Genomic DNA, 144,179 nt, shown 5'->3' on the forward strand with positions numbered 1-144,179 from the left:
CTCGCCATGGTGCATACCAGTCCAGCACGGCCATCACAACACAAACAGCTGTTTGCAGTGCGTTACAAAGTGAGTTTGGTGTGTCAGTCTGAAGCAGTACTCTAATTACACTCCCTGATTGATGTATACACATGCAAGATGTTTTAAAGCACTTTATGCCTGCAATTTAGCATTCAATGTGATTTCTGCCCTTAAAACGCTGCTTTCAGATTTTTCCCCGGGACTTTTGGCGTCTATCCCACTCATCCATGCAAAAACTCAGATGTTAGACCTCTTGAAACATCTTTTCAATCACTTTGGCCAGCATAAGTGTTTCTAGTTTTCAAAGTTCGCCTCCCCATTGAAGTCTATTGCGGTTCGCAAAAGTTTGCATGAACCGAACTTTTGCGGAAGTTCGCGAACCGAAAATTGGAGGTTCGGCCATCTCTAGTCCTCAGATAGCTTCGAGTGCACCTGTCTGCACTCTCGCTCATGCGCAGCATGGATATGCCTGACATCAATAGCACTCTGGGATGCAAGGGCCTCTGAAGCTTTCCGAGGACTACCGACGGCGCAAGATTTGAAAGGGGGACTGTGGTGGAACGAGGGGATGCAGAGAGGATGAGGAAGGCTCTATGGGATCCAAAGCCTTCCCTCTCTATTGGTGAGTAGTTAACTTTTTTGTTTAGGTCAGTTCAAGTTTGCTTTAAGCACTTTTAATTATTATTATTGATTTATAAACGCCAACATATTCCGTGGTGCGGTACAAAGTAAGAAACGAACATGGGGTACATAAAAATACAGACATTGTATTTTAAAGACAGCATTATATTTTGACTAAGATCTTATAGTGCAGTGTTAACCTGCATTTAAAATGTGTTCAAAATTGCAATAAGATTAGTACACATATACAATTTTGATTGGCCAATTTTATAAACTTCTATATAGTATGGGTACTTAGCTATATTATCTGTTCAAAGTATCCAAAATCTGTATGACCGCATACTACATGGTAAATGTAAAGTTGCCCAATCAAGATTGAATTTGTGTACCAGTCTTAAAGTAAATCTGAACTGAAAAATAAAAGTCAAAATAAACATATACCCATCATACTTATCTCCCACAGAGTCTACTCATCAATCTCTTACTCCTCTCCTACATAGTGTTTGTCCACTGTGATGGTTGGAATTTTCCATCCTACATCTTAAAAATGGTGATGTAGTGATGAGCTTTCGGGCCAGCTGACTGTTAACCACTTCACCCCAAAGTGGTTTTTACCCTAACGGACAAGAGCAATTTTCACCTTTCAGTGCTCATCCCTTTCATTTGCCAATAGCTTAATCACTACTAATCACAATGAATCTTGGTTTTTTTTACCACTAATTAGGCTTTTTGGGGTTGATATTTGTTTTCAGTAATTACTTTATTTTCTATGCAATTTAAAAGGACATACAAGGAAAAATGAAAAAAAATACACTATTTCTCAAATGTCATCCCCTATAGTTTTAATGTAAGCACTGCTACTGTACATAAAACCCACACATTTTATCTGCCTATTTGTCCTGGTTATCACAAGATTTTAATGATGTCCCTAGTACAAAGTATGGCGACAATATATTATTTGGAAATAAAGGTGTATTTTTTCTATGGAGTTTTTGTTTCGGTAATCTCACGTGCAGGCTTGCAGGAACGCACGTGCATGCGCGTGAGCAGCCCGGAGCGTGCACGCGTACAGCGACAGCCGCACTGTTTGACAAAAACATTCTGGAGCCGTTAAGAGACTCTAGCAGGATGTTTTTATAACTCTGATTGTCATTAAGTGGTTAAACTGTACTATCGCCAACTTGAGCCATAGGGAAGCATCAGTTGTCCTTTCAGTAATAACTGATAGCAACTGATATATAAATGACAGCACTAATATATTTCGGTTCTGACAAAATCTTGTCCGAACTGGAAGGAATCGTTGTTAGAAGAAAATGGTGAGCTTCTGAGAGGAACTGACAATGAGGCAACTATGTAATATTCATTTGCAGGTACATCATGTGTTTATTTTAAGTAATTTGACTCGATTCATGTTGCCTTTAAGTCTTGTTATGTTGCATTTTTTTTATGTAACCTGCTCTGTTCTCTTGTATTTGCAGTGCTTTCCCGACTGCTTTAAACTCTGTGTGCTGCTAATAGGCTTAAGTCGGATACACACGTACGATGAATGTCATCTAGAAAGGATCAGGACTCGACTAAGTCTAAACGTGTGGATGGACTTAGCATTGAATAATGAAGTGTGAGAACAGGTGCCCCTTCAGTTATGCCACCTCTAGCTGTGAGCTTCTAGCAGTGGTGCTTGCGGATTCAAACCTAATGTGCTTATCGTGGAATATCAGACCCTGCCAATGACTATACTTTACCAAAGCTGTTAATTTGGTTTTAAATACTTCTGTTACCTGACACGGTAGCATTATTTCTTTTCTATGGTTCACAGTTGGGACTGGACTTAAAGTAAGCTTAGATGAAAAAAAAAATAAAAAAAAATAAAAAAAAAAAATATATATATATATATATATATATATATATATATATATATATATATATATATATATATGTGTGTGTGTGTGTGTGGGGGGGGGGGACTTCCCCCAGCTCCCACTAATTCCTCCCACTGATTCGGGGGATTGGAGGAACTGCACATGTGCCTCAGCGGCGGGTGCCCCGGCAACGGGATCGCATGTGGCTCGACTAGCCAAATTACCGGCCCACATAGCTGATGATCCAGATGGCCTGGGAGGACAGCGAGGGATTAATGAGGCTGAAAGGGGCTGGAGGAAGCCCCAGGTATGTATATATATTTTTTTTTTCCATCTCAGGCACACTTTAACATTCTCAGTGGCCACCACAGATGACAGAAATGGTGGACATGCACAGGAGGTGGCTAAAAAAGAAGGCGTTATATATCACTCTATAGGGACACTTTTTCTCTTCTGTGAAAATGACTTAGCATGAAAAGCCAGCTCATCATTAAGGGATAATGTGGCTTCTGACACTGAATAGCTTAGCTCTTTTTTTTACTGGATAAATAAGTTAAATGTCCAGTTCTTTTACTTGGAGAGTTACCATACGGATTTATAAATAAGGATAAAATGAGCAGACCTATCAATGACAGGGAAAAAGCAGACTTGCTGCGGAAATGATGAGTGTGCCTTTCCGAACACATTTAGGAACAGAATTATGTAACATAAGTGCTGAGGTCCTCCAAAGCAGGTCTTGGCACAGTCAGGTGTTATTTCAGAGATAATGAGTAAGTGAAATAGCTGTTCTGTTTATTAATTGCCTGCTCATTTCTCTAGACAATGGCTGTTGCTTTGTAACAAAGTGTCAGCAAGATACTGTACAGCACACCCGAGATTTAATAAGGTCGTCTACACTTCCCAAAATCACTCCCTGTTTATTGCTTTAAATGATGTGTTGTGCATTTGTACTAAACAGGATACATGAGATGAAGAAAAATACTAATGGTACGTTTCATTTTTAAAGCAATACTTATAATAGTAAACAAAGAAGACTAACCCAATGTGACCCAACTGGGGCTGACTGACTCCCTCCAGGGGAATATTTGTGAGCCAAGGGACTATGGCTTCAATTCATCAAAGGCTGTTCGTTAAAAAAAAAAAACAAGTCAGGAAAATACCCCATTCAGTATTTTAGATTTTTTTTGCTAATTCATCAATATTTTCACAGGTGCGGTAGTTCGGAAATTTACCGAAATACTATGCTTCAGTTCACAAAAACCTGTTCGGTAACAGCAAAGCAGTGTGTGTGGAGCTGTCTCTGTGTTGTTACAAGCTGTTCCGTGCAGTGAGGGCATTTCAATAGTAAGAGCCCCCCCCCCCACATCCCTTTAGAATGTACATGTTTGTTATACTGCCTCTACTTGCTCTGAATCTGTCCGTTAGTCTTTCTTAACATTTTATTTAATTGCCACAGCTTAGATGAACTTCCAGGAGACATTACACATGCCATGCTTAGGTGATTTCCCCACCAGCTACTCTACATCTTCAAACAGGAACCTAAAAGGTTAAAGGTCTGAAGAGAGGCAGGGGAAACTACATTTGTTCTTTTCTCTCTGCTCGCTGCCTCAGGGGTAGAAAAGCTGGACCCTCCCGAGAAGCCTTTCACAACCTATCAATGTCAGATCAGCGGGACTGGCAGGAGGCTGTTTGTTGCCATAGCTTATCCCTCTCTGCTTGTGTGAGTCACGGCTCCTCCACACTGTTTCTGACAGAGGAGAGCTGCTGGTAATTATTGAGTAGGCTACTTGGCTTTATCGCATGCTATAATCTTGATGAATTAACATTTACTGACATGTGTTGAGGTATTTACTGCGCAAGTCGATAATTTACCTCACTGCTCGGTAATTTCAGCTTTCCATGCGGTAACAGCCTTGATGAATTAACACTTTCCTAAATGCTGTGAAAAATCAGCTGTTTTCAGCATTATGCGGTAATGCTTGATGAATTGAGGCATAAGTACAGATGAGTGGACCTGTTTTACTTGCATGTTTAAGAGCTGGAGCCATTGCAGAAAACAAATGATATAGCAAACTTGGATTGGAAAAGTTTACAATCATTGCCTGGGTAATATCAGACCACAGTAAGAGCATTTGAAAGATCAATGATTTAGTTGTTGTGTGGTTCCAGTCATGTAAATACATTCACAGCAAGAGCTTTTTTACAGATAAATTTACTGTCACAATCTCATCTTGGCCTGGTTCCAGCGGCATGTCAGCGGCTTCTGGGAGCCGTCACAAGCTCAGTTCTCGGCGTGCTGATGTCATCTCTGAAAGTCCCATGGTCTTGCGTGGCGAGGCTTCCTCTGTTGTTGCTAGGCAATGTGGGCATGTTCGATGCTCAGTGTACACCCCTTGGCACCATGGTTGAACCTGGAAGTAATTGACTATTGCATACAGTCAATCACTAGTGGCAGGCTGCATGCTCTATTGGCTGGTTGACTAAGTGGCTCTTCGTGATTGACTGATGTGACTATTTATACCAGGATGGCACATTAGTTAGTTGCTTGTGACAGTATTAAGTCGCTAGAGCTAGCTGCTGAGTGTACCGCTGATCTCTTGATACCTTGCTTGTTACTTGACTATTCTCCTGATTGCTACCTGGACCGACCTCCTGCTAATTTTGACCAGTCTTTGTTTTTTTCCTTGTACCTGATATTGTCTTATGTGAATGACCTTAGCTTGCTGACTACGAGATTGCTTATCCATTTGCATGACTGCCATCTGATATCTGTGTATGACTCTGGACTGTTTTTGACTATGTTAACAGCTCAGTGAGTTCTGGTAGTACTCAAGTCTTCCCAGCCTCAGTCTCTATACTTTTCACGCTGAAGTCCCATGGGTGAACGTAGTTGGGTAGGCACAACTTAGGAGAAGGGAAGGGTAGGAGCATAGTGTTAGACATAGAAACTGAAGGAAGACACTGTTTGACAACAGTCATATAACCAATTATTCTCTATCAATTCAGCAACTCTTGCAATGGCCCAGTAGGTAAAGTCTGTATGCTAATAGCTCACAATTGTTTTAGGAGGTATAAAGGATGAAGTTGGGGGCTAGGAAGGAAGGACTGTATGTTGTGGTTAGGCTAGTGCAAGGCCTTAGGCATCAGGAAGGAGTTTGACTGGATCAATTTAGTTCTTCCTTTGTTTCTGTGTAGATTTTTAGTTAGGAGAATTTGTACCCTTAATTAGTAAGTAGTCCCAAATACCAATTCCTTTAATGGATTTGTGCACTTGGAGGAGGAGTGGCTAGATCTTAAGAAAATTTTAATTCAGGCAAATACCTCTGTTCAGTACTACTATTCATATTACTTTTGATTAATTTTGACTCTGGTGCTGGTAAGGCAATAACAACAACATAATGACAACTAGCTCAATGTGATACAGAAAACATTAAAAATTTCAGAAATATGATGCTCTAAAGGTGTCTATTAACCTCCCTGGCGGTAACCCCAAGCTACATTTGGGGTAGCCACCGCAGAGGACTTACAATATAATACAATACAATAACATTTCTATAGCGCTTTTCTCCCATAGGACTCAAAGCGCTTAGGCTCTCTCAGATTCAGTAATTAGTAGGATGAAGTATTCACACAACAAAAGTTATATTTCTGCAAATGCCAAACTGAACAGGTGGGTTTTCAGTCTGGATTTAAACACGTCCAGGGATGGAGCTGTCCTGATCTGTTGAGGTAAGGAGTTCCAAAACGTAGGGGCAGCATGACAGAAGGCTCTGGGACCAAAAGTTTCCAAGTGGACTCTGGGTATGACTAGATTATTAGAACCTGTTGATCTGAGAATGCGGGGATTGCTACGCAGCTGCAACATATCTTTCATGTATCCAGGGCCTAAATTATTCAGGGATTTAAATGTCAGTAGGCCGATCTTGAATAGGACCCTCCATTCTATAGGTAGCCAGTGAAGGGAGTGCAGGACTGGCATTATGTGGCAGTGACGGGGTTGGTTGGTTAGCAGTCTGGCAGCAGTATTCTGTATCAGCTGTAGTCGGTACAAGACCTTTTTTGGAAGGCCAGTGTAGAGAGCATTGCAGTAGTCCAGTCGGGATGTGATGAAGGCGTGGACTAAGGTTGGCAGATCTTCTGGGGGTATGAGGTGCTTGATTTTTGCAATGTTCTTCAGGTGAAAATAGGATGATTTCACCACAGCAGAGATTTGAGTTCTGAAGTTTAAATCCCAATCAATTAGAACTCCCAGGCTACGCACATGATCAGAGCTGCGCAGATCCGTGCCTCCTATTCCCAGTGGTGAAGACTGCAAGTTAAGTTGTTTTGTTATCATGCTCTGCCCTCCTATCAGAAGGACTTCAGTTTTGTCTGCATTTAGTTTCAGCCAGTTGTCATTCATCCATTGCTGTAGTTCACATAAGCAGGCGTTTATAGTTAGAGTTGGGTCTGTCACACCAGGCTTGAAGGAAAGATATAGTTGAGTGTCGTCTGCATAGCAGTGGTATGTCAGGCCATGTTTTTGGATTAGTTTTCCCAGCGGTAACATGTAAATCGTGAAAAGCAGGGGAGAGAGGATTGAGCCCTGGGGCACCCCATACCTAAGTGATACAGGGGTGGACAGGAAGGGCCCCATAGACACTTTGTGGGTTCTGCCACTCAAGAAGGATTGGAACCACTGAAGAACTATGCCATCAATGCCGCAGTATTCCTGTAGCCTGTTTATCAAGATGTCATGGTCAACTGTATCAAAGGCTGCAGAAAGGTCTAGCAGTATGAGGATGGAGCACTCTCCTCTGTCTCTTGCCATGAGCAGGTGGTTGCATATTTGGATGAGGGCCGTTTCAGTGCTGTGGTGTTTCCTGAAGCCAGACTGGAATGGGTCATAACTGTTGTTTTGTAGGATTTTGGCTTCTAGCTGGAGGTAAACAGCTTTTTCAATTAGCTTGCCTAGAAAGGGAAGGTTAGAGACAGGTCTGTAGCTGGTCATTGCATCTGGGTCCAGGGAGGGTTTTTTGAGGAGAGGCCTGATGATTGCTTCCTTCAGTAAAGCAGGAAATATCCCTGATTTTAAGGAACAGTTAACAATTTTTAGGAATGCCGGTACGAACAGGTCGGGGCAGTTCAACATGAACTGTGTTGGGCCAGGATCTAGGTCACAGGTAGTTAGGCGGACGTGAAGGAGGATGCTTGATGTGACTTCTTCATCAATTTCTTTGAAGTTTGACCAAGGTGTTACATTGTCTCTGCTAATGGTCTTCGGCGCTATATTAGGCTCAGATGCTGTAAGTTGGATGGCGGACCTTATAGCGGAGACTTTGTCTGTGAAGAAATGGGCAAATTGGTCACAGAGGTCCTTTGAAGACTCGATGTTAAGTTTTTGACATGCCGGGTTGCAGAGTTTTTCCACTGTGCGGAACAGTTGGGCTGGTTTGTTAACTGCATTTGCAATCTCTTGTGATAGAAAGGATGATTTTTTTCCCGTGATTACCTTTTGGTAGCTCTTCAAGTGGAGGATTAAGGCATGTTTGTCTTCTGGGGACTGAGATTTGCGCCACAGTCTCTCAAGTTTTCGGCCTTGTCTTTTCAGCTCTTTTATAGCGTTATCAAACCACTGTGCATGATGGTGTGGAGTAAGATATTTGGTGCGCAGAGGAGCAATGGTCTCAAAGGTGGAGGACACACATTTGTTGTATTTAAACACCAGAGTATCAGGGTCCAAGCTGGAGTCAGTCAATTCATCAAAGCTAAGGTTATCTCGGATATGTTGAGGTGTTAGCCCTTTTAAGCGGCGATATTTTATTTGATTCTTGACCTGGTGTTTGACAGCTGGTATTGAGAGGGAGAAGTGGATAGTGTGATGGTCTGACCAGGCAACAGGATTAATTTCCACATTGGCTATTGACAGCCCAGTATGGAATATAAGGTCTAGAGTGTGGCCTTTCCTGTGAGTAGCAGAGCTGATTGATTGGAGGAAGCCCAGTTCATGTAAGGCACGAGGTAGCTCAATTCCAAGTTTTGAAGAGGAGTCATCCACCCATGTATTGAAATCTCCAAGAACAATCCATCTGGGGTGTTCCAGTGTTAGGTTGCATAGGAGGTCTACAAGTTCCTTAAGGAAGTCTGAGTGTTTTTCTGGTGGGCGGTAGATCAGCAATATGTCCCGGGAGGGATTTTTTAAATGAAACTTCTTGTAGCCTTTGTAGCTAGCACTTCGCTAGCTACCATTGTCCCCCAAGTCCCTCCGCTCTTTTTTAATCACCCCTGATCGCCGCCGTTATACGTACCCCCCCTAGATCCCGCGATGGTGCAGCCTCTCCAATCAGGTCCAGGCTTCGCTTTGGGGAGGATCAGGATTGCACATGACGTCATGACGTCGATGACATCAGACGTCATGTCCGATCGTCGCCATAGAGATGATTGAAGCTCATTGGGGAGGCTGCGGCTCTCGCGGGATCACGGCTAGGTAAAGTATAGCGGCGGCAATCGGGGGATCAGGAGGGTGCTGGGGACTTGGGGGACAATGGTAGCTAGCCTAGTGCTAGCTACAAATGCTTAAACAACTTTAATTTAAAAAAGATCCCTCCCACGGACGCAGCCTCAGAAACTGCGTACCGCCAGGGAGGTTAATGATACAATCTTGATTGTACTATCTTACCAAATCTATGTAGTAAAAGGGTAAATTAATTGAATACACTTTAATAAGATACTGTTGGTACTCCCTCATATTAGATAGGATTGGTAATATTGTACAATAAAGATTGTATCACTAACAGCCACCTTAACCTCTAGCCGACCATGTGACGCCGATGAGCATGGCCGCGGTGGCAGCCCCAGGACCGCCTAACGGCGATCGGCGAAAAGTCCTGGGGCTCTGTTTTGCAGGAGATTGCGCGCAGGGTGCGCGCACATCTCCTGCTTGGTGGGCGGAGTGCTCAGGAGACTGTTAGACGGCGTAATCGCCGTCTAATTACACGTACAGCGCTGCGATCTGCAGCAGCGCTGTACTGGGGACAGCCGTGTGACACGGCTGTCCCCTCCTGAGACACAGAGGTGATCGGCTGTCATAGGCTGAAGCCTATAACAGCTGATCACGGGGGGAGGGAGGGGGGTATACAATGAAATAAAAAATACACACTTTTTATATAAAAAAACATAAATAAACAAACACAGATAAACAAACAAACATCTGGGGGGGGGGGGGGGGGCGATCAGACCCCACCCAACAGAGAGCTCTGTTGGTGGGGAGAAAAGGGGGGGGAATCACTTGTGTGCTGTGTCGTGTGGTCCTGCAGCTTGGCCTTAAAGCTGCAGTGGCCAATTTAATGAAAAATTGCCTGGTCTTTAGGGGGGTTTAACACTGCGGTCCTCAAGAGGTTAAAGATGACCAATGTTGCATAAAAAATTATTGTGAAAGAGCCCTCAATGTAAATCTCTTTGAAAGCTCTAAAATAATTTAACAGGGATACAGAGTAGTGTTGGGCGAACAGTGTTCGCCACTGTTCGGGTTCTGCAGAACATCACCCTGTTCGGGTGATGTTCGAGTTCGGCCGAACACCTGATGGTGTTCGGCCAAACCGTTCGGCCACATGGCCGAACTAAGAGCGCATGGCCGAACGTTCCCCGAACGTTCGGCTAGCGCTGTGATTGGCTAAACGGGTCACGCTCTGATTGGCCGAACTGTCACGTGGTTCGGGTAAATAAATACCTGAACCACGTCATATCTCCGCCATTTGTCTGTGGGTTTAGCTTTGGGTAGGCAGGCAGGGTAGTTCGCGCTCCAGCCATGCTAGCCAGGGTCCCCCCAGTCATTGTGTCGCTGCTGGGAATAGTAGTACACCGTTTGCTCAGCCACACTATATAGCATTCTGTTTACTGCCACTCTGTGTACCTCGCTCAGCCACACTATATAGCATTCTGTTTACTGTTCTGTGTCTGCTGGGAATAGTAGTACACCGCTCGCTCAGCCACACTATATAGCATTCTGTTTACTGCCACTCTGTGTACCTCGCTCAGCCACACTATATAGCATTCTGTTTACTGCCACTCTGTGTCTGCTGGGAATAGTAGTACACCGCTCGCTCAGCCACACTATATAGCATTCTGTTTACTGCCACTCTGTGTACCTCGCTCAGCCACACTATATAGCATTCTGTTTACTGCCACTCTGTGTCTGCTGGGAATAGTAGTACACCGCTCACCCGCCACTGTATAGCATTATGCTCTGTGTCGCTCCTGGGAATAGTGGTACACCGCTCACCCGCCACTGTATAGCATTGTGCTCTGTGTCGCTGCTGGGAATAGTGGTACACCGCTCAGCCACACTATATAGCATTCTGTTTACTGTTCTGTGTCTGCTGGGAATAGTAGTACACCGCTCGCTCAGCCACACTATATAGCATTCTGTTTACTGCCACTCTGTGTGACTGTGTACCTCGCTCAGCCACACTATATAGCATTCTGTTTACTGCCACTCTGTGTCTGCTGGGAATAGTAGTACACCGCTCACCCGCCACTGTATAGCATTGTGCTCTGTGTCGCTGCTGGGAATAGTGGTACACCGCTCAGCCACACTATATAGCATTCTGTTTACTGTTCTGTGTCTGCTGGGAATAGTAGTACACCGCTCGCTCAGCCACACTATATAGCATTCTGTTTACTGCCACTCTGTGTGACTGTGTACCTCGCTCAGCCACACTATATAGCATTCTGTTAACTGCCACTCTGTGTCTGCTGGGAATAGTAGTACACCGCTCACCCGCGACTGTATAGCATTGTGCTCTGTGTCGCTGCTGGGAATAGTGGTACACCGCTCACCCGCCACTGTATAGCATTGTGCTCTGTGTCGCTGCTGGGAATAGTGGTACACCGCTCAGCCACACTATATAGCATTCTGTTTACTGTTCTGTGTCTGCTGGGAATAGTAGTACACCGCTCGCTCAGCCACACTATATAGCATTCTGTTTACTGCCACTCTGTGTACCTCGCTCAGCCACACTATATAGCATTCTGTTTACTGCCACTCTGTGTCTGCTGGGAATAGTAGTACACCGCTCGCTCAGCCACACTATATAGCATTGTGTTTACTGTCACTCTGTGTACCTCGCTCAGCCACACTATATAGCATTGTGTTTACTGCCACTCTGTGTCTGCTGGGAACAGTACTACACCGCTCGCTCAGCCACACTATATAGCATTGTGTTTACTGCCACTCTGTGTACCTCGCTCAGCCACACTATATAGCATTGTGTTTACTGCCACTCTGTGTCTGCTGGGAACAGTAGTACACCGCTCGCTCAGCCACACTATATAGCATTGTGTTTACTGCCACTCTGTGTCTGCTGGGAACAGTAGTACACTGCCGCTCACTCAGTCACCCCATTACTATATAGCATTGCTGGGATCTGTAGTACTCTGCTCACCCACCCATACCATTGTACTGCCAGTCACTGTGTATATTGCTGGGATCTGTAGTACTTCACTCACTGTCAACCACTATATAGCATTGCGTACTCTGCCAGTCAGTGTGTATATTGCTGGGATCAGTAATACTCCACTCAACGTCAACCACTATATGAGCTCACCATGAGTTCCTCAGAGACCTCCGCTGTGAGCAGCACTCCCAACAACAGCAACAGCCAACGCCCCACGCAAGCTATAACATCCACCCCAGCAGCCAGTCGTCAGCAGCAGCCCTCCCCGGAGGAGAACGTTGTGTCCATCGGTCCGGCGCCAGACCGATTATTGAGGGCTGCCATTGAGGAGATGATGGGGTCTGATGTGGAGGAGGAGGTCGGGCTCAGGCCAGCATCCCAAGTTAATGTTGAGGACGATGAGGGGTCTGTGTCTGGGGATGTTGGGGTGGCAGAGGTGGTGGGTGGGTCAGACTCAGGAGAAGAGTTGTATGATGAGGATGATGATCGGGACCATCTGTATGTGCCTCAGAGTCCGACCCCGGAAAACATGTTGTATCGTGTGTTTAGGTACTAAAATCTGCGTTCCCACTTCCCAGTACTGCCCGGGTCCACGGATCCATATAATTTTTTGGGCAGCACTATCAAACTGTGGTACTATGAGTGAGTTGCCATGGTCCTTTTGTGCTGTCACACTCACCGTCTGTCTGCAGATGGATTGTTCAACACAGCTACGCCATCTGACATGTAGTCCTTGACCATCTTCTCCAGGCGATTGGTGTTGGAGGACGTGGAACTGCCCGATTGCTGTACTGTGGGCTGCTGCATGGGTGTCAGAAAATGTTCCCACTCCAAGGACACTGCCAATACCATTCCCTTTTGGGCACTAGCAGCAGCTTGTGTTCTTTGCTGCCCTCCTGGTCCTCCTGGGTTTGCTGAAGTCAGTCTGTCGGCGTACAACTGGCTAGAGAAGGAGGAGGATGTCAATCTCCTCTCTAAAGTCTCCATCCTCAAGGGCCTGCTGGAATTGTTCCATTTTTGACCTGTCTGACACTTTCTTCAATCAGTTTTTTAACATTGTGTTTGTATAAACTGGGTATAAACCCAGTAATTGGTGTTGTCCAGAATAATGAATAATAATGAATAGTGAATAATGTGCGGGCCGCGTTCAATGCAGTCTAGCATGAATTGAGCCATGTGTGCCAGAGAATCCTGCCAGACTCCTCTGTCTTCATGTTCTTGTGAGCGTTGTGATTGTTGTGATGCACCATATTCGTCACCAGCATCACTTTCTTCCTCTTCTGCTGTCCATTCCCGCTAAATTGTGGAAGTCCAACGTGCACCGCTCTGTCCCTCGGCAGTGGGGGCATCCAATTCCTGCTCCAACTCCAGCTATTCCTCGTCCTGTTCTTTGTCATAGCTGGGACCAGCGTTTCCTGAGGCAGGTTGCCTGATGTTGGTATCATCACGCTGATCGTTTTCATCTTCAGATTCCCCCACTTGCATCATGCCAGCGGTTTCCATCTTCAACATTGATTTCTTCAGTAAACACAGCAGTGGTATTGTAATGCTGACTGTAGAGTTGTCACTGCTCAGTCACAAGCAACGTGGATTGCTCAAAATTTTGGAGGACTTGGCAGAGATCCAACATGGTGGCCCAATCAGATCCACAGAAGCTTGGTAGCTAGCTGCTGGAATGCGCCTCGGCACTGCGCAAAAGCGTGCTAGCATGTGCAGCGTAGAATTCCAGCGCGTAGGGAGGGACATCACCCAGCGAGCGATGGTGCGCTAGATTGAAGCGCTCCTGCATCTCTTGGTGAGTCCTTCAGAAGCGGTACTGGACTTTTAAAAATGTTTGTTTTTTTTCCTTTAACAGAAGATCTGCCACGTTGGAGTGAAGAGGACGCCGCCGACCCCGACACCAAGCTGAACCCCGGCGAACTCCAAGCAGAGGATCTTCAGGAACCCTTAAGGCTTTGAGCAAGCTGAGGAGGATCAGCAGTCCTGACGAGACCTCTCCTCATATGTGACTGTGTGCAGTGGAGTAGAGCTCCCCCGAACAACCTCTCACTTGTCACTTTGTCACTGGTCACTTTGTCACTTTGTCATTTTGTCACTTTGTCACTTTATCACTTTGTCACTTGTCACTTTGTCACTTGTCACTTGTCACTTTGTCATTTTGTCACTTTGTCATTTTGTCACTTTGTCAGTCACTTTGTCACGTTGTCACTTTGTCACTGGTCACTTTGTCACTTTTCACTTTGTCACTTGTAACTTGGTCACTTGTCACTTGGTCACTTGGTCACTTGGTCACTTGTCCAGATGATCTCGGTACACCTCCTGCGATTCAAATTCCTGCACACATTGCTCTGGGATTTGGGTGTGATGAATGATGCATCTAACTGGCCACCGGAGGCAATTAAGGCCTTCAAAACATTGAAAGCAGCTTTCTGTTCCGCCCCCATTTTGCGTCATGTTGAGTTGTTGACGTCATGTTCATCCTCGGCCTCGCCTTGCATTTCAGTGCGAGGTGCATTTTCCACAGAAAAAGGTTGTGAATCCGGGCACAACATTTGTGGCTGTTCCATTGACCTTTCACAGGTAGAAGATTGTGGGGTTGGGAATAGCTCCTCCGAATAGCCCATTGTGTCCTGAAAACTACTCATTGCATTGCTTTGCGCACGCATTTTTTTGTCCTCATGCAAGGCCTGAGTTGCGCCTGAAAGCGTGGCCTTCTCCTCCTGCGCCTTCTCCTGTTCCATCACGTCTGTTGCTGCTGGGTTAGCGTTGCCGCCCGGTCCCTGTTTATTGAACCTCTTATCTTTATTACATTTATGACTGCATGGCGGTACAAAGCATGCTATCCGCACGCTTCTTGTCCTCATGCAAGGCCTGGGTTGTTGTGTCTCAAAGCGTGGCCTTCTCCTCCTGCGCCTCCTCCTGTTCCATCACGTGTGCTGCTGCTGCTGCTACTGGGTTAGCGTCAGAGCAGGAACAAGGTCCTCCAGCACCCAAGGCTGAGACACCAAAGTGCGCCCCTCCATCCCTCCCACCCCAGCCGTCACACACTGATTGCTATTAGACTAAGAGGGCCACAGGGCCCACAACCTCCCCAACACCTTAATATCTAGTTAAATGGCTTGCAGTCACTGCTATGTATCCCCTTTTCTTATTTCTTTCTGCTTCATACACAATTAGGAATGGCAGCTGAATGAATTGTGCGCCCCCTCCTACATTGCGCCCTGAGGCTGGAGCCTCTCCAGCCTATGCCTCGGCCCGGCCCTGGTTAGCGTTGCCGGTCCCTGTTTATGGAACCTCTCATCTTTATTACATTTATGACTGCATGGCGGTAAAAAGCATGCTATCCGCACGCTTCTTGTCCTCATGCAAGGCCTGGGTTGTTGTGTCTCAAAAAGCGTGGCCTTCTCCTTCTGCGCCTCCTCCTCCTGTTCCATCACTTGTGCTGCTGCTGGGTTAGCGTTACCGGTCCCTTTTCCTGGAACCTCTTCTCTGTATTACATTTATGACTGCATGGCGACAAAAAGCATGTTACCTGTGCAAAGAAACATGACATTTTCCACATTTAAAAGACAGTTTTTCCTTTGAAACTTTACAATCAATTTTCTCAAAAACTATAAGCTCTTTTTCAAATATTTTTTTTCCTCTTGTACCCACTCCCAAGGTGCACATACCCTGCACATTTGGAATATGTAACATGTAAGGAAGCTTTACAAAGCACTAAAGTTCGGGTCCCCATTGACTTCCATTATGTTCGGAGTTCGGCGCGAACACCCGAACATCGCGGCGATGTTCGGCGAACGTTCGCGAACCCGAACATCTAGGTGTTCGCCCAACACTAATACAGAGGCGCCAGAAGAATAAAAATGTCTAAAAAGTTTAAAACTTGTGGATGCAGTGGTAAACCTACCTCCTCTAAACAGACACAAGATATGCTAACAAAGTTTAGCAGAACAAATTTATTTACATACTCCAGAGTAATATGCAACGTGTTTTGCAGGTATGACCCCGCTTCATCAGGCAATAGGTAGGAGTAGGTACAGTGCAGGTCTGTAGCTGGGCCAGTGTCAGAGGAGTCAGTAATTCCCCCGCTCACCCCTAAATCATTATATGTCGAGCTCGACTGACATATGAGCTGCTGAGCTACAGGCGGGTCGCGGCAATGCAGGTGACAATGGCCACACAGCTTCGGAGATACACGGTTTTACTGAGGGGAGGTGCTGTTTCAGATGTATATTGATTTACGAGCGAGCAGGTGAGTTACTAACTCTGATATCTGCCGATTTTTTTTCAGAACTTTCAATTTCAAGGAGGTTTACATGAAGGGTTTTACAGTCTTGGTACTCTTAAAGCCACCAGAGTCAGTCTCCAGCTATGGTAGTTTAAATCCACTATATATGGGGCTAAATTCAATCTTGGCCTCTAGAAATGCTGTTAGTGCAATCTGTTTGGATTTTTTTTTCTTTGCAAGAGTGTTATTTTATACACATACAGACAGTATCTCATGAAGGTGAGTACATCTCTTACATTTTTGTAAATGTTTTATTGTATCTTTTCATGGGGCAACACTGAACATATAACACTTTGATACAATGTAAAGAAGTCCACGTACTGCTTTTATAACAGTGTAAATTTGCTGTTCCGTCAAAATAATTCGACACACAGCCATTAATGTCTAAACTGCTGGCAACACAAGTGAGTACACCCCTAAGTGAAGAATGTCAAAATGTTGCCCCAAGGTGTCAATATTTTGCGAACCATTATTTTCCAGCACTGAAGTGTAATATCTTCAGAGTTGTCTCATGAAATTCATAAAACATTTACAAAAATGTGAGAGGTGTAGTCACTTTTGTGAGATACTATAGATGCTAAATATTACTTAGTTTTAAATTTGCAGACAAAATTTAAGTTATCAAAATCCTCAAATTTTTTTGATAAAAAACAGGTATAGCTGGCAACAAAAAAAGTTTTCTGAATCAATCACTTTGACAGGTGTATATTACCCTTCATCATTCAGTTCAAGGGCTGTATAGTAGGCACAGTGGAACTACTGGTTAGGCAGACTGCATGGCTGTAACCTCCTGGAGACTGCCCATAGTAGATCCTACGCTGCACTTGTGGCTGCCGGCTGGCTAAGCCTGATGCGGCACAGGTTTTACACCACCTGCTTTTTGCAGCCCTGATGCTATCGCAATTAAGCTGTCATTTGACAGCTGACATCTCCCCTCACTGATGAGGAGCCATTGCGATTGGTTCCTGATCACTACGATCGCCGGCCCATCGTAGTGATCACCGTAAACAGCGGTAGGAGAGGAAGAAGAGGTCCGGGACTCACCCTCCTGCCTTTACCCCGGCGATCGTCCCTACCCTCCACTCTGCCTGGCATCTCTGCTCACTCTGCCTTGAGTGTCGGGTCCCCAGCTTGATGAAGTCATCAAGCTGGGATCCAGAACTTAGCGGCACTATGAGCAGGGATACCGGACAGAGCGGAGGGAAGGTAGAGCTGCTCATCGCTGGAGCTTGGGAGGTGAGTAATGGCTGCTGGCTATACGGGGGACACCTATCTATACTGAGGACACCCATGTCTAGCTATCTATAATGGAGATAAGGCTGCCCAGCTATCTAAACGCGCCCCCCCCCCCCACCTTCCATGTCAAAATGCTCTGGTCCTTAAGCGGGGTTAGGCTGCTGGACCCCAGAAGGTTAAACCACACTTTAGAAAAAAATCAAGCAGCAATGACAGTGTGCAACATTTACTACATAATTGCCAGTTAGGCAAAGATGACTTTTAGGCAGTTGCTTTGGGTTAATGTACTCTGCACATGGTTGTCTTGGTTGTCTATTTGTCCCAGACTGCATGTTCTCAGCTGCACAGACTGGCTCTAGTCCACAGATAGCCTTCTATATTGGTATCTAAAACAGAGTAACTGTAGACATTGGCAGTGAGTTTGATTTCAACAGCCACCACTTAGCAGAACGCATTCTTGAAAATGAATGGTCTACTTAGTGAGTGATGGTTTGTACCAGTGCAGAATGTGCAAACATCTTGAATGCTTCTAAGAAATTCACCTTTCAACATTTGTTTTGTTTGTAAATTGCCAGCATACACCCAAAGAAAGGTAAATTAACAGAAACCTGCCAACGGTACAGTTTGCAAAGCTATAGTCTCTTGGCACACAGAACTGAAACAAGTTGTGCTTAAAAGGAAAAGTCAATGTCAAAGGAGCCTAGAATGTTACAGAGGTAGAATAGGCCTATTTTTGGTTCTGTTTTCAATATTTCAGATTTAGCAAAAAAGTACAGCAAATAGAATTGTTTGCTGGGTGTGCCAACCATGCAGGGAAGCTGTGCAAGTCCTGGCTGACTCCCAAATCCAGTTTTCTATTGATTTAATTAGGGTGCACAATGTGGTTCTGTTGAAACCAGAATTGCTTAATCGGATCAACTGAACTGCTCTGAAACCAAAATGGGCACAAGTTGATTATAACAACTGATGATAACCCTTAGTAGTGACAAGAGGGGTGATCTGTGCTGTAAATGGCTATAGTAACCGTTGAGTTTATGTGTTGGTGTAGAGTGTTGGCAAGATAATTTGTATTTTTCTTTGTGTACACTTCTTCATAGACTTACAGATTACCGGTACAGAACAGTGGACATGTGATGTTTCCCTTAGCAGTGAATTTTATTTTATTTGCACAGTAAGAAACCTATATTTTTTCGGTTTGACTAATCATTACTTAAGTATTTAATGTTGGAATTTAGGCAGCTGTATTTCTGATGCGTGTTGTGAACGTGTGTTTAGTGTTCAGTAAACAAGCATGCAGGTGTTTAGTGATCCAAACCATTACAGCGAGAGTTATTGTGGGAAGGCTCTGAGAATGAATAGAATGGCCAGCATGCAAAGGGAACCACAGATGTTTTCAATGACACCACATTGCTTTCAAGGTCACAATAACTATATCTTGTAGCTCTACTCTACTTAAAGGGAACCATAAAGCAAGTGGAAATCGTTATATAAAAAAATAATAATAAGCCAGATACCTACCTATGGAGAGGGAAGGCTCTGGGTCCTATAGAGCCTTCCCTCTCCTTTCCCAGTCCGTTCATTGCAAAAACTAACTTCTCCGTTTGAATTCCCCACTGCGCAGAACTGAAGTCTTCGGGAGCCGGGTCCTCCCAAAGACAGGTGGCTCCATACTGCGCATGTGCGAGTGCGCGAGAGAGGATGCTCGGGCATGCACAGTATGGAGGGGCCCGTCTTTGGGAGCACCCAGAGGCCTCCTTCATGGCAGAGAGAGAGAGAGCGGTATTTGACCAAATTGGTTGAATACTGCTACGGAGGAGCCAGCGCTGCAACGGGGACTGAGAGAGGAGTGGGAAGGCTCTATAGGACACAGAGCCTTTTAGTTACTTTTACTTTTAGCTGAGACAAAAGTCCTTTTTAGGAGTAGTTTTACTTTAGTTTTATTTTTAGCTGAGACAAAAGTCCTTTTTAGGAGTAGGAAGATAGATACAATTGTTTATCTCATCACTTCGTTTTCACTTAATTATCACTTTAAGACTATCCTGTTAATACGGATAGTAGTTTTCTGACTGGTGTTTCCCAAAATTGTAAGGTTTCATTAAACTGTGTTTTCTCGTTTTTTTTTTTTTTTTTACAGTATCCATTATGACAATATACAGAATACCAAAGCAGCACTAGGTGACCCAAAACTACTAGGGTCACGCCTAGCTGCTTTTGGTATTCTGTTGTCCTGGTCCAAGCCATATCGCATAGAGCCATAACAATTCCTGCTATGTATTGATGAGGGCCAAAAGTGTGAATCAGGCTGTCTGCATGTTGGGTTGATGTGGCTCTGTAAAATGTATAAGCTATAGGTTTGCTATACACCAGGGGTTCTGATTGTAAGCCTGGCTTCAGTTGTATAAAGAGATAATTTGCATATTCAGTAGCGGTGTATTTTTAGTAACCACAGTTGTTCACTTAAAGCTGAATTATCACAAATGCCTTCGGTTTTAGGAAGGCAAATCACACTAAACAATATACAGGAGACACTTAAAGAGGCACTGTAGTGTCATATAGTAGAATGTAGTAAATTACTCAGGACACCCACTTTTACATTAATTATCCTGGTTTCAGCATCAGAAACACTTCCCATATTTATATATTGCTGTATATGGGTATGTAACCCTACCCTCCCAGTGATGCATAGCCTAGGCTGTTTAACTATGCAGAATTCTCCCCCCCAGAGCACTCTGGGAGACCAGGATAAACAAACATTCCTCAGCGATGTTCCTGCCAGCAGTAAAGATGTCGCCACCTGTGATAAATGTCAGAATGTAAATCAGGGCGAAGAAGGATTGTACAATGGGCAAACACTGACAAAAGCATTTATAAATGAATACTGTAAAAAAAAAAAAAAAAAAAAAAAAGGAAGCCATTTTATGCATTACATTATTTTCAATACAGTTAACATCTGCAGTGTCTATTAGCTAGAGTGTTGGTTGGAGTAGATTGATTTCCTGTACGTATAAGCATCTGGCTATCTCCTTCACCTCATTAGAAATCATGGAATTGCTCTGTCAGAGTGAAGAAATGTCTTTTGAAAAACTAAAAGTTGTTTGGTTAAAGCTACCTTATTTTTGTTGTTGTTGGATATACTAGAGCACCTGATTTGAATAATAGATTTATTTCTCATAACCAAAGTAGAACTAAGCTGATTATTAAGAAATTAAAGAGGAACTCCAGTGAAAATAATGTAATAATTATGTATAAATGATTTAGTCAGTGTTTGCCCATTGTAAAATCTTTTAAATCCCTGATTTATATTCTGACATTTATTACATGGTGACATTTTTACTGCTGGCAAGTGATGTAGCTGCTGCATGCTTTTTTGGCAGTTGTAATCAGCTGTAAACAGCTATTTCCCACAAGGCAACGAGGTTCACAGACAGGAAACTGCCAGGAGTACCACGGTCCTCAGAGTTTCTTGTGGGAGGGGTTTCACCACAATAGCAGTCAAACAGCGCCCCCTTATGGTCTGTTTGTGAAAAGGAATAGATTTGGGATAAAGTTAAATTCTTGGTTGGAGTTTCTCTTTAAGTTTCAATTCTACATAAACCTGGGCAATAACTGCACTACTGTACAAGCTGGTATAGGAGGGTACTTGTAACGGCATGCAGGAAGTGCTGCAGGCACCCAGCTCAATGAGGTTGGGTGTTGTGAAATCATTTATGGGTGAGCTTTTAAAATTTGTTTGATCATGTTTTTGACAATTCAGACTGAGAGGTGTGGCAACTATTTAGAATGATTTGTTGAAAATATACGTGAACCTTGAATTGCGAAACGATACACTACTCACGTTCAGTTTACGGTACTGTGTTTGATTCATTTTAGTGGTTTTACTGTTACTATTTTTTTTAAATAATCTACTAATTCATTAGTAATTAATTAACTAATTAGTTGATTAATAAACTATACTGAAATCACAATACTGATTGAATGAATTCACTAAATGCTGGTGTTGTGCTAAAGCTCTGTATTTCCTTGTACTGCTTTGCCTACAGTAAAAAATACACCTGTCACTAGTTAAAGAGACACTGAAGCGAAAAAAAATTATTATATTATGATTTGTATGTGTAGTACAGCTAAGAAATAAAACATTAAGATCAGATACATCAGTCTAATTGTTTCCAGTACAGGAAGAGTTAAGGAACTTCAGTTGTTATCTCTATACAAAAAAGCCATTAATCTCTACGACTTTCAAAGTCGTGGAGAGGGCTGTTTTCTGACTTTTATTATCTCAACTGTTCTTTAACTATTTATTTTTCCTCTGCCAGAGGAGAGGTCATTAGTTCACAGACTGATCTGAAAGAATCATTTTGAATGCTGAGTGTTGTGTAATCTGCACATATTAGGGCCCTTTTCCACTAGCGCGTTTGCGCTAGCTGAATCGCAAAAACGCAAACCGCTAGCGATTTTACAATCGCTACGGTTTGCTTTTTAACATAGGAATCGCGGTAGGTCATTTCCACTACCGCGATTCGTTTTTTACTTGATCGCGATCGCGGCGCGGAGCGACTTTTGCCGCGATTTTGCTATGCAGTGCATAGCATGGCAAAATCGCGGCCGCAAACGTCGGGAAAACGGCGAAATTGCGATTCAGCAATCGCTAGCGTTCAGCGCGAACGCTAGCGACTGCTAGTGGAAAAGGGCCCTTAGAGAATGATGCACTGTTAGAAAAAACACTATGGCCTCGATTCATCATTCTCTTTGAGATAACTTTTTCCAGTTTGTTAAATTACCGAATTCGAAGTTTAGCGATTTCTAGTTGTATTCATCAAGGTTTTTCCTCATTCGGTGTGAATTCGATAACAATTCGGTAACCATTCGGTAACGTGTCGATATTTCCATTTTACAGTGGTACTTTAACACAAGGCCATAAGATTCCCATGGAATTGTGGGTAAAAGGCAGTCCTTTGAGCACTACGTAGCAACATTCTGAATAGGGCTTAACACCTGGACCAGGATTCTGAAAGTGGTTGGGACAATCCCACAATTTGATAGGAGCCTTTTCTAAAAAATTATAGTGCAGCTAGCAAATTAGTTAACCCTGACACTGCCTGTGTTCTCTTACAAGATGATTCAAGAGAAATGCAGATGTCGTGTTATAGCAAATAAATATATTCTCTTACAAATTTATATGGTTGCAGACCTTATTCTTGCCCTTCTGCGCCTTTGAATCACTCTCAGCTGATACATAACCACTTCAAATGGCTCCATCTTCACTGTCAGCAATGATCTGACAGGAATAACGACAGAGCAGTGCAGGAGATAACTAATCCTAAATGTAACGCTAAACCACGCCCACTTTCTTTTTCATGAATAGCACTTTCTTCCGTTTTAGCGAATCGTTACCGAATCGTTACCGAATGTTCGCTAACAGCTGTAGATAACTTTGATGAATCCTGAAATGAAGTTAACACATTCGGTATTTTACCAAACTGTTGTTAACAAATTTGCTAAGTGTTGATGAATCGAGGCCTATATACCTGAAAATAAAAATATGAGAATATTTTATTTGCTGCTAATCTTCTAGTAACTATTCATAGTACACAACCAATTCATTATATCATATATTTTTTTTCACTTCAGTGTCTCTTTTAAGAGACTCCGTAACAAAAATTGCATCCTGTTTTTTATCATCCTACAAGTTCCAAAAGCTATTCTAATGTGTTCTGGCTTACTGCAGCACGTTCTACTATCACCATCTCTGTAATAAATCAACTTATCTCTCTTTTGTCAGACTTGTCGGCCTGTGTCTGGAAGGCTGCCAAGTTCTTCAGTGTTGTGGTTCTGTGATGCATCTCCCCCCTCCAGGCCCCTCTCTGCACACTGCCTGTGTGTTATTTAGATTATGGCAGGTTCTCTCTGCTCTATTATCTTTTACACGCTGGATAAATCCTCCTCTGAGCTGGCTGGGCTTTCACATACTGAGGAATTACATACAGGAAGAGCTGTCTGCACTCTGCAGGAAGAAACAGCCTGACACTTCAGTGGAAGATAGCTGCAGGGGGAAAGAAACACACAAATGATCTCTTGAGATTAAAAAGGAATGCTGTATACAGCCTGCTTGTGTATGGATGTATTTTCTATGTGTGGACATACTGTACATCAACCTACTTCCTGTTTTGGTGGCCATTTTGTTTGTTTATAAACAAACTTTTAAAAACTGTTTTTAACCACTTTTAATGCGGCGAGGAGCGGCGAAATTGTGTCAGAGGGTAATAGGAGATGTCCCCTAACGCACTGATATGTTTACTTTTGTGCGATTTTAACAATACAGATTCTCTTTAAGGTCTGTTAAACTAATAAAAAGAATTCTTTATAAATAGCAGAACCAATAATGGGTTTATTTAGGATGAAACCGGATCTTTTAAATGTATCATTTTCACCTAAATCCATAGCTGTAATCATGATTGCCATTTATGTATCCCTAATCTTAAGTGGTCGGTCTAGGTGAACAAACCTGTGATTTGCCCCCCAAATGACAGCAAAGCTGCTGGTTGGCTCAGCAGCACTAATCAGAGAGAGAGGGAGTGGCAATATCCATGTGCCAGTCTACCGGGGGTTTCTTTACAATCTGATGAGATCAGAAGGATGATATCACCAATATGTTGCTACTGCTTTTCCCAATCCAGTCACCAGACTGGGCATGTTCCCGATCAGTCAATAGTTGTTTGCATTGTAGTGAAGAATAGCTAAGGAGGTCAGGAATTAATTATTTTGTCTTACAAGACAGTCAGACGTTATCTGATTCTTCTGATTCTCACTTCTCAAGACTGGCTGAACAGAATACGAATGTTTTGATAAGGTAAACATTTCACACACACTGTAGTTAAATTGTGGATTTAATTATTTTCTTAAAGTGTACCTGAGATTTTTTGGGGCAAATGGGACACAGAGGCATATTCACTGTTTCATGTGCCTTTCTTTGCCCCTCCCTTTTTCAGATGTCCCCACCCCCCGGATTTACAAATAACAGTTTGTTGGTAGCCTAATAGTAGAAGGGGTGTCCTTTGCAGGACAACCCCTCCTCTGGCATTAGGAATACCCTTCCCCGCCTCCTCTACCTTTATAAAACCCTTGAAAACGAAGATTCAGGAAAAGCTGGAGGGCTAGTAGTAAGTACTCTGCCTGATCCGGCTAGCCCCCTGGAGCAGGCAGTATATTTTTCTTTTACAGTTTTTCTGACATCTCGGGTTCTCTTTAAATGTTGCTCTGAAGAGGGCCCTAAATGCTCCTAGCAGTGGTAAAACACTTTGCTCTGGGAGACTGCATAAAACGGGAGTCATTATACAAAGCAGCGTTTTTATTGGCAAGCTGTGCAACTTTTTGAAGCAATCAAAATACCTATAAAAGCCAAGTCAAAATGGGACTGAGTGGCTTTGCCGCCAGTTCCTGTGAGACCAGTTGCTGTTACTATTAATGACATTAAATCAGTTTATGTATCAAAGGGAGAGAAAATCAGAATTTGTAGGCTCCCTCAAAGCGGGTACCCTGCTGTCATTATACCCCTGGGCTTTTACTAGATGTTAGTTGTGTTGGGGAAAGGAGAGGAGTAGTTAGGGTGAGATGAAACCCAATACTTATACAAACAAGAACTTGCCATATAAACAATATAAACAAAATAATGACTAGAACCGAACAGTAAATGGGCACCCAAACCACTAGTGCTTTACTTCTTCATAACTAATCACTGGTGCTTCTGTATGGCTTTGTGCAGTGAAAATTTGAAGGTACTGCATCATCATATCCAGTTCCAGAATTACATTGATGATTCAGTATAGACACGCTATTAAAGCACAACAACAAAAATATCTCTCATTGCTGCAGTTACACTTTTTAGATACCAGACACTGACCAGCCTATAGAGAAAGATATTTCTTAGAAAGGATTTATGCTGTTTAAAAGATGAATAAGGCAGCTGTCATGGGCTGCATATCCTGTTGCATCTTTTCGGTATTAACGTAGATCACACAGGTTGCAGAATGTGGTCTGCTTATATGAAATCTATAACTTTGCTCTGTGGGATTGTCAGGTACACATTCACACGGTAGCCACCTACGAATGGAAACCACAGTTGAAAATGACAGACATAGATGGGAATTTTCACTTTCTTTATACAGTATAACTAATACTAAAAGTGAAATCTTCTAGAAATGTTATTAAAAAAAATGAATCCGTTCTCATAAGAACATATTCAAAAGTATTAAGATGCCAAAACAATGTGTTTCTAAGGTAAAGATCTCCGCAGCTTTATATAGACAGTAGGTATACAAAACACTAACCCTTCAAAATATGTTTTGCTTTGCAGCCTGAAATGAAGACATGCGTACACATTAAATACAGTAATATATGCATTTTGTGGAGTTTACCTGCACCCTCCCAGACTGGTAATGGAAAAGGATGTAGGGATCCCCCTCTTGCCCACCACTTCTTTGAGAAGGGACACAATGCAGGCCAGTTGCGCTGGCGTATCTTAAAGTGGACCTGAACTCTTGCACAGGACAGAAGGAAAATATAGAGCAATGCCCCATGTGTGTATTTAGAGAGTTTAGCCTGTCTAATTCCCCCTCATCTGTGACTAATCACCATTGTAATTTGATCTCTCAGCTGTGTCAGCTCAGAAATCTCCTCTGCTATAGCAGAGCAGCTAATTTGTAAACAAAGGATTTTAACAATATGTCTGCTTCCATGAAACCAGGAAGTAGATACACTGCCGATTTATTGCAGGATGTGTATCAGCTGTAACAAAACCTTTTTTTTTTCTTTAAAGGTTATTATGATGTTACTTATCTTTTGGAGCCAAAAGGAAGTTCTGAGTTCAGGTCCGCTTTAAAAGGAAATGGACCCCACTCATGTCCTCCTTAGGAATGACATGTTTTTTAATTGATAAGGTGGAGTCACTGTAACCAGGGGGTCTAAATGGAGAATTCACTTTGAGTTGCCTCTTTTGAGATAGTCACTCTTGCACTAATGCAATTTTTGCATTAAAAAAATGAAGCAACTCAGAAGATAAACTGAATCACTGAGCTGGATAAGAGATCTTTTATTGGGTAGATTAATGAGAAATCCCATTTTTATTGAGAACAATTTAAAGTGGTTTCAGTTTGGATCTAGAAAATGAAAGAGTTAAAGGCAAGCACAGTTTTTGCCCGTCAGTGGATTAGTGCATGTGTTGAAAATGTGTAATGAAGGCTGGTGCTCTGTGAAGCTCAAAACTCCTGAAGCAAAATGGCACTTCCTAGAGTCATTCAAATGGAAACTATACTCCAAATAGTTCTAAGGAAGAAGAATTTGAGACTCATAGGGCTTGATTCACTAAGACAAATAGCATGCCTTATCAAAGTCAACACGCCTTATCAAAGTGGACATGCCTTATCAGAGTAGCATAGTGAGTGCTACAAACTTATGCCTGCTAATTGGCAATGATGAGAGCTCCACTCATCCTGCCCTGAGCCCCTCGAGTTCATATGCTACTCTGATAAGGCATGTTAACTTTGATAAGGCATGAATCAAGCCCATAGAGTGTCAGGGTCCTTTTACCTTTTAATCAGTTATAATTGAAAGAAAACTGATTTTCAAAGTAATATCCATGTTTTCCTATGGCACAGTTCACACTAAACATGTTTTAACTGAAAGCCTTTTTTACAACGTACTGCTACGGAGAAAAAAAACAAGCGTACCAATGTGTACTAACTGATTAAGTGTAAAAGAACCCTTAGGCCCCATTTACACTTTAGCAGTTGCTCTCAGTTATAACTGAAAGAACAACAGATTTTCAAAGTAATGCCGATGTTTCACAATGGCTCAGTTCACACTATACACATTTTAACTGAAAGATTTTTCATAATGCACTGCTATGGAGAAGAAAAATAGCTGTTTCCTAAGGCCTCTGTTTTAATTTTCATCCACTATTATCATCCTCTATCCTTTCCCGCACACTGCAGTTCACTGACTCTCAGTTAACAGGCATAAAGAAGCAGTGACAGAGTGCAATTATACCATCCATGGAAATCAGCCCTAAAAAAACAGAATTAGCAGTAATGTATTGTCTGCAAAGTATATTTTTTTCTAGTAACAGGACAGCCACCTAGTAACAGCTGCCATGTTAGGTGCCTGCCTCCAATTCTCCACTGAAAGGGGTAGTTTAGGCTCCCTACCCTCCAGCTGTCCTGAGGAAGATGGCTCTTCCTAGATGCCTTAGAACAGGAATAACAGCATTGTATTAATCCCAAGTGAGAGTGAACTACTAACCAGCAATAAACTACAGCAAATGTAATTTAATATTGAATGAACATAAACAGAACTTTTTTTTTGAAGAAAGTTATGTAGTAACATTCTCAACATTAGTTGCAATAAAAGTTAAAACAAAGTAAAAGTAAAGACAAAATGTATTCTTTGGCCCAAATATTCCACGAAGGACATAATACGACTAAGCGATTCAACCGGATTACACAATTTTACTTCAATTTCTTCGCTTCGCTCTGAGTTTGAAGAACTTGCTGTTTCTTTTCTGATACTTGGCCTGTAACAACAGAACAAACCATAAACTCACCAGAGAAATCTAATTTTAAAGAGCAAGTGACACCCATGCTAACCTAGAAATAAAAAACAGATATATAAGTAGATAAATAATTAGTAGTTCTACTTACATAACAGATGTATTGCACTGTCCACATTATGATTCCTGTGAATTTTATAACGGAGAAGCAGAGAACCCTATTCTAGACATTTTCCATCTTGGTTACCCTTGAATGAAGCTAATCCTGACATAATTTCCTCCCTCACTCTATTTTCTCCTCTTGCTAATTGTGTATTCGTTACCCGCCCTCCTCCCAGAGTCTTCAGACACTCCCACTGAGGTCTATACTAGGAAGTGCGCTGTCTTATGTCATTAGAAGGAGGGGTAAATAAAGGGAAGAGGAGGAATATATTATAGCTAAAAAGAGCCCCCAGCATGCAATTGTTTGCCAATGGCAATTAAAGGGCGAGTGCTCCTAAGGTATGTGATAACTACAAACCATAAAAGCAGAAACCGTTTTGAAAGTTTTGAGTGCAGGATTAGCATCTTTATCATTTGATACACTCAGACCAGTTGCTGTTGAAATTAGATTTTTAAGGTGATTGTATCATCAACATGGAAGGAAGAAGGGTGGTTGTTCTGCTCCTAAAACAAAAATAGATTGAAGATCAAGGCTTCCTGCAAACTCTTCTTTGTCCTCGGGAAGCTAACCATCTAGTGACAGCTTGTGGGTAGATTAGCACACACCTGATGATGGTAGCATTTACAAGATAAGCTTTTAAAATAGTCACGTCAACCCCAGCTGCAAATAGTGTTCTCTGTTAAATACTTTTAGGAAAAAATGTTATGCTAATAACTAAGAAAACTGTTTAAACTATCAATTTCTAAATTCATAAATGCAGCCTATTTTCAAAAAAATAAATAAATAAAAGAAAGTGCCTGTAAAATGTTTAAATGTCCTTCACCTGGTATGATCCTCTCTCACTAGTGTCGCCCTGCCATGCGTGGATGTTTGAGCCTGGGCCTTGGCTGTTTTGTGACTCACTGTACCTGCTGAAGCTTGCCACTGCCACTGACTGTGCAGGCAAGCGGTGGACAGCCAATTGCATAGCATAGCAAAGCTTGTCATGCACCAGAGGCTATTTCAGCCTTACGCCTGATTGGCTTTCCACTAGTGTTGGGCGAACAGTGTTCGCCACTGTTCGGGTTCTGCAGAACATCACCCTTTTCGGGTGATGTTCGAGTTCGGCCGAACACCTGCTGGTGTTCGGCCAAACCGTTCGGCCACATGGCCGAACTAAGAGCGCATGGCCGAACGTTCCCCGAACGTTCGGCTAGCGCTGTGATTGGCCGAACGGGTCACATGGTTCGGACCCGAACGCGCTCTGATTGGCCGAACGGGTCACGCGGTTCGGACCCGAACGCGCTCTGATTGGCCGAACGTGTCACGTGGTTCGGGTAAATAAATACCCGAACCACGTCATTTCTCCGCCATTTGTCTGTGGGTTTAGCTTTGTGTAGGCAGGCAGGGTAGTTCTCTCTCCAGCCGGACTAGCCAGGGTCCCCCCCAGTCATTGTGTTGCTGCTGGGAACAGTAGTACACCGCTCAGCCACACTATATAGCATTGTGTTTACTGCCACTCTGTGTACACCGCTCAAAACCACTGTATAGCATTGTGATCTGTGTCGCTGCTGGGAACAGTAGTACACCGCTCGCTCAGCCACACTATATAGCATTGTGTTTACTGCCACTCTGTGTCTGCTGGGAACAGTAGTACACTGCTCGCTCAGCCACACTATATAGCATTATGTTTACTGCCACTCTGTGTCTGCTGGGAACAGTAGTACACCACTCACCCTGTATAGCATTGTGCTCTGTGTCGCTGCTGGGAATAGTAGTACACCACTCACCCACACTATATAGCATTGTGTTTACTGCCACTCTGTGTACACCGCTCACCCAGCACTATATATAGCATTGTGTTTACTGCCACTCTGTGTCTGCTGGGAACAGTAGTACACCGCTCGCTCAGCCACACTATATAGCATTGTGTTTACTGCCACTCTGTGTCTGCTGGGAGCAGTAGTACACCGCTCGCTCAGCCACACTATATAGCATTGTGTTTACTGCCACTCTGTGTCTGCTGGGAACAGTAGTACACCACTCGCTCAGCCACACTATATAGCATTGTGTTTACTGCCACTCTGTGTACACCGCTCACCCAGCACTATATAGCATTGTGTTTACTGCCACTCTGTGTCTGCTGGGAACAGTAGTACACCGCTCACCCGCCACTGCATAGCATTGTGCTCTGTGTCGCTGCTGACAATAGTGGTACACCGCTCACCCAGCACTGTATAGCATTGTGCTCTGTGTCGCTGCTGGGAACAGTAGTACACCGCTCGCTCAGCCACACTATATAGCATTGTGTTTACTGCCACTCTGTGTCTGCTGGGAACAGTAGTACACCGCTCGCTCAGCCACACTATATAGCATTGTGTTTACTGCCACTCTGTGTCTGCTGGGAACAGTAGTACACCGCTCGCTCAGCCACACTATATAGCATTGTGTTTACTGCCACTCTGTGTCTGCTGGGAGCAGTAGTACACCGCTCGCTCAGCCACACTATATAGCATTGTGTTTACTGCCACTCTGTGTCTGCTGGGAACAGTAGTACACCGCTCGCTCAGCCACACTATATAGCATTGTGTTTACTGCCACTCTGTGTACACCGCTCACCCAGCACTATATAGCATTGTGTTTACTGCCACTCTGTGTCTGCTGGGAACAGTAGTACACCGCTCACCCGCCACTGCATAGCATTGTGCTCTGTGTCGCTGCTGACAATAGTGGTACACCGCTCACCCAGCACTGTATAGCATTGTGCTCTATGTCGCTGCTGGGAACAGTAGTACACTGCTCGCTCAGCCACACTATATAGCATTGTGTTTACTGCCACTCTGTGTACACCACTCACCCAGCACTATATAGCATTGTGTTTACTGCCACTCTGTGTCTGCTGGGAACAGTAGTACACCGCTCACCCGCCACTGCATAGCATTGTGCTCTGTGTCGCTGCTGACAATCGTGGTACACCGCTCACCCAGCACTGTATAGCATTGTGCTCTGTGTCGCTGCTGGGAACAGTAGTACACCGCTCGCTCAGCCACACTATATAGCATTGTGTTTACTGCCACTCTGTGTCTGCTGGGAACAGTAGTACACCGCTCGCTCAGCCACACTATATAGCATTGTGTTTACTGCCACTCTGTGTACACCGCTCACCCAGCACTATATAGCATTGTGTTTACTGCCACTCTGTGTCTGCTGGGAACAGTAGTACACCGCTCACCCGCCACTGCATAGCATTGTGCTCTGTGTCGCTGCTGACAATAGTGGTACACCGCTCACCCAGCACTGTATAGCATTGTGCTCTGTGTCGCTGCTGGGAACAGTAGTACACTGCTCGCTCAGCCACACTATATAGCATTGTGTTTACTGCCACTCTGTGTACACCGCTCACCCAGCACTATATAGCATTGTGTTTACTGCCACTCTGTGTCTGCTGGCAATAGTGGTACACCGCTCACCCGCCACTGTATAGTATTGTGCTCTGTGTCGCTGCTGGCAATAGTGGTACACCGCTCACCCACCACTGTATAGCATTTCTGTACTGCCACTGTACTGCTGCCAGTCAGCGTGTACTTTAAGGATAAGTGAAATGAGGAAGAAATCCGGTGAAAGAGGGAGGGGCAAGGGAAGAGGTGTTTCCCCTGATGGTTCACGTACAGGCCACAGGGGAGCACCCAAGAAAACCCACTCAATACCGCCCATGTTGTCCAGGACAACAACCCTCACAGATCCAAAAGATCAGGACCAGATAATTACTTGGATGACCTCTCAAGCGTCCAGCAGTGGGTTAAGCAGCACCAGCACATCACGCACGAGGTCCGAGTCCTCAGCCAGTTACAAGGAGCTAGTGGGCACAAAGCTGACACAACCGGCAGCGACACCACGCACACAACTGCCAGATAACCAGTCCGATGAATTACCTCAGGACACAATGGGGTATTCGCAGGAGCTATTCCCAGGCCAACAAACTTCCACCTTTGAAAGGTCAATGGAGGAACAGCCAGAAATGTTGTGCCCGGATTCACAACCATTAACTGTGGGAAATGCACCGGGCACTGAAATACAACAAGGCGAGTCCGAGGACTTTGAAACCCAAATCCCAGAGCAAGTTGGGCAGGAGGGGTTGCAATTGCAGGAGGTCGGCCGAGAAGATCTGGAAGACGACGTTGGAGTGAGCTGCGCAGAGGTTGTTCTGGGGAGCTCTACTCCACGGCGGCGGCCCCCCACAATGACATATGACGAGTTTGAGGAGATGGAAGAGGAGGGTATGGACAATGTGGACATAGACCCAGATTTTGTATGTGAACGACAACATCGCCATCGTAGCAGCAGCACAGATGAGTCTGTTGAAGAACCCACTGCTGCACGAGTTCGCCTTGTGCCACAAGGTAGGCGGCGCGAAATTTCAGGCACCACAAGCGTGGAAGTTCAAGTGAGACGCAAAAGAGGCGCAAACAGAAATCGCCAGCAAGGCAGGTGCTCCAAAGTCTGGGCTTTCTTTGAAGACTGCACTGAGGATGGTACCATGGCGATTTGCAAGGTGTGCAAGACCTGCCTGAGCAGGGGGAAAAGTATTAACAACCTCTCCACCACCAGCATGAGCCGCCACATGCTATCCAAACATCCCACTCTGTGGGCAAACGCGGCAGGACAGGGTACCAGCAACACTGCCTCCCTTGGGGTCACCAGACTCACCACCAGACCCGCCTCAGCAGCAGCAGTAGCCCAGCCATTGCGTGGTTCACAACATTCACAAACATCAGACGACGCTGACACTGTCACTTTCCGGAGTAGTGCTCTTGAGGTCTCCCAGTGTTCATCAAACACAACAACCAACAGCCCTTCAGTGTGCAGCCCTACGGTTCAGTTGTCTGTCTCGGAGATGTTTGAGCGCAAGAGGAAATTGCCAGCAAATGACCCCCGGGCCATGGCAGTAACAGCCAGCATAGCCAAGCTTCTGGCCTGCGAAATGCTGCCATATCGAGTGGTGGAGACAAACAGCTTCAAGATCATGATGTCAGTGGCCATCCCACGTTACGTGGTTCCCAGCCGCTACCACTTTGCGCGCTCTGCAGTGCCTGAGTTGCATGAGCACGTGGTCAGCAAAATAACCCGAAGCTTGAAGAATGCCGTTGCCTGCAAGGTTCACCTCACCACTGACACCTGGACGAGTGCGTTCGGCCAGAGTCGATACATCTCCCTTACCGCGCACTGGGTGAACCTTGTGGAGCCTGGCAGTGATTCCTCACCTGCTACGGCGCGGGTGTTGCCCACGCCGCAAACAGCTGCACCGCCATCCCTCCCACTGGATAACAACAGCAGCACCTACCTCTCTGACTCCTTCTCCTCCAACGCATCGCAAAGCTGTACCTCATCCGGAAACGCTAACCCAGCACCAGCAGCAGTAGGATCGTGGAAGCAGTGCAGCACAGCTGTTGGCATGCGTCAGCAAGCGTTGCTGAAGCTGATCTGCCTTGGGGATAAGCAGCACACAGGGGAGGAAATTTGGAGGGGAATAAAGGAACAGACGGATTTGTGGCTGGCACCGCTGGACCTGAAACCAGGCATGGTTGTGTGTGATAATGGGAGTAATCTCATTCGCGCTTTAAGGTTGGCTAAGCTGACACACATCCCTTGCCTGGCGCACGTGAGGAACCTAGTAGTTCAGCGGTTCCTGAGGACATACCCAGGCGTGGCCGATCTTCTGTTGAAGGTGCGACGAGTGGCCAAGCATTGTAGAAATTCCAGTACTGCTTCGGGGGCACTCGCCAAGATGCAGGAGCGCTTCAATCTCCCCCACCATCGCTTGCTGTGTGATGTCCCTACGCACTGGAATTCTACGCTGCACATGCTAGCCCGCTTTTGCGAGCAGAAGAGTGCAGTGGTCCAGTACATGACGACGCAGTACCGAGGCGCATCCGGCCAGCTGCCAAGCTTCTGTGGATCCGATTGGGCCAACATGTTGGACCTCTGCCAAGTCCTCCAAAATTTTGAGCAGTCCACGTTGCTTGTGAGCAGTGACAACTCTTCAGTCAGCATTACCATACCACTGCTGTGTTTACTGAAGAGGTCAATGTTGAAAATCAAGGAAACAGCTGTCATGATGCAACTGGGGTAATCTGAAGGAGAAAACGATCAGCGTGATGGTACCAACATCAGGCCATCCGCCTCAGGAAACGCTGGCCCCAGCAGCTATGACGAAGAAAAGGAGGAGGAACAGCTGGAGTTGGAGCAGGAATTTCATGCCACCACTGACGAGGGCCAGAGCGGTGCACGTTGGACTTCCACAATTCAGCACGAATGGTCAGCAGAAGCAGACCAGGAAGAAGGTGACGACTATAATGCATCACAACAACTATCACAACGCTCACAAGAGGATGATGAGGATTCTGGCAGGACTCTGGCACACATGGCTCGATTCATGCTAGACTGCATTGAACGCGACCCACGCATTGTGCGCATTCTGGACAACACCAATTACTGGGTTTATACACTTCTGGATCCACGGTACAAACACAATGTTCCAAAACCGCTTGAAGAAAGAGTCAGACAGGTGAAAATGGAAGAATACCAGCAGGCCCTTGTGGAGACTTTAGAGAGGAGATTGACATCCTCCCCCTCCTCTAGCCAGTTATACGCCGACAGACTGACTTCCGCAAACCCAGGACGACCAGGAGGGCAGCAAACAACACAAGCCACAGCTAGTGCCCAAAAGGGAATGGTATCGGCAGTGTCCTTGGAGTGGGAAAATTTTCTGACACCCATGCAGCAGCAGCCCACAAAACAGCAAGCGTGCAGATCCACCTCCAACACCGATCGCCTGGAGAAGATGGTCAAGGACTACATGTCAGATAGGCCAACATGATGCAACAGGGGGAATCAGAAGGAGAAAACGATCAGCGTGATGGTACCAACATCAGGCCATCTGCCTCAGGAAACGCTGGCCCCAGCAGCTATGACGAAGAAGAGGAGGAGGAACAGCTGGAGTTGGAGCAGGAATTTCATGCCACCACTGACGAGGGCCAGAGCGGTGCACGTTGGACTTCCACAATTCAGCGCGAATGGTCAGCAGAAGCAGAGAAGGTGACGACTATGATGCATCACAACAATCACGACGCCCACAAGAGGATGATGATGGTTCTGGCAGGACTCTGGCACACATGGCTCAATTCATGCTAGACTGCATTGAACGTGACCCACGCATTGTGCGCATTCAGGACAACACCAATTACTGGGTTTATACCCTTCTGGATCCACGGTACAAACACAATGTTCCAAAACTGCTTAAAGAAAGTGTCAGACAGGTCAAAATGGAAGAATACCAGCAGGCCCTTGTGGAGACTTTAGAGAGGAGATTGACATCCTCCCCCTCCTCTAGCCAGTTGTACGCCAACAGACTGACTTCCGCAAACCCAGGACGACCAGGAGGGCAGCAAACAACACAAGCCGCAGCTAGTGCACAAAAGGGAATGGTATCGGCAGTGTCCTTGGAGTGGGAAAATTTTCTGACACCCATGCAGCAGCCATCAATACACACAAACTGATATTTACTAGAAAACACAGGTGGATTCCCAAGGAAGAGAATATACTTATAAAATATAACTTTTAATAATCTGTATTAAAATCATACCAAGATTCTTCTATTATTTTTATTATCCAAAGTTGGTATCATAAAATCAAGTTTATATTTAATTTTTATTTTTCTTATATGAGGTTGGTGTCATCTGATATGTTTTAGATCAATATATAATTTTACAATTGATCACACCTATACCCCAAAAAAGAGATTGCTTATGTGCTATTAGAGAACCCCCCACCACACATCCAACATGTTTCAACCCCCTAATTGGGGCCGTCGTCAGGGATAAAGAGAGTAATAAGTGCTAAGATGCTAAGTGCATAGAAATTCACAATGCAATCATAGTAAAGAAAAATAAAAAATGAGAGCTGTGCTCTCAAGCTCAGTCAAGCATCAAATGAGGCCAGTTCAATGCTGGCCTTATATACCCTGTAGGGGGGGAGGGATCCATTCTTTAGAAAACGCCCAATTAGGAGTTCCCCTCATTGGTCAGAGGATCCATCAATCATTGCATTGTGTTCTCTGATTGGTTGTCCTATCCGCGACAATGAAGTTAAAAAACATCATTTATGCTTAAAATAGCACCCCCATAATCATTCAACGGGGTGGGGGGATTCCAATCTTGCATGTCCCTTACCAACAGACGCCTCACCGCACTGATATCAGATATCGGCGGACGCCGTATTTTCTCCCATAGACTTCTATTGGGCGCTTCCTATTGGTCATCCTCTTTGTATGCCCTCCCACTCTGCAGACGTCACCAGTCTACGGACGTTCCTTGTTGCCATGTAGACGGCGTCACCTACATAGGGCGACGCCATCTTGCTGGTGGGGTTCTTTTTACAGACGTACTAAACCATAGAAGTTACGCCTGAAAATACGTCATACCCCCGGCGTCGTCCGCATGGAGCGACGCCATTTTGTTGGTGGGGTATTTTCCATGTCTCCACCCCTACACCAATCAGGGCTTACTACATTACGTGCTACATCATGTTTATAAACAAACATACGAGGGGGCCTTTTTTACATATGTATATTGTCATTTATAGATCTCTCATAGCGCAGAAAACTGGTTCTATAATATCGATTATCTAAGAGAATAACACTATATATAAGACCAATTATTTATTAAGCAATGGATTACTATAATCATTAGTTTAATCCAAATGTATATACATACATATCAGGTGGTTTATATAGCAAATAACCATATGACATCAAATAAGCCTGTTTATTCATTGGTTATAACACTGCGATTCTAACATGATTCCCTTAATCAAAGGACACCACAGGATCTTTTCCTACAACATATATGTATTTATAACATTTCTTACAGGAGTACACTGAGGGCTGTTCATCTTTTTCATATATATATTAGGAGGAGTATTAATTATAACAGATAACCATCCTTCATATTAAGAGGGTAGATTAAATTTGTATGTATATCACATCTTCTACCTTTTCCCAATTTATAATCGAGGTGGCTAAATAAGGCTTATCTCCATCTTTTCAATATTTCTATTCTCTTGATGGTTTATAAGTAATCTATGATATATCTGTTTTGTGAGTATTCCATTGATAAAAAAATGTGTAAAAAAGGCCCCCTCGTATGTTTGTTTATAAACATGATGTAGCACGTAATGTAGTAAGCCCTGATTGGTGTAGGGGTGGAGACATGGAAAATACCCCACCAACAAAATGGCGTCGCTCCATGCGGACGACGCCGGGGGTATGACGTATTTTCAGGCGTAACGTCTATGGTTTAGTACGTCTGTAAAAAGAACCCCACCAGCAAGATGGCGTCGCCCTATGTAGGCGACGCCGTCTACATGGCAACAAGGAACGTCCGTAGACTGGTGACGTCTGCAGAGTGGGAGGGCATACAAAGAGGATGACCAATAGGAAGCGCCCAATAGAAGTCTATGGGAGAAAATACGGCGTCCGCCGATATCTGATATCAGTGCGGTGAGGCGTCTGTTGGTAAGGGACATGCAAGATTGGAATCCCCCCACCCCGTTGAATGATTATGGGGGTGCTATTTTAAGCATAAATGATGTTTTTTAACTTCATTGTCGCGGATAGGACAACCAATCAGAGAACACAATGCAATGATTGATGGATCCTCTGACCAATGAGGGGAACTCCTAATTGGGCGTTTTCTAAAGAATGGATCCCTCCCCCCCTACAGGGTATATAAGGCCAGCATTGAACTGGCCTCATTTGATGCTTGACTGAGCTTGAGAGCACAGCTCTCATTTTTTATTTTTCTTTACTATGATTGCATTGTGAATTTCTATGCACTTAGCACCTTAGCACTTATTACTCTCTTTATCCCTGACGACGGCCCCAATTAGGGGGTTGAAACATGTTGGATGTGTGGTGGGGGTTTTCTCTAATAGCACATAAGCAATCTCTTTTTTGGGGTATAGGTATGATCAATTGTAAAATTATATATTGATCTAAAACATATCAGATGACACCAACCTCATATAAGAAAAATAAAAATTAAATATAAACTTGATTTTATGATACCAACTTTGGATAATAAAAATAATAGAAGAATCTTAGTATGATTTTAATACAGATTATTAAAAGTTATATTTTATAAGTATATTCTCTTCCTTGGGAATCCACCTGTGTTTTCTACCCATGCAGCAGCCACAGAACAGCAAGCGTGCACATCCACCTCCAACACCGATCGCCTGGAGAAGATGGTCAAGGACTACATGTCAGATGGCGTAGCTGTGTCTAACAATCCATCTGCACCCTTCAACTATTGGGTATCGAAGCTAGACACCTGGCACGAACTGGCAATGTACGCAATAGAGGTGCTGGCTTGCCCGGCAGCCAGCGTTATGTCGGAACGCTGTTTCAGTGCTGCCGGAGGCATCGTCACAGATCGGCGTATCCGCCTCTCCACAGAAAATGCAGACCGTCTGACTCAAATTAAAATGAATCAATCCTGGATTGGAAACGACTACGCAACACTCCAGGACCCCAACCAAGTAACATGAACAATGAACATCTGTGATGGGTTAGCGTTGCCGGTCCCTTGTTACGGAACCTCTCATCTGTATTACATTTATGACTGCATGGCGGCAAAAAGCATTGCTATATCCGCACGCTTCTTGTCCTCATGCAAGGCCTGGGTTGTTGTGTCTCAAAAAGTGTGGCATTCTCCTCCTGCGCCTGCTCCTGTTCCATCACGTGTGCTGCTGCTGCTGGGTTAGCGTTTCCGGTCCCTGTTTATGGAACCTCTTATCTTTATTACATTTATGACTGTATGGCGGTAAAAAGCATGCTATCCGCACGCTTCTTGTCCTCATGCAAGGCCTGGGTTGTTGTGTCTCAAAGCGTGGCCTTCTCCTCCTGCGCCTCCTCCTGTTCCATCACGTGTGCTGCTGCTGCTGGGTTAGCGTTGCCGGTCCCTGTTTATGGAACCTCTTATCTTTATTACATTTATGACTGCATGGCGGTAAAAAGCATGCTATCCGCACGCTTCTTGTCCTCATGCAAGGCCTGGGTTGTTGTGTCTCAAAGCGTGGCCTTCTCCTCCTGCGCCTCCTCCTGTTCCATCACGTGTGCTGCTGCTGCTGGGTTAGCGTTTCCGGTCCCTGTTTATGGAACCTCTTATCTTTATTACATTTATGACTACATGGCGGTAAAAAGCATGCTATCCGCACGCTTCTTGTCCTCATGCAAGGCCTGGGTTGTTGTGTCTCAAAGCGTGGCCTTCTCCTCCTGCGCCTCCTCCTGTTCCATCACGTGTGCTGCTGCTGGGTTAGCGTTGCCGGTCCCTGTTTATGGAACCTCTTATCTTTATTACATTTATGACTGCATGGCGGTAAAAAGCATGCTATCCGCACGCTTCTTGTCCTCATGCAAGGCCTGGGTTGTTGTGTCTCAAAGCGTGGCCTTCTCCTCCTGCACCTCCTCCTGTTCCATCACGTGTGCTGCTGCTGCTGGGTTAGCGTTGCCGGTCCCTGTTTATGGAACCTCTTATCTTTATTACATTTATGACTGCATGGCGGCAAAATGCATGCTATCCGCACGCTTCTTGTCCTCATGCAAGGCCTGGGTTGTTGTGTCTCAAAGCGTGGCCTTCTCCTCCTGCGCCTGCTCCTGTTCCATCACGTGTGCTGCTGCTGGGTTAGCGTTTCCGGTCCCTGTTTATGGAACCTCTTATCTTTATTACATTTATGACTGCATGGCGGCAAAATGCATGCTATCCGCATGCTTCTTGTCCTCATGCAAGGCCTGGGTTGTTGTGTCTCAAAGCGTGGCCTTCTCCTCCTGCGCCGCCCTCCTCCTGTTCCATCACGTGTGCTGCTGCTGGTGCTGGGTTAGCGTTACCGGTCCCTTTTCCTGGAACCTCTTCTCTGTATTACATTTATGACTGCATGGCGACAAAAAGCATGTTACCTGTGCAAAGAAACATGACATTTTCCGCATTTAAAAGACAGTTTTTCCTTTGAAACTTTACAATCAATTTTCTCAAAAACTATAAGCTCTTTTTCAAATATTTTTTTTCCTCTTGTACCCACTCCCAAGGTGCACATACCCTGCAAATGTGGGGTATGTAGCATGTAAGGAAGCTTTACAAAGCACGAAAGTTCGGGTCCCCATTGACCTCCATTATGTTCGGAGTTCGGCGCGAACACCCGAACATCGCGGCCATGTTCGGCGAATGTTCGCGAACCCGAACATCCAGGTGTTCGCCCAACACTACTTTCCACCACAGCAAAATAATCGCTATTTCACAATCAAATTCCAGTGAGAGAGATATTGATTGCTTGCTGGAACAGGAGCCCATCGTATAATGTAGAGTTATCTTAAAGGACACACGAGGTGACATGTGACATGATGAGATAGACATGTGTATGTACAGTGCCCAGCACACAAATAACTAGGTTATATTCCTTTTTTACTTTCTCTGCCTAAAAGAGTAAAAAATCAGGTATGCAAGTGACAGTTTCTGTACGGGTTGGACTGGGTTGGACTTTAGCGTAACACTTATTGATTAGGAATTACAGCCACAAATATGTATGTAACACATTCCTGGCAGAAAATGGCTTCTGAGAGCAGAAAAGAGATAAAACGGGACAATAGCTCATAGATTTTAGCTCTGGCATACGCCAATGAATGTGTCATTGAGAAGAGGCCATGAAACAGTAAAAACTTAAAAATTAGATTTAAATATAAAATAATACTGTGGGATAGCTAAAAAAAAAAGGTCATTTTTAAGAGAAGGAGAATAGATACAATTGTTTCATAATTTTTTTTTTTCACCTCGGATGTCCTTTAAAGGACATCCGTGTTGGATGGGGGAAAGATTATATTTACTTTCCTGGGGCTTCTTCCAGCACCTAGCAGTCTATCAGTTCCTTTGCTGTAGTTCCGCTGCCCCTCAGGGTGCTGCTGTCCTCTTCGAAAGATGCTACCGCACGACTCTCTCAATTGTGCTCCCATGGTTCACAAACACTTAGGCAGCACGGTGGCGTAGTGGTTAGCTCTCTCGCCTTGCAGCGCTGGGTCCCTGGTTCGAATCCCAGCCAGGGCACTATCTGCAAAGAGTTTGTATGTTCTCTCCGTGTCTGCGTGGGTTTCCTCCGGGCACTCCGGTTTCCTCCCACATTCCAAAAACATACGGATAAGTTAATTGGCTCCCCCCTAAAAATTGGCCCTAGACTACAGTATATATACTACACAATGTAGACATATGACTATGGTAGGGATTAGATTGTGAGCTCCTTTGAGGGACAGTTAGTGACAAGATATATATATACAGTGTACAGCGCTGCGTAATATGTTGGCGCTATATAAATACTAAATAATAATAATAATAATACTTTGCAAGCGCAGAGTACTCCCGGCCATGGGAGCACACATTAGAGACCACTGCTATGTTCAGGGATCTTCGGAGGGGTCAGCCTGGAGTGCAGCAGAACTTCAGTGTGGGACCGGATAGACTGCTAGGGGCTTGGATGACCTATACATAAATGTGGTTAAAAAGTCTCAAAATGAGGCTCTGGTCAATAATACAGCATGTATGCATTTCTAATTTTAGGCCTGTTTTAAAACAATACTACCATGCATCTTTCATTGTTTGTACTAAAAAAAAGTCTCATCAGTGGCTAAAACTCTTTTATACCCAGTGGTTCCTATTTATTTTAGAAAATTAGGATTTTGGGGGGCTTAGTGACCCTTTAGTCTTATCCAATTCCAAATGTCTGTACAGGCTTTAGAAGGAATAGTTCAGACAGGGGCCAACACACCCTGAGAGTAATTTTCTGTCAGTATACAGTAGATACAGAGTAACAGATAACACTGTACATACTGAAGGTTCTATGTCAATATCTTAAAAAAGAGGTAAAAGAAAAACATGCATTTTAAGCACATGGTATATAGCACCACAGGAAGCTTACTTTAAATGTGAATTGTTTCCAAGGTATACTGCATTACGGAACATTTAACATACTAGTAGGCTTGTGAACAGAAGTGTAAAATATGCTGATATGAAAACGACATTTGTGGCCACTGTAGTTATTGTGCTCTGTCATAACAAAACATATTCTCATTTTTCTTAACTTTCATCATTGTTGTGCTGACCTCCCCCTCACATTTTGATATTTAGGTCAGGACTATTTGTTTGCAGACCATATGGAGACTGAGCTTTGGTCTTCTGAAAACACAGGAAGTGGCATTTACAACCGGAAATCACCCGCATGCAAGCCTCTCTCTTTCTCCTGTGCAGAAAGCAGAATGTGTACATTTCACAAATTGCTACAATAAGGCTGGTTTTGTATTTGATCATAACATATATATATATATATATATATATATATATATATATATATATATATATATATATATATATATATATATAGTTATTTTATACTTTGCGGTGGGGTTTACACCTGGGAAACAGTGGTAAACATTGGAAAACATATGGGATCATTATGGGATTATATCTTTTTTTTTAAACGGTGTCTGTGTTATCTTGCAAAGTGTTGCAGCCTCTACAAGTAAGGACTGGGACCATTTAGCTTGTGGGGCATACACAAATAAGTGGCCCTAGGAGGAGGGTGATAGGGTAGGAGGAGTGCGAAAAAAAAGTCGGTAGTGCCACAGTACGTGAATAATACATATGGAAGAGGGGGCTGCACGTGGAATGGGAGGGGCACTGCTGCACAAGAAAGGGGAGACACAACATGCTTGGCCTTGGGCACAAAAATAATAAATCCAGCGTTTGTAGAGACTAGTTGTTAGCACTAGTGACCAGGGCTGGATTTCTGTCAAGGCCGCATAGGCCATGGCTTAGGGCACCAGAAATTACTAATTATTTGGGGTGGCTAAGGGGCAACAAGATGACAACAATTGACTGTATCATCATTCATGCTGCCCGCATTCTCTCAGCCACAGGCGGCAGCTTGCACAGCTCTCTCCCCCTGCCCTGAATCCTCTCTGCTTGCCTCTCCTCCACCCTTAAGTCACGTACACTCACTCACTCTGACTTTAGCCAGCCAGACCTGTTCCTTCCATGGCCACCCTACATTAAGTTTGCATAGGCATGATTGGCTAGCAGCGGGCGGTTGCGAGCAGGCTTGTCGGGCTCACAGGCTTACGGTCCCGGCTCACAGCTGCTCTCTCTTTGCATTCCAATAAACAGCAGAGAGCTGCCAATTGAGTACAGCAGTCAATCGCCATGCTCACATTGCTCAGGTGCGCTCAGGCGTCCAATAGCACGGCTTGAGGGGAGTGGCTTTTGTCAGCACTGGTATTTCCTGGTGACCGGTGGCATGTGACTTATGGAGGTGGCAGGGGACCATTTAAAATCCCAGTGGTGGTATACCTTGCACGGGTGGCCAGGCGGCGATCATGGTCGGGCAGGCAGCAAGAAGCAGTAGCCACAGGCAGCCAGGCAACTAGCGTCATGATGGCTAGCTGCAGCAGGCAGTGCGACTGACCTCCCCCAATATCCAATTCCTCCCTCTGCTATACTAAGGATCCTGAATGAGAGGTGAGAGGGGCTTTTAGTAACTTGCAGACAGAGAGGAGACAGACGAAGTTTAATGCATAAGATATGCATTGTGTTGTGTGTTGCAATGTTTAAGGATTGTTACTATTGCACTGCCCAGTGCCAATCCACATCACTAGCTGTACTTAGAAGAGTAGAGGAGTTTACAATCTAATCCCTGCCGTTATGTCAGTACCTGTATTCAGAGGATCTTACAATCAAATCCCTCCTGGCATGTCCCCAGCTGTATTCAGAGGAGTTTACAATCTAATTCTTGCCGTCATATCCCTAGCTGTATTCAGAGGAGTTTACAATGTAATCCTTGTCGTCATGTCCCTAGCTGTATTCAGAGGAGTTTACAATGTAATCCTTGTCGTCATGTCCCTAGCTGTATTCAGAGGAGTTTACAATCTAATCCCTGCCATCATGTCCCTAGCTGTATTCAGAGGAGCTTACAATCGAATTCCTGCCGTCCAGTCCCTAGCTGTATTCAGTGGAGCTTACAATCTAATCCCTGCCATTATATCCCTAGCTGTATTCAGAGGAGTTTACAATCTAATCCCTGCTGTCATGTCACCAACTGTCATCAGAGGATCTTACATTCTGATTCCTGCCATCATGCCACTAATTATCCACACAATCTTATCCCTGCCGTTAATCATATCACTGGGGGGGAAGTGTTTTTAGGAAGGGATTGGGGGGCTAGTGATAGTTGGCCTAGGGCAAGGGGCGGTAAAAAGCACAAATCTGGCCTTGCTAGGGACTAATCACAGTTGCTAGATGCTAAGATGGTGACTGTTTCTGTAAATCAGTTGTCAGTGTGGCTTTACAGACATTGCTAATTCAGGGACATGCTTATGAACCAGACTGAACCTCACACACACACAAACACACACACACACAATCCATGAGGCCTTCAGCTGGCTGTGACAACCCCATGGGCCTTAATTTTGTTTCTGCAAGCAGCTGTGGCAGGGCTGGCTTCCATTCTTGGGGTGATGTTGCAGTCCCTGCTATGTTTATATGCAATACATGTCCAGCTATTAAGGACGTTAGAGGTAGGACCATGGGTGAAACAATGGAGGCATAGAAGTGTTCCCAAGGCTTAACCATGCTTTGTGATCATGTGACAAATGCCCATGCGTTTAATGACGATTGGAGATAGGGATTCTGTCTGTGTGTCAGTGTGACATTGCCTATGCTTTTATTGACTTTTTAGGTCATTAGTTCAGGTCACCGTCTCTATTTTAAAATGCTACAAACCTTTTAATGGTTATTTTGATATCTGAAAAATGTGTCAGCTGCACAGAAGCATATAAATGAATTGTATACTAACCTATAGACAGTGCAGAGCATCTACTAAAGCTGCAGTATCAAACTTAGGCTGGAGATGTGCCTATCCAAAAAGTAAGCCTTTTTCCATTCACTGCAAGGTTGGCATTGAAATAAGTGTTTTTTCTCAATGCTTTTCCAAAAAAGAATCTTTTCCAGGGATTGGGTTTTTAGATGAGAAAATATTGTGCTCTCTAAATGAAAGATATTTCTTGCAACAGATGGTCATTTACATTGGCTCCTGACCCCCTGGTCACTGTGAGCCAATCACAGTAATGAGGAAGTGAAAAGTAGAAAAGTTAAAAAAAAAAAGTCACTGATCCTTAAGGGGCTATAGCTTCACAGTCGAAAAGGAGTTAATAAAGAATAAAGGTAGTAGCAGCCATGCTAGTGAAGTGTCACGGTAGCAATACATCACTACTATGCGGCTAATGAAAGCTTAGGAACGCACGCTATCTGCCACTAGTGTGCTCAGTGGTGTCATTAAGTCACGCTACTTTATTGGCACGCGGAAGGGGATATAAGTCGTGCTGTTCCAGCACAGTATGAATAGTGAATCCACCTGTTTGATACAATGTAAAGTAGTCAGTGTACAGCTTGTATAATGGAGTAAAGGTGTTATCCCATCAAAACAACTCAACACACAGCCATTAATGTCTAAACAGCTGACCTGACCTGTTCAGCCACACTGCCCAGAAATTAAGCATAGTTATGATGAGCAGAAATTATACCTATGCGAAATTTTGCATCGTAGTTTTATGCATCGTGATCGTAATGCGAAACTTGGGGGAAATCGTAATTTTTAGGGATGGGACGAATCCACAATTTTTTTCGAATCCGAATCCGAATCTGAAAAGGTTCTCGAATATCTTTCCCGAATCTCACGAATCTTGTACAAAATAATTGTGTGATATATGGAAGAAACATAGTAAGGTACAGTACATTGTGCCCCTCAAAAAGACATACAGAATGCGAGTATATTACTACTTTTCTTACTGTAGCAAGATGTCTGTGGTGGTGTCTCTTTCCTACTTTGGAGGCAGCTTGTGTGAGGCTCAGGCAACAGTAGCCATCAGCGAGTATCTGGCTTGTGTGGGACTTGGACTGCAGGCATTCATAAAGGGAGAAGGGTAGGAAAGGCTCATTAAGTTCAACCACCAAACCTTTTCTCAAAGAACAAGCACATGATAATCAAAATGACAGTATAGGTAGCTTCTGGTAAAGGTGCCCCCAGTATAGATAGTCAGGCATAGGTTCCCCCAGTATAGATAGACAGGTAGATAGGTCCCCCCCCCAGTGTAGGTAGCCAGGCATAGGTCCCCCCAGTATAGGTAGCCAGGCATAGGTTCCCCCAGTATAGATAGCCAGGCATAGGTTCCCCCAGTATAGATAGCCAGGCATAGGTCCCCCCAGTGTAGGTAGCCAGGCATAGGTCCCCCCAGTATAGACAGCCAGGCATAGGTCCCCCCAGTATAGATAGCCAGGCATAGGTCCCCCCAGTATAGACAGCCAGGCATAGGTCCCCCCAGTATAGATAGACAGGTAGATAGGTCCCCCCCCCAGTGTAGGTAGCTAGGCATAGGTCCCCCCAGTATAGATAGCCAGGCATATGTCCCCCCAGTATAGATAGCCAGGCATAGGTCCCCCCAGTATAGATAGCCAGGCATAGGTCCCCCCCAGTATAGATAGCCAGGCATAGGTCCCCCCAGTATAGATAGCCAGGCATAGGTCCCCCCAGTATAGACAGCCAGGCATAGGTCCCCCCAGTATAGATAGCCAGGCATAGGTCCCCCCAGTATAGATAGCCAGGCATAGGTCCCCCCAGTATAGACAGCCAGGCATAGGTCCCCCCAGTATAGATAGACAGGTAGATAGGTCCCCCACCCCCCCAGTGTAGGTAGCCAGGCATAGGTCCCCCCAGTATAGATAGCCAGGCATAGGTCCCCCCTGTATAGATAGACTGGTAGATAGGTCCCCCCCCAGTGTAGGTAGCCAGGCATAGGTCCCCCCAGTATAGATAGCCAGGCATAGGTCCCCCCAGTATAGACAGCCAGGCATAGGTCCCCCCAGTATAGATAGCCAGGCATAGGTCCCCCCAGTATAGATAGCCAGGCATAGGTCCCCCCAGTATAGACAGCCAGGCATAGGTCCCCCCAGTATAGATAGACAGGTAGATAGGTCCCCCCCCCCCCCAGTGTAGGTAGCCAGGCATAGGTCCCCCCAGTATAGATAGCCAGGCATAGGTCCCCCCTGGTATAGATAGCCAGGCATAGGTCCCCCCAGTATAGATAGCCAGGCATAGGTCCCCCCCAGTATAGATAGCCAGGCATAGGTCCCCCCAGTGTAGGTAGCCAGGCATAGGTCCCCCCAGTATAGATAGCCAGGCATAGGTCCCCCCCAGTATAGATAGCCAGGCATAGGTCCCCCCAGTGTAGGTAGCCAGGCATAGGTCCCCCCAGTATAGATAGCCAGGCATAGGTCCCCCCAGTATAGGTAGCCAGGCATAGGTCCCCCCAGTATAGGTAGCCAGGTAGATAGGTCCTCCCCAGTATAGGTAGCCAGGCATAGGTCCCCCCAGTATAGATAACCAGGCATAGGTCCCCTAGTAGGCCGCCCGCCCGCCCGACCTCACGTAGGCCCGCACCCGACCTCCAGCCGACCACCAGCCGACCTCCACCAGCAATGTCCCCCACCAGCAACGTCCCCCACGGGTGCCCCCGGACATACTGTACCTGTCGCTGTTCTGTCCGTCCACGCCTTCCGATCTAGTCCGTCCGTCCACGCCGGGTCTTCTCCGCGAAAGCGACGTCTAGAGGCAGGGCAGCGTCAACGTCATCACGCGGGAGCGGGAGCAACGCGCGGATGGACGCGAGGTCGGAGGTGGTCGCGATGACGTCACAAGCGGCGCAGGTAATGTATACGCGTGCGACGAAATGTTGCGGCGGGTTGCGCGGATTCGTCGGATTCGAATGCGCAAATGGCCTGGGGATTTGAATCCACGAATCTCGAATCTTTCCTAAGATTCGATGGATTTGTGGATTCGCCGGATTCGAAGTCCCATCCCTAGTAATTTTGAATGTAACTGTAATACTTCATAATTTCGCAGAATATTTCACATAACTTTTGCGTAATTTTGCGCTGCATTTAGTGGATAGTAGCAAAGCCCCCATACATGCTATTGCTACCAACATGGCTACACATGTTAAGGAGAATAGTGGGTACACGTAAAAAAAAAAGGAATTTTTCAAAAAGACCTTGTAGTTTTTTAGACAATTGATTTTAAAAAATGCTATGAAAAATGGTTTTTAAACTGTCATTTTTCTGAGTTTAAAGAGAATCTGTATTGTTAAAATCGCACAAAAGTAAACATACCAGTGCGTTAGGGGACATCTCCTATTACCCTCTGACACAATTTCGCCGCTTCTCGCCGCATTAAAAGTGGTTAAAAACAGTTTTAAAAAGTTTGTTTATAAACAAACAAAATGGCCACCAAAACAGGAAGTAGGTTGATGTACAGTATGTCCACACATAGAAAATACATCCATACACAAGCAGGCTGTATACAGCCTTCCTTTTGAATCTCAAGAGATCATTTGTGTGTTTCTTTCCTCCTGTTCTCATGCACTGAAGTTTCAGGCTGCTCGTTTCTTCCTGCAAACAGCTTTGCCCTTGTCTGTAATTCTTCAGTATGTGAAAGCCCAGCCAGCTCAGAGGACGATTTATCCAGCTTGTAAAAGATAAGAGAGAAGCTGCCCTAATCTAAATAATACACAGGCAGTGTGCATAGAGGGGCCTGGAAGTGGGAGTTCATAGCAGAACCACAACACTGAAGAACTTGGCAGCCTTCCAGACACAGGCCGACAAGTCTGACAGGGGAAAGATACATTGATTTATTACAGAGATTGTGATAGTAGAAAGTGCTGCAGTAAGCCAGAACACATTAGAATAGCTTTTGGAACTCGAAGGATGATAAAAAACAGGATGCAATTTTTGTTACGGAGTCTCTTTAAAAAAAACATTTTTTCTTTGCATTTGGAAAATTATTTTTTTTTTACTTATACCCACTATTCTCCTTCACATATGTAGCCATTTTGGCGTCAATAGCATCTATGGGGGCTTTGCTATTCACTGCTAAAGTCGGCACAGAATTACAGAAAAATTATGCAACATTTTACTCGAAATCAATTGAATTTACAGATCGTAATTACGTATAGGCGTAATTGCAAAAATGTATGCAAAATTTTATGTAATCGTAATTAGCTGATTACTAAATTTGAACAAAAACATTTTCCAGCAACTCTCATCAAGGCATCCTGCTTCATCTGTTCGTATGGTCCATGGGTCTGGACAGGAGCTTCATAAAGCAAATGTGTATTCACTAATGCAAAATTGGTAAGCTAACTGCTCCAGTTATTGTCAAGGGGGATCAGAAATAATTGTATTTTTCACCTTTATCACAGTCAGTGCAGTATAGCCTGTAGATACAAGTTGGCACGCTGTGAACGTGCATATTCATGATGTCCTGGTCCTGGATGCTTTTATACACACTCTGCAGTGTGTCACAAACCACGAATGCAAGAAAAAGTGTGGTTTCTTACTAAAGCAAAAATTACATCCTGTTCTAATAGATAAGCACTTGTTAAACTGGCTGTATGGGAACTGATACTGTCAGTAAGTTGATAGAGAACATCATTGCTTTGCTCTATCACTCTGCAGTTGCTATCTTTATTTTAGAAAAGTCCTGATGGCATACTTATCTGTAAGTTTTCCTGTAGTCAGAAGCTTGACACTAGAAAGCGATTAGGTTAATAACTTCTCAAATGTAAGCTGTAGATCAATGCAGGTCACTTGCAAATGTAAGAAAAGTTAATGATAAAATACACACTGATTTCCTCTGAGAACAGAGTGAGAAAAAGCAATGTCTTTTGCTTCGAACCCCCCCTTCCCGAAATGTGGATTGTCACTAAATGGCAAATCTAAACCTTCAGACTATGTATGTATTACACAAGTCCATTGCAGGGTCCGCACCGCACAAAACAGGCCTTAGGGGATTGCTGCATTAGTACGGTTATTACATGACTTCCGGTACGCCTCAAGTTGCCGCCGCATGACCTGTACGGTAACGTAGGTATGCACTCACGTTAGATAGGGTACTTCCGGCACAGCGCACCGCACCACAGGCAATGTGAACTCCCCCATAGACTTTCGTTGCCCTAGCGGTAGGCTGCGGTAAATTGTCGCACTGTGCCATTGTGACGGGGCCCCGAAGTGGTGACTAAATATGGGAACTGTACTTGATTGTGCCCAATGACTTGCTCTTGCGGCTAAAATAGTTTTTATATAGTACTATTGCCTTTTTATTTAAATTTATTTCAGCATACATATGTTCTGTGTTTATCAGTAGCAGGAAATTTAGGGTACCCGCTAGCAGCGGAAGTTTGGGAGCAGGTCAGGAAGGGTGTCTGTGTGGGTGGGGGGCATTTTGGATTAGGCCTCAAGGGGAGGGTTCTGTGTGAGAGTAGGGGTTATCTGTGCAAATCGGGGGTTGGGGGGCAGTTAGGGTTAGGCGTCAGCGGTAAGGGATCTGTGTGAGGGTAGGGTTATCTGTGTGGGTGAGGGGTTGGGGGGCAGTTAGGGTTAGGCGTCACGGGAAGGGTTCTGTGTGAGAATAGGGTTATCTGTGCGGATGGGGGGTTGGGGGGCAGTTAGGGTTAGGTGTCAGGGGGAGGGTTCTGTGTGAGAGTAGGGCTATCTGTGCGGGTGGGGGGTTGAGGGGCAGTTAGGGTTAGGCATCAGGGGAAGGGTTCTGTGTGAGAATAGGGTATTCTGTGTGGGTGAGGTGTTCGGGGGCAGTTAGGGTTAGGCGTCAGGGGGAGGGTTCTGTGTGAGAGTAGGGTTATCTGTGCGGGTGGGGGTTGTGGAGGCAGTTAGGGTTAGGAGTCAGGGGAAGGGTTCTGTGTGAGAGTAAGGTTATTAGGGTTATCTGTGTGGGTGGGGGACTGTGGGGGCAGTTAGCATTAGGCATCAGGGGGAGGGTTCTGCGTGAGAGTAGGGTTATCTGTGTGGGTGGAGAGTTTGGGGGGCAGTTAAGGTTAGGCATCGGGGGGAGTTCTGTGTGAGAGTAGAGTTAGCTATAGTAAAATTTCAGTATTTAAAACTGATATTTAGGATCCTTCTTTACACTTTAATGGTAGCATATTGGTAAATTTACCGATATTGTAATATCGGCTTTCTAGGGTGCCCAAATTTCCAGGTGCCCATTTATAACATACGTGTATTTATCAGCATAAAAAGGGGAACTGATTTAGGGTGTGCCATCTGTTGGGGGTCTTCTGCGTCTACAGGCTTCACAAATGTAAATCTCTCCTTTATTATATGCAATGCCTGATACCCCTAGCATTCAAACAAACTCCTAACAAGACATGATGGAATGCATACAAAGCTAAAGCTGTAATGGATCACAGCCTGGTAGTGCCTAGATTCTGCAACACAATTACATTGCACAGCCTGGCAATGCCTAGATTCTGCAATACAGTTACATTGCACAGTATATGTTAACTTGTTATCTAACAGCCAGCAGCCACTGAACGGTAGTTGTGGCTACATTGTTTTCACACAGGTTACAAAAGCTAAAGTGGAACAAGTAAACAGTCTAGAACTAGTGTTGGGCGAACAGTGTTCGCCACTGTTCGGGTTCTGCAGAACATCACCCTGTTCGGGTGATGTTCGAGTTCGGCCGAACACCTGACGGTGCTCGGCCAAACCGTTCGGCCACATGGCCGAACTAAGAGCGCATGGCCGAACGTTCCCCGAACGTTCGGCTAGCGCTGTGATTGGCCGAACGGGTCACGTGGTTCGGGCCCGAACGCGCTCTGATTGGCCGAACGGTCACGTGGTTCGGGTAAATAAATACCCTAACCACGTCATATCTCCGCCATTTCTCTGTGGGTTTAGCTTTGGGTAGGCAGGCAGGGTAGTTCGCTCTCCAGCCACGCTAGCCAGGGTCCCCCCCAGTCATTGTGTGTTGCTGCTGGGAACAGTAGTACACCGCTCGCTCAGCCACACTATATATATAGCATTGTTTACTGCCACTGTGTACCTCGCTCAGCCACGCTATATATAGCATTGTGTTTTCTGACACTCTGTGTACACGGCTTAGCCTGGCTATATAGCATTGTGTGTACTGCCGCACTGTGCACCTCGCTCAGCCACGCTATATATAGCATTGTGTTTTCTGACACTCTGTGTACACGGCTTAGCCTGACTATATAGCATTGTGTGTACTGCCACTGTGCACCTCGCTCAGCCACGCTATATATAGCATTGTGTTTACTGCCACTCTGTGTACACCGCTCAGCCAGACTATATACCATTGATTACTGCCACTCTGTGTACACCGCTCAGCCATACTATATACCATTGTTTACTGACACTCTGTGTACACCGCTCAGCCAGACTATATACCATTGTTTACTGACACTCTGTGTACACCGCTCAGCCAGACTATATACCATTGTTTACTGACACTCTGTGTACACCGCTCAGCCAGACTATATACCATTGTTTACTGACACTCTGTGTACACCGCTCAGCCAGACTATATACCATTGTTTACTGACACTCTGTGTACACCGCTCAGCCAGACTATATACCATTGTTTACTGACACTCTGTGTACACCGCTCAGCCAGACTATATACCATTGTTTACTGACACTCTGTGTACACCGCTCAGCCAGACTATATACCATTGTTTACTGACACTCTGTGTACACCGCTCAGCCAGACTATATACCATTGTTTACTGACACTCTGTGTACACCGCTCAGCCAGACTATATACCATTGTTTACTGACACTCTGTGTACACTGCTCAGCCAGACTATATACCATTGTTTACTGACACTCTGATTCTGCTGGGAACAGTAGTACACCGCTCGCTCAGCCAGACTATATAGCATTGTGTTTACTGTCACTCTGTGTACACCGCTCAGCCACACTATATAGCATTGCGTACTCTGCCAGTCAGTGTGTATATTGCTGGGATCAGTAATACTCCACTCACCGTCAACCACTATATGAGCTCAACATGAGTTCCCCAGAGACCTCCGCTGTGAGCAGCACTCCCAACAACAGCAACAGCCAACGCCCCACGCAAGCTATAACATCCACCCCAGCAGCCAGTGGTCAGCAGCAGCCCTCCCCGGAGGAGAACGTTGTGTCCATCGGTCCGTCGCCAGAGCGATTAATGAGGGCTGCCATTGAGGAGATGATGGGGCCTGATGTGGAGGAGGAGGTCTGGCTCAGGCCAGCATCCCAAGTTAATGTTGAGGACGATGAGGGGTCTGTGTCTGGGGATGTTGGGGTGGCAGAGGTGGTGGGTGAGTCAGACTCAGGAGAAGAGTTGTATGATGAGGATGATGATCGGGACCATCTGTATGTGCCTCAGAGTCTGACCCCGGAAAACATGTTGTATCGTGTGTTTAGGTACTAAAATCTGCGTTCCCTCCCAGTAGTGTTGGGCGAACAGTGTTTGCCACTGTTCGGGTTCTGCAGAACATCACCCTGTTCGGGGTGACTATATAGCAGACTATATAGCATTGTGTTTAATGCCACTCTGTGTACACGGCTCAGCCACACTATATAGCATTGTGTTTACTTCCACTCTGTGTCTGCTGGGAACAGTAGTACACCGCTCACCCGCCACTGTATAGCATTGTGCTCTGTGTCGCTGCTGACAATAGTGGTACACCGCTCACCCACCACTGTATAGCATTTCTGTACTGCCACTGTACTGCTGCCAGTCAGCGTGTACTTTAAGGATAAGTGAAATGAGGAAGAAATCCGATGAAAGAGGGAGGGGCAAGGGAAGAGGTGTTTCCCCTGACGGTTCACGTACAGGCCACAGGGGAGCACCCAAGAAAACCCACTCAATACCGCCCATGTTGTCCAGGACAACAACCCTCACAGATCCAAAAGAACAGGACCAGATAATTACTTGGATGGCCTCTCAAGTGTCCAGCAGTGGGTTAAGTAGCACCAGCACATCACGCACGAGGTCCGAGTCCTCAGCCAGTTACAAGGAGCCAGTGGGCACAAAGCTGACACAACCGGCAGCGACACCACGCACACAACTGCCAGATAACCAGACGACGTTGGAGTGAGCTGCGCAGAGGTTGTTCTGGGGAGCTCTACTCCACGGCGGCGGCCCCCCACAATGACATATGACGAGTTTGAGGAGATGGAAGAGGAGGGTATGGACAATGTGGACATAGACCCAGATTTTGTTTGTGAACGAGAACATCGCCGTCGTAGCAGCAGCACAGATGAGTCTGTTGAGGAACCCACTGCTGCACGAGTTCGCCTTGTGCCACAAGGTAGGCGGCGCGCAATTTCAGGCACCGCAAGCATGGAAGTTCAAGTGAGAGGCAAAAGAGGCGCAAACAGAAATCGCCAGCAAGGCAGGTGCTCCAAAGTCTGGGCTTTCTTTGAAGACTGCACTGAGGATGTTACCATGGCGATTTGCAAGGTGTGCAAGACCCGCCTGAGCAGGGGGAAAAGTATTAACAACCTCTCCACCACCAGCATGAGCCGCCACATTCTATCCAAACATCCCACTCTGTGGGCAAACGCGGCAGGACAGGGTACCACCAGCAACACTGCCTCCCTTGGGTTCACCAGACTCACCACCAGACCCGCCTCAGCAGCAGCAGTAGCCCAGCCATTGCGTGGTTCACAACATTCACAAACATCAGACGATGCTGACACTGTCACTTTCCGGACTAGTGCTCTTGAGGTCTCCCAGTGTTCATCAAACACAACAACCAACAGCCCTTCGGTGTGCAGCCCTACGGTTGAGTTGTCTGTCTCTGAGATGTTTGAGCGCAAGAGGAAATTGCCAGCAAATGACCCCTGGGCCGTGGCAGTAACAGCCAGCCAGCATAGCCAAGGTTCTGGCCTGCGAAATGCTGCCATATCGAGTGGTGGAGACAAACAGCTTCAAGGGCATGATGTCAGTGGCCATCCCACGTTACGTGGTTCCCAGCCGCTACCACTTTGCGCGCTCTGCAGTGCCTGAGTTGCATGAGCACGTGGTCAGCTAAATAACCCGAATCTTGAAGAATGCCGTTGCCTGCAAGGTTCACCTCACCACTGACACCTGGACGAGTGCGTTCGGCCAGGGTCGATACATCTCCCTTACCGCGCACTGGGTGAACATTGTGGAGCCTGGCAGCGATTCCTCACCTGCTACGGCGCGGGTGTTGCCCACGCCGCAAACAGCTGCACCGCCGTCCCTCCCACTGGATAACAACAGCAGCACCTACCTCTCTGACTCCTTCTCCTCCAACGCATCTCAAAGCTGTACCTCATCCGGAAACGCTAACCCAGCACCAGCAGCAGTAGGATCGTGGAAGCAGTGCAGCACAGCTGTTGGCATGCGTCAGCAAGCGTTGCTGAAGCTGATCTGCCTTGGGGATAAGCAGCACACAGGGGAGGAAATTTGGAGGGGAATAAAGGAACAGACGGATTTGTGGCTGGCACCGCTGGACCTGAAACCGGGCATGAAGCTAGACACCTGGCACGAACTGGCAATGTACGCAATAGAGGTGCTGGCTTGCCCGGCAGCCAGCGTTATGTCGGAACGCTGTTTCAGTGCTGCCGGAGGCATCGTCACAGATCGGCGTATCCGCCTCTCCACAGAAAATGCAGACCATCTGACTCAAATTAAAATGAATCAATCCTGGATTGGAAACGACTACGCAACACTCCAGGACCCCAACCAAGTAACATGACCAATGAACATCTGGGATGGTTTAGCGTTTCCGGTCCCTGTTTATTGAACCTCTCATCTGTATTACATTTATGACTGCATGGCGGCAAAAAGCATTGCTGCTATATCCGCACGCTTTTTGTCCTCATGGAAGGCCTGGGTTGTTGTGTCTCAAAAAGCATGGCCTTCTTCTCCTCCTGCGCCTGCTCCTGTTCCATCACATGTGCTGCTGCTGCTGGGTTAGCGTTGCCGCCCGGTCCCTGTTTATTAAACCTCTTATCTTTATTACATTTATGACTGCATGCATGGCGGTAAAAAGCATGCTATCCGCACGCTTTTTGTCCTCATGCAAGGCCTGGGTTGTTGTGTCTCACAAAGCGTGGCCTTCTCCTCCTGCGCCTCCTCCTGTTCCATCACGTGTGCTGCTGCTGCTGCTGCTGGGTTAGCGTTGCCGGTCCCTGTTTATGGAACCTCTTATCTTTATTACATTTATGACTGCATGGCGGTACAAAGCATGCTATCCGCACGCTTCTTGTCCTCATGCAAGGCCTGGGTTGTTGTGTCTCACAAAGCGTGGCCTTCTCCTCCTGCGCCTCCTCCTGTTCCATCACGTGTGCTGCTGCTGCTGCTGGGTTAGCGTTGCCGGTCCCTGTTTATGGAACCTCTTATCTTTATTACATTTATGACTGCATGCATGGCGGTAAAAAGCATGCTATCCGCACGCTTTTTGTCCTCATGCAAGGCCTGGGTTGTTGTGTCTCACAAAGCGTGGCCTTCTCCTCCTGCGCCTCCTCCTGTTCCATCACGTGTGCTGCTGCTGCTGCTGGGTTAGCGTTGCCGGTCCCTGTTTATGGAACCTCTTATCTTTATTACATTTATGACTGCATGGCGGTACAAAGCATGCTATCCGCACGCTTCTTGTCCTCATGCAAGGCCTGGGTTGTTGTGTCTCACAAAGCGTGGCCTTCTCCTCCTGCGCCTCCTCCTGTTCCATCACGTGTGCTGCTGCTGCTGGGTTAGCGTTGCCGGTCCCTGTTTATGGAACCTCTTATCTTTATTACATTTATGACTGCATGCATGGCGGTAAAAAGCATGCTATCCGCACGCTTTTTGTCTTTTTTTTTTTTGAAAATGTATTTATTGGCATTTCAGCATTTCTTACATCTTTAAACATGAGAGGATTATCACATAACACTGTGCACATAACATTGCTACATAGTGATACGAGTATGCTTATATTTACATCTCATAGTTTGATTACTTACTTGTGTTCATGTAAATGAGTGATCACTACGCATTAAAACTTAATAGGATATGTTTGTGCTAATCTTTATTCTATACTTGCTACTTTTAATAAAGTTATTCTACCCAACTAAGATACCTAGTGTGTTGGTTTGAGTTTATTATTGCTTCCTTTCTCCTCCCTCCTCTCTGAGCCTTAAAATTGGTTTAAACCCTCCTAAACCCCCTTTCCCTCCCCAGTCACATCACTTCCTTTATATTATATGGAGCTGTAGTCGGATCCACATCCCCGGTGTGTATCCGAACCTGGAATGATAATGCATGTTATCACAAGTCAGACAGTGTTATAAGAAGAAGCATAATAAATAGGCAATTTATAGGGCTAGATTTACATTAGGTGATGGCTAAGCGTCCCAGTGTACCTTGTAGATCTTCTATGGCATACCAGCTGGTATATTTAAAGGGTTCCATTAACTTCTTAATGTCAGGAGTAGTGAATGTAGATATAATAAAGGGTTTCCATCTAGTGAAGAATTTTTTTGAACTCTTTTCTTTATGAAGCAACGTACCTATTTTCTCCATTGCAAATAGCTCTAGCATTTCTGCTTGTAGATCCCATGTAGATGGGTTTGTGGGATAAATCCATCTGTTGAAGATAGTTTTGCGTGCTGCACAGAGTATAATATGAGTTAAGTCAGATGGTGTTATCGTCTTTATAGAGGGATCCGTGCTTATGGGTACAATGTTGAATAGGAACAACAGAGGATCTTTAGTAAGCGTTATTTTGCATATTTGATTTATGTAGGTATTTACTTTTGACCAGAATTTCTCTATTTTTGGGCAGGCCCAGATACAGTGGTACAGATTTGCTCGTGGATGTTTGCATTTTGGACATTTAGGTTCATATCCTGTTGGTGGAGTTATGGGGTTGAAGTTGAAAGCATATTTTGCATGGTGCATTAGTAAAAAGTACGATTCTCTCCAGTTTTCACTGATAACAAGTTTCCGGACTTTTAGATAAGCATCACACATGTTCTCTATAAGTCGTGGGTCCTGGAAATATTTAGTCCATCCCTTGAAGCATTTTGAGGCATGTTGCTTTCCTTGTATCTGAAGTAAAGTATGATGAATAGAAGATAAGGACAGATTGTCCGTTGCTGGTGCAATAAATTTATCAAAGGGTGTGATAGTGGCTATACTTGCAATATTGAGTAGCTGCGAGTTAACGTGGGATCTGATCTGTGCAAAGTTAAGAAACTGTGATCTAGAGATCTGAAACATTTCACATATGCTAGAGAAAGTTTTCCATTTGTGTGTGTTTAGATTCAGTAGTTGGCCTAGGTTAACAAGCCCCTTCATTTCCCATTTAAGGAAGCCCTCATGTTGCATCCCCTGGGGGAAGTTAGGGTTACACCATAGCGATGTATATTTCGATACCTTCCATGGCATTCCGAAAATTTTCCTCAGTTCCCTCCAGACTATCACTGTGTCCCTGAATAGTATACTGTGTTTGAGTAGTGTTGGGCGAACATCTAGATGTTCGGGTTCGGGCCGAACAGGCCGAACATGGCCGCGATGTTCGGGTGTTCGACCCGAACTCCGAACATAATGGAAGTCAATGGGGACCCGAACTTTTGTGCTTTGTAAAGCCTCCTTACATGCTACATACCCCAAATTTACAGGGTATGTGCACCTTGGGAGTGGGTACAAGAGGGAAAAAAATTTAGCAAAAAGAGCTTATAGTTTTTGAGAAAATTGATTGTAAAGTTTCAAAGGAAAAATTGTCTTTTAAATGCTGAAAATGTCATGTTTCTTTGCACAGGTAACATGGTTTTTACCGCCAGGCAGTCATAAATGTAATAAAGAGAAGAGGTTCCATAAACAGGGACCGGTAACGCTAACCCAGCAGCAGCAGCAGCACACGTGATGGAACAGGAGGAGGCGCAGGAGGAGAAGGCCACGCTTTTTGAGACACAACAACCCAGGCCTTGCATGAGGACAAGAAGCGTGCGGATAGCATGCTTTTTACCGCCATGCAGTCATAAATGTAATAAAGATAAGAGGTTCAATAAACAGGGACCGGTAACGCTAACCCAGCAGCAGCAGCAGCACACGTGATGGAACAGGAGGAGGCGCAGGAGGAGAAGGCCACGCTTTTTGAGACACAACAACCCAGGCCTTGCATGAGGACAAGAAGCGTGCGGATATAGCAGCAATGCTTTTTGCCGCCATGCAGTCATAAATGTAATAAAGAGAAGAGGCTCAATAAACAGGGACCGGTAACGCTAACCCAGCAGCAGCAGCAGCACAGAGCACACGTGACGGAACAGGAGGAGGCGCAGGAGGAGAAGGCCACGCTTTGAGACACAACAACCCAGGCCTTGCATGAGGACAAGAAGCGTGCAGATAGCATGCTTTTTACCGCCATGCAGTCATAAATGTAATAAAGATAAGAGGTTCAATAAACAGGGACCGGTAACGCTAACCCAGCAGCAGCAGCAGCAGCACAGAGCACACATGATGGAACAGGAGGAGGCGCAGGAGGAGAAGGCTACGCTTTGAGACACAACAACCCAGGCCTTGCATGAGGACAAGAAGCGTGCGGATATAGCAATGCTTTTTGCCGCCATGCAGTCATAAATGTAATACAGATGAGAGGTTCAATAAACAGGGACCGGTAACGCTAACCCAGCAGCAGCAGCAGCACAGAGCACACGTGATGGAACAGGAGGAGGCGCAGGAGGAGAAGGCCACGCTTTTTGAGACGCAACCCAGGCCTTGCATGAGGACAAAAAGCGTGCGGATATAGCAATGCTTTTTGCCGCCATGCAGTCATAAATGTAATACAGATGAGAGGTTCAATAAACAGGGACCGGTAACGCTAACCCAGCAGCAGCAGCAGCACAGAGCACACGTGATGGAACAGGAGGAGGCGCAGGAGGAGAAGGCCACGCTTTTTGAGACGCAACCCAGGCCTTGCATGAGGACAAAAAGCGTGCGGATATAGCAATGCTTTTTGCCGCCATGCAGTCATAAATGTAATACAGATGAGAGGTTCCATAAACAGGGACCGGAAACGCTAACCCAGCAGCAGCAGCACACGTGATGGAACAGGAGCAGGCGCAGGAGGAGAAGGCCATGCTTTTTGAGACACAACAACCCAGGCCTTGCATGAGGACAAAAAGCGTGCGGATATAGCAGCAATGCTTTTTGCCGCCATGCAGTCATAAATGTAATACAGATGAGAGGTTCAATAAACAGGGACCGGAAACGCTAAACCATCCCAGATGTTCATTGGTCATGTTACTTGGTTGGGGTCCTGGAGTGTTGCGTAGTCATTTCCAATCCAGGATTGATTCATTTTAATTTGAGTCAGACGGTCTGCATTTTCTGTGGAGAGGCGGATACGTGAACCTTGCAGGCAACGGCATTCTTCAAGCTTCGGGTTATTTTGCTGACCACGTGCTCATGCAACTCAGGCACTGCAGAGCGCGCAAAGTGGTAGCGGCTGGGAACCACGTAACGTGGGATGGCCACTGACATCATGCCCTTGAAGCTGTTTGTCTCCACCACTCGATATGGCAGCATTTCGCAGGCCAGAAGCTTGGCTATGCTGGCTCTTACTGCCACGGCCCGGGGGTCATTTGCTGGCAATTTCCTCTTGCGCTCAAACATCTCCGAGACAGACAACTGAACCGTAGGGCTGCACAACGAAGGGCTGTTGGTTGTTGTGTTTGATGAACACTGGGAGACCTCAAGAGCACTACTCCGGAAAGTGACAGTGTCAGCGTCATCTGATTTTTTGGAATGTTTTGAACCACGCAATGGCTGGGCTACTGCTGCTGCTGAGGCGGGTCTGGTGGTGAGTCTGGTGAACCCAAGGGAGGCAGTGTTGCTGGTGGTACCCTGTCCTGCCGCGTTTGCCCACAGAGTGGGATGTTTGGATAGCATGTGGCGGCTCATGCTGGTGGTGGAGAGGTTGTTAATACTTTTCCCCCTGCTCAGGCGGGTCTTGCACACCTTGCAAATCGCCATGGTAACATCCTCAGTGCAGTCTTCAAAGAAAGCCCAGAATTTGGAGCACCTGCCTTGCTGGCGATTTCTGTTTGCGCCTCTTTTGCCTCTCACTTGAACTTCCACGCTTGTGGTGCCTGAAATTGCGCGCCGCCTACCTTGTGGCACAAGGCGAACTCGTGCAGCAGTGGGTTCTTCAACAGACTCATCTGTGCTGCTGCTACGACGGCGATGTTCTCGTTCACAAACAAAATCTGGGTCTATGTCCACATTGTCCATACCCTCCTCTTCCATCTCCTCAAACTCGTCATATGTCATTGTGGGGGGCCGCCGCCGTGGAGTACAGCTCCCCAGCACAACCGTCAGGGGAAACACCTCTTCCCTTGCCCCTCCCTCTTTCACCGGATTTCTTCCTCATTTCACTTATCCTTACAGTACACGCTGACTGGCAGCAGTACAGTGGCAGTACAGAAATGCTATACAGTGGTGGGTGAGCGGTGTACCACTATTGCCAGCAGCGACACAGAGCACAATGCTATACAGTGGCGGGTGAGCGGTGTACTACTGTTCCCAGCAGACAAAGAGTGGCAGTAAACACAATGCTATATAGTGTGGCTGAGCCGTGTACACAGAGTGGCAGTAAACACAATGCTATATAGTCTGCTATATAGTCACCCCGAACGGGGTGATGTTCTGCAGCACCCGAACAGTGGCGAACACTGTTCGCCCAACACTACTGGGAACGCAGATTTTAGTACCTAAACACACGATACAACATGTTTTCCGGGGTCGGACTCTGAGGCACATACAGATGGTCCCGATCATCATCCTCATCATACAACTCTTCTCCTGAGTCTGACCCACCCACCACCTCTGCCACCCCAACATCCCCAGACACAGTCACAGACCCCTCATCGTCCTCAACATTAACTTGGGATGCTGGCCTGAGCCCGACCTCCTCCTCCACATCAGGCCCCATCATCCCCTCAATGGCAGCCCTCATTAATCGCTCTGGCGCCGGACCGATGGACACAACGTTCTCCTCCGGGGAGGGCTGCTGCTGACCACTGGCTGCTGGGGTGGATGTTATAGCTTGCGTGGGGCGTTGGCTGTTGCTGTTGTTGGGAGTGCTGCTCACAGCGGAGGTCTCTGAGGAACTCATGGTGAGCTCATATAGTGGTTGACGGTGAGTGGAGTATTACTGATCCCAGCAATATACACACTGACTGGCAGAGTACGCAATGCTATATAGTCTGGCTGAGCCGTGTACACAGAGTGGCAGTGAACAATGCTATATAGTCTGGCTGAGCGGTGTACACAGAGTGGCAGTACACACAATGCTATATAGTCTGGCTGAGCCATGTACACAGAGTGGCAGTAAACAATGGTATATAGTCTGGCTGAGCGGTGTACACAGAGTGTCAGTAAACAATGGTATATAGTCTGGCTGAGCGGTGTACACAGAGTGTCAGTAAACAATGGTATATAGTCTGGCTGAGCGGTGTACACAGAGTGTCAGTAAACAATGGTATATAGTCTGGCTGAGCGGTGTACACCGAGTGTCAGTAAACAATGGTATATAGTCTGGCTGAGCGGTGTACACAGAGTGTCAGTAAACAATGGTATATAGTCTGGCTGAGCGGTGTACACAGAGTGTCAGTAAACAATGGTATATAGTCTGGCTGAGCGGTGTACACAGAGTGTCAGTAAACAATGGTATATAGTCTGGCTGAGCGGTGTACACAGAGTGTCAGTAAACAATGGTATATAGTCTGGCTGAGCGGTGTACACAGAGTGTCAGTAAACAATGGTATATAGTCTGGCTGAGCGGTGTACACCGAGTGTCAGTAAACAATGGTATATAGTCTGGCTGAGCGGTGTACACAGAGTGTCAGTAAACAATGGTATATAGTCTGGCTGAGCGGTGTACACAGAGTGTCAGTAAACAATGGTATATAGTCTGGCTGAGCGGTGTACACAGAGTGTCAGTAAACAATGGTATATAGTCTGGCTGAGCGGTGTACACAGAGTGGCAGTACACACAATGCTATATAGTCTGGCTGAGCGGTGTACACAGAGTGGCAGTACACACAATGCTATAGAGTCTGGCTGAGCGGTGTACACAGAGTGGCAGTACACACAATGCTATGTAGTCTGGCTGAGCGGTGTACACAGAGTGGCAGTAAACACAATGCTATATATAGCGTGGCTGAGCGAGGTGCACAGTGGCAGTACACACAATGCTATATAGTCAGGCTGAGCCGTGTACACAGAGTGGCAGTACACACAATGCTATATAGTGTGGCTGAGCGAGCGGTGTACTACTATTCCCAGCAGACACAGAACAGTAAACACAATGCTATATAGTGTGGGTGAGCGAGCGGTGTACCACTATTCCCAGCAGACACAGAACAGTAAACAGAATGCTATATAGTGTGGCTGAACGAGCGGTGTACCACTATTCCCAGCAGACACAGAACAGTAAACAGAATGCTATATAGTGTGGCTGAGCGAGCGGTGTACCACTATTCCCAGCAGACACAGAACAGTGAACAGAATGCTATATAGTGTGGCTGAGCGAGCGGTGTACTACTATTCCCAGCAGACACAGAACAGTAAACAGAATGCTATATAGTGTGGCTGAGCGAGGTACACAGAGTGGCAGTAAACAGAATGCTATATAGTGTGGCTGAGCGAGCGGTGTACTACTGTTCCCAGCAGCGACACACAATGACTGGGGGGGACCCTGGCTAGCGTGGCTGGAGAGCGAACTACCCTGCCTGCCTACCCAAAGCTAAACCCACAGAGAAATGGCGGAGATATGACGTGGTTCGGGTATTTATTTACCCGAACCACGTGACCGTTCGGCCAATCAGAGCGCGTTCGGGCCCGAACCACGTGACCCGTTCGGCCAATCACAGCGCTAGCCGAACGTTCGGGGAACGTTCGGCCATGCGCTCTTAGTTCGGCCATGTGGCCGAACGGTTTGGCCGAGCACCGTCAGGTGTTCGGCCGAACTCGAACATCACCCGAACAGGGTGATGTTCTGCAGAACCCGAACAGTGGCGAACACTGTTCGCCCATCACTATGTTTGAGTCTGGGGGGAAGTGATGACCAAGTTCCATGCAATATACCTACTAGCGACCAAGGTTCGGCAATACTTGCCTCTAGCTTATAGTCAGAAAATTTAGAAGTCTGAAAGATCCAGTCACGTACATGTCTGGTTAGGCAGGCTATATTGTATCTTCTAATGTCGGGGATACTCAGTCCCCCGTATTCCTTGGATAGGGACAATTTTTTTAGAGATATTCTAGCCCTTTTGTTACGCCATAAGAAGTTAGAGATTGCTTTTTGTAATTGTTGTATTTCTATATGTCTGAATAGGAGTGGAAGTACTTGCATGGGGTATAACAATCTTCCGAACGTTACCATTTTTATCAGTGCTGCCCTGCCCATAAGATTTCAGTCCAAGTGATAAAAAGAGTGGCACTCAATTACATGGGACAGGGGTGCCCAAGCCTCAACGGATCCTCACACCTTCAGATCCCGATCAAGTATTCACAGGGATGGAGGCTGGCACATCCAAGAATAAAAAGCTCTTTTATTGAAACATCAAGTTTAAAATCTGTGGTAATACAGCGACAGCCCGCTGTTTCAGGTCTCCAGCCTTTCTTCAAGCTGTTTTAACCACACATTGGAGATCAAGTGTCATCATATTTATAATGCCCACCCTCAATCACATCCAATCATTTTGAATCCCAAGTAGCCAATCCGTTTACCTGTACAGACTCGTGGACCTGATGGAAGACTGCAGCCCTTTCCCAGGGAAACACCCACTTCACTGTCCAAGCCTGGGCGCCGTGGCAGACACCGCTCACAGACATAACCCCTGGCTCCTCATTTGCTGAAGCTAGAACAGGTGACTCAACACTAGGTGACGTCACCAGTCAAAGCGCCGCGAGGGGTCCGTTCCAAAATCCTGCGCAAACCTAGTGCGCAATAGACATAACACGTACTCGGATGCCGCCCACAGGGCAGATACCACCTGACGTCACTTGTAAACAAAGCGCAGCCATACAGCTACACGCACGGCCGTTCGCAGCGCTTCTATGGCAACACCCCCATAATTAACATTATATTATATCTCACCAATTCCTCCTCAGCAAACATATGGAAAGGGTATCCCCAACCAGGTACCACCACTGCAGGAAAACGGGGAGCTCTGCAATAAAAGAAAATATAAAATATACTTTAAAACATGCAACCCAGATTTCATCAATAGACATTATACACAAAAACCCAATTCATATTCTCGGTTCAATCCTCCATTACCCATCACTCCCAACCTTTTAATCCAACTTGCTTCCCTTCTACGCAGTTCATTAATTCTACTGAGTTTACCCCTCCATGTACTGGGAACCCCATCAATAATTTGAACCCTCAGTTGGGATACACTATGATGTTTCTCTACAAAATGTGCTGAAACTGCCTGTTTTCTATCCCCATTAAGAATGGTGCTTTTGTGTGAGCAGATCCTATCCCTCACTTTTTGCGTGGTCATGCCCACATAGCCTAGGCCACATGGGCATTTTAAATAATAGACCACAAAATTAGACTCACAGGTAAAAAAGTCCCTGATCTGATATTTAGTACCTTTAGTGGGATGGCAGAAGTCTGACCCCTTAATGATGTGCCCACACATATGGCACCCCATACAGGGAAAAGTACCCACTCTCCTAGTGGAGGTAGGGCCTGTATACTTATGATGAAATATTTTGTCCCTAACTGTGGGTGCTCGTTTAAATGACTGAAGTGGGGGGTACCTGAATTCAGGAATATTAGGAAATGCATTACTAAGGAGGTGCCAATGACGTCTAATACTTTTGCTGATCTCTGAACTGCATGTATTATAAGTTGACACAAAGGGGAGTCGGAATTGTTTGTTCGGTCTCTTCCTAGAGCTCACCCCAGGTTTAACTACCTCCAGGGGATATCCTCTTTGTTTAAATTTCTTGGTCATGTCACTCTGTCGTTGATCCAAATTCTCAGGATTGGATACTATCCTATCCAATCTCACAAACTGGCCCTTAGGGATAGCATTTTTAACATGGGGCGGATGAAAGCTATTGTAGTGTAACAATGAGTTACAATCTGTACTTTTAACATATAGGTCAGAAGTTAAGGAATTACCCTCTCTCACGATAGTGGTATCTAAAAAGGACACCTGTTCGGCACTCACATGACTCGTCAATCTAATTTCCTGGCAGCATTGGGACAGTGCAGTTAAGAACTGATCAAGGGTCGAACGTGGCCCCGCCCACACACAAAAAATATCATCTATAAATCTGTACCAACATTTGGCATATCGTCGGAACAGAAAATTAGTGTAAACAAAAGCCTCCTCAAATAATCCCATGTATAGATTAGCATAGGACGGGGCCACGTTCGACCCCATCGCCGTGCCCCGCAGCTGCAAGAAAAACTCGCCCTGGAAGGAAAAGTAATTATCTCGTAGGACCACATTGAGAAGTTCAAGAGCAAATGAACGTTGTTCGTTGGACAAATCTGACTGCGTCATTAAAAACCAGTCTATAGCCTCTACACCCCCATCATGTGGGATGGAGGTGTAGAGGCTCTCCACGTCCAATGTCACCAAAAGGAGCTCTCCATCCCCCATCTCAAGGCCTCTAACTTTCTGAAGGAACATATCTGTGTCCCTTATATATGAATCCAATCCAATCACCATGGGCTGTAGTAGTTTGTCCAAAAACTGTGCAATGGGAACAAATACAGAACCCGTACCGGCCACTATGGGTCTCCCCGGTGGCCGGCACGGGTCCTTATGTATCTTAGGAAGGGTATAGAATCTAGGTGTCATAGGATTTTCTTGAATGAGAAATTTAGTCAGGCCCTCATCAATAATTCCTCTAGCCCTTGCTTTTTCAACAATGCTTTTAATTTTCTTTTGTATGGGACCTATTGGGTCCTGTTCTATCTTACAATACACCTCCACTTGTGCTAACTGCCCCCTAATCTCATCTTCATAGTAACTGGTGTCCAATACTACTACGGCTCCACCTTTATCAGCAGGCCGAATAGTAAGTTCAGTTCGTCTCCCAAGATTCTCTAGTGCCTGACGTTCCTCTTTGGTGAGGTTAAATTGTACCTTTTTCTTCTGCTGCTCTAACTCTAATTTTTTGATATCCTCCATAACCGATGTACAGAAGGTATCTATTATCATATTCCCAGATGGAGTAAAGGAACTCTTGTTCCTCAACCCCATATCTCTCAAGGAGAGCATAGATTCATCCACTTCCCCATGTGCCCCACCAAAGAGAGGTACTGTCCCAAAAAAATATTTCAGCTTGATAGTTCTAAAAAAACCATTTGATGAAATCTGGGTTGCATGTTTTAAAGTATATTTTATATTTTCTTTTATTGCAGAGCTCCCCGTTTTCCTGCAGTGGTGGTACCTGGTTGGGGATACCCTTTCCATATGTTTGCTGAGGAGGAATTGGTGAGATATAATATAATGTTTATTATGGGGGTGTTGCCATAGAAGCGCTGCGAACGGCCGTGCGTGTAGCTGTATGGCTGCGCTTTGTTTACAAGTGACGTCAGGTGGTATCTGCCCTGTGGGCGGCATCCGAGTATGTGTTATGTCTATTGCGCACTAGGTTTGCGCAGGATTTTGGAACGGACCCCTCGCGGCGCTTTGACTGGTGACGTCACCTAGTGTTGAGTCACCTGTTCTAGCTTCAGCAAATGAGGAGCCAGGGGTTATGTCTGTGAGCGGTGTCTGCCACGGCGCCCAGGCTTGGACAGTGAAGTGGGTGTTTCCCTGGGAAAGGGCTGCAGTCTTCCATCAGGTCCACGAGTCTGTACAGGTAAACGGATTGGCTACTTGGGATTCAAAATGATTGGATGTGATTGAGGGTGGGCATTATAAATATGATGACACTTGATCTCCAATGTGTGGTTGAAACAGCTTGAAGAAAGGCTGGAGACCTGAAACAGCGGGCTGTCGCTGTATTACCACAGATTTTAAACTTGATGTTTCAATAAAAGAGCTTTTTATTCTTGGATGTGCCAGCCTCCATCCCTGTGAATACTTGATCGGGATCTGAAGGTGTGAGGATCCGTTGAGGCTTGGGCACCCCTGTCCCATGTAATTGAGTGCCACTCTTTTTATCACTTGGACTGATTACTGGATCGCACCGCAGAGGATGAGCACCAATGGGGACCATGGATCTGGAGGCTTACCAGATACTTTTTGTTTTACGGAGGAACATGCGGCCAGAGTTCTGGCAAAGGCTGGTGAAGCCAACACTTTTTTGCAGACACCTGATGTGAAACCGCTAAAGAGAGATTTGGAGAATACTAAGAAAAAATGGGTTGAGCTAGACATGCATGCGAGGACACTGGCAGAATATTGTCGGAGCAGAAGAATTCCACGAGCAGTACGCTCTCAAGTATCACCAATGCTCTTTGGGAATGATCCCACATTTTGCTCTATTTTTGAAAGGATATGGAATAAAGCTGCATTTGATACAATGATCCTTACCATTGAAAGGATTCACCATGAGCTTCCGGTTCTGGAAAAGAAAAGCTTAGATATCCTTACTCAACTTACTGCAATTTTACCAGCAGAAGAAATGCAAATATTTGTGGACCAGTTGTCCAAGAAAATAGCTACCCACACTAAAGCTATTGAGGAAACTAAACGTTCCAAATTCCAACGAGACTCCCAGGACTATATAGGGGGTTATGTGTACTCATGGCAAAAGATGATACCTGCCAATTCCCAGAGGAGATTTGTTAAACCCAGGAAACCAAGAGGGAAGTTGCCTCGTCCTCAAGGAGGCAATCCAGGGTCCTCTGCATCCGATTTTTTATCCTCCCGGGAAAATTCCCCAGTGAGAAGAGGAGCAGTAGGAGGGGCGGGAGTAGGGCCAGAGCCAAACGTACGAAAAGAGCCGATAAAGAGTCAAATGGAGCTACGGAAGAGGAACTGATAGAACCATCTCAATTAGTGGTTAACATCTCACAACACATTTTGACACCTATAGAGGAGAAAGTATTAAATTATGGATTGAACTTTAGTCCTACCAACCTACCCAACTTTTTTGAAATTGATCAAGAATTGTATCGTTTTTTTAGAACTATCAAGCTGAAATATTTTTTTGGGACAGTACCTCTCTTTGGTGGGGCACATGGGGAAGTGGATGAATCTATGCTCTCCTTGAGAGATATGGGGTTGAGGAACAAGAGTTCCTTTACTCCATCTGGGAATATGATAATAGATACCTTCTGTACATCGGTTATGGAGGATATCAAAAAATTAGAGTTAGAGCAGCAGAAGAAAAAGGTACAATTTAACCTCACCAAAGAGGAACGTCAGGCACTAGAGAATCTTGGGAGACGAACTGAACTTACTATTCGGCCTGCTGATAAAGGTGGAGCCGTAGTAGTATTGGACACCAGTTACTATGAAGATGAGATTAGGGGGCAGTTAGCACAAGTGGAGGTGTATTGTAAGATAGAACAGGACCCAATAGGTCCCATACAAAAGAAAATTAAAAGCATTGTTGAAAAAGCAAGGGCTAGAGGAATTATTGATGAGGGCCTGACTAAATTTCTCATTCAAGAAAATCCTATGACACCTAGATTCTATACCCTTCCTAAGATACATAAGGACCCGTGCCGGCCACCGGGGAGACCCATAGTGGCCGGTACGGGTTCTGTATTTGTTCCCATTGCACAGTTTTTGGACAAACTACTACAGCCCATGGTGATTGGATTGGATTCATATATAAGGGACACAGATATGTTCCTTCAGAAAGTTAGAGGCCTTGAGATGGGGGATGGAGAGCTCCTTTTGGTGACATTGGACGTGGAGAGCCTCTACACCTCCATCCCACATGATGGGGGTGTAGAGGCTATAGACTGGTTTTTAATGACGCAGTCAGATTTGTCCAACGAACAACGTTCATTTGCTCTTGAACTTCTCAATGTGGTCCTACGAGATAATTACTTTTCCTTCCAGGGCGAGTTTTTCTTGCAGCTGCGGGGCACGGCGATGGGGTCGAACGTGGCCCCGTCCTATGCTAATCTATACATGGGATTATTTGAGGAGGCTTTTGTTTACACTAATTTTCTGTTCCGACGATATGCCAAATGTTGGTACAGATTTATAGATGATATTTTTTGTGTGTGGGCGGGGCCACGTTCGACCCTTGATCAGTTCTTAACTGCACTGTCCCAATGCTGCCAGGAAATTAGATTGACGAGTCATGTGAGTGCCGAACAGGTGTCCTTTTTAGATACCACTATCATGAGAGAGGGTAATTCCTTAACTTCTGACCTATATGTTAAAAGTACAGATTGTAACTCATTGTTACACTACAATAGCTTTCATCCGCCCCATGTTAAAAATGCTATCCCTAAGGGCCAGTTTGTGAGATTGGATAGGATAGTATCCAATCCTGAGAATTTGGATCAACGACAGAGTGACATGACCAAGAAATGTAAACAAAGAGGATATCCCCTGGAGGTAGTTAAACCTGGGGTGAGCTCTAGGAAGAGACCGAACAAACAATTCCGACTCCCCTTTGTGTCAACTTATAATACATGCAGTTCAGAGATCAGCAAAAGTATTAGACGTCATTGGCACCTCCTTAGTAATGCATTTCCTAATATTCCTGAATTCAGGTACCCCCCACTTCAGTCATTTAAACGAGCACCCACAGTTAGGGACAAAATATTTCATCATAAGTATACAGGCCCTACCTCCACTAGGAGAGTGGGTACTTTTCCCTGTATGGGGTGCCATATGTGTGGGCACATCATTAAGGGGTCAGACTTCTGCCATCCCACTAAAGGTACTAAATATCAGATCAGGGACTTTTTTACCTGTGAGTCTAATTTTGTGGTCTATTATTTAAAATGCCCATGTGGCCTAGGCTATGTGGGCATGACCACGCAAAAAGTGAGGGATAGGATCTGCTCACACAAAAGCACCATTCGTAATGGGGATAGAAAACAGGCAGTTTCAGCACATTTTGTAGAGAAACATCATAGTGTATCCCAACTGAGGGTTCAAATTATTGATGGGGTTCCCAGTACATGGAGGGGTAAACTCAGTAGAATTAATGAACTGCGTAGAAGGGAAGCAAGTTGGATTAAAAGGTTGGGAGTGATGGGTAATGGAGGATTGAACCGAGAATATGAATTGGGTTTTTGTGTATAATGTCTATTGATGAAATCTGGGTTGCATGTTTTAAAGTATATTTTATATTTTCTTTTATTGCAGAGCTCCCCGTTTTCCTGCAGTGGTGGTACCTGGTTGGGGATACCCTTTCCATATGTTTGCTGAGGAGGAATTGGTGAGATATAATATAATGTTTATTATGGGGGTGTTGCCATAGAAGCGCTGCGAACGGCCGTGCGTGTAGCTGTATGGCTGCGCTTTGTTTACAAGTGACGTCAGGTGGTATCTGCCCTGTGGGCGGCATCCGAGTACGTGTTATGTCTATTGCGCACTAGGTTTGCGCAGGATTTTGGAACGGACCCCTCGCGGCGCTTTGACTGGTGACGTCACCTAGTGTTGAGTCACCTGTTCTAGCTTCAGCAAATGAGGAGCCAGGGGTTATGTCTGTGAGCGGTGTCTGCCACGGCGCCCAGGCTTGGACAGTGAAGTGGGTGTTTCCCTGGGAAAGGACTGCAGTCTTCCATCAGGTCCACGAGTCTGTACAGGTAAACGGATTGGCTACTTGGGATTCAAAATGATTGGATGTGATTGAGGGTGGGCATTATAAATATGATGACACTTGATCTCCAATGTGTGGTTGAAACAGCTTGAAGAAAGGCTGGAGACCTGAAACAGCGGGCTGTCGCTGTATTACCACAGATTTTAAACTTGATGTTTCAATAAAATAGCTTTTTATTCTTGGATGTGCCAGCCTCCATCTCTGCCCATAAGATTTAGCGGTAGATTGGCCCAACTTTTAAGTTGGTATATCACTTTTTTCACCAATGGTGTGATATTTAAATTATATAGAGAGTAAGGATCTGGTCCTATTTTAATTCCCAGGTAAGTAATTGGGCCTGAGGTAATTTTTATTCCCCAATCATGTTTTGCAGGGATGGTGGCGTTTCTGGACAAGAACATCAGTTCACTTTTAGAGGGGTTGATGCGAAAGCCTGATAGTGTACCTACTTCCGATATTAGTTTTAATACAGATGGGAGTTGTTTGTGTGGATCAGTAAGAAAAAGCATAATATCATCCGCAAATATAGCTTGCTGTACAGGGTAATTGTTGAGGAGGATCCCTTTATTTTTATTCAGGAGTAGTCTGGCTAACGGCTCCAAGGATAGATTGAATAGCAGGGGTGATAAGGGACAGCCTTGTCGTGTTCCTCTGGAGATATTAAATGAAGGGGAGAGATAGCCTGGTAAATGTATTCTTGCTGCAGGTGCCTGATATAGTGATTGAATTAAATTCAGGAAGCTACCTGTAAAGCCCATCCTGCAGAGTGTCAGCTCCATCCACTTCCAATTTACAGCGTCAAACGCTTTCTCAGCGTCCAAGGTCAGGACTGCTGCTTGTTTATATGTAATGGGGTATGACTTGACACTCTCCAGGACAGCCAAAAGTTTCCTGATGTTGGTCACTGCTGATCTTCCTTTTGTGAATCCTGTCTGAGTGTGATTAATGAGTTTTGGAGTTATATGGGCTAGTCTGTTGGCCATTATCTTTGTAAGTAATTTCATGTCCTGATTTATTAACGATATTGGTCTGTAAGACTCAGGGGCGAGAGGGTCCTTATCTTTTTTTAGTAGTAATTTAATGTATGCTTCATTCCCTGAGTTTAATGTTGTTTGATTCAGCAAAATTTTGTTATATAGTTTCGTGAGTGTTGGGGCAATTTCTGTTTTTATGCTTTTAAAGAATTCGGCAGGGAGCCCGTCTGGCCCTGGTGCCTTGTGATTAGATAAATCAGTAATTGCAGCAATAACTTCTTCTTGAGCTATTGATGTATTTAAGGTCTCTAGATCTTCTGGCGATATTTTAGTTAAATTTGCTTTCTCAAGCCAGTGGTGTGCCTGTGTATCTATATCTCCTGAGGGTTGTGCATAGAGGGTCTTATAATATTCAGAGAAAATAGCAGCTATTTCTTTGGGATGAGAAGTTATATTACCCTGCTGATCACTAAGCTTTAAGATTGGGGTAGGGGCGAATATACCCTTAGATATGTTAGCTAGTAGTCTACCAGATTTATTGCCATGTTTGAAAAAAAAATGACGTTTATTGGGTTGTGCTTGTATTTCCCTAAGTTTTAACCATTTATCAGCCTCTGTTTTATGTTTGACCCATTCGGCTCGTGTGTTGGGTGAGGGGGATTGCTGGTAGCATTGATATGCCTGTCTTACTTTATTAATTGTACTTAAGTATGCTTCACTTGTCTTTTTTTTCCCCGTGGAGGAGTATGCTAAGATCCTGCCTCTTAATACTGCTTTGGCAGTGTCCCAAAATAAAGAGATATCTCCCAGATGTGTTTTGTTGTCCTCATAATATTCTAGCCACCATCCCTGCAAGGATTGAGTAAAGCTATCGTCTCCATATAGATGAGAAGGGAACCTCCATAGTATGTCTGTCCCATGTGGGATCTTTTCCATAATGTCTATTTCTACTGGGGCGTGGTCGGAGATTAAAATGTCTTGGATGGAAGCTGATACCAATCTAGGGGCATAATTATTACCTATCCAGAGGCTATCAATGCGGGAAAAAGATGAATGAGGTGCGGAGAAAAAAGTGAATTCTCTGTCATATGGGTGGAGGAATCTCCAAGCGTCTATCATTTGTAAGGGGTTGAGAAGAGTTGTTAATAGCGAGGGTTTGGATTTTTGTTTTATTCCCTTGTTTTCATTTTTGGTATCTTCTACACTATTTGGCACCTCATTCCAATCTCCTCCCAAAACAAGATAGTCCGGGTTCTCTTTAAATAGTATAGACTGCAATTTGTCATAGAACATTGATTTGTTATCGTTTGGACCATAAATATTGTATATTATGAGAAGATCACCCGGGAGATGGATTTTGACAGCTACACAGCGTCCCTCTCTGTCTGTATAGTGTAAGTCCACTTTTCCCCTTAAACGTTTACTGATTAGAATGATTACTCCTGCTTTCCTGCCTACGGCTGCTGACCCCACACAATGTCCCACCCAGCTTTTGTGCATAAATTTTATCTCTTCTTCTCTTAGATGCGTTTCCTGTAATAGTGCTATGTCTATCCGTAATTTTTTCAGGTGTCTCAGGATCTGTGAACGCTTAATGGGCGAGCGCAGTCCCTTGACGTTCCATGAACAGATTTTAACTGTCATGTCTGACTTTTTTTCTGTGTCTCTCGAGTGATCTTCACATGGTTTAACATTATCACATTAATAACATATAAGGAAATGATGTGACTCCCTCCCTTTCCCCTTAACAGTACCCCAAATTTACATGAAAAGTATTGAACACTAACCCTGCTCCCAACGTGGAATGGGTCTAAGTAAATTATTATAAAAATATAAATCTGAAGTAACCTTCCTCTGGGAAATAACAACATTACTCCAAATAGGTATTGACTTCACCTCTTCCCTGCAGATCTGCGATAAGCTTCCTTACTACCAAAGCACTCACAGCAAACATCAGCATATGACATGTTAATAATATGTAAATATCACAATTCAGAAGATATGATTTATATCTAAATCTATTAGTTCACAGGACTCTTATGGTCATTTCTAGTTGCCCATTGAAAGTATAATACATCACCCCCTTTCCTGCGATGGTGATTTTTGAGATCGTGGAGATGCTTCTGGGGAGGTATGTATGGCAATTTTGTGTGATTTGAGAAAGTTTTCAGCTTCCTTCGGTGTTTTGAGCACATGTATCTGGCCTCCCTGGTCTGTGATGCGTAGCGTGGCTGGGTATAGTAGCGCGAATCGTATTTTCTTTTTGATGAGGGCAGAGCAGATGGGTGTGAAAGCCTGCCGCTTTAGTGAGACCTCTTGTGAATAATCATTAAAGATCTTGATTGAAGTGTCTTCATAGGTCAGCGTACCCTCCATGTCTTTATATGCTCTGAGTATCGTGGCCTTATCTGTATAATCTAAATACTTCGCCATAACCATTCTGGGCCTTGGATTTTTCTTGTCTGTTCGTATCTGGCCTACTCTATGCGCCCTTTCCGTCTTGCAGGTTTCCGTGATGGATAGCAGCTCTGGTAGGGTTTTCTCGCAGAATTCTTTTAGGTCTTCTGCTTTGAATGACTCTGGGAGGCCTACTATACGTAGGTTGCTCCTCCTGGATCGATTTTCAAGATCCTCTATTCGAGTATGGAAGGTGTTATTCTTCCTTTCTATGTCTTTCAACCTGATATGGGCATTATGTAAGTCGTCTTCACATGTGGATATTCTTTTTTCTGCTTCTTTGAGCCTGTGTGCCTGCGCTTGCATGTCTTTAGTAATGGCGGACAGGGATTTGGTAATTGCGGCTTCCACTATGCTGTGCAGGTCTGGCATGAGGTATTTAGCGACCTCTTTGGCTAAGGATTTGGGGTGTTGTGGATGTCTCTTACCCTGCCTCTGCTCTGGGTGCCCATCTTCCTCCCAGTCATGTGTCGAGGATTCGTCTGTGGCGTAGCCTTCAGTGTATCGGGCCTGCTCCGCCATCTTGCCGCGTGTGGAGTCACGAGGGCGGTCTCCGTGCTTTGCCGCTGATCTGGTGAGATATCGATCCATGCGTGACCTCTGAGGCTTTGGGATCGTATTTGGTGTCCTGTGGGGTGTATACCAAGCTTCTTCCAGGGTTTTTGCTGGTTATTTGGTGTGGTGCTTAGCGGAGCTCCGCTATCGCATTCCTTCCCTGCAGGCGCCGGAACCAGAAGTCCACGCTTTTTGTCTTCATGCAAGGCCTGGGTTGTTGTTTCTCACAAAGCGTGGCCTTCTCCTCCTGCGCCTCCTCCTGTTCCATCACGTGTGCTGCTGCTGCTGCTGCTGGGTTAGCGTTGCCGGTCCCTGTTTATGGAACCTCTTATCTTTATTACATTTATGACTGCATGGCGGTACAAAGCATGCTATCCGCATGCTTCTTGTCCTCATGCAAGGCCTGGGTTGTTGTGTCTCACAAAGCGTGGCCTTCTCCTCCTGTGCCTCCTCCTGTTCCATCACGTCTGCTGCTGCTGGGTTAGCGTTGCCGCGTGGTCCCTGTTTATTGAACCACTTATCTTTATTACATTTATGACTGCATGGCGGTACAAAGCATGCTATCCGCACGCTTCTTGTCCTCATGCAAGGCCTGGGTTGTTGTGTCTCACAAAGCGTGGCCTTCTCCTCCTGCGCCTCCTCCTGTTCCATCACGTCTGCTGCTGCTGGGTTAGCCTTGCCGCGTGGTCCCTGTTTATTGAACCACTTATCTTTATTACATTTATGACTGCATGGCGGTACAAAGCATGCTATCCGCACGCTTCTTGTCCTCATGCAAGGCCTGGGTTGTTGTGTCTCAAAGCGTGGCCTTCTCCTCCTGCGCCACCCTCCTCCTGTTCCATCACGTGTGCTGCTGCTGGGTTAGCGTTACCGGTCCCTTTTCCTGGAACCTCTTATATGTATTACATTTATGACTGCATGCCGACAAAAAGCATGTTACCTGTGCAAAGAAAACAGACATTTCCCGCATTTAAAAGACAGTTTTCCCTTTGAAACTTTAAAATCGATTTTCTCAAAAACTATAAGCTCTTTTTGCTAAATTTTTTCCCCTCTTGTACCCACTCCCAAGGTGCACATACCCTGTAAATTTGGGGTATGTAGCATGTAAGGAGGCTTTACAAAGCACAAAAGTTCGGGTCCCCATTGACTTCCATTATGTTCGGAGTTCGGGTCGAACACCCGAACATCGCGGCCATGTTCGGCCTGTTCGGCCCGAACCCGAACATCTAGATGTTCGCCCAACACTATCTAGAACCCCCATTGCTTCAAAGTACATTTTAGTCACTTTGCATCCAAACCTTGTTTCCCCTTTGTAGACCAGAGCAGTTTTGAATTTTTTTGCTATTTCCTTATTTAATCACCAATATTTTTATCCATACTTATGACACCTAAATGAAATATAAATCTTTTTTTTTTCCAAGACAAACTAGGCTTTCATTATATGGCATTTTTTCCCTCAAACAATTTTGTTTTCTATGGAGATAGGAGGCGCCCAGGTGGGTACTTGTGACTAGCTTTGACTGGTCAGCATAAATACCTATGACTATAAAATGGTAATACATGTACATATAGGTAAGAAAGGATCCTACCTTGTTAACTGGTCAGGAGTCATTCATAAATTCAAAGACAATTACTTTAATTGGGCACTTAAAATGACAACGCGTTTCGCGGTGAAAACCGCTTCATCAGGTCGTGTACTGTACCGGTATCAGAAGTTACCCATGCGCCCAAGCCAGGGTAACTTCTGATACCGGTACAGTACACGACCTGATGAAGCGGTTTTCACCGCGAAACGCATTGTCATTTTAAGTGCCCAATTAAAGTAATTGTCTTTGAATTTATGAATGACTCCTGACCAGTTAACAAGGTAGGATCCTTTCTTACCTATATGTACATGTATTACCATTTTATAGTCATAGGTAGTTATGCTGACCAGTCAAAGCTAGTCACAAGTACCCACCTGGGCGCCTCCTATCTCCATTGAATGCTGATTCTCCCCTGAGGGGATACCACCTTGGCAGGTGGTGTTTTTCCAAGGAGTTGTGACCACCCGAGTTACAAGGCCGAGTGGGGACGGTACTTCCCCACAAGCTATTGGAAGTGGTTGCCTTTTATGCAACCCAGCTTTGTGAGTATAACTTACTACTCAATGTTGTGCTGACCTAATACGCCTGAGATAATACACCAGTTTGGGCTCCCGGTGTCTTCCCACTCCCCTATTTTTTTCTACTCCTCCAGTACAAATTTTGCTTTCTATGCATTTTAATGGGAAAAAGAGAAAAAAAATAGAAAAAACACATTATTTCTCAGTTTTACCAATTCCAGTTTAAAAATAAAAAGTGCTACTGTAGATAAAAAAAACCCTGCAAACTTTGTTTGGCTATTATTATTTATCACAAAACTTATATTATTTTCCTGTCATAATTTATGGTGAGGATATTTGATTCTGAAATAATGCTACAGTGGGTATTTTTCACTATGAACTGAGAAAATAGAAGTATTTTTAATAGTAAAAATCACTCTTATTGGCTCAGGGAACATATATTCCCTCTCACCAATTAGTGTTGCCGGAAGTGTGCACAGGAGAAAGCCCAATCAGGCACAGCTGTGCTTCAGCTACAAACATATATCTACATCCTCATGGCTTAGATGAAGTCTCAGAGGATGTAGATATACTGTACTGGCGGATAAAGTGGTTAAATGAGCCTGTCATAGTTTAAAATTGTCATTTGATAGTGCAGCTTTAGTATAATTATCACATTGCAGTGCATTGGTGATTGGTCCTTGGTACTAACAACTTGGTGAGTCTTGATTTCAGTGCAGAACTCTCAGCACTGAGGGACAAAAAGTCAACAACTGGGTTACTCCACTCATGTGACCTACCACTAGCAGGAAGAGTTCATTGATGGCACTAACCCTCCCCCTAACCTTTGCCAAACACTAACCCTAACCCGTTATGAGACCCTCAATATGACCCATGTTGACCCATCACCCAAACTGATCCTTAACACCAGTTTGAGCCTAGCCTTAACCATCACCTCGTCTCTAAACACTAATCTTGTTAACGTATGATTTATCTCTCCTTACCTGTCTTAACTTCAATGACTTATAACTTCTTAACTCATTATTTATCTCGCCTTATCTATCTTACATCGAGCTTTAGCTTTCCTTATCACTATATCCCATGAATTATCCCTCCTTTTCTGTTTATCGCATATACTGTCTCTCCTTATACTTAAGAAATTAGTAACGTGGGATCATTTAAGAGCGAATTTTGTGAACAAACTCCCCTTCCCCTAAAAAAGAGAGAGAAGATACGAGGTGTGTCAAATGTTGTTTAATGACTCTGTAACATTGATACGCAAAACAGACACATAGAGCTAATATACAAGTAAGTATTGCTGCGCAGCTGCATGATTTGGGTGTTGAGTTGTGCAACTACCTACAAACAAACTATCAGTAATTTAATTTATCAATATATTCCTTTAATCCTTCCTTGTAAGCGTCTGACAAGAAACCCCCCACCTAAAGCCTAACCCCCCTTCCCCCTGTAAGTGCCTAACAAGAACTCCCGAACCAATGCTTAACCTTCCCCTCCCCCTGTAAGTGCCTAACAAGACACCCCCACCTAAAGCCTAACCCCCCCTTCCCCTGTAAGTGCCTAACAAGAACTTCTGAACCAATGCTTAACCATCCCCTCCCCCTGTAACTGCCTAACAAGAAACCCCCACCTAAAGCCTAACCCCCCCTTCCCCTGTAAGTGCCTAACAAGACACCCCCACCTAAAGCCTAACCCCCCCTTCCCCTGTAAGTGCCTAACAAGAACTCCTGAACCAATGCTTAACCATCCCCTCCCCCTGTAAGTGCCTAACAAGAAACCCCCACCTAAAGCCTAACCCCCCCTTCCCCTGTAAGTGCCTAACAAGACACCCCCACCTAAAGCCTAACCCCCCTTCCCCTGTAAGTGCCTAACAAGAACTCCTGAACCAATGCTTAACCATCCCCTCCCCCTGTAAGTGCCTAACAAGAAACCCCCACCTAAAGCCTAACCCCCCTTCCCCTGTAAGTGTCTAACAAGACACCCCCACCTAAAGCCTAACCCCCCCTTCCCCTGTAAATGCCTAACAAGACACCCCCACCTAAAGCCTAACCCCCCCTTCCCCTGTAAGTGACTAACAAGAACTCCTGAACCAATGCTTAACCCTCCCCTCCCCCTGTAAGTGCCTAACAAGAAACCCCCACCTAAAGCCTACTCTCCCCCTTCCCCTATAAGTGCCTAACAAGAAACCCCCCACCTAAAGCCTAACCCCCCTTCCCCCTGTAAGTGCCTAACAAGAACTCCCGAACCAATGCTTAACCTTCCCCTCCCCCTGTAAGTGCCTAACAAGAAACCCTCACCTAAAGCCTAACCCCCTCCCCCTGTAAGTGCCTAACAAGAAACCCCCCACCTAAAGCCTAACCCCCCTTCCCCTGTAAGTGTTTCACATGAACCCCCCACCTAAAGCCTAACCACCCCCCGCCCCATGTAAGTGCAAACAAGGACTCTCCCCCACCGAGAGCATAACCCTACCCTGCCCTGTAAGTGCCTAGCAAGAAAACCTAAACTAACAATCTGTCTAACAAAAACTTCCCATCTAATACTTAACCCTAGAGGTTAGGCCCCCACCTAATACCTAACCCTAATTCTCCCCTCTGAGTGCCTAAAATTAACATCCTGACCCCGTTGCCCAAATAAATGCTAGTATACGATCAGCCATAACCATGAATTCCTATGTTGGGTGCCAAACTCACCACTTGATCCACTAAAATGTCCCCTGTCTAAAGAAGGCTGTGAATAAGCAAAGAGCAGAGGTATTCATGTTGTCAGAGCAGAGCCTTTACTGCCAGGATAGGTTACAGTCCATGGGGCCAACCTTATGTTCAGAGTTGGAACTGTGTAGTCTTGATATCTGAAGGAATGAACTGTGGTTTTGCATAGTGGAAGATATAAACAGTAGGCTTATAGGAAATAAATAAACAAATCAACAGGCTTTTTTTCTATTGCAGTTGTGTGCAGCCCTATTAAACTATTAGAATTTAATGAAGAAATAGTTACTGAAGGCATAAGGGAAAGACATGGCTTAGTATTTCTGTGATGTGTTACATATTTTAAGCAATATGTCTCTCATTGGGATAATACATCATGTATAATATATCCTACACCTATACTAAGCATATATTGAAAATGGTGCATTGCTTATTTCCCAGACCACATGTGCCTTAGAGTAAAACACACAGGGTGTATGTAGTTACTTTGGGAGCCAAATCAAATAGCCTAAAATGTTTGCAAAGAAACGCAGTCATGTTATCCAAATCCAAGCACAGACATTATGGTATGCATTGTTAAAAGCACTTACTGAATGGCAGTTGCTCGGTCCAACTGGCAGAATGCTGTTCAAACATGTAGGTCAGCCTGCATACTTGTATAGATCCTTTCCAGGGAATGCCTTGTAAATAAGGAGAATAGTGAGAATCCCCATGAGGAAATGGACTAGTCCAAAGCATGTCATATTTGACAGATATTTACTGCCTACTGTAAGTGACAGCAATATAGGAGAAAGGGGATTTATAGCTCAATTTACTCTGGATGCATTATGTGTTATAAAATATACCCCAAAACTCTCTTCACACAAATAACCTTATTAACATATCTAACGCCCCCAATCATCTGACTCCCATTCCAGGTGCCTCGCTCTGTATGTAACATACTGGAACATAGCCACCTCTTTATCTCACATGACCTCACCTTTTTTGGAATAACTGAAACATGGTTGCTTCCCTCAGACACTATCTCACCCGCTGCATTGTCATATGGCGGCCTACAGTTCAGCCACACACCCATATCTGGTAATGAACATGGCAGTAGTGTAGGAATCATTCTTTCATAACACTGTTCATGCAGCCCCCTTCCTCCTGCCCCAGCCTTCTGCTTTTCATCCTTCCAAGTCCACTTAATCCGAATCTATTCCCCCTTTTACTGTTACTCTTACCCAAATAGCTGTTATCTATCATCCCCTAGGTCCAGCCAGTCTTTTTTTTAGACCACTACTGAGTATGACATCTCCTTTCCATGTCCACTGACATAATTGGGGACTTAAACTTCTTCATTGACATTCCCAACCCCTGTGCTTCTAAGTTCCTGTTACTTACCACCTCCCTTGACCTCACACTGTGGTCCACCACTGCAACCCATACCGATGGCCACACACTCAACCTAATCTTTACTAAATACTGTTCCTTATCCAACTTCACTAACTCTACCCTCCCGCTGTCTGATGATAATTTACACAAATTCACTGTCCTTCCATCCAATCTCGACACAAACCCTACTGCAGACTTCTATACACAAGTACAGAAATGTAACAAATAGCGGACCCGCTGCCAGTATGCACGTGGCAGCGGACTCCGCATTGCAAGCGGATTCTTCCGCGTCCTTACGGGCGGGTGGGGCTGTGCGAGTGGCGGAGTCCGCAAGTCCGGTGGGCTCCGTCGCAAGGTCGCCATCTGTGGGGTCGGTCGGTCCTTCCTTGGCCTATGGTCTCTGCAATACGCGGGCACGCGCGAGAAGACAGGAACTTTATGCTTCCAGAAGGGGAGTCAGCTGACCAGGTCGGTCAGCTGACTTCAGTAGGTCCTTGGATTGGCTGGGGCTCTGGGGCGGCACTGGGCAGCTCTCTGGCTACATATAGGGCTTGTGTGTCAGTAGCAGGTTGTCTGCTGTTGTGAATACTTCGGTGTTAGCGCTCAGACCTTAGTCCAGTTTCCTAGGTGTTGATACCAAGGACGTCACACCTTAGATTAGGATTGTATTTGTATATTTACCTGTGTTTTGACTCTGGCTATTCCTGACTACTCTTTACTCTAATCGCTCTTGTACTTCTGCCTATCTGATTCAAGTTGCCGACCCTGCCTGTTTACCGACTCTGAATCAGCCTTCCGTTTCTGTACTGTTGCCGCCTTTCTGTTGCCGAACCTCTGCTTGTCTGACCTTTCTCCCTCCAGTGGAACGTCTCCCACTGGTGGGTAATCTCTGAGGCTTGCCTCTCTGAGACGCCTGCCCTAGCAGACTGTTACTGCCAGAGGCTGAGATTCCTCTTCTGGTCTTTAGAGGATCTCACATCACATACGGGGTTCCCATTCAGAGGTAACCACACCTCTGAGGAATTGCTGTGTGGTGGATATTTCCACGATCTTGTGAATTGATACTGTCTTTATTGTCATTACTGTTTTAGGTTAGTTACACTTGTATTATTGGTGATTCTGCAGATCATCAATAATCAGGTTACGTCTGTATTGTTGGTGATATTGCAGATCACCAGTAATCAGATCCTCTCTGTTCGCTGACACCTATCTTTACAAGAAACATTTGCAACCTCAATCTCCAGACACTATTAACCTCTCTGCGTCTTCTACTCACTCTACCCTCCTTTACTGACCATGAACTAGCAGCTGCTCAATATCACAATACCGTAACTTCAGCTTTTGATTCTGTGGCTCCCTCCTTCATGGTCTACCATTGCCAGGCCCACCGACAATGATATGTCTCGAATATTTGAAAGTTCATCATGGTACCTTAGTGGACAGATCTACCCATAGCCTGGCAGTGCAGAAATATTTGGCTGGGCAACAGGCAAAGTTTGGCATACTTACCACAGAGAGGGTTAATTCAGCAGTGAGCCCCTTGAACCTAAACACACAGTATCTTCCACCATGTGTTTAACTGAATCACACACCAATACCAGGCAACAGTTATTGGTGGTGACCAGTGGTGTACCTACCATAAGGCTACCATAAGGCTGCAATTGCTCACAGCACCAGGTGTAGCCATAGCGTGGTTTTCCACCTGGAACTTTTTTAATAGTTTGGGCAACATTCTGGAAAATAGCAGTACAGAGTGCAACGGACTGTACTACTTCCTGCACTAGATGAAGCACCCCTCCCCCTTCCTGTCCCATGGGCAATGTGTTTCCTTGCTCTCTACACACAGCCTGCAATGAGTGAATGCGCAGAGCAGCAGGGTGAGTGGAGAGAATGATTGCTGTACTGCAGCTGGGACATTACAAGGGAGAGGTGGCAGGATGTGTTTAGTGCTTCAGAATTTGCCTGTCATTAGCAGCTATGTTCACTGGCTGCTGTAATACCAGAGTGCCCTAGACTATTATTATTTATCCTGATCAGAGTAATTAATGAATAATGCAGGGCAGTCTGCTGTTGCAGAAGCCAGTGGCACTGACATCTTCTGCAGCACTGTATAGAGTACAGAGTTTCATAATGGTTAGCTCCGCCGACATCCTGATGACTCCTTTTCCCAAAAAATTTGCAGCGACATGCTCTGCGCCCCAACCCGCCAACTCTCCCATCAAAAAAATTGGTTGTTTTTGGGTGGTGTCTGTAAATAATCAGTCAAATTCCCTAGGTACTCCACTGGTCTGGAAAAATTGACTCTTTTTCCCTTCTGTGTCCAATTTTGATAGTAGTCCACAGTATGTTAAACTTTATCTTTCTAATACTGTCGGCATAATTTCACTCAAATAGCTGGCAGTTTATTTATGTAAAATGTGACCTGACCCCCTCTCCAGGAATAACAGAGGACATGTCTCAGCTAGTGCGTATAATATTATGCGGGTGGTCTCTTGTTATTTTGTTCCCCTGGTAATGTCACGGAAGGTCACTGAGTAGACATATTTTAGTGACTGCCCTTTCCACCACTACGACAATTAGAACGTTTTTTGAGTATGTACTAGTAATTATTACAGTTTAAAAATGTAAGTAAGTCCCCACATTTGTGATGATGATAAATACAATGCTGCAGCACATACAGTCAGTCATTTACAGTTAATAGTCCCGGCTTTGCAAGATTCACTAAGCTATTTTTACAGTAAATAAAAGTAAACTATACAATAATAAAACTGTTGCATTTACGGGAAGTTTGTCTTTATTTGGCTTATGGTGCCCATACATGGTACAATTTTTTTCATTTTTTTTGTTTAACCCTTTGCCGACTGCTCCACGCCAATTCGCGTGAATGCGGCAGCAGCCCCAGGACCATTCCACGGCACAAAGTCCTGGGGCGAGGTTTTGCAAGAGATCCGGTGCACAGAATGATGGAGCTCCGTTCCTTGATCAGTCTCCTCCCTAGGATACTGTTAGATGGCGAAACCGCCGTCTATTTACATAGTACAGCGCTGCAATCTACAGCAGCGCTGTACTGGGGAGTGGACAGTCGGCTGTCCCCCTGGTAGGCACTACAGCGATCTGCTGTTATAGGCTGATGGCTGGCGGGGAGGGATAAAATAAAAAATAAAAAATCTAGTAAAATTTATTGTAAAAATAAATATATAAATATTTGTAAAAAAATAAATAAACATTTTGGGAGCGATCACAGCCCACCAACAGAAAGCTCTATTGGTGTGCAGAAAAGTGGGAGGGCCCTGCAGCAAGCCCTTAAAGCTGCAGTGACCTTTTTTGTAAAAAATGGCCAGGTCAAATAATTTTGTTCGAATTTTCCGTTAGTTTGAATATAAAGTTTTTTCCAACATGTCCAATCAGATTTTTATTGAAAAAACAAGATAATCGATTATTTTTTCTTGATCGAACAAAAGATTCTTTTAAACATTTATTTGATTTGATCGTTTTGGTTGAATAAACAGGAAAATTGAACATTTGTATTGTAACATGTATGGGCACCATTAATTTTTTTTCAATTACTGTATTAAAATAGTTTATGTTTTGGGTATAGTAAGAGGTGTAGTATACCAGCTATATGTTAGTTGGTCAATGTTAACAGTGACTCTCAAGCAACCAGAAACAACATTACTCTACAATCTCTGTAGGTGTCATATAACTAAGATTCTATTGTAATTGTACAAAAGGGATTCACAGCACTGTGTCCGTGATAGGAATGGCCAGAACAAGGAATCACTTTGGCGAATTTGGTCAAGGCTAAGAAATAGAATCTGTGTTTTCTAAACTTTTCTAGACATATGTTTAGAAAACTAGCAAGCTACAATTGTTAAATAGTGATGTAGCAAACATAACATTTTAGAATGCAAATTTACCACAAATGTTTGCGAACTTACTGTTTACAGTGGGCTTGTAAGGCTTGGTGGTGTATTCTCCACAGTCAGCATGCAACGCATGAGCTGACGTGGAGGAGGTACACACACTAGCACAAGGAAACAGGCTATCCCTAGTATAGTGGAGGGGAGGACTGACTCCAAAAGGAGATTGTGGCGCACAGAGGCGGTGCAGATCCGACAGCTACAAACAATACTTTCGCGATAACGTCTCAGCGCAAGGTAGCGCTGAGCGCATAAACCAGAACTGAGGAGATCAGGACAGGTAGACAGAATGAACGCTTGCTAGCTAGCCGCTACTTAGTGACAGCAAGCGTCCACAACAAGACAGACTGGAATGAGGCAGCCAATGCGTTTGCAGCGATGGCGTGCCTCACAAAGACAGGACAGGATAGTCAGGAAATAGCAGGATCAAGATAGATGAACGTAACACAGACAAAAATACAATAAGTATGTTTTCCAAGCGTATTACAATTACAGCTATCAATGAAACTATTTGTAACGTCTGACTAACATATGTATATATCGGCAATGAACCGATATATGACATAAGCAGGAACACTGACTAGGACTGGAGTAATACAGGGAACAGGACTCAGAAGGATTCGCTATCTCTTCGCAGAGATGAACACAATCCACAAACGGTAACAGAACAGGATTCAGAAGGATTCGTTATCTCTTTGCAGAGATGAACGCAATCCACAAACGGTAACAGAACAGGATTCAGAAGGATTCGTTATCTCTTCGCAGAGATGAACGCAATCCACAAACGGTAACAGAACAGGATTCAGAAGGATTCGTTATCTCTTCGCAGAGATGAACGCAATCCACAAACAGAACCAGGAGCAGGGTAACTAACTCAGCACGGGTGATCCAGATACGCGCAACCTACCAAAACGTGCTGGAAAGCTGACTAACTGCACACAGGATATAAACAGTTCGTGTACGTATACATCAGCGACACTGATGTATCAACGTAACACGAATACAAGGAAAATAATAAACGTGCTGGTATGCATGTATATTGGCAATGAACCAATATATGATGCAAAGACCAGCAAAGTATCTTTAGAACAAGAAACACGATCGGGGGCTGAAGCAACAGCAAGACAGGCTTAAGCTGAAGCTATGATAACCCGAGGAGTCCTGCAGGAAGCAGATCTTTATACTGAGGTCATCCAATGGGAGCAGACATGCAGATTCCCACACAGGTGAATGATAATCAGTCACAAGCTGACAGCAGGGAAAGGCAGACCAAGCTATGCAGCTTGCATGGAAAGAGATCAGAACTGCCTGAGCTGCAGCACTACTACTTCCAGCAATACCTGCTGCAGCAGCGATCATGACAGTACCCCCGCCCTTAAAGGCGGATACCAGACGCCTCTCAAAACTGACATTCCCAAGGAGACAACCTAACTGATAATTCATGATGACCGGGACAGCCCGGCAAGACCAAATTCCAGAATCAGTCATCACAAGACTGGACCCATCAGAACCAGAACCTACAGAACCATGCCCATCAGTACTACAAGTCTCAGTGTGACACCCATCAGAACCATGATTTCCAGAAGAAAGCCCCCCGAAGCTCTCTGAGCGATACCCACTGCCTTCCAGTGACCGTCCAAAAATGCCAAAGCCTTTGCAATGCCCACCGGAACTGTCTTTACCAACACAAAACCCACTGTTGAACCAGTCCAAGGTACCAGGACAAGCTTCCTCAGAGATCTCCCAGAACACTTTAAAGCTCCAAAGAGATCCCAAAAGGTCAGAACGCCCTTTAGGCTCACATGGAGAGCTATCAAGAACCCCCATGGAACCTATGGCAATTCCCGAGTCAGGGTTACAAGGACCAACATCAAGATCAGGGCTTTCAGGGACCAGAACCATCTCTGGGCATGCAGGCAGACTGGCAACATCAGAACATATCTCCCCTAAGGAAGCATCCGAGTATGCTAACACCTTAGACACACTTGGGCATTCTGGCACACAAAGCACATCTGGGCACACTGGCACAAGAGAAACCTCTGGGCATGTCAAGGAACTGTGAGCCTCAGGGTCAGCCAAGATAGGACCAAAACCAGGACTGGCCAAAAAAAATCCATCATGACTAGACTTCGCAACTACTGGACTCTCACAAAAGAATGCAGGATCAGACTTAGATGTCACTGATTCCAGCAAGGTTATTAACCAATCAGGTTCAGGGGCACTAATAAGACAGGACAACTCTTCTGATATATGCACTGAACTAGATAGGGACTCCACAACTTCCTCTGGACTGGACAGAGACTCATCTAATACACTGGATTGGAGCTCATGAGGGGCTGCAGAACAAGTCAGTATTGCAGAAACCCCCACTGGACTAGGCAAATCTGAGGAATTCCCTGGACAGGAAGGGAACTCCGGAATCTCTGCCACACCGGCCAGAGAATCAGAATTTTCCAAGATACCAGGCGGGTTTTCAGGAACACTTACTAAATCAGACTGAAATTCTGAGACTTCTGTTATTTTGACCAGAGAATCAGAATTATCCATGTTACAGGGCAAGACTTCTGAAACATTCAGAGGACAGGGCTGGAGTTCCTCGGCTGTTACAACACTGGAGAGGGACTCAACAACATTGGTTAAATCAGACTGTGTACAGGGCAAGGTATCTAAGACACTTGCTGACGAGGACAATATTTCAATGACTTCTGCTTCATCAGACAAAGATTCATCAAGTTTATTTAGAGTGGACTTTAATTCTAAGACAGCTGCTAAACAAGTGAATATTGCTGCAACACCCACTGAGGTAAGCAGTGCCTCAGAGTCTTCTGCTAGAGGGTTTGAAGTACCCAAAGTACTGGGTGAAGCATAGGACTCTGCGACTCCAGCTTCACTGGACAGGATCACTGAACAGTCCATATTGCAGGGCAAAACCATGGAAGCACCTGCTGGACAGCATAAGGATTCTGTGACCTGAGCTTCATAGGAGAGATCTACTGCACAATTCATGGTACAGGGCAAATTTACTGGAACATTTTCTGAACAAGGTAATAATTCTGCGATTTCCGGTTCACATAGCAGATGCTCTGAGCTATTCACGATACAGGGCAAATTTACTGGAACATTTTCTGAACAAGGTAATAATTCTGCGATTTCAGGTTCACATAGCAGATGCTCTGAGCTATTCACGAAACTAGAGCGAGGTGTAGAAACAGGAAGATCAAGACACAATGTTTGCGCATCTGAATCACCATTCATTTGTAAAATTGGGAAATTCAGATGCTGGGGTTCTGAGGTTTCTAGGCAGGATTGCTGGGACTCAGAAGATAATGTAATGCATCTATTGGCATCTGCTGGATCAGACAGGAGTTGAACTTTATTAACACAGGTAATTTCTGCAGAAGTGTTTGCAGAGGCAGGCAAGATTTTTCTAATGTCTGTTTCACTGAACAAAGAGTCATGAGTACTGGCTAGGCTGGACTCAGAAGTCAGCAGGACCTCTGGATTCTCTGCTGAGAAATTTGTGCAGGGCAAGGTTAAGAAAGTATCAGTGGCTTCTGTTTTACTGGGAAGTAACACTGAGTTATCCATGGTACAGGGTGGAATTGCAGGAAGTTCAATTTCACACAAAAAGAGCTCCGAATCACCTGCTGAATCAGCCAAAGGTGCTGAAGCAGGCGGGTCAGAACGCCAAATTTGCGAATTCGGAGTCACATAAAAATCATCCAAAATCAGTTCCCACACATCAATCAATGGAGCCACAAAGTCATACCTACACACCCCAATCTCTATTAGGTTATAGGCCGACTTAATGCATGCATTCAATACGAATTCACTTTTTGCACTGTAAAATTGACAAAATGAACTTGAATCATTCTTCCATTCACAGACCAGGGCTTCCATCTCTCCCTTCTCGAATGGGGGATCCCATGCATACTTAGCTGAACATTCAGGCTGATCACAGTTTGCAGATATGATTGTGGCAGGGACATGTATTGGGTTAATTAGCAGGTGATTGGCAGATTCCTTATTCTTAAGAATCTCCAATACCTGTAGCAAGTGTTGAACTGTAGTGTATGCAAACTTCCCTTGCTTCACAAATAAGTTGATTTGTTCAATACTCTGTAATATCTCCTCATAATCATACTCAGATAATTCTTTTAAACAGAAATCTTTATTTTCCCTAGCCAGTGATAAAAGTTCATTAGTAGTTTCATAAGTCCATTTAACTCCCCTGAAAGACAATTGCATTTCATTATCTGTTAATCGCAGAATCTCACTATAGGTCTCAGTCGCTAAGGATAACGACTCTGCAGATCGGACACATTTCTTAGAACGTTTGCGTTTTGCCTTAGACCCTGCTGCCTTTGGTGATTTATTCAAAGCTGCAGGAAAATTATCAGGAACACTCTCTGCTTGCTGATCATTTTTGCAAGCAATTGAAGGAGCAGCTGATTGGCCTGCTGCCAGGAGTTCATTAAAAGGGTAAGGCAAATTAGTTTTGCGCAGCCAGTTATGGATCACAAACGCTAGAAATTCCAGCGGTCTCTCTTTCAAATTGGTATGATTGAGGACATCAAATGCCCACTGAAACAATTCCCCTTTAAACAAAATATAACTTAGCTGGAGTGCCCAGGTTGAAACAGGAGTCGCTTGGAGATCGGGATTGGCCAGGAACCTGGCACATTCTGAGAAAAACCCATTTTCTGTTTCAGAGTTAAGTTCTTCAAATTTCTTAAAGGAACAGGAACCATAATTAACAGTGTCATACTTTCTGGGAATCCCCCCCACAATGGGGATTGGTAATGGGGTTATCATAATGTAAGGCTTGGTGGTGTATTCTCCACAGTCAGCATGCAACGTATGAGCTGACGTGGAGGAGGTACACACACTAGCACAAGGAAACAGGCTATCCCTAGTATAGTGGAGGGGAGGACTGACTCCAAAAGGAGATTGTGGCGCACAGAGGCGGTGCAGATCCGACAGCCACAAACAATACTTTCGCGATAACGTCTCAGCGCAAGGTAGCGCTGAGCGCATAAACCAGAACTGAGGAGATCAGGACAGGTAGACAGAATGAACGCTTGCTAGCTAGCCGCTACTTAGTGACAGCAAGCGTCCACAACAAGACAGACTGGAATGAGGCAGCCAATGTGTTTGCAGCGATGGCGTGCCTCACAAAGACAGGACAGGATAGTCAGGAAATAGCAGGATCAAGATAGATGAACGTAACACAGACAAAAATACAATAAGTATGTTTTCCTAGCGTATTACAATTACAGCTATTAATGAAACTATTTGTAACGTCTGACTAACATATGTATATATCGGCAATGAACCGATATATGACATAAGCAGGAACACTGACTAGGACTGGAGTAATACAGGGAACAGGACTCAGAAGGATTCGCTATCTCTTCGCAGAGATGAACGCAATCCACAAACGGTAACAGAACAGGATTCAGAAGGATTCGTTATCTCTTCGCAGAGATGAACGCAATCCACAAACGGTAACAGAACAGGATTCAGAAGGATTCGTTATCTCTTCGCAGAGATGAACGCAATCCACAAACGGTAACAGAACAGGATTCAGAAGGATTCGTTATCTCTTCGCAGAGATGAACGCAATCCACAAACAGAACCAGGAGCAGGGTAACTAACTCAGCACGGGTGATCACGATACGCGCAACCTACCAAAACGTGCTGGAAAGCTGACTAACTGCACACAGGATATAAACAGTTCGTGTACGTATACATCAGCGACACTGATGTATCAACGTAACACGAATACAAGGAAAATAATAAACGTGCTGGTATGCATATATATTGGCAATGAACCAATATATGATGCAAAGACCAGCAAAGTATCTTTAGAACAAGAAACACGATCGGGGGCTGAAGCAACAGCAAGACAGGCTTAAACTGAAGCTATGATAACCCGAGGAGTCCTGCAGGAAGCAGATCTTTATACTGAGGTCATCCAATGGGAGCAGACATGCAGATTCCCACACAGGTGAATGATAATCAGTCACAAGCTGACAGCAGGGAAAGGCAGACCAAGCTATGCAGCTTGCATGGAAAGAGATCAGAACTGCCTGAGCTGCAGCACTACTACTTCCAGCAATACCTGCTGCAGCAGCGATCATGACAGGGCTCCATAGTCTTTAATGGCAGGCAGCCAGCCACCGACTTTAGCGGTTAATAGCAAAGCCCCCTTACATGCTAGAAACACCACATTTTCAGAGAAAATTGATTTTAAAGTTACAGGAAGAAAAAAGAATACATTTAAATGCGGTAAATGACAGATAATGTAGCAACCTAACGTTAGTGTAAATTTACATTTATCAAAAAAAAAAAAAGAAGAGCAATGAATTTAATGACGGGGTTGCCAAGGAGTCCGAATGCAAATGGTAACCCTGTGCAAGTGGTAATGCTTTGGTTAAGGATTTAAGATTACGGCGCACCCGACGCTACACACAGACGCTCACTGAGTATAGCTGAGAGAAAAGCATCTTTATATTTCCCTCCAAGGTTCCCCATTGGTCTGTTAAAGAAAACCTGTAACATCAAAAAGTTCCCCTGGGAGGTACTCACCGCGGGAGTGGGAAGCCTCAGGGTCCCAATGAGGCTTCCCACGCATCCTCCGTCCCTCGGGGGTCTCGCTGCAGCCCTCCGATCAGCAACAGCATGTAAATATTGACCTTCCCGGCTCCTTCGCAGGCGCTGTGGCGGCTCTCGACTCCAAAATAGGCGGAAATACCAGATCGCTGTCGGGTCTGCTCTACTGTGCAGGCGCAAGACAGTCTCCGGCGCCTGAGCAGTAGAACAACGAACAGCCCTTGCTCGCTGCAAAACTGTTCACAGGCAAACTGTTCAGGCCATCTCTATTGCTAAATATCTATACTACACCTATGTTGCACTCTTTTTCAGTAATTCAAAAACATTTTTCAATGTAGCCTACTTTGTGCAGCCTCTGGTGAGGGGCTCCCGGTGCAGGTTGGTGTGTGTGGCTGTGTTATCTCATGCAGAACACACAGTGGAAAGCAAGTTAGAGTGTGCCCCACTCTGGCCTGTATCAGAGGAAGATCAGATAGTAAACTCCTATACAAAGTGACATCACTGCCAGGGAGATGATCTTATCTTCCTCTAAGAACAACTACCATTGCTTCCTGTTTTGCACTTTGCCTACCTGGCACATTAACACTCCAGCATCTTAGCCCTGCCTGTCACTATTAAAACTAATTAGTACTTCATTTCCCTGGACTTAGCTGGAACTATTATACCTCCACCATCCTGATTTTCCTGCTGATGCTATCTCTTCCATCTATGGACACTAAATAATACCTATACTGTTATCCATGCAATATGTGAATAGTAGGTTAGGGGAAGGGAGTGGGCATTCATTGTTGAGCTCTCCTTGTGGCACTGGATGGGAAAAGGAGAGCCACAAACAGCAGCATGACTCATGCCTGACAATATGACCTTGCCATCAGTTAGATGTGACTGTCTTTAAGCTCATATATGAATTGAGTAGTTTTGCATTGGGGTCTCAACTGTTTTAGCTGTAGTCATTCTTCATTAGAATGAGACTTAGTTTAGGAAATTTGCCCCCAGTCCATGGACTACATACCAGTTATAAGCAACCCTTCCCAGTCTAGTCAATTGTGCCCCCAGTATTAGGTAGCCCCCATTCCCAGTAAGGTATCCAGAAGTGCCCCCAGTATTAGGTAGCCCCACCCCCAGTATAGATTATCAGATGTACCCCCAGTATTAGGTAGCCCCACCCCCCAGTATAGATTATCAGATGTACTCCCAGTATTAGGTAGCCCCACCCCCCAGTATAGATTACCAGATGTGACCCCAGTACTAGGTAGACCCTTTCCTCAGTATAGTCATGCTGCAACTGTGTGACATTGTGAAGTTGGTTTCTGGAAGTGCCGAGCAACTATTAAAGTGTGCTCCACATACTCTGCATTTGGTCGGACGAGGGGGGTACTGGGAGGTTCTGCACTCAGAGGCTAGTTCCCCCACAGAGCAGGTGACCGAGCAATTCAGGGAACACACATCCAGCATTATAAACTCCTTGAGAGTTTTATAGCACTATGAAGTCAATTAATAGTAAAGTCTGATCACATAAGTACACTATGTAGAATGGGGGAATGGGGAACCGGATGTCAAATTCACTTTCTGCTACTAGTTAGAGAAAAAGTCAGTAAGTTCCTGTGTCCCACTTTATTAAATGAATAGGTGTCTGAATAATGTTTTCATTGCTGCTGAAATTAAAAAGGGTGTCACCTTCGCTCTGTGCATGCAAGAAAATAATCCTGCCAGGCTCTGCCACACCTAGGCACTTCATTACTACAGGGCATTATGATCCGCAGCTAGGGGGGAAAAAACAACAATTTTCCTATATAATATAATGCGTTAAATTCAGTACATTACACATTCAAATATGTATTTAAATATAAATGGAAGCAAAGAGTCGTGATGTTACTTGATGGTATACCTAACTGAAACTGATCTGCCAATGTGCTAAAAATTACAGTATTTAAAAATCAGAGAGACAGATTCTATTTAAGAACTGCCAGATGCCACTCGAACTACTTTTGAAGGATTTATTATCTTTAAATATTCCAAAAAAGTCCAGAAGCTCACTTTACATTCTACTCCTGCAGTGTGTCAACCTAGAGGACTACATTACCAGTAGGGCATTAGGGCAGGGTGCTTTATGGAGAAGAGGTGAAAGGTCACAGCAGAGGATGCTATGCTGATGATGATTTTAGAATGAGGTCAACTAGGTCTTGCTCTAAACGGGCTCTTGAAATTAAATTCTGAGTACATACCATGCTGATGATTCAATCAGGTATCCAAAAACAGGTTCAGTGGCAAATTAAGCTGTGCCAGGCACAATCAGGCTTGCCCATATTGATTGTTGTTTTAAATTATTAAGAATTATCAATGAGGAGGAGTAAACATTTTAGGTTATGAAATAATAACACTAAATAAAATAGTTCCGGAAATGCTAATTGAAGCGTGATTATTCATTGTGTGTGATGAATTAAAAAAATACATTATTTGAAATGTACTGTAACCTGTAAGGCTTGGTTCATGCTGGCATGGATGGAAAATAGATCTGTGTAAATGTGAAATGGGTGTGAAATGGATGTGAAATGGATCAGTATTTAAAGGCATCAGTTTTCCATCCATGACTCTCCATTCTGTTAGCGTATAGTCAATGCTACGCATCCGATAATCCTGAAAAATTGCACCAGGCCCAAATTTTCAGTTCATGTGGCGGAAGGGACTGAACGGATCAGTTCGAACGGAATAATGTGAAGGGATCCATTGGTTATCATTGGATCTGTTTTCATTCACACCAGTACGGTCCGCTAAACCATCCGTTTTTAAGGCCAGTGTGAATCGGGCCTAACACCTTTTCCTTTGTCTGAAGCGTGGCACCATGGTCTATACTTTTTTTTTATATTCATCCTGGCTGAGCGTCCATCTTGAGCTCCAAAATCACACCAAAATGTGCACCAAAATCGCAATCCCCAAAATCACTCCAAAAATTGCTTCATCATTGCAAACCTAGGGAAAATGCAGAAAAATTGCAAAAGCAGAAAAATCTTCTTCTCGGCATAGGTCACTAAGGGTCCTTTTACTCTTAATGCGTTGGTATGCGTTAGTGTGCGTTGGTACACGTTTTTTCCATAGCAGTGCATTGTGAAAAAGATTTCAGTTTCAGGAACTGTTCCATAGGAAAACATGGGCATTAGGGCCTATTTCCACTACACGCAGATTGGATGCAGAATTGATGCAGAATGGATGCAGAAAAACTGACTCCAATGAATGCCTATGGAAAAATCTGCATCAGAAAAATCGCGTTTAGTGGAAACAGGCCCGTAGGCATTCATTGGAGTCAGTTTTTCTGCATCCATTCTGCATCCAATCTGCGTGTAGTGGAAATAGGCCCTAAGTGTAAAAGGGCCCTAATGGACTCATTTATATACATTTTAATCAATGGAGATTTTTTTTTTTAACAATTTTAAAATCAGTGTTTCATCCCACTTTAAATAGTACAAAATAAATTGTACTGTAAGAAATTTAACAATGTTCGCAAAAAAACAGATGCAAGAATGATAATAATAGTAACAATAATGTAATAAGGGTACAGTTTTGTGTTGTTCTTTAGGGTACAAGTAAATATCAGCTAGTTCATTTATTAAATTTCAGTAAAACACTCACAGACCTTTGTAAAATATAAATGGGTAAATTCATGATAACACATCTTGAGAGAATAAGAATAAAAAACGTAATACATTTAGGCCTCTTTCACACCAAGACGTTGCGTTTTAGGGGACGTTAAGGTCGCATAACGTGCCCCTAACGCAACGCATGGTGATGTTGAAGTTGGACGTCAGATTGAGCCGCGTTATGCAGCTCTTGGTGCGCTGTTTTCGTTCTATCTATACTGATAGTACAGCCGCTCCAGGATAGTGATGGGATGTCTGGATCTTTTCAAGGATTCGGATGATTCGAATCGGATCATTGAAAAGATCCAGGTCTTTGAACCAAATCATTTGAATCATTTTACTAGGGAAGCAGACTGGGAGTGACATGACTAGCAGGACACTACTTTCCCTGCACTGTACATTCTGTATGTTCTTGTTTCTTCCAGTCAGACATCCACTGTGAACCGAATTGTTCATTGTGATGATCCGGATAATTCGACTCACAAAAAAGATCCGGATCAAATGAAAGATTTATTCATGATCCGGACAACACTAGGAGTCCAGGTTACGTCACCACAGTGCAGTGAATATTAATTAGCCATGTGGCTAGTCACTGAGCATGTGCAAGCAGTCTAAAGCAGCTAAAGCCCAGTATAACGCACAGCATGCTGCACTTTCTTTTAATATGTAGCGTTACAATGTAACGCAATGTGGGCACTGTGAACAACACATTGATTTTTCATTGCTGTGAGTTGGGCTGCGTTACAGGCTGCTCTAACATGCGCCTGTAACGTCCCACTGTGAAAGCAGCCTCAGAGTTTGCAGTGTAGATAAAGCCAACATTTAGACAAAATAATTTTATAGTCCTTTGTACACTGAAGGTATATACACACATTAGATAAAATTGGCTTTGACCGACGATCATTTGCATAACTACTGTGTTTACAGAGTTTACCTGACATCACTTAATGACCTCTGGCATCTGAGCAGGCCCAATGGCAATGTTATTTTCACTCCCCTGGTCCACTCCATCATGCGTCAATCATTGTTCTCTCCCCCACACCCCTCCATAGATTCAGGAGTCCCGAATGCATTGCTAGTGATGCGCCTCTACTCTCTCTCGACATTCATCGTATGTGTGTACTTAGCTTCAGAGCCAGAACTGTTTTTATGTGTTTCTAAGCACCTTGATTAGCCAATATCACTGTTAAAGATTTTGACTTCTTTACCAGCCTGCCCACCATCTGTAGAGCAGACTGCCAGAAATGCATGCTGCTATCTTCTAGAGACTTCGATCTGTGCCCTGCCCCATACAGATTAGACATCATTATAATGTACTACATAACATCGGAAACAGCCGCATCCCACAGAGCTTACTGATAATTGTTTCAGCAGTACTGCCTGAGGCAATCTCACCAGATTTGTAAATCAATATTTATATATTTACATGCAGGCCATGTGTGTACATGCGGGCCATGTGTGTGTGTACATATACATCTCACAGCAGGTAAAAAACTTCTGACAGAGATATTTGATAATTGCGCAAAAGGTGGATCAGCGCATCACCAGGCCGCCTCCGAATGGCCTCAAATTATTTGATCAATAGTGATTGATGGGAAGAATGTCAGTGCTGGCAGATGTTAATTTGATGTACTATTAATATGATAATGACTCTTCTTTCCACAATGAACATTTTACAAGCATGTTGTATTGGTGCTGGATGCTGCCAGATTCAGTGACAGGAAAGTGTAGGAGATATCTGGATATGCCATTGCTAGGAGAGATAAACATCTCGCTGTTCACAGTAATTATAAGTTACATCAATGGCACTTGGTTCTGGGCTCTAGAGGTTATGGCATGGAGTGTACAGATGAAAAAAAATGGTGAACCGTTTAATAATAGCACAAATTTCTACTATTTCACAGTGCATACACTAAACCAGACAATTAATATATAAATGATAATCAATGTGGTTATTATACACAGATCAAGGCTTTACAGACCCATCGATGGATCCGTCAATGTCCTGCCTCCTACTAATAATTATGCAGTCTCTCTTGAAACCAGGTGTGCTTAGATCACTTGGAGTGAGCCTCTCCCCTTAAAATGTACATTCCTGACCAGTGTTGCCTCAGTTACACTTTATTTTCCACCACCAACACCCAGTGGAAAACGGCTCACCAGGTCCGTAGGAACACTATTACAATGGTAATTTACGCCTATTGGTCAGTTACTACTGGAAGGGAGGAGCTCCAGGTGGCATTACCTTTGCACAGGACAGCATGAAGGGTGTGGTGAGGAACACCATGATTACGGCCAGCTCAGAAGACCATGCGGGGAGACCCAAGCTCTAATCCCTCTTAAAAAGTCATGAGATTATAAGTGCAATACAAGAATAAATTCATTGTTTTTAGTAAACATATTTGTGCTATGAACTTTATTATTATCTTGAGGAACTGATTACACTGCTAGAGAATTGATTACTGCACCTGGAGTGTTCGGAAGCCGAGAGGAACCTATGTAATACCCCACAGGCGGGAATGACCATTGTAGTAGTGGTCCAACGGACTCAGTTAGTCATTTTCCACTGGGCGTTGGTGGTGGAAAATGAAGTGTATATGAGGCAGCGCTGGTAAATAATACAGTATAGCGAACTGCTAAATAATGCCCCACCCAACATTTGCTATACTGTATCGACGACCGATTCTCTTTGCACAACCCATTATTGTTTTTCACCACTACTGTACTTTATTGATTTTCATATTTTGCATTTAGTCACATGCAGTATGAATACAATGCAACTATGGGTGCAAGAATAAGTTTAACAGCATTTTGATCTGGAGGCGCTAGCAACTGTTCATGTGACTGATACAAAACCTAAAAGGCGTATTATTTCATAAGCTCTTGTTTTTCCACTATTCTGACCTTTCTGACATACCTCTCTCTATGCAGATCTTATCCCTCTACAACAACAATACATTCTGAAGCAGGTTGGCACAGAGATGCCATTGCAACACTCTGCAAATTAACCCAGGCTTCCCATAAGTTGGTGGAATGTGGTTCTCTCCCTCTTTTAAAAGGCCATCTGTAAGGTGTGTCTGTTGGTTGTGTAACCTGGATACCAGCTTTCAGAATGAATAGAAAGACAAACCTGGCACTCCAGTGCTCTGTTTACAAGATGCCAGGCTTTCATTGTTCGCTTGCTTAAATTGATGCTGGGTGTTCCAGTTCTCAGTAACATGGCATCACCTTGGAATTCTACTTACATCTGAAGCTCTATAAAAAGTCATAAACCATAGAAATTATCCACCTTATTGTTTACTTTTCTTTATTTTTCTTTTTTCTAATGAGTACCGCATTTTATTACTTTTACTCCATGGAAATATAATGTTCTGTTATCCTTTATTGTTAAAAATTTGTGACATGATCAAAATGCAACTATACTCATTGTATGTGCAATCAGCATTCACTTAATACAATGTTTTGAAAAGAAAAAAAAATAAGCCACACACGAGTGAATGCTAAATAAAGTATGTACATCTGAAATATCAACTAAGGGATCAATAAGCCAAAACGAAAAGATGTTACTCATGATTTAGTTCAGCGTTAAGGGCAAAATATACTGATTTGAGTCTTTGCACCTCAGACTTTTATTATATGGGCTTTAGTCAGCTATGGTAGGTTAACTGATGGTAGGTAGGCTTGCAGTCTTGCTTTAACATTTTCTGCTTAGGAATGTACAGACATTAGCAGTCTAGAGTACTAAATTGTTTGTGATATCAAATGTTCTGCATAAGAATGTACTTGCATAAACCAGGTGATGTGGCAGTTTGTGGTTACTATTTTTTTATATTACTTGTCTTCAAATTGTATACATAGAAATGTATATGCAAAGGCATTTTTTTCCTTAGATCTCAGGGTTTTTGTAAACTTTGGGGATCCAATCCTAGTTCTTGTTTAAATGTGTGCTGGCCCACAGATACAGGGGACAGAAAGATTCATTTCTCCCTGACAACACCTCTTGCTGTTCTAAATGCTATTTCAGAGAGTACACTGGAGGAACAGTATGACAAGAGGGAATCCCTATGGCATATTGAGCCTGCTCAGGCCACTAATTTAAACTGGATACCCAATAGTCCTTAGTGCAACTGCAACTCCTGCAAAAACGTATAATAGAGTGGCCCTAAAAAGGAGGGGTGCAAACACAAGACTATGCAGCCCACTACACAGCAGTTTATGCAAAAAACAAAACTGTGTGCAGCATAATCCTCTATAATAAAACACAAGTGTCTCTGCGTCCCATGGCCCTGTGTGTGTGTTTTGTTGTACTGCGCATGTGCAGGGAGGAATGTAGAGACACTGAAGGGGAGGAAGGGGTGGGCGTGTGTGCAAGTGCGCGGGCGCAGCAGATGTGCGTGGTGGACATTCAGACGTGCGCGCACGATGGGAGGTGCACGGTGACAGGCCTAGCCCGTTTTTAAACGGGCTAAGGTCACTAGTCCTACATAATAATTTGCAAGTATCCCTGCGTCCTGTCCCTGTGTGTGTGCGATTCCCTGCTTACAGACCTGAGAGTTTGCTGTCTGTGAACCTCATTGCATTGTGGGAAATAACAGCTTTTTCCAACTGCCAAGCAAGCAACATCTCCCAGTGTGCATATACTTTGGACAGCGATGGTGGATGGGCAATCGGAACGTGTCTGGGGGGAAGGGGGTGGTGGGGGGCTAGCGGCCGTGGCCTAGCACCCGTTTTTTAACAGGCAGGCCTTTTTACTAGTACAGTTTATAAGCTGCCCGCACAATGTATATGAATTGTGCACAGATGGTATTAGGGCAGCATCTATACAGAAAGCACATCTGATGCAGAAAACATCAATAGAATAGGCTTAAAAAGGGCTGATTGTGCTAAGAAATGTGAACACAAGTCATTGCAGATCACTGCACTGCAGTTCACACAACAGCACTATACAGATTAACACTGGTACACACTCTCCTGTCTACACCAGAACAACCTGTCAACTCAGCTCTTTCTACACTTCACAAACTGTCCACTCCCAGCTCAGCTTTTACTGTAGGAGGGTTGGCATTGACGTAGAGGTAAGCCTCCTTTAGTGGCCATTCCAACTTATCTGACCATAGGTAGAGGTCATACAGGGCACTAGGGCAGCAAGTGACAAAAGTTTGCAGTGATGAAATTGACTAAAGGTTCGCAACCATGTGAGATTGGCAAACTCAATCCTTAGTAAGGAGTCCTAAACATTGGACCCCGATCTGACTATTTCATAGTTTTGGACAAACTATATACTGCTCTGTGCAAAGCAAATACCAGTTAACCAAAGTAAACCCAGCACTAAAATTTTCCTTTTGGATGATAGACCAGTTTCTGGTTTCTTATTATGTATTTTTCATGATTGACACGGGTGAGTTCATAGCTTTACCCCAAAGTCTCTTACTCCATACTTACCAAGTTGCATGAAAAGCTTTTTCAGTTTTCCTGCTGCATTTTCTACAGTGAATCTTCAAAAAAAAATGCTTACAGGAAAAGTAAGACCCTCTTCTGGATGCCCCTACAGATGAATTAAAACTAGAGCTTGAAAATGAAATAAAAACTTATATCCAAAAATTAAATCAAATCTGTTATTAGTTCAATTCAACCCATACACAAGACCAATGCAGCAAATGATCGATCGGGTAGCAGTGGTCATGGTCAATACACCTTGTCTATTCCATCTTAATTAGGTTTAGGCAGAGATAGGTGCTATGTGGTGATTTCCACCTGCTGGACAAATATTTTTCATTAAGCCTGATTACCCTTTTAATCAATAAACTGTCTGAAATGGATCTGAACTTTATTGATAGGGCATAATGAGGGCAATGGGTTCCTGCTTGATTAGAACAGAATCATTATATGTAGCACCAACTGCATGTAAACTAAAGACAAAGCTGTAAGTGGTTAAAACAGGTCAACACAACTCATGCCAGTGACTTAATGAAATGGAGCAGTCTAGTAGGTTCAGTAGAGCAAGCTGCCATTAAATTGTATAGTAACTTTGCCTGAGTGCTGGTCAGTGAACTCACTGCTTTTTACATTTTGTGAGCTTGAACTTGAACAAGCTTCAAGGGGCAGGATAGAGGGGCTTGCTGTAGTCCTTGGGGTCCAGTGGTGTAGCAACAGGGGTTGCAGAAGTTGCGACCACATTGGGGCCCTTTGGGCCAGAGTGACCCCGTAGGGCCCTCCTCAACTACAGTATTAGCTCTTTATTTGTCCTGCGCTGGTAATAATCACTTCTATACATGCTTTGAATAGTAATAATAATTAACAAACTATTCCCCTCCCCGTCTTTAGAGATGAACGTAATGACGTAATTACGATTTCGCGAAATTTCGCGTAATTAGTTTAATTAGGATTATGGCCGTAAGTACATAATCGTAATGAAGAAGGATTTCACGAAATTTCGCGTAGGCGTAATTTTTGCATTACAGTGGGTATTACGAAATTAATGCGTATGGCCATGCTCCCAAGCGGAAAAGTTGACGCATGGATCAATGTTAGGTAGCCGCCGACTTTAAGGGTTAATAGCAAAGCCCCCTTAAATGCTAAGAGCCTCAAATTTGGAGAATATATTAAGGAGATCAGGAGGAATAAGAGGAAAATTTTTTTTTTCAAAAAGACCTTATAGTTTTTGAGAAAATCGATGTTAAAGTTTCAAAGTAAAAATGTATACATTTAAAAACCCGCCGACTTTAACGGTTAATAGCAAAGCCTGCTTAAAGTTTAGGAACACCAAATTCCTAGGGTATATTAAGGGGATCAGTGGGAATAAGAGGAAAAAAATTTTTTTCAAAAAGACCTTATAGTTTTTGAGAAAATCGATTTTTAAGTTTCAAGGGCAAAAATGTCTTTTAAATGCGGAAAATATCAGTTTTTTTTGCACAGGTAACAATAGTGTATTATTTTCATAGATTCCCCCAAGTGGGAAGAGTTTTACTTACTTCGTTCTGAGTGTGGGAAATATAAAAAAAAACGACGTGGGGTCCCCCCTCCCAGACCTCTTTAACCCCTTGTCCCCCATGCAGGTTGGGATAGCCAGAATGCGGAGCACCGGCCGCGTGGGGCTCCGCACCCTGACTATACCAGCCCGCATGGTCCATGGATTGGGGGGTCTCGGAAGGGGAGGGGCAGCCAAGCTTCCCCCTCCCCCTCCGAGCCCTTGTCCAATCCAAGGACAAGGGGCTCTTCTCCACCTCCGATGGGCGGTGGAGGTGGAGGCCGCGATTTCCTGGGGGGGGGGTTCATGGTGGAATCTGGGAGTCCCCTTTAAAAAGGGGTCCCCCAGATACCCACCCCCCCTCCCAGGAGAAATGAGTATAGAGGTACTTGTACCCCTTACCCATTTCCTTTAAGAGTTAAAAGTAAATAAACACACAAACACTTAGAAAAAGTATTTTAATTGAACAAAAAACATAACCACGAAAAAAGTCCTTTAATATTCTTAATTAACCAATAATACTTACCTGTCCCTTTAAATAAATGATCCCTCGCAATAGCCTCGGAAATGTTCTATCAGTTACAATGTAACAAAGTTATTACAATGTAACAAATTTGTTACATTGTAACTACGCCGCACCCGACGTCACTCGCCACTCAGCCGCCGCAGCAATTACGCGTCCGTGCGGGACGCTAACTCCCCGCCGGCCCCCGCTGTCCACCCCGCCCACATCTGTCACCCACATGTGGGTGACATGTGGGAGAGGCGGGGAAGGCAGCGGGAGCCGGTGGGGACTTAGCGTCCTGCACGGACCCGACAGAGCTCTGAGCTATATAGCTCAGAGCTCTCTAAGCATCTTTGAATTTGGGCTCCAAGGAGCCCCATTGGTCCTTAGCAGACCAATGGGGTTCCTTCAAATCAGAAGGAACCCCATTGGTCTGCTAAGGACCAATGGGGCTCCTTGGAGCCCAAATACAAAGATGCTTAGAGAGCTCTGAGCTATATAAAAATACTTGTTCTAAGTGTTTGTGTGTTTATTTACTTTTAACTCTTAACACTAGATTTACCATTCTTGCGCAGATTTGCGTAAATTCCTTTGAGCTCACACCTAGTAGCACCCCTGCTGAGTTTTTTAACATGCCATCAGCTCCATTGTTCTCTTTCTTTTGTTCTGAAAACACAACCATTACCTGTGAGGCCTGAGCATTTGTTTACTCTACCTCACATCCCCCACAACCAGAGGGTTCTGTTCTTTGTGTGCCAGACTGATACTGTAATCAAGGGGCTTTTATTGGTGTTTCAATGTGCACTGTGTGGGTAGAGGTCATTGGGGTGCCCAGTGCAGTAGCAAGTCACTCGTGCTTTACTGCGCAAGCTGGACCCACAAAGTCTGCTAAGGTTTGTCATTGCCATAATACATATGATATTTATATAAACCCACGACGGACAATTTTTTTACTTCACTGTCGCACAGACTGCTGCAGTGCAAAACAATGCTATTGGGCACGGTGAATAAAGTCCGGTGTGAACTTCCTCAGCTTGCAAAAGACACTGCACAGCGAGAGGTATTATTATTATTTATTGTATTTATAAAGCGCCAACATATTACGCAGCACTGAATATTAATTTAGGTTACAGACAATATTTAGGGGTGACATACAGCAATATGACAATACAGGAATACAAGAAAACCAGATCACACAGCACAGTATGAGTACAAGGTAATGCTTAGTCAGTCACTGGATGGGAGCATGGAGATTAGGCAAGTTAGGTTCACTCAAATTCATAGCATGGGTTCACAGTAATGGAGGTGCATGATCAGGTAGGACACCAAAGGAGGAGGACCCTGCCCAAAGGCTTACAATCTAGATGGAGAGGTAGGGACACAAGAGGTAGGGGACCAGAGTTCAGCTGTGGGTTTAGAGCAATTGTGAGGGGTGGTAGGCCAGAGTGAAAAGGTGAGTTTTGAGGGCCTTCTTGAAGGTGTTTTGAAGGAGGGGGCTGCCCTAATGGGTGGAGGTAGGGAGTTCCATAGTGTTGGAGCGGCTCTTGAGAAGTCCTGGAGGCGTGCATGGGACTGGGTGATGCGGGGGATGGTCAGGCGAAGTTCATTGGAGGAGCGGAGTGAGCGGCTTGGTGTGTATCGATAACGTTTATAGATATTGGTTTCGCGCAAAAAATCCCGTTTGCGCGCGAAAACGTTATCGTTTCACGTGAAAATTCACGATCACGCAAAACCAAAAATTCTTTTTTTCTTTTTCAGTGTTTCAAACTTTACAGAGTTTACAGCGTTTGCAGACCCAGTGTCCATCGTCCCTGCATTTGGCACAGGTGAATTTTTGACATGTTGCACAGGTAAACCTGCTGCGATTCCTGCTGCAGCTCTCTTGCACCTGGCACTGTGTTGTCTGTACAGTCCCTGGCACAGCAGCTGCAACAGCTTCAGCAGCCCGCCTTTGTGCCAATATTTCCTTGTGCTGCATGAATCGGCAACGGAGTTCCTTAGCTAGAAGTCTCAGAAACAATCTTCTTTTGCCTGTCCACCCTGTACATGCCTTGTACAAAATGTAGGCATTCACCGCCGCCAGGTCCAGCATATTGTAAAAAACTGCTACTGGCCACCTGCGTGTTGCTGCTCTTACGGAATACATCCGTGCCATTTGGTCCAACACGTCTACACCACACTGTAAAAGCAGAGAGAGAGAGAGAGAGAGACATGAGTATATGTGCTTTTTTTCTATAGGCCTGTATAGTACACATCAGAAAACATTGTAGCACTGGCAGGGGCGCTCCTTGGGTCCTTGGAGATCGGGGGCACCTGTGCGGTCCCCCCCCCCTTCCCGGCCACCGCAGCTGTCCCCGCTGCCAGACAGGCAGCAGCGTCAGACCTCGATCAGCAGGCGACCAGTTAGAGTGGGCGCTAGGACCTACCTAGCGGACAACGCTGATATGCGGAAGTGACATCACTTCCGCATATTTGCGCCTGGCACCCGCTCTAACTGGTCGGATCGCCCGCTGATCGAGGTCTGATGCTGCTGGCGAGTGACAGCAGGGACCCCCAGTTAGGTAGTGAGTGACAGCAGGGACCCCCGTTAGGTAGTGAGTGACAGCAGGGACCTCCGTTAGATAGTAAGTGACAGCAGGGACCCCAGGTTAGATAGTGAGAGTGATAGTGAGTGATAGTGAGTGACAGGGACCCCCGTTAGGTAGTGAGTGACAGGGACCCCCGTTAGGTAGTGAGTGACAGGCGCCCCCTCACCTCGCAGCCAGCAGCGACCTGACCAGTTAAAGTGGGCGCTGGGCGCAAATATGCAGAAGTGATGTCACTTCCGAATATAACAGCGGTGTCCGCTAGGTGCTAGCGCCCACTCTAACTGGTCGGGGCACCCCTGGAAATAGATTGGGGCACCCCAGAAAATTTTGGGGGCATGGGCCCCCCAAAATAGCGCTAGCGACGCCACTGAGCACTGGTGTAAAATTCAGTGCAGTTTCTAGGCTAAAATGCACCCAGGGCGAGGGTGTAAAAATTGCGCCCCCCCCCCCCCCAAAGCAAGGTATGGGTGCCCGCAGTATAGGTTAGCCAGGTCTAATTGCACTCAGTATAGATTCCCCCAGTATAGGTAGCCCAGAATAGGTATCCCAGTATAGGTAGCCAGCTATAAGTCCCCCCAGTATAGGTAGCCAGGCATAGGTAGCCAGTATAGTTGCCCCCAGTATAGGTTAGATAGGCAGGCGCCCCCGGTATAAGTTAGATAGGTAGGTGCCCCCAGTACAGGTTAGCTAGGTGGTTGCCTCTAATATAGGTAGCCAGAATAGTTGCCCCCAGCATAGGTTAGATAGGTAGATACCCCCAGTATAGGTTAGTTAGGTAGGTGCCTCCAATATAGGTAGCCAGTATAGTTGTCACCTGTATAGGCTAGCTAGGTAGGTAGGTAGGTGCCCCCAATACAGGTTAGATATGTTAATGTTCCCACTATAGGTTAGATAGGTAGCTGCCTCCCAGTATAGGTTAGATAGGTAGGTGCCCCCAGTATAGGTTAGATAGGTAGGTGCCCCCTAGTATAGGTTAGATTAGGTAGCTGCCCCCCAGGTTAGATAGGTAGGTGCCCCCCAGGATAGGTTAGATAGGTAGCTGCCCCAGTATAGGTTAGGTAGGTGCCCCCCATGGTAGAGGGGGGAACCTCAGCCGCGGGGAGGGCAGCCCAACCTCTCCCTCCCTTCCTCTCCCCAGCCGCCCTCCGTGCTCCCCCCTCAGACTGCAAAGCAATGGGCAGGGAAGCGCTATACAAAACTACTCACCTCCCTGGTTCCAATCGCTACTCACTCGCCGCCAGTCTCCTCTCTGCATAGACGCTGATACACACGCTGCTTCCTGTGTGTGTATCAGCGTCTACTCTGTGCAGAGAGGAGACTGGCGGCGAGAGAGCAGCGATTGGAACCAGGGAGGTGAGTCGTTTTGTATAGCGCTTCCCTGCCCATTGCTTTGCAGTCCGAGGGGGGAGGGCGGCCTGGGAGAGGAAGGGAGGGAGAGGTCGGGCTGCCCTCCCCGCGGCTGCGTCTCCCCCCTCCATCACAGTGCCCCCCCTCCCAACAGCGCTCAGGGCGCCCGCACGGCCCTAGAAACGGCCATGGTAAAATTATACACACATTCACATACCTTCATGTGGTTATAGTCTGTTATCGTGTTGGGTTTCCTCTTTCTGCCGTCACCGATCGTCACGTCTTGGTGCATGGAACTTAGAACACACAGTCTTGTTTTTTTTAGGTGCATAAATTGTCAAGGATACACTGCCACTTCTAAGCACTGAAGTGGAGAATACCTCTCGCTGTGCAGTGTCTTTTGCAAGCTGAGGAAGTTCACGCCGGACTTTATTCACCGTGCCCAATAGCGTTGTTTTGCGCTGCAGCAGTCTGTGCGACAGTGACAGTGAAGTAAATAAATTGTCCGTCGTGACGTTTCTCCCATCATCCAAAAATGGCTCCATCAGATTCATGACCACGTTCTCTGCCAGCCTCTCTCCCTTCTGACGACTGGGGTCCTTTCCCAAGTAAGGAGATGCATTGCAGACATATTTGGTCTCCAAATCCGTGGCCATCCAGAACTTGATCCCAAATTTGTCTGGCTTGGTTGCGATGTACTGTGTGAATGGACAACGAACCTTGGTAGGGAACAGTTGTTCATCTATGGTCATGTGTTCTCCTGGAGTGAAACTCTCAGCACAGTTCTTCTTGAAGCGTGTCGGAGATTGCAGCAAATTTGTCTGTTTTCACCCGTTCTTCTCGCGTGTCCTTGTCATCAAATCGAAGGTGTTGCATAATTGAAATGAATCTATTTCGGGGCATTGTCTCTTTGATTACTGGCACCAAAAAGTTTTCTGACCAGCAATCCACAATGGCACCAACAGGACACATGATTGCTCTTACAAACAGAATTGAAATGAATGCCATCAGTTCATGAATTGCCAAATTCCAGTCCGGCTCTGTTCTGCGGGCTTGATGGACCGTACACTCCATGATGGTCTGCAGCATTCCCATGTCTAACAGGCAAAGGAAGCTTTGGAGCACGCTTGTAATTTTACGCTGTTGGAAGATAAACAAATAGAGACTGGTAAATTCACATGAACCTCACTCTAAATGGGTTTATATAAATATCATATGTACTATGTCTATGACAAACCTTAGCAGACTTTGTAGGTCCAGCTTGCGCAGTGAAGCACGAGTGATTTGCTACTGCACTGGGCACTCCAAAGTCCTTCTCTACCCACACAGTGCCGTCTTTTGCTGTCTGGCTCAGACAGGGCTTCCCAGTACCACGGTGCCTCTTCCGTGGAGGCATGTTGGGTTCTTCTTCTTCTGTCTCCTTTTCAGATTCTTCTGAGGAGGTATCAGTGGCCTGCTGGACAAATGAAATCTCTCCTCCATCAGAGTCTGCTTCGTCCATTTCCTGAAGCCAGGCCAAAGCCTGTTGCGCAGAGAGGTTCTTCCTGCGTGGCAGTGATGTGCAGGCCATCCTGATGTGTGTTCTTAGAAATGCGAACAAGAAATGATTCTTCCACCTGCATCGGTCTGCTTTTATGCACAGCACTGTGTCATGCCACTCCATTACATACACTGCTACAATGGATGGACAGGACAGCATCACACCTTTTGGCCACCTCTACAGCATTCATATGTTGTGAAAAGCCAGCCTAATTGCATTACAGTATCTGCCATACTGCCATCAATGCCATGGCAATGGAATGCCTCAGTCTGTCATCATTTGTCATGTCAATGGAACACTGCCAAAAGTGCCAATTGCCCTCTGATTGCATTTTGCTGCATGAATCGGCAACAGAGTTCTGTGTCTGCGTGGGTTTCCTCCAGGCACTCCGGTTTCCTCCAACATCCCAAAAACATAGATAAGTTAATTGGCTTCCCCATAAAATTGGCCCTAGATGACGATACATACACTACATGATACATACATAGACATACTGTATGATTATGACAGGGACTAGATTTTGAGCCCCTCTGAGGGACAGTTAGTGACGAGACAATATACTCTGTACAGTGCTGCGTAATATAAATACTTAAATAAAATCTGCCCCTGCCTTTCCACCCATACTGCTCTCACTCATGCAACACCCAATGGGCTTGATTCACAAAAGAGTGCTGTTAGCACGGCCGTTAGCACGGCACGTTAGCACGGCCGTTTTCGCGCAAATTTTCGCATTGTGCGCGATCACGAATTTTCGCGCTAAACGATAAGGTTTTCGCACGCAAACGCGAATTTTTGCGTGAAAACGAACGGTAAAAGTCGCATTTGCGCGCGAAACCGTTAGCGTTTCGCGCGGAAATTCACGATCGCGCGCAATGCGAAAATTCGCACGAAAACGGCCGTGCTAACAGTTAGTTTGTGAATCAAGCCCCATATCTGCTACAGGCAACCCTACCCCCACCTCTGTTTCAAATCAGACACTTTGTCTGCACTTCAGAGTCCTCTACACTTCACACTATTTGTGTACAAACATACAGTGGAGACTGAATTCATTGTATTCATGTCATTGTATCAGCAACTTTTCATTCTGTTTTCACACAATTGCTTATAAAAGACTTGTGTTTCCATATATTGTGAATGTGTGTCTGCAATATTTGCAGGTCAGTGAATGTGGGGGATTTTTGTATAGATATGGCAGGCATGTCTGAAGGTTTCAAGTCTCACACAGCTACTTTGTGTAAAGACATGGAGATGTGGAGGCCTCACAGGTAATGGGTGGTTTGCACAACAATAGATTGAAGATAATCAACCCTGAAGACCTGTGAACATCTCAACAGGGGTGAATAACACCTCTAGCCTTGCAACAGAAAATAGAAAACTCGGTAATTCTAGTGTTAAAGGAAATGGGTAAGGGGTACAAGTACGCATTCTGGCTATCCCAACCTGCATGGGGGACATGGGGTTAAAGAGGTCTGGGAGGGGGGACCCCATGTCGTTTTTTTTTTATAATTCCCACACTCAGAACGATGTAAGTAAAACTCTTCCCACTTGGGGGAATCTATGAAAATAATACACTATTGTTACCTGTGCAAAAAAAACTAACATTTTCCGCATTTAAAAGAAATTTTTGCCCTTGAAACTTAAAAATTGATTTTCTCAAAAACTATAAAGGCTTTTTGAAAAAAATGTTTTTCCTCTTATTCCCACTGATCCCCTTAATATACCCTGTGAATTTGGTGTTCCTAAACTTTAAGCAGGCTTTGCTATTAACCGTTAAAGTCGGCAGGTTTTTAAATGTATACATTTTTACTTTGAAACTTTAACATCGATTTTCTCAAAAACTATAAGGTCTTTTTGAAAAAAATATGTTTTCCTCTTATTCCTCCTGATCTCCTTAATATATTCTCCAAATTTGAGGCTCTTAGCATTTAAGGGGGCTTTGCTATTAACCCTTAAAGTCGGCGGCTTTTTTATATTATACGGAGCGTTACGGTTTAACGCAAAATTACGATAGCGTTTAATGCGAAATTACGGCATGAACGAAACGCGAAATTACGCGTTGAAAATTACTCTTACGGTATTTTCAATTACGATTTTAATGGCAATTACGCTACCGTAATTTCGCATCGTAATCGCAAATTTCGCATGCGTAAATATAGTAATGCGAAATTACGAAAATTTCGGCTCAACTCTACCCGTCTTGCACCTCAGACACTGTGGCTGACCTTGGCAGGTTTTGGCGCATCGTATAATTTGTTGTGCATAGAGTACTTGGAGGACCTAATGTGAAACTTGCAACGGGGCCCATAGCTCCTTAGCTACGCCACTGATGGGGTCGCAAAGTTTCGGACGCGACTGAACAACAACAATAACAAGTGCCTTAAACCAGTGACAGGGGTACATTCAATTATTTTTTATCACAATTGTTTACCTGTTTCCAAAATAGAAACTAAGTTCTGATTTTTTTAAATTTGCAGTGAGGCTTTCTATCTACATTACCCCACTTTGCTGTAGATTGCAGCATTTTACCACATAAATTTCATCCTTTTAAAAAACAAAAAACAAATTGTGTTTGTAACGATCGGTGTAACACAGAGAGGATCTGATTACCGGTGATCTGCAGTATCACCGAGAATGCAGATATATAACCGATTATTGATCATCTGCAGTATCACCGATAATCAGATATATCTCTAACCTCTGGACACCTGAGTAGTATGAGTGTTTGGTGCAACCGTATACTTTGAGGAGAGCACCCACGTAGAGGGTGCTAGGCAGTACTAGATACTGCTTAGAGAACAGGTTCCTTCCACTGGTCTGGTGCTCCCCAAGGGGCGGAGTCAGGCTGAGAGTGGGAAGGATCAGAGAGTGAGTGACACCAAAGGTGAAGTGTCACTGACAGGACTGGGAACTATCTCCCAACAGGGAAGATAGTTCTTGAGGTCGGACAGGCCAGGTCGTTAACACACAGACAGATAAAGTATAGAGACAGGAGACAGATGCGGAATCCTAAGACTTGCAGAGTTTGGCAACAGAGTATCAGATATAGCGAAGTACCTAATCAGAGATCAGAAGAGTGGTCAGGAAAGCAGGTCATAACACATAATCAACAATGCCTAGACTTGAGTGTGAGGTCCTAGATCATCAACACCCCGGAACTGGTCTAGATAATAATACAGATGGTAACAGGATTCCTAGACCAAGGTGTGAGCTCCTTGGTCATCAGCACCTTGGAAACTGGTCTAGATAATAACACAGATAATAACACAGATAATAACAGAATTCCTAGACTAAGGTGTGAGCTCCTTGGTCATCAACACCTTGGAAACAGATACTGACAGAAGGTCTGAGTGCTACCACATAGTGATCGCAACACCAGACACCAGAGAAATGACCAGCACCCAGTATATATACCCTAGCGCTCTCCAGCGCCACCCCTAAGTGCTGGACCAATGAAAACTGCTGGAATTGTCAGCTGACCGGCTTGGTCAGCTGACGCCCTTCTGACTGTCATAAAGGCTCTGCCTCTCCGCGCGCGCATCCTCCTGAACCTGTGTGGACTATCAGTCCTAGCCACACCAGACATGTGTTGTAATGTTTCTGCTGTGTTGGATGCGGAACCAGCCGCACCGCTGTCCAAGCATGCGGCGGTTCCTCTGCGTTCAGCAGTACTGTCAGAATTATGCCTATGCGTGCCAACATCCGCGTCTGACGCGGAATCCGCCGCCTTGTTCATAAGGCATGCGGCGGTTTCATCACGCTCCGTCATGCCAGTGGATGCAGACCCACGCGTGCAACCTGCCGCGTCAGACGCGGAATCAGCCGCCCTGCTCTGAGTGCTCGCGGCGGCTTTTCCGCGTTTTCTCACAGTACCCCCCCCTGAGGAGTGGACTCCAGACAGCTCCTACCCGGCTTCCCAGGATGTAGGGTGTGGAACTTCCACTCTACGGAGCGTCTCTTGTCAGCTTGACCTTTCTGACTTTGAAAAGCCTTCTCCAAATATATTTTTCACACTCCCCCAAATGTTCTTAAATGATTTTTGCCACGCCTCCAAAGCTGGAAACGGAGTGGAAGCTACTGGCAGTGGGGAGAACTTAGGCAACTTTCCAGTTACCACCTGAAACGGTGAAAATCCAGAGGATGAGCTTTTCAAATTATTGTGCGCAAATTCTGCGAACGGCAAAAACTTGACCCAATCATTTTGCGCATCCGCAACATAACACCTCAAAAACTGTTCCAATGACTGATTCACTCTCTCAGTCTGACCATTGGTCTGTGGGTGGTAGCCCGATGAAAATGACAGTTCCATGCCCATTTGATGCCAAAATGCCCTCCAGAATCTAGAAACAAATTGGACTCCCCGATCCGACACTATGTTTTCTGGAATGCCATGTAGTCGGAAAACGTGGACGATAAAAAGATCGGCCAACTCCTGGGCCGAGGGGAGTCCTTTCAAGGGCACAACATGGGCCATTTTACTGAAACGGTCGACTACCACCCAAATGACCGACATGCCTTCAGACCTTGGAAGTTCACCCACAAAATCCATGGACAAATGGGTCCACGGCTCATTCGGGGTGGGCAAAGGCTGCAACGTTCCCACAGGTGCCAGACAGGAGGGTTTGCTTTTTGCACAAACTGCACACTCTCTAACATACTCCTTGCAATCCGTTGCCAGAGAAGGCCACCAAGCACATCTGGCAACCAGGTCCTGTGTTCTGGAGGCCCCCGGATGTCCAGCATTCTTGTGCGAGTGGAACATCTGTAAGATCTGGAGACGAAATGGCAGTGGTACAAACATAACCCCTTCCAGCTTTCCCTCAGGGACATCCTGCTGGAAGGGACTTAAAGTCTCTGTCCAGTCTTTCCAAGTCTCTGTGGCTGCCAACACAACTTTCTGTGGGATAATAGTCTCTGGGTCTGAGGGCTGTGCTGTCTCCGGTTCAAAACATCTGGACAGGGCATCCGCTTTAATGTTTTTACTACCCGGAGTGTACGTAATAATAAATCTAAATCTTGAGAAAAACAATGACCACCGAGCCTGACGGGGGCTTAATCTTTTAGCCCCCTCAATGTATTCCAAATTTTTGTGATCAGTGTAAACTGTAATCGTATGTTCTGCTCCTTCTAACCAATGACGCCATTCTTCAAAGGCCAGTTTAATGGCTAGGAGCTCCCTGTTACCTATATCGTAGTTTTTTTCTGCTGGTGAAAACCTACGAGAGAAATAGGCACACTGGTGTAATCTTCCCTGCAACCCAGAGCGCTGAGACAGCACAGCCCCTACCCCGACCTCCGAGGCGTCCACCTCCACAATAAAGGGATAAGAGGTGTCAACGTGTCTCAAAATAAGTGCAGCGCCAAACAATTCTTTCAAAGTGGAGAAAGCAGCCAGGGCTTCGGGGGACCAGTGGTTGGTATCTGCCCCTTTCTTTGTGAGACTGGTGAGGGGTGCTATGACTGTGGAGTACCCCTTTATGAACCTTCTATAGTAATTGGCGAATCCTAAAAATCTCTGGAGAGATTTAAGTCCTACTGGCTGAGGCCATTCCAGGACAGCAGAGACCTTGGCAGGATCCATAGAAAGGCCCGAGGTGGAAATTATATACCCCAGAAAAGTGACGGATGTTGCCTCAAAAATGCATTTCTCCAATTTAGCATAAAGCATGTTCTGTCTTAGTTTGCTCAGAACAAATTTAACGTGAGCCCTGTGTTGGGTGAGGTTGTCTGAGAAAATAAGTATATCATCTAGGTATACCAGGACAAATTTACCCAACACTTCTCTGAATACTTCATTAATAAGTTCCTGTAAAACGGCCGGGGCATTGCACAACCCGAAGGGCATCACCAGGTACTCGTAATGGCCATCGGGTGTGTTAAAGGCCATTTTCCATTCATCGCCCTGTCTGATCCGCACCAGGTTGTATGCCCCTCGCAAGTCCAATTTCGAAAAGATCTTAGCGTAAGTGACCTGAGTGAACAAATCGTCTATCAAAGGCAATGGATAGCGATTTTTTACTGTGATCTTATTCAGACCTCGGTAATCAATTCATGGCCGAAGGCCTCCGTCTTTTTTCTTTACAAAAAAGAAGCCTGCTCCTGCAGGTGAGCGGGAAGGGCGAATAAATCCTTTAGCTAAGTTTTCACGGATGTACTCCTGCATGGCCACTTTTTCCGGCCCAGATAAATTGTAAAGATGACCTCTAGGGGGCATACAACCAGATCGGAGATCGATGGGACAATCGAAAGGGCGATGTGGAGGTAATTTATTGGCAGCCTTGGGACAGAACACATCTGAAAGCTCGGAATACTGTTCCGGAACTCCCTCTAAATGAATCCTGGTCTGTCCCAAGGTCACCTTCACCTTCACTAAACAGGCGTTCTGTAACGATCGGTGTAACACAGAGAGGATCTGATTACCGGTGATCTGCAGTATCACCGAGAATGCAGATATATACCCGATTATTGATGATCTGCAGTATCACCGATAATCAGATATATCTCTAACCTCTGGACACCTGAGTAGTATGAGTGTTTGGTGCAACCGTATACTTTGAGGAGAGCACCCACGTAGAGGGTGCTAGGCAGTACTAGATACTGCTTAGAGAACAGGTTCCTTCCACTGGTCTGATGCTCCCCAAGGGGCGGAGTCAGGCTGAGAGTGGGAAGGATCAGAGAGTGAGTGACACCAAAGGTGAAGTGTCACTGACAGGACTGGGAACTATCTCCCAACAGGGAAGATAGTTCTCGAGGTCGGACAGGCCAGGTCGTTAACACACAGACAGATAAAGTACAGAGACAGGAGACAGATGCGGAATCCTAAGACTAGCAGAGTTTGGCAACAGAGTATCAGATATAGCGAAGTACCTAATCAGAGATCAGAAGAGTGGTCAGGAAAGCAGAAGGTCATAACAAATAATCAACAATGCCTAGACTTGGGTGTGAGGTCCTAGATCATCAACACCCCGGAACTGGTCTAGATAATAATACAGATGGTAACAGGATTCCTAGACTAAGGTGTGAGCTCCTTGGTCATCAACACCTTGGAAACTGGTCTAGATAATAACACAGATAATAACACAGATAATAACAGGATTCCTAGACTAAGGTGTGAGCTCCTTGGTCATTAACACCTTGGAAACTGATCTGGATAATAACACAGATACTGACAGAAGGTCTGAGTGCTACCACGTAGTGATCGCAACACCAGACACCAGAGAAATGACCAGCACCCAGTATATATACCCTAGCGCTCTCCAGCGCCACCCCTAAGTGCTGGACCAATGAAAACTGCTGGAATTGTCAGCTGACCGGCTTGGTCAGCTGACGCCCTTCTGACTGTCATAAAGGCTCTGCCTCTCCGCGCGCGCGTCCTCCTGAACCTGTGTGGACTATCAGTCCCAGCCACACCAGACATGTGTTGTAATGTTTCTGCTGTGTTGGATGCGGAACCAGCCACACCGCTGCCCAAGCATGCGGCGGTTCCTCCGCGTTCAGCAGTACTGTCAGAATTATGCCTATGCGGTGCAACATCCACGTCTGACGCGGAATCCGCCGCCTTGTTCATAAGGCATGCAGCGCTCTGTCATGCCAGTGGATGCAGACCCACGCACGCAACCTGCCGGAGTTGGACGCGGAATCAGCCGCCCTGCTCTGAGTGCTCGCGGCGGCTTTTCCGCGTTTTCTCACAGTGTTCTTAATGGCTGAATAGTGTGCTGATGAAGGCCGCCTCTTCTGACATAGGAGAACAGAGTTTAAATCTTGGCTCTAACTATTCAGCAAAGTCAGGACGTATTCAGAGAGAAGTCCTGGGCAAGACTCCCTAACACTCCTATTGCCTACTTAGAAAGCCCACAGTGGCTGCAGGTCTCCAGTCCGTCAGGAGAAAAGTGCTATACAAATGTTGGAATTATTATTAAAAATGACTGCTATTACATGCAGCATATTATTTTCTGCAGTTACTGATAGGTCTGTTAACACAGCATAGCAGTTTTCAATTCTCATCATGTGATATTTGTAAATATCACATGATGCTAAATGATCAATTAAAGGATGGGAAGAGAATATGCATCCCTCTCTGTAAAAAGTGTGGCTGTGCCCATATTAACGTGGATGTTAGAATAGGCTTTATACATGTATCCTTCTTATAATACACAAGGATCAAGTAGGCTTTATGCTTGAAAGACAAGCCCCTGACTAGTGGTGTAGCTAAGAAGCATCTATAGAAGCCATTATTATAAGCCACAGGACCAATAAAGAGGTAATACTGCAGTTGAGGGAGGGTCCTAAGGGGCCCCTCTGGCCCAGGGGCCCAATGAGGTCGCAACCTCTGCAACCCCTACTGCAACCACTATTGCAACCCCTATTGCTACGCCACTGGCCCTGACAATAAAATACAGGTTTTTAACCTCATTGATATTGTGATTAGCCAAGGCCTGGTGTTACACCAGCTTACACTTGATATTGATAACTTAATGTCAAAGGTAATTGATTTCCCAGGCAAAGTTTTAGTAGGTGATATTATCTTACAGCCCTTTTCTATTACAAGGGGTGCAAGGCAGGACTGCCCCATCCCTTTGCCCTTTCCCTATAGCTTATGAGCCCATAGTGCAAGCAATCAGGTAATAATATAACCATAAAATAATGTAACCATAAAAGGCATTATCACTAGTGAATCGGAGCATAATGGTCCTTTTCAGCCGATTATGTTCTCCTTACAATTACAATTTTCCTGATTTCCCCTCCCTTACCATTTAAAGTGGTATGAAACTCAGCATTTCTTTTTTCCTCTAAAGGATCTGCATTTTCAGCATAAAACATACTACCACAAAAATGTTAGCAGAACAGCTTTCAAATAGTTAAACACAGCACTTTCTTCCTCTGTGGAAAGCTTCCTGCTGCATCTGAAGAGGTGATAACACTATATTTTCTTTACATTCTTTGTCAGCTACAATTAGTAAACAGCAGCAGTGTGCTGAAACTGAGCTGTACACATAGTAGAGAGAGCTGAGAAGTAATTACTAGCTACATTTTAATATATATAAATACAGTAGCCATACAAGAAAATGTAGTGGCGGCTTTCACAGCAGATAAAATGTACTTTAAGAAATGTTAATTTGTGAATGGACAATAATACTTGTGCAAAAAAAGCAACTATATTAACTGTATGGGTAGTGAAAAATAGGAAAGCACATTTTATTGAATATTAATTCAAGTTTAACACTGCTTTAAGATAGTCCAAAATCAATGCAGATCTCAAGATTCAATTTAGTACAGCAAGTTTTGTTTTTGCTTTAAGATAGTCAATAGGTTCAAAATGAACTCGGACGTTGTTGTAATCAAGGCTAATTGTAAGACAAGACTAATTGGAGGTTAGCAGATTTACTTTTCCTATACCCTTCTAAGAAATTATTTTTATCCTTTTAAGTGGCAGAATATCAACTATTTAAGTATGAATATAACTAATCATCTACATCACTGATACAAGGCTAGTTATGTCAAAATTAACTTAACTTATTAATCAAAATTAACTTACTGTTGAGATTGCCTTACCTATTTAGATCTATCTCCATCTTATCTCTAACACACACACACACACCACACCACACACACACACACCACACACACACACACACGCACGCACGCACGCACGCACGCACGCACGCACGCACGCACGCACACACACACACACACACACACACACACACACACACAGACACCAAATAAGCAACAATACATAAGTGTGTGCTTATGCAATATATGAATTCATAAGCAACAAGGGGCTTGATTCACTAACCGGCGCTAAGCTGGTTAGTGTGCCCTAAGTGTTAGTGTGCGCAAACCAAGGCGTTAGGTGATTTGCGCCCACACAGTTGAAATAATCCCACTCACTGCGCGCGCAGCACGGATAATAGTGCACATTGCTGGCCCTTAAAAGTCACTCCCGATGCGATGAAAATGACGCATCGGGTACCCGTTAAGCAGCGCTATGATGCGCCACTTCGGGGGCACCCGATGCGTCATTTTCGTCGCATCGGGTGCGACTTTTAAGGACCAGCGGGTGCAACATTTTTGTCGCAGCGCGCACTAATATCGGCGCACGGGGCCGCACGCAAAAGTAGGTTTGCGCACACTAGCGGCCAAAAAGGGCTTTTCACACCGGCGCTAACACTTAGCGCCGGTTAGTGAATCAAGCCCAAGATATTTTCAAAATTAAACTAGGCCCCCCTCCATCCATGCTAACTGATCCCCGCGTGGCAACTGCAGACTTAAAGGGAAGGTTCAGGGAGTGGGAAATAAAAATAAAAATCCATATCCACTTACCTGGGGCTTCCTCCAGCCCGTGGCAGGCAGGAGGTGCCCTCGCCGCTGCTCCGCAGGCTCCCGGTGGTCTCCGGTGGCCGACCCGACCTGGCCAGGCCGGCTGCCAGGTCAGGCTCTTCTGCGCTCCAACAACGGGCTCTTCTGCGTACCACGCGGGCGCGCTGCCGTCATCGGACGTCCTCCGGGATGTACTGCGCAGGCCCAGAACTACTGCGCCTGTGCAGTACAGCCCGGAGGACGTCCGATGACGTCAGCACGCCCCCGTGAGGCGCAGATTGGAGCGCAGAAGAGCCCGACCTGGCAGCCGGGCCTGGCCAGGTCGGGTCGGCCACCAGAGACGACCGGGAGCCTCCGAAGCGGCGGCGAGGGCACCTCCTGCCTGCCACGGGCTGGAGGAAGCCCCAGGTAAGTGGATATGGATTTTTATTTTTTTCCCACTCCCTGAACCTTCCCTTTAAAGCACAGAGGAAGCCCTCATCTCTCCAGCTGGCCTGCTCCAAGACTTCTCTTGTGTCTTCTTCTTCCGGTTTGTATTGTCGCTGGGGCTCCCTCACTGTGCCCCCAGCACAGGTGTGCCGCCAAGTGAGGACTTCCTCTACACTTTAACTCTGCAGTTTCCACATGGGGATCACTTAGCATGGAAGGAGGGGGCACCCAGAGAAAAATGCCAAGATGTTTACTCCAGCAAACTCCAGTTAACATCTTGGCATTTTTCTTTGGGTAGGGAGGAGAGGCAGGGCCATGTGCTGGAAGTCGGGTGATTTGGGGTCTTCGGGATGACTTTGAGAGACAAGGCAGTGCAGGTAACTATAACTTCCTTTTACATGAAGGCTGCTAGATTTTAAATTGTGTGCTGATGATGCTCTTTATTCGCACTTATCCTTTAAATAACAGCATCATTCAGTACATTTGGTACAGACCATGGCTGTTAGTAGTAGTACAACAAATACTTTGTTCTCTATACAAATCCATAACCACTGCTGTGTGTGAAAAGATCACTTACATATCTTTCACCTGATTCACATATCTGCGAGCTGTTATTTCATGCTAGTTCTTACATCAGTGTTGTGTACACATGCAGGAAAGCAATGGATTGCAGAGAGCAGTGGTCAGTTCTGATCTGTTGTGTAGATAAGAGATTACAGAAACAAGCAATGACGTGTCTCAACTGTGTGTTTTTGGAGGGAGCCCCCTATTGGTAAATCTCAAGTTACTCTGTCCCTATTTGCTCCTCAGTTGTCCTTTTTTTCAGCTCTTTTGTACAGGTCTGCACAGATAAACATTTACTAGTGTTTATCATTTACATGCATGGTAAAATGATGCAGACAGTCAAAAATGGCGCAGAGTAAAAAATGGCGCACCGTTCTGCCGATCATAAAACGCTATTTACCGTTTTAATGTAAATACATTAAAAGGGTAAATAGCGTTTTATAAAGCAGCGGAACAGTGCGCCATTGAAAAATTCAGGGAGCTAGTCAGGCAGCGGAGGTCGGGCTGGTGGAGAGGCAGCGGGCAGTTGGCTGGCAGCGGGGGTCGGGCTGGAGAGGCAACGGGGTGGAGGGAGTAGGATTAGGTAGCATGTGTATACATTACCTCGTCCCGGCCGGCGATCGCTCCTTCACTTCATAGCTTGCACGAGTCCTGCATCCAGCCAATCACCATGCAGCTTCAGTTTCCGCATGGTGATTGGCTGGATGCAGGACTCGTGCAAGCTATGAAGTGAAGGAGCGATCGCCGGCCGGGACGAGGTAATGTATACACATGCTACCTAATCCTACTCCCTCCACCCTGCTGCCTCTCCAGCCCGACCCCCGCTGCCAGCCAACTGCCCGCTGCCTCTCCACCCTGACCTCGCTGCCAGCCCACTGCTCGCTGCCTCTCCAGCCCGATCCCTGCAAAAAAAAAAATTAACATATAAAATGATAAATATCGTTTTAAGTGCAGCGCCATTCTGACACTATTGGCGCTGTGGGCCATTTTTGCCTGTCCCCAAAATGATTGCATTGTTCATTATTGTTAGGTGCAGTTTGCTTGGTCACAATAATGAACAATGCAATCATTTTACCATGCATGTAAATTAAAATTTACTCCGGACTTTTGTATGAAAAACTGACTTTTGTTTATGAATTCGTATTTATCGTCTCAACTTATGATGTTGCAGGGGTTGTGTTCATTGCCAAATATTTTCATAATACTAAATATCCCTCTTTCCAGATTCAGAAAGTCAGGAGGTATGAGTAACACTGTACTGTCATACATACTCACAGGGAGCCATAAGGATTGTGATTTTGATTCACAATTGACCCTATGATCATGAGATGCAATAGTCACATGACTATCAGTTCAGTGTGACTCAGAAGAGCGATGGCTATGTGTGCAGCTGGGAACATGAAAGACTGAAATCTAGAGTAGGATACATGATCCTAGCCATCCTCTGCCTTCCTAAGCAGGTGCTATTTTGCTCTGGATCAGGCAGCTGTGGGACCCCTGGAATCTTGCCTTAACACCTCAGGGAGCCACATCACTCAGATCAGGTAATCATTTTATAATCAACTGACGGAAGAGAGGGCTGGAGCCAGTGGCGTAACTACAACTTATGGGGATTCCCAGCAAAACTTTGATTGGGCCTCCCCAACGTTCACACCCTTTCCCGTGGCTCCCCTTGGTGCCTTTCACTGCCTTGGGGCCCATCTCACAAGGATCATAAGGGTGGCTGGATAGTGTACTGGTTAACGGCACCACCTTTGACATGGGAGACCAGGGTTCAAATCCTGGCTAGGGTCAGTACCATTTCAGTAAGAAGTTCAAGGAAAGACTCCCTAACACTGCAGGGTGGCTTCTAGGGCGCGGCCCAGTGCTTGACCGCTTTGAGTCCGACAGGAGAAAAATGCTATACAAATGTTTGTATTATTATTATTATTATACAAGTGTGGCCATCATGATCTTCAAGTTCACACCCATAACAAGGGTAGCCACAAAAACACCTGATCTGAAGTATACTGTAGTCCTCTGTATCGGAGGAAGGGAAGGTTAGTAGTCGAGGCCCCCAATGTCTTTGGCCCCCCCCCCCCCTGCGATCGCAGGTGCTGCTCCCCTCTAGTTACGCCCAGAGCTGGGACAAGGTCCTCCAGCACCTAAGCCTGAGACACCAAAGTGCGCCCCCCATCCCTCCCACCTCAGCCATCACACACTGATTGCTATTAGACTGAGAGGTGCCCCAGGGCCCCCAACACCTTAATCTCTAGTTATCTGGCTTGCAGTCACTGCCATGTATCCCCTTTTCTTATTTCTTTCTGCTTCAAACACAATAGGGGAATGATAGCTGAATGAGTTGTGCGCCCCCTCCTACACTGCGCCCTGAGACTGGAGCCTCTCTCGCCTCTGCCTCGGCCCGGCCCTGGTTACAATCCCCTGGCTGGAGTAATGCCTATAAAATAGTTATATCTATTACTTTATCCATCCTGCAATACTAGGCGACATGCCTAAGACTTTGATTTTTTCAAAGGAGGTCAAAAGATGCAAATAAATGTTGCTAATAGATGTACCAGAAAGGGCAAAAAATTGAGAAAGCACAAAGTAAAATGTCACCCTTATACGTGCATTATGCTTACACATGACATAAAATATGTCCGCCTCTGAGAACAAATAATCCTTGTCACAGACTTGGTTGCCTTCCTGGATCTATCAGTCACACAGCCAAAAAGCTCTTGAAATCCTGCTTGAAGTTATCACTGGCAGAACAGAGTTTCACAGAACTCAGAACAGTTGTGCAGCTAAGCAGGATACCTCAAAGGAAGCATATCATTGAAAACCTTTGATGTTGAAATGTGGTTGGGAATCCATATAGGAGGGAGTCTGTATCCTATCTATAAAAAGCCGAATGAGATTAGCATTTTCATAACATAGTCCTATTCTATGCATATGCAGAGAGATAGCAGTTTGTTCATTAAATCTGAGATTTTTCTCAAAATCAGGAGAGATCTATAACACTTTCATTATTTTCCAGTTCTTTAACACTGGCATATTCTGGGGATCGCTAAATAATGCAGGTTTAATATTTAAGTTAGTTTCTAGTCCACTAGGCCTAAAATGGTCTAAAATACCCCATCTACAGAGCAAAAAATTATTTTCACCTGTCTCATGCTGCTGCTTCCAGTGCTGGATATCTATCTAAGGAAGCTGATGACAAAGTGGGGATGAGGGGCATAAGAGTGGTGGGGTAAGGGAATTGCTACTGAACATGTAAATTGAGACCACTGTTTAAACAGAAAAGGACATGGAGGTACGGAGATGCTTCTCATGGAGGACAGGGAAGGGATACATATACAAGACATGAGCTACTGTACAGAGTAGGGCTGCACATTGAAAGGCGAACTGATGCTATCCAGGAAAAGCTTCTGTATGTGGAAGGGGGGCTGTTATAATTGGAAGCAGGGGCTGTGCAAATTGGGGAGGGGCCTGGGTGCACAAAAACATATGATCCTGGCTCCTTCTCACCACCAACACTACGCTCCTCGCCAGTCAAAATTCCTGCACAAGTGCCCTCACCAGTCAAAATTCATCCTGTTACTAACTATATACACTTCAACTCTCTTAAAGTTAAAGTCTAGCATGTAATTTAGTGCCAGTTTCACTTGCCATGAAGAACTTCTGAAAACATATGTTGTTAATCACACTGGGCCTTTCTTTTAATTGTTCCATGTTTTAGTGTTTAAAAGAATTTTATTGAGATAAAGCATGAATAAAATGTACATTCTTTAGAAAGAAGAAAACATACATCATAAAACACATGAACATGCTTAAGGTAAGATCAGCAATTGTCCCATGTTTTAAAATCAAAAAAGCAATGACATCATTTAGAATTCGAACTTTCAATTGCATAAATACATTTTAGTGGATAGATGCAGTTAGTAATTTGGGTATGTAAAAGAAAGGAAAAACACAATCGAGAGCTCCCAATAGCGTATTATTGATGATAAAGGAATGCCAAGGTAGCAGCAAATAGAAATATACTCATAAGTATGGGTTGCCGGGTTCAGGCAACCACATAAAGCACTTATGATCATAGGTAAAAACAGATAACAAGTTGGGGGGCAAGGGTGGACTTACCTCCCCAAAACCAAACACAACCACTAGGTATGGTTTAAACAAGATTTAATTCGTACTCCAGAACAAATGCATGAGGTGAGGTGCTCACTGCTCAGTAATAAAGCCCCCTCAGGGATTGAACCCTGTTCAGTAGCTGCTCATAAGATTAACATTCAGAGAAAAAGTGCATGAAGGGCACTTCAATCAGGCATCCATTATTGTCAGTGAATATAACAGTTAAACCAGATATATATGTGCAAAAACAAGCAAGATATAATGACCCGCGCAGTAGTTAAGGGATGTTATAGATCATGAAAGGCAATGATCAGAGGATGCTGGGGACACATGGTGAAAAACATGAGAGCAGTATACGTCACCTGAATCATAGAAAGCATCCATGAGGTGTCCGACAAGAGAGGGAGCCCCTGGCAGACGACTCTACTGATATCGCAGCAGTTACACTGCTTTATCAAGAGAGGGTGTTCTCCAACCAGTAGAGTAGTCTGACAAGGGCTCCCTCTCCTGTCGGACACCTTGTGGCTGCCTTCTATGCTTCAGGTGAAGTATACTGCTCCCATATTTTTCACTATGTGTCCTGCCTTACTGTGCCGGCCTGCTGCCCGCCCCTTGTTTTCTGGTGCCCTAGGTCAAGGCCTTTGTGGCTTTGCATCAAATCTGGCCATGCTTGCTGGCTTTTGATGCAATATTATTATCATTATATGAATTTTAGCTTATCTATTGCATGAGGTGTCTGACATGTCTTTTATTCCTACATATAGTGTTAATGATGTTACAATAAAGTGTTTATACTTTTCCATACTAAACGTGTAGTGTTATTCTATGCGCCATTGTCCCTTGCACAATATTGTCTATTTGGTGACCTAGCACACGGTTTCTTGTGCAGTGCTGCAGGAACATTTCTTTATAGTTTTCATTTTACTGGGGCTCAGTGTCATCTCACCTTTATAGCAAGGACTTCAGAATCTGTCTACTCAACATCTGGGGCTACCATTTGGCTTTTTTTTATAGTTCTAAAAATCACCTTACAGTATATTCTTATAGCTGCTCCAGTCAGTAAAATATTACCTCTGCATATGAAGCCCTCTGCTAGAAGTTTATTAATAGTGATGAGTCAACATTTCTCATTTTCATAATGACGACACAAGTTATGTGCAATTAAGGCATAAAATCGTGATTCGTAATTATCAGAAAATTTGTAATTCGTAATTCATAATATTGTGTTGAATCACAATTTCGTGTTTCATTTGTAATTTTATAATTTAGCAGAATTATAAAAAATTTCAGGTAATAAAAAATTGTAATTTTGTGGTTTTGCACGATAATTCGTCCCTAAGAATATTTGTAATGACAAAACATTTTATAACTATGAAAATGTCACCAAAACAATTGTAATTATGAAAATGTCATGTATAATTGTAATTATGCAAAATTTCAAGTAATTTTCCATGATTCATTATTAGTATTAGTATTATCATTAGTAATCATAATTATGAAAATTATGTGAAATTTCGCAAAATCTTAATTATCACATTACTGTCATCACTATTTATGAACTCTAAAGGGACACAGAAAATGCAAGCATGCAGGAAAATACTGTGCTTGTCTAAGACAGACTCAAGAGAAACCTAATGGTGAAAAAAGGTGAATTTCTTTTGAAAGGAGCTACAGCTATGCAGCAAAAAAAGAAAAAAAAGATAAGGTATGTGTAAGGCCAAGCTGCCGGGCTGCATGACACAGCACACAAGTGATTCCCCTCCCCCTTTTCCCCCCACCAACAGAGCTCTCTGTTGGTGGGGTCTGATCACCCCTAGGCTTGTTTGTTTTTAAATAAATGTTTACTGTGTCTTTTTTAATGAATTTTTTGTTTTTTTTCTTATGTAAATTACCCTCCCTCCCTCCCCCCGTCTGCCTATCACGGCGATTGGCTGTGATAGGCTTCAACCTATCAACAGCAGATCGCTTCTGAGTCCCCCAGGGGGATAGACGTGTCACACGGCTGTCCCCAGTCCCCAGTACATCGCTGCTGCAGAACGCAGCGCTGTACCAGTACTTAGATGGCGGTTTCGCCGCCTAACTGTCTCCCGAGCGGCGATTGCTGCTCAGAGACTGAAGGCGGAGCCACCAAGCAGGAGATGCGCGCGCAGACTGCGTGCGATCTCCTGCAAAACAGAGCCCCAGGACTTTATGGCGATCGGCGTTAGGCGGTTCTGGGGCTGTCGCCGCAGCCACGCCCATCGGCGTAACGCGGTCGGCTACAGGTTAAAGGCAGAGGATCAGCAGGATGACCGGGCAACTGGTATTGCTTAAAAGGAAATAAATATGGCTGCTTCCGTATAACTCACCTCGAGTTCACTTTAAAGAGAATCTGTAGCATCAAAAATTCCCCTGGGGGGTACACACCTCGGCAGGGGGAAGCCTCAGGATCCTAATGAGGCTCCCCACGCCGTCCTCCGTCCCTCGGGGGTCTTGCTGCAGCCCTCCGTACAGCGGCGATGTAAATATTTACCTTCCCGGCTCCTGCGCAGGCACTCTGGCGGCTCCGAAGTAGGCGGAAATACCCGATCGCCATCGGGTCTGCTCTACTGCGCAGGCGCAAGTCTCCGGCGCCTGCGCAGAAGAGCGGACCCGACTGAGATCGGGTATTTCTGTCTACTTCGGAGCCAACAGCCGCCAGAGTGCCTGCGCAGGAGTCTGGAAGGTAAATATTAGAATTAACAGTAGGGTCTGTCGGCGGCTGTTTGGAGGGCTGCAGGATGACCCCCGTGGGACAGAGGATGGCGTGGGAAGCCTCATTAGGATCCTTAAGGCTTCCCCCACCCGAGGTGAGTACCCCCCAGGGGAACTTTTTGAGGTTACAGTGTCTCTTTAAGTTCCCTGGTGAGGAACTCATTGTCCATAATGCCTTGTGATCTCTATGTGAGGATGATATATAATATACTATACTTCTCTTTAGTCAATAGCCTAAAAAAGGTTATACATTAGTTACACTGCAAACAAGACATCTGAACATATGGCAGTAGTTTCAGTTCCTCTGGACTGACATTGAAGGAAATACAGAAGGTTGCATTTTAGATAATGCTAACTCACTAACAAACACCAGTTGCAGAATCCTCTCAGCAGAGTGCCTGTTAAACCATATAACTCATGGTTTACTTTCTAAGGTGCTAGAATGGTGAAAATAAACATGAGTCACACTTTAGACTGCAGATCTGCCACCAGCAGCATATGTTGTTTGGGTGAAAGTGTCTCATACCAGCCGAGGTTTCATAATCTTCTGCAAGTGTTTGAGGGAAGCAGGTGTGTTTCTCAGCTTTAGCTGAAACCCCAATTATTTAGAGATGCCTCTGCCTGAAAACTGACTACCAAAAGCATAGATGAGTCTGCATAACTGAAGACAATTTGAAATCATTAGTTTATTGACTAGACAAAGTAGCCTAGCCTCTGCTTTATCCATACCTGACAATGTGATTTAGTGTTATGCTCCACTGTTTCTTACTCCATTAGCCATGGCATTACCGAAAGCTAGATTTGGTCATTAGTCACACCAATTAACACCTTCATCATCAATTATTATTTTGAGTACAGCTTAAAAAAATGCTTTTGTTATGAGGCTGGCTTAATAAAACATAATAGGATTGTATACATTATTGTATTGATGATCGGAAAGGGCGATTTCCGATTCCGCGGAAATTCAGAATTCCGTCAGAACAAAATTCCATAACCATTACATTCCGGTAGTACAATTTCAGTAAACTCATTTAAAACATAGTTTTTGAAACATCGTAGGCCATGGGACCTAGTGGCTGTTTTTTTTGGGAGCAGCAGGAGTTGTCGTAGGCCATGGGACCTAGAAGGGGTTCCACGGCGGTCATAACAATTTTTTTGGGGAGCAGCAGGAGTTGTCGTAGGCCATGGGACCTGGAAAAGGTTTCACGGCGGTCATCACAATTTTTTTTTAAAGCAGCAGGAGTAGCCATTGGCAAAAAGCATAGGGTTAATGATATTATGTCGGATTGCTGTAAAAACATAATTTTTTTGACCTTAAAATGCAAAAATATGCGATGGTAGTGATAGCCAGCCGAGTTTGAGAGGGAGAGCCTTTGAGGTTTGAAAAACAGCACAGTGAGAGGGGTCTTGTAATTGTCACTGATCCATGACTCGTTCATTTTTATGAACATTAGTATGTCCACATTGTCTGTGGACAGACGGGTCCGTTGGTCGGTGACCACCCCACCTGCAACACTAAATACTCGCTCCGACATGCCAGAACCTCTGCATGCCAGAACCTCCAGTGCATACTGAGCGAATTCAGGCCAGGTATCCAGTTGTTTTGTCCAATAGTCCATGGGGTCATCATTACTCTCCATATTGTCTGGAGCACTGGCCGACCCCAAGTAATCATTCACCATACGGGCCAGCCGCTGGCGGTGACCATTTTGTCTACTGGTGGTGCTGCTGCTAGAAGGAGTATCTGGCATTGACTGATAAAATTACTTCAACATACTCAGCAGGTTCACAGATTGGCTATTGGTGCTGCTGCTGTCAGTGCGACCACAAGACCTTTGCTGAGTATGAGGCTTGGTAGCTTGGGCCCGGAATACAGGTGCAGGAAATGCATCTTCTGCCCAACAAAAATGGGCATCCCGGATCTGGCTCATCCTGGCGTCTGCTTGGGAGGGGGTATGAACTGCCGCATTTTCCCCTTGCACCGGGGATCTAAGATGGTGGCCACCCACATGTCAAACCTTGATTTTAGAGTTTTAATCTGGGGGTCCTTACGGAGGCACTGGAGCATATGGGCAGCCATAGGGAAGAGATATCTGCCATTAATCACCTCTTCCTGGTTTTCCTGGCTGTCAGAACTGTCGTCATGCTCCAGCTCCACATCATCAGAATCTTCTACCCACCCCCGAGCAATAAGCTCTTACACTTCCACAAGCTCTGCCTCCTCATCCAGCACTAGAGCATACTCACTCACTCCCCCACTTGACTCATCATCACCACTGTTCAGTAGGGCTAGGGATTCCTCCCCCTGTTCGAGCAGTTTCTCAAGAGCCTTGTCCAGCATGAAGGCAAGAGGGAGAACTTCTGATATGCTGCAGTGCTCCTCACTGACCACTTTTGTTGCCTGCTCAAATGGCTCCAACACTTTGCACACCTGTCCAATCAGCTGCCACTGGTCCCCAGTAATGTAGTCCATTGGCCCTGTTCTGGAGGAAGATGTCTGAGACAGGTATAACCTGACCGCCATTTGCTGCTCCCACAACCTCTCCAGCATTTGGAGGGTGGTGTTACACCGCGTCTGACAATCGGAAATAAGTCTGTGCTGCGGCAGGCTATGGCGGTGCTGCAACAGTTTCAAGCCTGTGGTGGCGGTTGCGGAGCGACGGATGTGGGCTGACACTTTTCGTGCTGAGGCCACAAAGTCCTTCAACCCATCAAAAGTGCATAAAAATGTGTGCACTACAAGGTTGAAGAGGTGGGCCAAGCAAGGTAAGTTAGTGTAGCCACTTTGCGAAATGGCGGCCAGCATGTTGGCACCATTATCAGACACCACTACACCTGTCTCCAGTTTTCGGGGGGTCAGCTACTGTCGAATCTGATCCTGTAAGGCTGCAAGGATTACAGATCCGGCTTGCCTGTTCTCGTCCATGGATTCCAGTTTCAGCACTGCTTGGCATCGATGGTGCTGCAGACCAGTGTAGGAGTGGGCCCACTTGCTGGGAGGCTCAGCAATGGCGGACTGGCCTTGGACAGAACAAGTAGCAGAGGGAAGTAAAACAGGCCTCCCCTTCAACCCATGTGGCGGCACCACCAGCTGAGATGCCCCAGATCTTGCACCCTCCTCAGCATCACCATGGAGGGTGACCCAATGGGCGGTAAAAGTTAGATACTTTCCCTGCCCATGCCTGCTGCTCCAGCCATCCATAGTGAAGTGAACCTTGCCACCGACAGCATGATCCATAGACTGGCCGACACACTCCACAATGTGCTGGTGAAGGGCAGGGATAGCATTCCTGGCAAAATAATGGCGGCTGGGTACGCTATTGTGGGGCAACACTGTTCATCAGTCTGCGGAAGGGGGCACAGTCCACAAACTGGTAGGGCAGCAGCTGTTGGCCCAACAGCCTTGCCAGGAGCGCATTATTTTTAACAACAAACGGATCACTTGCAGGTAGCATCCGCTTCCTCTGCAACATTTCTGGCACAGAGGCCTAATGCTGGAACACTGGTGACTCAGAGGAAACCAACAAGGGTGATGATGAGGTGCTTGCCGAGGTCAGGAGTCCTCTTCCAGCCTTACATGCAGAGGGATTTGAACTGGAATGGGACTGAGCAGGTTGGATTGGGACAAGACAAGTAGAAAAAGAAGAGGAGGGGCCTGTTGCTGCTGCTTTTCCTCCACCCATCTTATTGTAATTTTTTACATATTCGAACTCCCGTCTGTGGTGGTTGCGCAGATGGCTTAGCAGCCCTGAAGTGCCGAACCCGGTGCCCGATTTGCCTCTGCTCACCGATTTACGGCACACAGAACAGAGTGCCCTGGATTCATCCTCTTCCAGAACAGTAAAATAATTCCATGATGGGGACGTGCGTGCACGTGGAGCAGTGGTGCGAGTGGTGTGACCTGTTCTAGCACGTCCACGCTCAGCATTGGACTGGTGGGTACTGACAGATGGGAAAGCATTTGCAGGCTGCTGGCCAACTGTCTGCTCTGTTTCTCCATGCTGCTCACGCCTGCTAGTGCCTAACCCACCAAATGGCAGCCACATTGGATCAGCCGCCTCATCATCCAAAATATCATCCAGTTCAACCAAATCACTGGAACCCATAAGTGACTCTTCTGGCCTCTCCACCTGTCCACCAAACACCTCTGTAGTTGACTGGTGGTGATGTTGACTGGTGACACTGGATTAAGAAAACACAGGGGCCATTTCTGTCACCACAGAACCCACCACTTCTTGGTAACTTGGTCCCATGGTCTCCTCCAATGTCTCCTCCCAATCCTTCTGTATTTCTCTCATCGACGTAGGTGTGCTTTACTTCTCAAGGAGAGTACTGGGAGGAAGCAACCTCATGAAGAGAAGCAGCTGCGGTCGGGTTCTGGTCATGAGGAACCTGGTGGCCACTACTGGTGCTGCTGCAACTAGCTTCAAGTCCCTCAGACTGGGTAGAGGGTTCCTGATCTAAAAATTCGACAACTCTATTCCCCTGCTGCTCTGTCAAAATTTTCCTGCGTGCGAACACAGGGAAGAGATCTCTGACCAGGGCGGAATGCTTCCTGCTGCTGCTGCCATCTGGAACCTGGTGGCCACTACTGGTGCTGCTGCAACTAGCTTCAAGTCCCACAGACTGGGTAGAGGGTTCCTGATCTAAATAATCGACAACTCTATTCGCCTGCTGCTCTGTCAAAAATTTCCTGCGTGCGAACACAGGGAAGAGATCTCTGACCAGGGCGGAATGCTTCCTGCTGCTGCTGCCACCCTCAACCTGATCACGTACTTCACGTGATCCACCAACACCACCATCACTCCATTTTCTTTTAGGAGTGGCGGGAAATTGCTGATGCTCTCACTCCATTGTTTTGGGGCCACAAACTTTATTGGGGAAGGGGTATGAGCGACAGAACAGATAACAAGATAAGTAAGGGGGTGAAATAAAGAAAATAAATCAAAAAACAAAATATAGAAGAAAAAAAATTAACTTAGGGGAAAAAAATGAACTTAGGAAAAAAAATAAATAAGCTTGCACTACACTCAACTAAGCAATCACCTAACTCACTCTCACTCTGTCAAACACCAAGCCTGTGGCCTGGCTGGCTCTGTCTAACCCTCTCTCCACACAGCAACTACTAACACATTACACTACAATCTATCACTCAAACTAACAATCTGTCTGTCACTCTCTCACAAATACACCTAGCTAGCTAATTATTACTACTAATATAGCTCACACCAATCTAACTCTCTTACACAGTATTTAAAAAAAAACTTTTGGTTTATATACAGTATTTAAAAAGACTATTTTTTTATGTTGAAACAACTACCGTATTTTTCGGACTATAAGACGCTCTGGACTATAAGACGCACCTAGGTTTAGAGGGCAAAAAATCAGGAAAAAATTATACTAAACCTAGTGCATCCATGGTCCAGGAGTGTCTAATGGCCCTTTCCTCCAGCCAAGATGACCCTGTCTAAGTTACACTACAAAGCTACACTAACCCTTGATACCCCCACAAACTATACTACACTACACTTCACTTACCCTTGCTGCCCCCCAGGCCAGCTACACTACACAAACCCCTGCTCCCCCTCCTCCCATCCCAGCAACACTGCATTACATTACTTAAACCCCCCTGCCCCTCACAGCTACAGTAACCACAACAGTTATATTGCAGCATATCTCACCAGCCTGGGTAGCAATAGCTGGGTGCTGTCTGGGGGTTCAGGCTGGTCCAAATGATCCCAATGAGGTGCGCAGTGGGGCGGCAGCAGCAGTGTGATCTATGGAGGCTCCAAGCGGCAATAGCCGCGGTAATGATCCGCAATGTGGCCCTTTGATCATGTCCGGTCACCGGCATCAGCCCAGCAGCAACGCGATCCCCGGTCTGTGGTTCTAAGTGGGATAGGAGCAGCCTCTGTAATTATCCTGCCCACTGGCCCTTTGATCATCTTCTTTGATCATGGGATCCCGACTGACACATGCATCTTCAGCCGCTACAGCGGCAGAGTCCTCAGGGGCTTCCGTACTGCCTAGTTCACTGGCGCCCTCTCATGACCCGCGATGCACGTGCACCGGGGTCATGGGGTGACACAAGTGAACTAGGCGTTACGGAAGCCCCTGAGGACTCTGCCGCTATAGCGGCTGAAGATGCATGTGTCAGTCGGGATCGCGCTGATGCCTCCCATGATCAAAGAAGAAGATCAAAGGGCCAGTGGGGAGGATAATTACGGCGGCTGCTCCTATCCCACTTGGAACCACCGGCTAGGGATCGCGCTGCTGCTGGGCTGATGCCGGTGACCGGGCATGAGCAAAAGGCCACATTGCAGATCATTACCATGGCTATTGCCGCTTGGAACCACCGGCCGGGGTTCGCACTGCTGCTGGGCTGATGCCGGTGACCGGGCATGATCAAAAGGCCACATTGCAGATCATTACCATGGCTATTGCCGCTTGGAACCACCGGCCGGGGATCGCACTGCTGCGGGGCTGATGCTGGTGACCGGGCATGATCAAAGGGCCACATTGCGGATTATTACCGTGGCTATTGCCACTTGGAGCCACCGGCCGGGGATCGCGCCGATGCCGGGTATAACCAAAGAAAATCAAAGGGCCAGAACTACGGATCATTACAGCAGCTGCTCCTATGCCACTTGGAAACAGTGGATCTTGCTGCTGCTGCTGTAGCCCACTGCACACCTCATTAAAGGGATACTGTAGAGGGGTCGGGGGAAAATGAACTGAACTTACCCGGGGCTTCTACTGGTCCCCCGCAGACATCCTGTGTTGGCGCAGCCACTCACCGATGCTCCGGCCCCGCCTCCAGTTCACTTCTGGAATTTCTGACTTTAAAGTCAGAAAACAACTGCGCCTGCGTTGCCGTGTCCTCGCTCCCGCTGATATCACCAAGAGTGTACTGCGCAGACAAAGACCATACTGGGCCTGCGCTGTGCGCTCTTGATGACATCAGCGGGATCGAGGACACGGCAACGCAGGCGCAGTGGTTTTCTGACTTTAAAGTCAGAAATTCCAGAAGTGAACTGGAGGCGGGGCCGGAGCATCGGTGAGTGGCTGCGCGGGCACAGGATGTCTGCGGGGGACCATTAGAAGCCCCGGGTAAGTTCAACTAATTTTCCCCTGACCCCCCTACAGTATCCCTTTAAGATCATTTACAGCAGGAAAGAAACAAGCGCCTGGATAGGTATGACTGCTACATTCGGACTATAAGACGCAGTGACTTTTTCTCCCTACTTTTGGGGGAGAAAAAGTGTGTCTTATAGTCCGAAAAATATGGTAATATGGGTAGGCCGGGATTTACATCACAGGAGCCTATAGGCACAGATGTCCAGGCACCCTAGACTTTACCCTCCATGATCCTACAAACTCCATCGAACTGCACTGCTAGTGTGCTGGCTGTCCCAGCTGTCACTCCTACCTTGCTTCCCTTGCCCGTCATAGGTAGCTACAAGTGTCCCTTAGTAGCCAGAGGCACCCTCAGTATTAAGTAGCTAGTGGTGCCCTCAAGCATTAGGTAGCTAGGGAAACCTCAGTATTAAGTAGCCAGAGGTGTTCCTTAGTATTAGGCTAGTATTAGGTAGTCAGAGGTACCCTTATCATTAAGTAGCTAGAGGTGCCTACAAGTATTAGGTAGCTAGAGAAACCTTAGTATTAAAGCTAATGGGAACCCATATTTAAATTAAAAAAAAGTCAGGTACTCACCTAAGGAGAGGGAAGGCTCGGTCCTAATGAGCCTTCCCTCTCCTCTCCCGATGCCCTCGGTGCTGCGCTGGCTCCCCCATTCACATCCCCCGCCGAGGGGACTTTGAAAGTCTTCGGGAGCCGAGTCCTCCCGAAGACAGACGGCTCCATACTGTGCAAGCGCGAGTGCATCATAGTGGGCGCTCACGCGTGTGCGCAGTGTAGGCCGGGCCGTCTTCGGGAGCGCTCAGGCTCCCGAAGCATTTCCGAAGCCTCCCTTCGGCCAGGAAACAATGGTATTTGACTGAAACGGTCTAATACCGCTACAGGGGAGCCAGCGCAACAGCTGGGACTGGGAGAGGAGAGGGAATGCTCTATGGGACCCAGAGCCTCCCTCTCCTTAGGTGAGTATCTGACTTTTTTATTTAAATATGTGTTCCCATTCACTTTAAGTATCTAGAGGTACCTCTAGGCTGAAGGAAGATCTGGTGGTCAGTGGAATGCAGAGAGCTGGGTGAGTAACCTCTCATTTACAAACACAAACACAGAACATTTATATCGCGCTTTTCTCCTGGCGGACTCAAAGCGCCAGAGCTGCAGCCACTAGGACGCGCTCTATAGGCAGTAGCAGTGTTAGGGAGACTTGCCCAAGGTCTCCTACTGAATAGGTGCTGACTTACTGAACAAGCAGAGCCGAGATTTGAACCCAGGTCTCCTGTGTCAGAGGCAGAGCCCTTAACCACTACACTATCCAGATTTACACTCTCATCAGGACTTTGCATAGGGAAGGAGTGAGGGAGGCACTTGGGGAGGGGAGTGCGACGCCTTTCCATCAACAGGAGCCTGTAGGCATGTGCCTACAGTGCCTTATGGTAAATTCGGCCCTGAATATGGGTCTGTCTCTCCTCTCTCTCCAACACCAGACTGAAACCCACAAGCTTCGTGACTGCACACCTCTCTAATATACAAAATGGGTGGGATAGCTGATGATAGGTAGCTAGGAGCTGGTTGCTAACGTAGGATTGGTTGGTTTTTGTTAAGACTCTAATTGGTGCAGAAATTCCTATTTTCATGCAGAAATCCTGTTGGTTTCACTTTTAAGCTTCTGTCTAGGGTCTTCCTTCTGATTGGCTGAAAAAATCTGCATTCCGACGGAATTCCGAATAACGGAATTGCCAATTTCCGATCGGAATCGTGGAAATCTGAATTCCGCGGAATTCGGTGAGCATCCCTAATTATTGTGTGGGTAAACACTGCAATACAAGCCAACAGATATGAATATTAGTTACAGTCATAGAAGTTACTATGATCTCACTTATTACTGCTTATGGGAAATTCAATGTGATCAAGGATAGGCAGGACGTGGCCACCAATGTTGTCTCTGAGGCAGTCTGCTTCCACCCTCCTCAGGAATGATGCTCGCATCACAGCATACCATCAGCCTTCAACTTTTTTTTTTTTTCTCCCTGCATCTTTCACCATGTTGTTCTGGGCATGCTGTCCCTTCATCAGGATGGATAGCTGGGGTGGGTGCCTACAGGGCCCGTTCTAGCTACAATGGGGCCCTGGGGCAAAAGTAGCTTAGGGGGGCCCCCTGTGGTCACAGATGGTAGCAACCACAGGAGGCCTAAACTCTAAGAGTTAGGTAGACACAGACGTTCCCCCACCCCCAACTCTTCTAACTGACAGAGGTGACTACAGACCCCACTAGCAGTCATGGACGGGCACTATCAAGTCTTTTAGAAGTCACAAGTGGCCACAGTTCCCCCAATCTATCATGAGCCACAGATTTGTCACTTCCCTCTCCCACAAAACTTGCAGCAGTCAAAGCTGGTCACAGGTGCCTTGCCATTCCTGCAACCCTTAGAACTAGCCACAACAACCTCCCAATCTCCCAGGAGCTACTGGTGGTTATAAGTGGTTATAGACCCACAAATTCTCTTACAGCAGTCACAGTTTGTGACAGTTTCTCTGTCCCAAACATAAAGTAGTTACAGCCTGGTGGCCACAGTCCCTTTCGCCTCCGTCTTGCAAAAGTTACCCCTTCCTCCAATATTTCAGCCAGCAGTTACAGGTGGCCACTGTGTGCTCCCCCCCCCCTTGCATTTTTCCAGTGGCCATAGGTGTCCACACTCGTTGCACAATATACACAGATACAGGTGGCCAGTGTCCTCTCCCACCTCCTAGCAGCTGTCACAGGTGGTCACAGCCTCTCTGCTTAAAGTCTTAAAGCAGTTACAAGAAGCCACATAACCCTTCTTCCAGCAGTAACAGTTGGCTATGGCCTCCCATCCAGTAGCTGCAAATGACCACCACCTCATGTCTCTCTGTCATTAGGCACAGACATCCGCCATTTTGTGGTGGTCCCTTCACCCTTCCAAACACGCACCTCTGTCAGCCACAATGTGGTTCCAATTTCTCACAGCGATAAGGATTGCAGTATGTTTTGTACTTATTTATTTAAGTATTTATATAGCACCACCATATTACGCAGCGGTGTACAGAGTATATATAGTCTTGTCACTAACTGTCCCTCAGAAGGGCTCACAATCTAATCCCTACCATAGTCATATGTCTATGTATGTATAGTGTAGTGCATGTATCATAGTCTAGGGCCAATTTTAGGGCAAAGCCAATTAACTTATCTGTATGTTTTTGGTATGTGGGAGGAAGCCAGAGTACCCAGAGGAAACCCACGCAGACACAGGGAGAACAAACAAACTCCATGCAGATGTTGACTTGGCTGGGATTCGAACTAGGGACCCAGCGTTGGTAGGTGAGAGCGCTAACCACTACTTCACTGTTCTGCCAATGCTGCTGTACTTGTCTGAAATCTCCTTGTTTGTCACTTATAGCATAGAATATTGGTAATTGTAATGATATTCTACTATCCCAGGTACCTGATAGTACAATATCGGTAATTATACCAATATACTGCTATCACTCTCTGCAATTACGGTAACCCTCCCCTAATCTGCGCCTAACACTAACTTCCCCGACTTACTAACACTAACCTCCCCCTCATATATACCTAAAACTAACATTCCTCCACCTACTCCCAACCTTCACACTATATATGCCTAAAACTACAACCTATATGTGCCTACCACTATATGTGCCTACCACAAACCATCCTTCCCCCCTGACTAATACTACCCTCCCCTACCTGCTCCAAAATGCCAACCCATTCCCTACATATAACAAACAAAAAACTACCTCTGTATATACCTAACACAAGCACGATAACCCGCCACCACTAAAATAACCCTTCTTGCCTACTCCTAACACTAACCTCTCTATATATGCCTAACACTAACCTGATAACTTGGTGCTGCTAAACTAACCCTCCTTACCTACTTCTAACACGAACCTCTCCCTGTATATGCCTAACACTAACCTGGTAACCTAATGCCGCTAACTCATGATAATGTGGTGGCAGCCCGCAGTCGTAGCCACAATTACTGCTCCTCTGGCTTAATTGCTGATGAACTAACGCTGCACCCTTTTTACCTCAGGCTGTTATTAAATGATCCTGACCAGTTGGAACCACAAAAGCATCACTGGGTGTACATTATTAGTAATATGCAAGCTAAGATAGCTGTATGGACAAAACCAACTGTACATAATAGTACTATAATAACACAAAAGGTGTAACTGCTAGCCTAGTGATCATGACTAAACTATCAATATACACTGCCTGTCCAAAAAATCACACACTCTAATATGTCTGCCTTTAGCTTTGATTACCTTCAATAGGGCAAGTAGATTAGAGGGAATAGAAGGGAGGGAAATCCCAAATGGTGTTCATTCACTGGACACAAATAGCACTGTAGTTGTCTGAGGGGATACCCACCAAAAAGATAATAATAAAGGGGTCTGTTTTGAAAATAGTTGTTTTATTTATAGTGTTCACCTACACCTATACATACATTGATTACAGCATGCATTCGCTGCGGCATCATTTTGATGATCGTCAGCAATGTCTCAACATTTATTTCCATGCATAGTTGTGTCCTTTTTTTGCCAAGATCTTGTAGAGATGATGAGAGAGTCTGACCACTATGCAAATTATCCTCCATCACATCCCAAAGATTCAGGGCAGGGGCGTAACTAGAAATCACTGGGCTCCCGTGCAAAATTGGGGATGGCTCCTCTATCACAATTGTCTCCCAGCCAACTCCTGCTCCCCCCCTACCCACACACACACATGCACACAATTGCAGGTGCTGCAGAGGCGATCGTTGCATTACTGATTCTGGGGCAGTGGCATAATTACAATCAATGGGGGTCCCCAGCGAAACTTTGATGGGGTCTCCAAATGTTCCCTTTCTTGCCCCTTACGGCCTTGGGGCCCATCTCACAAGTGTCATAAAACATTGGTGGCCATTAGTGTTGGGCGAACAGTGTTCGCCACTGTTCGGATTCTGCAGAACATCACCCTGTTCGGGTGATGTTCGAGTTCGGCCGAACACCTGATGGTGTTCGGCCTTTTAAGTTCGGGTTCGCCCCGAACTACTAATTGGCCGCCGAACGGGGCCGAACAGGGCCCCTGTTCGGCCGAACAGGGCCCTGTTCGGCCGAATACTGCCCCCCTATGGGGTCGCAGGCATAAGGGGGGAGCATGCCCCGATCGCGGGGGGGGGGGGGCGAGGAAGTGAGTGACTGAGGAGGAGGAGTCCGGAGAGTGACGCGTTGAGGGAGGCCGGGCAGCGGGCGGTTCAGCAGTAGTACCGTACTACTGCTGAACCGCCCGCTGCCCGGCCTCCCTCAACGCGTCACTCTCCGGACTCCTCCTCCTCAGTCACTCACTTCACAGTGCCGTCCACTGCCAGCCACCCACTACCACCGGACCGGTACTTCCTGAAACTTTTGTATGGGGAAGCGGGCAGAGGGGGGAGCGCTAGCGGAGGGGGTGGGGGGAATTTCCGACCCCCCCCCGCGATCGGGGCATGCTCCCCCCTTATGCCTGCGACCCCATAGGGCCCCCAAAAGCGGGATGTTCGGGGAGTTCGGGGTTCGGCCCGAACATGCCGAACATTGCGGCCATGTTCGGCGAACTTTCCCGAACCCGAACATCCAGGTGTTCGCCCAACACTAGTGGCCATCATGATCTTCACAGCCATCACAATTGTAGCCACAAAAACATCTGATCTAAAGTATGGTTCCCTGTACCAGAAGGTAAGGTTAGTAGATGGCGCCCCCCACAGCTTTGGGCCCCCATGCAATCTCAGGGTCTGCTCCCTTCTAGTTTGCCCCTGTTCTGGGGTTAAGGTCTGGGCTCTGTGGTTGCCAATCCATGTCTTAAAATTATGCTCCCTCAACCACTCATCCACAATTTGAGCCCAATGAATCCTCCTTGCATTGTAATCTTGAAAAATGTATGTCCATGTCATCGGGAAAGAAACAATTCACTTTATTCAAGGAATAACTTGGTCATTCAGTATATTCAGGTAGTCAGCTGACCACATTCTTTAGGCACATAACGTTGCTGAACCTAGCAGCAATTTTACAAAGGGAGGCTCTTACCTTTTTGCTTTAGTGGTGACCTTTTTTTTGGGGGGGGGGCAAACACTGTACAGCACTATATCGAGTAAGCTCACAAAATTAACCAATCCACCCGGGTACAAACTAACTTTAAAGAGGCTCTGAACTTAAAAAAAAAATGATGTATACTTACCTCGGGAGGGGATTCCTGAGGGTCCCAATGAGGCTTCCCCACCCCCTGCAGTTGCAGGCAATCCAGCGCTGGCTCCCCTGAATCCTCCTGGAATCCTCCCCCGACAAGTCTGACGAGAGATGATTTATTTACCTCTCCGGGATCTAGCGCAGGTGCTATAGCGGGCTAGCGGCTCTTTGTTCAGGCTAGGCAGAAATAGCTGAGCCCGATTGTATCAGCTCTACTGCACACAGGCACAAAAGGATCGATCGGGTTCAGCTATTTTCACCTTAACCTGAAGGAAGAGCAGCTAGTGTGCCTGCACAGGATTGCGGTAGGTAAATATTTACCTCGCCGCACTACTGGGGACCCGGGCAGGGTAATGGAGGGACGGAGGAGGACTGGGGAAGACTCATTAGGATCCAGAGGCTTCCCACTCCCAAGGTGAGTATCCGCCAGAAGGTTTTTTTTATTACAGATCCTCTTTAAAAAACAAAAGGTTTCCTAAATATACCTTGATATTTCAAATATAAATTCTTTGAGCGTTTTCAATAATGACTACATTTCAACTATCCAGGCTTTCCGTGTTGTTGAGATGTACTATAGATGTAGATGGCATCATTCCATTCAATGTGCATCTGTATTTACAAGTCTAGAGATACAGGAATTGGAAATAATATTTTGTTTATAAAAAATTGCTACTTTTTGAATTTACCAAATGTGCACCAAGACAGTATTCCAGTCCTATTTGCATCACCGAGACCTTACCTTGTGTGCCAAAGTTTTGCTTTAGTGTTACCTTGCTTTCAGTATACTGCAACAGCTTAGTAAGTGAAAGGCATAAGCAGATCTCACAGCAGGAAGTCAAACTTTATCATGACTGTAGCGAGATATATAAAATAACAGTAAGATATACTTTCACTACCGCCTCCAGACTTTCCATTAGTAGGGGGAGGAAAGGACTAAACTTTATAGAAAAATACATAAAAACACAAAACAAACTGTCTCCAACCACAAACAAACATAACTGTGTCATTTAGAAAACATCTTAGCATTTAATAGCATCTATTTGTGGACCTATGTGTAGATAATTCATCAGAGCAGCTGCTATCTATGTGCATATTCAACAGGAGTTCAGTGGGGAGAAAAGTGCCACAATATGGAGAGTAACATGTACAGTATGGTGGGCCATTCTGAAACATAATGATCAAAGATGCACTATGTTCATCCACCTCTTGCATAAAGTATATTGAATAATAAAAAGTTGGAGGATACGCCCCAATGACAATGGTCTTTGTTTAAAAGAAATTTCATAAAATTTGGAGGGGTAACTCATAAAAATATATATAGCTTTAAAAGAAAGACTAGGTGATTTTATTGAACACTATAAAACAAACCTGAACTGAAAATTAAAAGTCAAAATAAACATACAAACAACATACTTACCTGCTGTGTAGTCTATTCATCAATCTCTTTCTCCTGTCCAGCGTTCTGTCTGTCCACTGTGATCAGAGCCGGGACATGGTCCTCCAGCACCCAAGGCTGAGACACCAAAGTGCGCCCTTCCATCCCTGCCACCCCAACCATCACACACTGATTGCTATTAGACTAAGAGGCGCCACAGGGCCCCCAACCTCCCCAACACCTTAATATGTAGTTATCTGGCTTGCAGTCACTGCCATGTATCCCCTTTTCTTATTTCTTTCTGCTTCAAACACAATTAGGAATGACAGCTGAATGAATTCTGCGCCCCCTCCTACACTGCGCCCTGAGGCTGGAGCCTCTCCAGCCTATGCCTCGGCCCGGCCCTGACTGTGATCAATGGAATTCTCTGTTCTCCATTTTAAAAATGGCAATGACCCTGTAACCAGGGGCGTAGCAATATGGGGTACAGAGGTAGCGACTGCATCGGGGGCCCTTGGGCTAGAGGGGCCCAGAGGGACTCTCGCTCAACCACAGTATTAGCTCTCTATTGGTCCTGTGCTCATAATAATCACTTCTATAGATACTTTGAATAATGGTAATCATTAATGAACTGTTCCCCATCCTCTTCTTACACCTCTGACATTGTAGTTGCCATTCAAGCAGAAAAAAAATCAACCCAAGCTCAAAACTGCAATGTTCATATACACCAGGGAGTCAACCAGTCCACACCTGGATCCCATCAAGGTGCAAGGATTCACTGTAGAAGGAAAGGATGACTGTGTCTCCACCTGGATTTAAGCCACAATGGCTACGTTTATTTAATCCATAGCTGATAAAACACGCAACGTTTCGGCCTGCGGCCTTTATCAAGTGTTGATAAAGGCTGCAGGCCAAAACGTTGTGTATTTTATCAGCTATGCATTAAATAAACGTAGCCATTGTGGCTTAAATCCAGGTGGAGACACAGTCATCCTTTCCTTCTACATTGTAGTTGCCATTGGCAGGTTTTTGTGCACCGTATCAATTGTTATGTATAGAGTGCTTGTAGGGCCCCATTTAAAACTTGCATCGAGGCCCACAGCTCCTTAGCTACACCACTGCCAGTAACAGCTTCCAGGTCAGCACACTGTTAAAATGTAATATCACCCACTTGAGCCACAGGTAAACATGGATATTACCTCGCACATCAGTTATCCTTTCAGTTATATCTGACATCAACTAATTTATAACTGACAGCAACTGATATATTTCCGTTCTGACAAAACATCACAAGTTTACTTTGCAATTGTAGGTGCTGCTACCCTCTATTTACACCCCTGTACTAGTTTCTTACCACATTTAGTAGGAAGCAGGTATCCAAATCCTCTCTTTTTTCTGCAGCATTTTTTTTTCCAGGTGATTAAGTTTAGAACTGATGTATACATAAATATTGCATTTACTTAGGTAACGTTATGTAAGCTGGAAAACAGAATACATTTCTTCTGTTTAATGAGCAGAGCTGTTCACCATATGCATGGTTTGACCTTTTTACAGGAAAAAAAACATTCATGACTAAAAACTATATATAGCTGATTCAGGCTGGAGCAGATAAAGATTTAGGCCGTTTGAATTAAGAAAACACTATGATGTGGGAGGAAGGTAGAATTCTCCAGTCATGAATTTCTGCTCTGCTCTGAGCTCTTGTAAAATTCACTGAAATGCTTAATGACTTTAATACGACTTGAGCAGCAAAATCAGCAAAATGCAGACATTAGAGTCTAGACAGGTACCAGGACACAAAATGAATAAAAACATCTCATCACCTAGGCTAAGAATAGACAGAACATGTTGTAATCATTTCTGTGGCCAGGGCTGATGGTATTTTCTGTATCTACCCTAACCAGAAGTGTCTAGTTTTAGGGACTAGGTTCATTTGGAGACCCCCAACTTCCTATGTACCATGGTACTTGCAGCAGTAAGGAAGATGATGCTGTCACTCTGATTGAAATATAAAAGTTTTAAAGCGTTCCTGAGATGGGAATAAAAAAAAATATTTACATACCTGGGGCTTCTTCCAGCCCCCGCTAGGCTGATCACTCCTTCGCCATCCTCC

General features: G+C 45.3%; 1 long non-coding RNA gene across 1 annotated transcript; it reads right to left on the bottom strand.

Annotated features, from left to right (window-relative positions):
• Positions 1-27,906: 27,906 nt before the first annotated feature.
• Positions 27,907-99,462, bottom strand: LOC137570622 (uncharacterized). The gene is made up of 3 exons (XR_011031116.1): positions 99,342-99,462; positions 81,258-81,347; positions 27,907-28,023 (listed from the first exon to the last, which is right to left on the bottom strand). It is a non-coding gene; the product is annotated as an uncharacterized lncRNA (long non-coding RNA).
• Positions 99,463-144,179: the final 44,717 nt, after the last annotated feature.

Source organism: Hyperolius riggenbachi, chromosome 4 (genome assembly GCF_040937935.1).
Source record: "Hyperolius riggenbachi isolate aHypRig1 chromosome 4, aHypRig1.pri, whole genome shotgun sequence".
NCBI classification, from domain to species: domain Eukaryota; kingdom Metazoa; phylum Chordata; class Amphibia; order Anura; family Hyperoliidae; genus Hyperolius; species Hyperolius riggenbachi.